Source organism: Rattus norvegicus, chromosome 7 (assembly GCF_021556685.1).
Source record: "Rattus norvegicus strain SHRSP/BbbUtx chromosome 7, alternate assembly SHRSP_T2T, whole genome shotgun sequence".
Classification (NCBI taxonomy): Eukaryota; Metazoa; Chordata; class Mammalia; order Rodentia; family Muridae; genus Rattus; species Rattus norvegicus.
Window position 1 is genome coordinate 117,265,426 of NC_141540.1, and position 137,341 is coordinate 117,402,766.

General features: G+C 53.1%; 8 protein-coding genes and 1 long non-coding RNA gene across 107 annotated transcripts in view; 3 read left to right on the forward strand and 6 right to left on the reverse strand.

Annotated features, from left to right (window-relative positions):
* Positions 1-2,435: 2,435 nt before the first annotated feature.
* Positions 2,436-7,802, forward strand: Mapk15 (mitogen-activated protein kinase 15). Of its 11 annotated transcripts, none has more exons than XR_015623842.1 (14): positions 2,436-2,595; positions 3,618-3,716; positions 3,836-3,865; positions 3,978-4,068; positions 4,520-4,650; positions 4,731-4,894; positions 5,051-5,190; positions 5,798-5,855; positions 6,231-6,396; positions 6,474-6,579; positions 6,705-6,903; positions 7,011-7,114; positions 7,190-7,318; positions 7,427-7,802. XR_015623842.1 is itself a non-coding variant. In XM_087555945.1 (14 exons), the coding sequence occupies exons 1-14, from the start codon at positions 2,527-2,529 to the stop codon at positions 7,741-7,743; spliced, it is 1,740 nt and encodes a 579-aa protein (XP_087412071.1). In that variant the 5' UTR covers positions 2,436-2,526; the 3' UTR covers positions 7,744-7,802. The 11 variants fall into 11 exon arrangements, 3 of the variants coding, with proteins under 3 accessions (XP_087412071.1, XP_087412072.1, NP_775453.1); XR_015623844.1 differs by having other exon boundaries at positions 7,502-7,802; XR_015623843.1 differs by having other exon boundaries at positions 6,705-6,899.
* A 1,788-nt stretch (positions 7,803-9,590) lies between these two features.
* Sack1h (scaffolding CK1 anchoring protein H) lies at positions 9,591-22,668 on the reverse strand. Of its 3 annotated transcripts, none has more exons than XM_087558098.1 (5): positions 22,489-22,668; positions 14,533-14,994; positions 13,614-13,778; positions 13,420-13,544; positions 9,591-13,229 (listed from the first exon to the last, which is right to left on the reverse strand). In XM_087558098.1, exons 2-5 carry the CDS (start codon positions 14,977-14,979, stop codon positions 10,337-10,339), a joined length of 3,630 nt encoding a protein of 1,209 aa, XP_087414224.1. In that variant the 5' UTR covers positions 14,980-14,994; positions 22,489-22,668; the 3' UTR covers positions 9,591-10,336.
* Positions 18,175-53,313, forward strand: Iqank1 (IQ motif and ankyrin repeat containing 1). Of its 10 annotated transcripts, none has more exons than NM_001432603.1 (14): positions 18,175-18,251; positions 19,559-19,644; positions 23,141-23,227; positions 41,320-41,453; positions 41,657-41,821; positions 41,909-42,100; positions 42,170-42,295; positions 51,622-51,761; positions 51,857-51,911; positions 52,026-52,118; positions 52,393-52,501; positions 52,605-52,701; positions 52,776-52,910; positions 52,979-53,313. In NM_001432603.1, exons 2-14 carry the CDS (start codon positions 19,563-19,565, stop codon positions 53,280-53,282), a joined length of 1,719 nt encoding a protein of 572 aa, NP_001419532.1. In that variant the 5' UTR covers positions 18,175-18,251; positions 19,559-19,562; the 3' UTR covers positions 53,283-53,313. The 10 variants fall into 10 exon arrangements, 9 of the variants coding, with proteins under 9 accessions (NP_001419532.1, XP_087414809.1, NP_001426770.1 ...); XM_087558683.1 differs by having other exon boundaries at positions 18,175-18,242; XM_087558685.1 differs by having other exon boundaries at positions 18,177-18,251; positions 53,029-53,313.
* Positions 53,314-53,623: 310 nt separating this feature from the next.
* Positions 53,624-76,666, reverse strand: Scrib (scribble planar cell polarity protein). 50 transcript variants are annotated; one of them, XM_087558099.1, is made up of 39 exons: positions 76,410-76,666; positions 76,162-76,345; positions 74,540-74,657; positions 74,343-74,421; positions 74,166-74,255; positions 74,020-74,076; positions 73,867-73,930; positions 73,693-73,767; positions 73,482-73,626; positions 72,810-72,928; positions 71,799-71,998; positions 71,559-71,725; positions 71,344-71,474; positions 71,123-71,248; positions 70,224-70,388; positions 69,323-69,694; positions 68,292-68,354; positions 67,669-67,758; positions 67,054-67,131; positions 65,970-66,293; positions 65,784-65,864; positions 65,445-65,702; positions 64,465-64,575; positions 64,067-64,360; positions 63,811-63,999; positions 58,280-58,390; positions 58,148-58,204; positions 57,939-58,013; positions 56,516-56,578; positions 55,938-56,021; positions 55,685-55,783; positions 55,417-55,576; positions 55,193-55,340; positions 54,926-55,111; positions 54,704-54,846; positions 54,593-54,630; positions 54,398-54,472; positions 54,092-54,143; positions 53,624-54,000 (listed from the first exon to the last, which is right to left on the reverse strand). In XM_087558099.1, exons 2-39 carry the CDS (start codon positions 76,318-76,320, stop codon positions 53,855-53,857), a joined length of 4,992 nt encoding a protein of 1,663 aa, XP_087414225.1. In that variant the 5' UTR covers positions 76,321-76,345; positions 76,410-76,666; the 3' UTR covers positions 53,624-53,854.
* A 135-nt stretch (positions 76,667-76,801) lies between these two features.
* LOC102548315 (uncharacterized) lies at positions 76,802-84,048 on the forward strand. The gene is made up of 3 exons (XR_015625721.1): positions 76,802-77,052; positions 83,011-83,103; positions 83,405-84,048. It is a non-coding gene; the product is annotated as an uncharacterized LOC102548315 (long non-coding RNA).
* Positions 77,112-88,039, reverse strand: Puf60 (poly-U binding splicing factor 60). 8 transcript variants are annotated; one of them, XM_087559291.1, is made up of 13 exons: positions 87,977-88,039; positions 86,500-86,618; positions 84,593-84,694; positions 82,471-82,566; positions 82,275-82,364; positions 81,340-81,390; positions 79,147-79,308; positions 78,972-79,064; positions 78,647-78,860; positions 78,373-78,563; positions 78,103-78,238; positions 77,674-77,909; positions 77,112-77,556 (listed from the first exon to the last, which is right to left on the reverse strand). In XM_087559291.1, the coding sequence occupies exons 2-13, from the start codon at positions 86,500-86,502 to the stop codon at positions 77,257-77,259; spliced, it is 1,674 nt and encodes a 557-aa protein (XP_087415417.1). In that variant the 5' UTR covers positions 86,503-86,618; positions 87,977-88,039; the 3' UTR covers positions 77,112-77,256. The 8 variants fall into 8 exon arrangements, with proteins under 8 accessions (XP_087415417.1, NP_001178809.1, NP_001386320.1 ...); NM_001191880.2 differs by lacking the exon at positions 86,500-86,618 and having other exon boundaries at positions 84,593-84,691; NM_001399391.1 differs by lacking the exon at positions 86,500-86,618.
* A 4,892-nt stretch (positions 88,040-92,931) lies between these two features.
* Positions 92,932-99,190, reverse strand: Nrbp2 (nuclear receptor binding protein 2). Its single transcript, NM_001415104.1, is given in 18 exon segments — positions 92,932-94,544; positions 94,630-94,685; positions 94,771-94,834; positions 94,919-94,972; positions 95,864-95,999; positions 96,078-96,128; positions 96,227-96,329; positions 96,442-96,574; positions 96,990-97,085; positions 97,163-97,218; positions 97,301-97,384; positions 97,454-97,477; positions 97,602-97,696; positions 97,803-97,843; positions 98,010-98,099; positions 98,195-98,296; positions 98,365-98,487; positions 98,934-99,190. Coding segments are annotated over 18 exon segments (1,500 nt in total). The 5' UTR covers positions 99,057-99,190; the 3' UTR covers positions 92,932-94,475.
* Positions 99,191-111,286: 12,096 nt separating this feature from the next.
* Eppk1 (epiplakin 1) lies at positions 111,287-135,260 on the reverse strand. Of its 3 annotated transcripts, NM_001398964.1 has the most exon segments (3): positions 111,287-112,810; positions 115,901-128,663; positions 135,167-135,260. In NM_001398964.1, coding segments are annotated over 2 exon segments (13,467 nt in total). In that variant the 5' UTR covers positions 128,618-128,663; positions 135,167-135,260; the 3' UTR covers positions 111,287-112,060.
* Positions 135,261-135,568: 308 nt separating this feature from the next.
* The window catches only part of Dstl1 (dystonin like 1), a 17,882-nt gene continuing 16,109 nt past the window's right edge, over positions 135,569-137,341 (reverse strand). For 6 of the 20 annotated variants that reach the window (XR_015625677.1, XR_015625674.1, XM_087559822.1 and 3 more), the window contains 5 exons: positions 136,804-137,100; positions 136,378-136,602; positions 136,171-136,255; positions 135,929-136,062; positions 135,569-135,805 (listed from right to left, as the gene is read on the reverse strand). Coding sequence is in view for 4 of the 20 variants with exons in the window: in XM_087559822.1 (XP_087415948.1) it covers positions 135,719-135,805; positions 135,929-136,062; positions 136,171-136,255; positions 136,378-136,602; positions 136,804-137,100 (828 nt within the window). In the remaining 16 variants the exon portion in view is untranslated. Of the gene's footprint in view, positions 135,806-135,928; positions 136,084-136,170; positions 136,256-136,369; positions 136,606-136,803; positions 137,101-137,341 lie in introns of all 20 variants that reach the window. The other 14 variants (XR_015625673.1, XR_015625680.1, XR_015625669.1 and 11 more) reach the window with 7 other exon arrangements.

A 137,341-nucleotide genomic window follows, 5' to 3' on the forward strand; every position in this document is an offset into this window, starting at 1 on the left:
CAGGACAGAAATACTTTGCAGCCAACACAGAGTTTTAAGCTAGAACATTCCGCACTTGGACTTACCCGTAAATCTCTTTTAGGTCCCAGCCCCAGGTTACACTCTGAGCGATTCAACACATTTTATAGAAACTGTAAGCTTGGCCGTTTTGGGCAAATGGGAAGATTAACGTAGCAGAGATAGTTCCCAGTTATTTTGAAATAGATCAGTGTTGTTTCTAGGTCATTGTTAAGCAGCGTCATCCAGCCTGGAAAGATTGCACTCCTTTTGATATGGAAACAGATCCAAATGTCTTCGAGAACAAAACCTAATAAAAATGTACCCTCCCTAACCCTAAGTACACTAGAGTACGGCTCTACGTTTCTTATCTTTCTGCAGTTCTTAAGAGGTCTGCTTAGTTCACTATGTATCTTCCAGTCATATTGGAAGCAGGTCTCCTTGGCTAAATTCTATTTCTGGGTAATGATATATCCTGAGCTTGTTTACTGACGAGTCCTTTGTAAATTCTGCTTACTGTCTCTCACTTTTCTGTCATCACAACTTCCTGAGCTATCTCTCCAGCCCCCAGTGGGGCATTTAGTCCTCCCCGGGATGCAGGAGGAGCACACTGTTTCCGCCAGTGGTCAGACAGACCTCACAGACCATGCCACCAGAGAGGCATTATACTTTGGCCACCAGTTGCCACAGGCCTGACGTGTCTGCTACCATGGTTGATGCAGACATTCAATGAAGCAAGGCAGAAAGAACAGGAAAAGCTGAAAGTTCTCTCTTCCTCCTCCTCCTCCTCCTCCTCTTCCTCCTCCTCTTCTTCTTCTTCTTCATATTATTATTACTATACTATTATACTATTATCATTATTATTATTTTATTTTTATTTTTGTATTATTATTATTATTATTACTACTATTATTATTACTTCAAATTGCGTGAGTTTTGCCTGCATGTGTATCTGTATGAAGGTGTTGGGATCCCCAGAACTGGAGTCACAGAAAATTGTAACTGAGCACCCATACAGTCACCAGGAGGAATTGAACCTGGATCCTGCAGAAGAGCAGTCAGTACAACTGAGCAACCTCTCCAGCCTCAAGAAACTCTCTTCAAAAGCTGTAGCACAGGGTAATTTAACTACTCAATCCACTAACTAAATGATAATGATGATGGTTTCTTGTGTAAGTTTGAGGTTTATAGGGTTTTTTTCTTGTTTTTTTTTTTTGTTTTTTTTTGGGGGGGTTGTGATTCACATTCACTCTTTTACACAACGTTTTGTGTAAACAATTTTACACAAATATTTATCTACAATAGATTTAAAGCTTGCTAAAAAAGGGGGGGCTGGTCCCTAAACATGCTGGCAATCTGACAGTGAATGTGAGACCCCAGAGCTCTGCCTGATTCTCTACTGTCCCCTAAGTGACATTCTAGTCCAATACCTCTTGTGTCACCTGCTCCCTTCACCATCAAAGCTCTGTAATACACACAAATTAACTCATCTACACCCAGGCTCACATAATTCCTGCCCTTGTTCTATGTACCACTCAGACTTGCTTGGCCCTGCTTATGTGACTCTGAGCCATGCTGGTGGAAATGGTCCTTCATTCTCAGTGACTGCACTGGGCCAGGCCTCCCCAGAGCTTCTGGTGGGAACAACAGAAGGGCCCAGAAGTAGGTGACTGACAAGTGGAGGAAGAATTGGGATCACTCTCCCTGTGGCTTCCGGGGGCGCCCTGGTGGTTACCTGCCTTCAGGGATGAGGTCCCTGGGCGTCACCCAGTTTTCTTAAGGAAACTGAGGCAAAGGAACCTGGGAAGGCATAATCGGCATCTTCCATCTTTCGTTTTGTTGAGGGTGGTAGGGATGGAACTCTGGTTTTTACGCATGCTAGGCAAGCACTCTACCACTGAGCCACATGTCTCTCCAGTCAGCCCAGGCTTGCCACCCCTCCCACATCCTAACAAAGGCCTGGATCCAGTTCCATGTGTTCCCTGCTCTTGTGCCAGCATAATCGCGACCTCCTGGTCCCTTACAACCTCCTCCCTTTCGTCAATGTGCCCAGTGTTTTGGTCCTCTGGGAGGCCCATGCCTTTGGGCTCCATTCAGCTCCCCTGACAAGCAGGCCTGGAGCCTCAAAGCGTTGGGCCACTTTCCTAGTCACCTTCTCTAGTGCTCTTCCACCAGGGCCTAGGGCACCCACTTCACCCGGATCTCACCAACTTTTCATTCACTATTGCAACCAACAGCTTCGTTCCTGAGAGAGCCTGGCTCTGATTTCCCGATACTCAGCACCCTCTTGTGCCCTGAGATGTGCACAACTCAGGGGCTAGCAGAGCTGCCTCCCCACCTCAACCTCCACCCAGCGTGCAGCACTGACCAGGAAAAACAAGTGGACAGGTGGGGCTAGCTGCAGACCCCGCCCATTGGCGCAGGCGCAAGGGAGGAGCACCGCGACTGCCGGTTCCCAAGCCAACGGATCAACAGGTCCAGCTCCAAGGAAAGAATCGGTGGACAAAGAGCCAGCGTCTGCCTCTCACCATGTGTGCTGCCGAGGTGGACCGTCATGTATCCCAGAGATACCTGATCAAGCGGAGGCTTGGGAAGGGGGTGAGCGTGGGGACATCCTGTCATATGAGGGTCACTGCAGTTACTCGTGGGTCTGGTCAGCCCCCCTCAAGATCTAGTTCTTCTGATAATGGACGCTGATGCCTTGGCTCAGGTACTGCCTCATCCGAGGCTTCTACTTTCCATAAGGAAACTAGGAAACCAGGTGGCACTCGAGAACCAAGCCCTGAAAGGCAGGCTCAGGAAGGTCTGAGTGCTATATAGAGTGAGAACAGGAATTGTGTGCGAGCATGGGTGTATTCGTGATTGTAACTGGGTCTGAGCATATTGGGGTTATATGTGTGAATGTGTGTGATTGTGCGTGTGTTCTCTGTGCATCATGGAGGGGATCAAGTAAACATCGATTGCAACAGCCCTGGAGCAAAGACCTGTTGGCTGTTGGAGACTGCATTTTTATTCATGAAGCTAGGAGGAGTTGGGAGAGTGACAGTGATGGTCCCCATTGTGTGGAGGGATCTGGGAACCTTCAAGACTCTGACTTTATTTAATTGGTGAGCTGTAGCACTTGTTGGTAACACTTTACAAAGCTCATCCTGTTAACTCTGGTGAAGCTCCTTGGTTGTAATGGGTGGGAGTGGCTGAGAAAGTAGGGAGCCAACCTCTAGCAAGGCTGGAAGCCAGTGCACAGCTTAGTGGGAGAGAGGGAAGCCAGGAGGTCCTGGATACATTCTGAAGGTTAATTCAGCAGGTGGAATAGGGTTGTAGAGAAAGGGTCAGAAAGTGTGGGGAGCTGGAAGGGTTAAAGGTCATTGCAGAGACAGCAGGTCCTGCCCAGAAGTGTCCACTTGTGGCTTCACAGCTACATAGGGACCTCTCTAGCTCTCACCCCTTTTCCCACTTCAGAACATGCTACAGTTAGTTGTTGTAGGCTCTGTTACTCGGGTCCTGTCGCACTCTGACCGCTCCCAGTATTCAGAGCTGGATGGGGCTGCCTGGCTGGCTGGAATGTATATATGTGTGTAGTAGAGAGCCCTTGTTCAGCAAGTTGACCATGTGTTCCCCAGGCCTACGGCATTGTATGGAAGGCCATGGACCGGAGGACTGGTGAGGTAGTGGCCATCAAGAAAATCTTTGATGCCTTTAGGGACCAGACAGATGCTCAGGTAAGTGGAGGGGGAGTATGGGGGGGGGGAGCATAGAGGTGTGGGGAGGGGAGGACCCGTCACAGTAGGATTCCTGGCATTTCTGGGTCAGCCTGGCTGAGCATTTCTGTTTCTTACAGAGGACCTTCCGTGAAATCATGCTTCTCCGGGTAAGTGGCCCAGGCCATCTTGCCACAACGTCCTTTCCCTGGGTGTAGGTCCCCAGAGACAAGGGAGAAGCTGACCCCAGTAGCCCAGGGTGCAGCAAGTCTGTCTTCCTAGGAGTTTGGGGGCCATCCCAACATCATCCGCCTGCTTGATGTAATCCCAGCAAAGAATGACAGGGATATTTACCTGGTGTTTGAGTCCATGGGTGAGTGAGACCTTGGCCAGACCCCAGCCCTCCTTGAGTGGCCTGCCTCCCTCCTCATGTTCCTTTGCTGCCTGGCCCCTGCTGTGTCTGTCACTCTCATCTGTCCCCTGAACCTGAGCACAGAGCTGGTGAACCCCCTCTCCCTGCACTGGTCTGGCAGTGGTGCCCCCCTCCCCCCTCCCCCCTGCATAGAATCCTTGCTTTGCCTTCCTTTGCTGTTCTCCCCATCCTGCTCAGCGTGCATACCAAGAACAGCATGAAGTGGATTGAGAGCAATCCCATAGACCACTATGGTTCTGTTGACAGTGAAGATGGGTGGAATGGCTGGGTAGATGGCAGAGAGAGCCCAGGATGGGCTGAGGGCTGGTGCAGGCTCAAAGTAGTACAGACCTGCACTCTTCACCCTCCAGACTGACCTGCGTCTCCTTCCCCGGCTCCTGCCCCTTCGCAGACACCGACCTGAACGCGGTCATCCAGAAGGGCAGACTGTTGGAGGACATCCACAAACGTTGCATCTTTTACCAGCTCCTGAGAGCCACCAAGTTTATCCATTCAGGGCGCGTCATTCACCGGGACCAGAAGGTTAGGTCCACACCGTGCCCACAGCTCCCCAACTGCCCTGTGCATCAGCCTGCTGGGTCTCAAGCCCATCCCTTTTCCAGCCAGCCAACGTTCTATTGGATGCTGCTTGCCGGGTGAAACTATGTGACTTTGGCCTGGCACGCTCCCTCAGTGACTTCCCTGAAGGGCCTGGGGGCCAGGCCCTGACAGAATATGTGGCCACACGCTGGTACCGAGCTCCAGAGGTGCTTCTGTCTTCCCGATGGTAACAGCCGGACACCCAACCTACCTCCTCCCTTCAGGCCCCTGTGTCCTGGTCCTGCTTGGGCTCCATTGAGTACTTGCTGCTCTATCCCTGCACTCCCATCCTGCCCTCCGCCCCTGTGCTCCCTGCCCTTGCACATGCCCCTTCCTGCCCCAGGTATACCCCTGGGGTGGACATGTGGAGCCTGGGCTGCATACTGGGAGAGATGCTTCGAGGGCAGCCACTGTTTCCGGGTACATCTACTTTCCACCAGCTGGAGCTGATCCTGGAGACCATTCCATTGCCCTCCATGGAGGGTGAGCATGTACACTGACCTCCGGTCCCGACCTCAGCAGCCTGTCCCTAGGCAGAGGATAATGAGTCAGAGGGCACAGCCCCAATATTGTGCATAGAAGGGAGTCATCTGCCCCAGAAAGACTGAAAGGGCCCGGTGGATTGGAGGGCCTAGAGAGCAGCTGCTGGGGGCGGCTGATGTAGAGAGGCCGAATTGGCCACAGGGACAGAGAAAGTTAAACAGTAACAGGAAGGAGCTGATTGTGAGGAGGCTGATCAGAACAGGAATGACGCGTCTGCACTGGCTGCTGAGAGCATTGGTTGTGGAGAGAGGGGCATGGCAAGAGAGAGATACCTTCAAGGCCCAGCAGGGCAACTCTGTTCTCTCTGCAAAGTCCTGGTTTTTGGGTAGAAGCAAAGGGAGGTGTAACCATCCCAGCATCCTCTGATCATATTGCAGTGTTTGGTTTCTAGGTAAGGTACAGCTACTGGCACTCACAAGCTCAGACAGGACAAGGGGCTGGCTTTTAGGGGTCTGAGCCCTTCTAGACCACAGACTCTGTGCAGAAGCAATGGCTTCCCCCTCCACCAAACTGCCTGCTTATACCTCCTTCCTCCACCCACCCACAGAGCTCCAGGGCCTTGGATCAGACTACAGTGCTTTGATTCTGCAGAATCTTGGATCCAGGTGAGTGGAACACTTAGGCACGGGGAAGGGGTGCAGGTCGCAGGAGGGGGCTGCCATCTTGCAGCTGACACAGGAGCCAGTTTGTACCAGTGTAGAGCTCTGTGCTTAGCCCCAGCTTCTTAAAGCTTAGTTGCGAAGTGGAGTGGGGTGGCGCAAAATCTAGGAGATCGACAAGGAAAAGGGAAAACTAAGAAAACTGAGACCCATTTCCCAAAAATGAGAACACCCCAGCCTTAGAAAAGGGGGGAGCGTCCCACTGCGCGGGGAGGAGGGGGTGAAGTGATGACCCCCTCGGAAAGAGGACTCAGTGGGATTTACACGAGCAGAAAAGCAGAGATCACGTACAGACAGAAGGTTCCGCGGGTGGGGCCCTAGAGAGGAGACGACAGGCGGCTGCCCGCAGGCCACGGCAGACGCTGGACGCCCTCCTGCCGCCAGACACCCCCCCAGAAGCCCTGGACCTCCTCAAGCGACTCTTGGCATTTGCTCCGGACAAACGGCTTAGTGCAGAGCAGGCTCTTCAACACCCTTACGTGCAGAGGTAAGACGGCAGGGGTGGAAGCCCTGCCACTTGTGTCCCCATCGCACCTGCATCTATTTTTTTTCCTGGCTCCTCAGATTCCATTGCCCCGACCGCGAGTGGACACGGGGGTCCGATGTGCGGCTCCCGGTACACGAAGGAGACCAGCTCTCTGCACCAGAGTATCGCAACCGCCTGTACCAGGTGCTGGGGCTATGGACTCCCGTCGTCCGCTCTCCACGGACACCCTTGACCCCAGTGTTGTCCACCGGCACTGCAACGACCCCACTGTTGTCCGGCCTCCTCTGAGCGCCCCTCCCATTCCGCAGATGATCCTGGAGCGGAGACGGAACAGCCGCAGCCCTCGAGAGGAAGACTTGGGGGTTGTGGCCTCGCGGGCAGAGCTCAGGGCTTCCCAGAGGCAATCGCTCAAGCCCGGAGTCCTCCCCCAGGTCTTGGCGGAGACGCCTGCGCGGAAACGCGGACCCAAACCTCAGAATGGCCATGGTCACGATCCCGAGCATGTGGGTGAGCTTTGCCTGCCTCCCACGCACCCCTGGCCCCTTCTGTGTAGGGCAACCAACGTGTGCACCAGCGGGGACCTAACTCCGGGGGTTGCTCTTACGACCCCACAGAAGTTCGCAGGCAGAGTTCAGACCCCCTGTACCAACTTCCGCCGCCAGGCAGCGGGGAAAGGCCCCCAGGGGCCACAGGGGAGCCACCCTCCGCACCCTCAGGGGTAAGTCGAGGCTGGGTGGGCACGGAAGAGCCGCTTGCGGTCCCTTTCCGTGACCGACTGGCGCACCCCCTCCAGGTGAAGACTCACGTTAGGGCGGTGGCGCCCTCCCTGACTTCACAGGCCGCGGCTCAGGCGGCCAATCAGCCTCTGATCCGCAGTGATCCGGCCCGGGGCGGTGGGCCAAGGGCTGTCGGCGCGCGACGGGTGAGCCCGGCCCCGGCCCTTCCCAGCTCCCTTCAGTGCGGTTCGTACCCCCCCCAGATCCCTGCTCCCCTCTTCCCCCTCCTGAACAAGACCCTCGCCTGCGTGCAGGTCCCTTCCCGCCTGCCCCGGGAGGCCCCGGAACCCCGACCCGGCCGAAGGATGTTTGGCATCTCGGTCTCGCAGGGGGCCCAGGGTGCAGCCAGAGCTGCTCTTGGCGGCTACTCCCAGGCCTACGGGACCGTGTGCCGCTCCGCGCTGGGCCGCCTGCCTCTGCTCCCCGGACCGCGTGCGTGAGCCGCCCACCAACCTCCTTGCGGCAAACTGGCGCCGGCCCCCAGACCCCAGCGCATCATCTCCCTTCTCTGCCTCCCCGCCTTCGAGTTCCAGGAGGGTTCTCTGAGCCTCTCTCCCCTAAGGGGGAGTAGATGGAGGTTTCCACTCCACCCCCAACAATTTATTCCAATAAAGTTTTATCTTTCTTAGACCAGCTAAGCCATCTTTCACCCACTACCATCCTCTTGCTACCTTTTGTGAGTGCAGCCTGTACCCTAACCCCGACCCCGACCCCCCCTTACCCACACACACACACACAGTGACCAACTCCTGGCCTGTCTCCAGGTCTTGGTAAAAAGGAGGGCAGGAAGACACCTTGAAGGTCTTGTGGGGCTCTACTGTAAGGGACTTGGCGTGGGTTCAGACTTGTGTAGTAACCCAAGTTCTCGACATAGCCTCTGAAGCAGGGCTGGCGTAGACCACAGAGAAACCATTTCCCCACCACCAGCTAGAGGAGCTGTCTAAAGCTGCTGGTCACTGTAGGGCAGATGGCAAAACAGACAAGGCGTGGGGAGGGCAGACTTGGTGCCTGCATAGCCGTGGTAACTGTGTGAAATGAGACAGATTTCAGAAATCAAATAACTGAATATAGGAGACGGTTGGGTATGATTCCAACACGGCAGGGAGCCAGTCAGAACTGGAGCCAAAAGGTTTGTCTCCTGCTGTGGCTAACTGCCAGCGGGGTCAGTGCATGGTTTCAAGAGTCTGCCGCATAGCTCCAAGTGGCTGACAAACAGAACAAAGGAGTGAGGGCAAACGCTGGAAACCAGTGTGTCTGCGAGGCCAAAACTGGCTATCAGGGCAGGAAAGGTTCGGGCTGGACAGGAGCTCCAAAGATAATGGTTGAGAGGGGTCTGTTGGTTTTCGAGACTGGAGACCCGGATGAGTGTGGATAGCCCACTGACCCAGATGTTTGAATGGGGTTGGCAGGTATGGGAGAGGGCACAGAGGCACAGGACTCATGGTTTTCCAGAAAGGAAACCAGGAAAAGCCACAGGGTTGGCTGGGGATTTAGCTCAGTGGTAGAGCGCTTGCCTAGGAAGCGCAAGGCCCTGGGTTCGGTCCCCAGCTCCGAAAAAAAGAACCAAAAAAAAAAAAAAAAAAAAAAGCCACAGGGTTAAAGACTGGCATACACTGGACAGTTAGACCTATTTATGTACATGGCCGGTGTACTTTTTTTTTTTTTTGCCTTTTATTTTTGCATAGAATCTTGCTGTGTAGCCCTGGGTGGTCTCGAACTTGCGGTTCCAGGCTGCCCCAGACGGTAAGAACCAAGTTCGGTAAGAACCAAGTTCGTGTGTAGTGTTTATCACTAATGTCAGAACACAGGATACTGTGATTCAGGAAATGTCCTTCTCAGAAAGGTGTGAAGGGCCGTAGCCAGGGGGCTCAGAGGGCCCCAGGAAGGACTACCAGCCTCCAGTTTTCCATTGCAGAGCTCAACAGGTCTGAGCATGAGCAGTGACGCACAGGACAGCAGACCATGTGCCCTAAGACAAGCCTAGCAGTGAGCATGTCAAGACTAGGAAACACTCCAGCTCATCCTGTTCCCAGGGGACCATGTGCACCTGGCCAGGAACTTGGGAATCTTTGAGTGAAATGTTACAGCACAAACTGGATCACTGCCCAATTCCCTGTATTCGCCCTTCTCCAGCTGCTGGAGTCAGAAGTACTTACAGTGGCTTTGTTCTGGAGTCTTTGCCCCCTTGAGATTCCTTAGACATAGCGGTAAACTATTTGGAAAGAATAGTAGACAGTAGAAGGTGTGTGTGTGTGTGTGTGTGTGTGTGTGTGTGTGTGTGTGTGTAGGGACTCTCTTTATGCGTTTGGTGTCATTCCAGATCAAAACGCTTAGCGGTGAAAGAAAAGTACCCAGGGACATACAGCCTCTTTCCAGACTCTGGATTAGGAATTTACTGAGGCTTGGGGGTCACAGAAAGTCTGTTCAGATTCCTTTATTGTACTGCAAAGTCCAATGCTCCCCAGTCTTGGCTCCTCTTCAGGTACTACCCAGAAACTTGCTGGAGAGGGCAGATGTGTCTTGAGGCGCCTCTCTAGGTGTTTGGCAACTATTTTCCAATGGTCTGTCCTGTCCAGCGTCCCTCTCTTCCCTTAAACTGCCTGAGGCCAATTCTGCCATCCGCATAGCAAGAGGGCAGATGCTGAGAAAGTGCTAGGAGGCAGCGAGGAGACAGAGCGGGAACAGGCAAGGTGTGTTCCAGAGAGAGATGGAGATGAGAGGGTGGGAGGAGGCTGTCACCAGAGGCAGTGGAACCAAGAACTGTGAGCTGCAAACCCTGAGAAAAAAGCCCTGAGATAAAAGGCCTTAAGAAGGAATTGAGGCACAAAGCGATAGAGTTCCTGAAGAACTGGACAATAAGGCAGACAGACAGATCCCTGAGGTGAAATAAGACCCAAAGTAGACCTGAGCCCAGGAGATGGTGGAGGCTGAGGTGGGGGAGGGGATCAGGAAAATGCACCAGGTGGAGGGGCTGAGCCCCTCGTGGAAAAGCCAAGAACAAGAGGCAGTGCTGTAGCCAGGCGAATTCAAGTGGAGCTCAGTTGAGGTGGTTGTCAGCCAGGTCCCAAACTGCTTTGACACCGACCTGGCAGCCACCTCTCCAGATGGGCATTGTGGGTACGGTATGGCAGTGATGCAGAGTCCTGGCCTCCAAGACCAGGAGATCACTTTTTGCTTTTGAATGTGCCCAGGATCTTGGGAACAAATTTGCCCATTTTACTGTCCCTGGTGTCCTCATCTGCCAAGTTGTCTCCTGCCGCACTACTGCCAGCGTCTTCCTTCTTGCAGAAGACTTCGAAGCGACTGTAGACACGCTTCTCTTTGCGCATGCTCTCCATGCGGCGAAGGAGCCGGTCACGCTCCTCTGCACTGGCTGGCAGGGTGCGACTGAGCCGGCCTTGTGTCCCTAGGCTGTCTGAGCGGAAGATGGCTGAACACTTGTCCTTGTCAGACATGTCTGGTGCCAAGTCTCCTGCAGTTGTTGGGCGACCTACATCAGAACTGTTATGGGCTGGACCTGGAGCAGGGACTGCGCGGTGCTTCTGGCCATGGGCACTGATTTGCTCCAGAATGGCCTTCGTGTCATCTCTCAGGTTGCTGCTGTACAGAGCATTGGCAGTAGCTGAAGCTAGGCGAACCCTTGAGCCTCTCTCCTCTGCAGCAGCCTCTGTGCTGTCACCTCGACTCAGTGAGGGCCGCCGGGGACTCTCAGGCTGCCCATTCTCCTGCGGAGCTGGGAAACTGACCTCATCCTCTCCACGCCGCTCACTTTTGGGGCTCAGTAGCTGCCTGAGGCGGAGAGAACCCTTTCGCAGGACTTCCATGGGGCCGCCAGACACCTCCTCTGTAGGCCCAGTCTTCGAAGACTCCCCAGCGAAGGTGAGACTGCCTCTGCGCTCGGGCACGGGGGGTACTGGGCTACCCCTGCGCTCTGGCACTGGGGGCACCGGGCTGCTTCTACGGTCTGGGTAGGTCGAGGTGGGACTCCCCTTCTGCTCCATCAATCCTGTGGTTGGGCTGCCCCTCCGATTGGGAAATCCAGACGTGGGGCTCCCCTTGCGCTCAGGGTAGGCTGGAGTAGGGCTCCCCTTACGCTCAGGGTAGGCTGGAGTAGGGCTCCCCTTACGCTCAGGGTAGGCTGGAGTGGGGCTCCCCTTGCGCTCAGGGTAAGCTGGTGTGGGGCTCCCCTTGCGCTCAGGATACGCTGGAGTGGGGCTCCCTTTTGGCTCAGAATAAGGCAGCTGGTGTGTCCCAAGCCCTTCTGGCGGAGGGCTATCTCGACCTTGTGGAGACAAGGAGCGGCCCTGGGCAGAGAGGAAGCGTGATGGCAGGCGGTCTGTGCCGCCCAGCGTGTCGAGAAGTTGCGCAGCAGTTAGGGAAGCGGCTCCTGGGTGTCGCTCTGCCTCTTGGTGCAACTGCTGGGCAAAGGAGTCGCGCAGGTCTAGCAAGCAACTCTCAAGGCTACGGCGCTCAGCTCCTGCTCCTCCTGGTGCTACCACCTCCTCCCGCCAGGCCTGGGACACTACAGCCTTGCTGTGGCTGGAGGCAGTGATGGCACCCCCTGCACCGCCAGGGTCTCGGGCAGGGCCCTTGTATTTCTCCAGTAGCTCCGCCACTTTGGCTGAGGCGCTGGAACGAACAGCCTCTCCGCTGGGGCCCAGAGTTTCACTGATTGTTTGCTCTTTGTGCATCAGCTGTACTTTTTCAGTGGTGGCTGCTGTGGTCCCAGCAGTACCCTCAGCCTGTGACGCAAAGATGAGTGATGAGCGCAGCCTGGAGCTGCGCTGGATGAGCGGGTTTAAGCGTGAGCGGAAGGAGTCCTGCTTAATCAGGCCTGTCTCTTCTGGGCCCTCTCGCTCGGAGCTGTCACCACCACCGCTTCCTGAGCCCGGCTTTGGTCCCTTAGCTGGGAAGGGTGCAGGAGTGCGGAAGGTGGAGGGAAGTAGGTCCCGGCCTCCAGGAGCCAGCACCTCATCTTCACAGGCCTCAGCCTCCATGGGTAGACCCTCCTCTCCACCATCACCGTGGCAGCCGCTCAGGTAGGAAGCCAGGCGCCAGTGACGCAGCCCAGCTCGGCCCTCGGGTCCACCCCTGCGCTCAGGCTCTGCCTCCGTAGCGGTGTCCAGGCCTTGCCTCAAAGTTGCTTGGCATGGAAAACGCTGGCCCAGATTGGGACGCGAGGCCCCACTGGGCTCCAGACCACGGGGGCTGGGTCCAAAGGCGGGATCCGAGCCGTGGCGCACCTCCCGAGATGCGCTGGATGGCACATATTCCAGTCGTTGGTGTACATCAGCACCGAGTTCTGGGAAGCGGTGCCCAGCACCTAGTGCAAAGTCGTCAGGGTCCGCAAAGCCAGGTCGGCCTGCTCGAAGCTTCTCAAAGAGGCCCTGTGGGCGCGCGGGAGCAAATTGTGGGTCCCATTGGTAATGCTGCTGGTAGAGCTGGTCCCGTTGGAAGTGGCTGGTCTGGAAACGGAAGTCATCACCATGACTGAGGAATGTTTGTCGAGACACCTGCCGTGCAGCTGCAAAGTTCTCCACTGCCCCAGCTCCATCTGCTGCTGTATAGCTGTGCCGCTTGAAGGCATCCATTTCCAGGTGCCGTGATTGGAAGAAGCCCCGGGGGCCCGGGAGCTCTCCGAGTGGCCCAGCCTCACCTGGACGCGCCAGTGGCCTGAGCCCTGTGTGAGGCTCCAAAGCACCCCCAGGCATCCGCTGCAACTCGTCTCGGCGGAATGCCGATAGGAAGTGGCGGTCAGGGTCTAGGAAAGAGGGGAAGCCCAGGCCTTCTTCCCTGGGCGGTGGGAACAGGAGGTGCGCCCGTTTAGGGAAAGAAAAAGGTGTTGGTGCTCCAACCCCGGGGACACCCACCAGGGGCCCAGCCCCGGAGTATGGAGTAAGCGCATAGGCATCCATGCGGGCTAGCGCCCCAGCTGAGGGCACCAGAGGCTCCGACTGTGCGAAGAGAATGCGGAACTCTTCATCGAAGCTGGAGACCAGCTCTCCCTGGAACACATGAGCCAGGCTGCGGTGAATTTTCTCGAAGGACCACATGAAGCTGTGAACAGGATGGCAGGAGTCAGGGAGAGGAAGTAGGGCCACAAAGGCTTAAGGCACCAGTTGGATAATCAGGGATCTGTAAGGATTTGGGCTGGTAGACTGTGGCAAGGAGAGTTTTATAGGAAGTGGGACCACGGGGGAGGACTAGGCGGGAAGGGCCAGGGCTAAGGGAAACCCACTGGTCATACCTATAACTACCGCTCATCACTACAGCACAGTCCACAAGCAAGAACTTCTCCTTCAGATGGCCCTTGAAAGACTTCCCAGTGCGGCAGTAGTAAGTAGGGCCTGCCACTGTGCGCACGCGCAGGAACTGGAAGAGAGGGGAGTCAGGCCTTCACCAAAGGTATTTTCCCTCCACTCCCCTGGCTTGGTCACTCACATCCACGTGGTGCAGGTTGACGCGACACTTGTCGGCCATGTCTAGGAAATGCTGGGCGTTCATTTCATCCAGCAGAATGTAGACCGGGACTCGCCTTGCAGCAGCCTCTAGCACTTCACTGAGCAGATCCACGTCAGTGAACATGTCCATCACCACAGCCACCACCTGGGAGGTGGGTATCAGGTCAGTAGGGAGGGAAGAGTCCCGCCATTCTGCCCATCTCTGGCCACATTTTTACCTACAAGCACTGTAAAATGACCATTAGCCTGTCCCAGGAGAGAGTGGCCATGAGTGGTAGAAGGGACCCAGCAGAGGGACACAAAACAATTGACACTTGGTAGCCTGTAAGGGGGCGTGGAGCAGGGACTACACTTTTAGGGTGCTTCATTCAGAGGGGGCATATCTGCATCTCTGTGTTCAGATCCCAAGTTGTCAAGATGGGTAGTTAGGCCTGGGGGGTTTTTCAACCTCCTGGAGCAGGGGCAGAAGCTAGGCCTTTACCGTCTGGCATTTCTACCTCTCTAATATTCCTGGGTTTTGTTCCTGTTTCTTAAGACTGGATGGTTACTGTGTAGTCCAGGCTGGCTTCAACCTCCCCTCAGTGCTAAACACTTGGGCTTTTTTGTTTTGTTTTGTTTTTTCAGTTTACCAACTGCTTGGGGGTGGAGGTGGGGGTGGCTCTCAGCTGAGCAAGGCCCTAAGCTTCTGGATACCGGCCATGGTTCTAGACAAGCGAATGTCTACAGAGCCCACTAACCAGGTCCCCGGTGAGAGTGAACAAACTCTACAGGGCAACCTTACTGCTGAAGTCTGGCTGGCCAGCCCTGGCATCCCAAGTACCAGGGATGCTTTTCTATCTCCCACACCCTCCTATTCATGCTTCAAAACCCAGCTCAGGCTGCCTTCCACCATCCGTCACCTGCTGGGCAGAGCGGATCATCCTCCGAGCTTCATCTTTGATGCTGGGGCTGTCAGGTGGCGGCGGCTGTACCAGTGTGGTGACCTCTGTGCCTTGGAAGCCAAATGTCAGGGGCCAGCCCAGGTCCAGCTCAGGCACAGCCTGGTCTGAGTTCACTGGCCAGTAGGTGCCTGAGGAACCGTCCATGTCCACATCAGGAGGAGCGCCTTCAGGGGGTTCCCGGGACACATACTGTGGGGGCTGCAGGTGACGGCTCACATGTTCCAGTTCCTCAGGGCACAGGAAGTCAGGTGCCCCTTCAGATGCCAAGAAGCGGTTGTAGGCTTCTTGCCCACCCTCAGTCAGTGCGTCCACTGCTAGGCGATAATATTCTTTGTAGTGAGGTGGCAGGTACCCAGGTGCCAATGGGTTGTCCCCCTGAGAGCTGCTCTGGGAGCGACGGGCCATGTTGGGGCCGGGGGCCTGGAGGGGCAGGAAAATGCATTAACTAGGGGCAGTAGGACCCACTTACCTATTCCACAAGTGGACACAAACAGGTGATGTAGCTGCTAGATCTTGGGTGTAGCTTAGGCCTGGGAGCTCTTCCAGGCCCCAACAAAGACAGGCTACGATGCAACACTACAGGCCGTAGCATGCCCCTAGCGGGGAAGACATGGGCCAATGGTACTTAGCCCCAACTCCCCCTCCTGGGGCTGACACTTTGTTTGCATCAGTCTCAGGGACTGCCGGTGTTTGCCCCATTCCATACAGGTAAGAGGTCCCACCTAGCCTCATTTCAGAGTCATGGCCCATTTACTTTGTGGCTCCCTTTTCCTATAAAAGTAAGTTCTGGTTAAGATACAAATGCAGTCCGGTTAAAGAGATTATCCCTTTTTTGTCCAGAGTCTCCACTGCCTGAAGATCCTGGGCAGTGCTCTGGCCTGTCACCTTCACTGCACAGCTGGGAGGGGTGGCAGGACACCATACCCGGCCCAGGTGAGCACAGTGGAGATTGACTCATCCAGAGATGATGGCCTTAAGCCCCACCCACACCTCTTTCCTCAGTCCACACCTGCATCTGCCCACAGTCCCTTCATTGAGCTCCCTGCCCCAACTCCTCAACCTCCAACAACCTCTCTACAAAACTTCACTCTCAGCTAAAACCTCCATGGGCCACAGTTCCTTGGGACCAGCCCCTCCCTGTCCGGTCTCTCCTTTATACCCTTCCAGACTCACTCACCCATCCGGATGGCGACAGAGACATTGCCAAGACCCTGGATCACCACCCTCTCCCCAATACACTAAGAATGACTCTTTATGAAATGGCTGGCATGTGTGAGCACGCACACACACATGCGCGCACACGCGCGCGCGCGCACACACACACGCACACGACCTTTGTGCCTTGGAAACCAAATGTCAGGGGTCGGCCCAGGTCTAGCCTGGTCTGAGTTCACTGACAAGTAGGTGCCTGAGGAACTGTCCATGTCCATACCAGGAGGTTCCTGGACCACGCGGGTGAATAGCAGAAGCTTGTGTTTGAAGAAGGCATTAGAAGTGACAACCAAACACCAGGAAACCCGCTGACCTCTGGCCTGGAAGTCGCCTTAGGTCAGGCTCACACTATTCCTCACTGCTCCTCAGGTTTGAAAAGGCTTGGGACTCATGCCCTGCCTAGCACACAGGTTCCTGGATGTTAGTCCAAACTAGGAAAGTATTTCTGCCCAGGAGGAGTGCCTTGAGGAGTGGGCCAGTGACGTGGACAGAATGGCAGCTCTGGTATTAGGGGACACTTGCTCAATGATGTTGGGGGTCGGCGGGACTCCGCTGTGTAAGACCCAGGGAATTATAGTGTCTGCCACCCCTAGGGGCATGGTATAACACATTAGCAAGTCCAAGTGTGACAGAGATTGGAGGTGAGGACACTCCTATGTCTACTGGCCCAAAGAAGAGTGCTCTGACTTCCCTCTGGGGCATTGCCCTGACTGGAGGCCATTGGTTTTCCTTCCTGTCTGCAATGTGAGGTGTGGCACACAGTTCTGGAGAGATCAAGGCAGACCCCCTGGGGTCGAAGGCTGGCCGGGACAGGTCTCATAGTGTACCCAGCTTTTGTAGGCAGCATTCCCACACTACCTGGGGCACTAGCCTGCTCACTCTGGGGGGGCACTCCCTGGTATAAGGAAGACAGAGATATATGGGGCTGGGAAGTGGCCTTCATCCGGAGCGGCCACTGTGATGACCTCACAGCAGTCACACACGACCTTAAATGCCCTTGTACCCTTTCACCGGTACACATCACCCCTTGACTATGGACCAGGCGGTGACCACTCCTGTCAGCAGTGAATCCAGGAGCCTGCTCACTGACATCTGCCTATCCAAGCGGGGGCCCTGCTTAAGGAAGGCGCTTATCCCACCCAAACCAGTGACTCAGCAGGAATTTTTTGCTCCTGACCTCCTACCTGAAGCTAGTCCCCAGGCTCTTCACCACTAATAGCACAAGAAAATGACCCTTCCCCCTCCTATCTGGCTGGAGGTAGTAGTGTTCCTGTGTCTGGAAGGGGGATCACATAGGGGAGGACCTTAGGCTACTACACAAAGAAGATGACTGTGATCAAGTAGGACCGGGCTGGTAGGGGACAAGAAGCTGGGAGGTGGGATTCGGCTCAAAGACCGGAAGTCGGATGAATTATACAGCTTTCGGGTTAGGCACTGCAAGGCCCAAGGGTGTTACTGTACCCCAGGAAGTTAGCGGCTACCCAGGCCAGGTATCTTATCTGCCAATCCAGTCCAGGGATATGAGATCAGTTGTTTGGAGAGTCCAGTTTTCCCTGCCCTCCACACAAGGATCCAGCCCTAGACACCCTGGTTCATGGCGGCTTGGGGAGAGGCTCCGGGAAAGGTACAGGTCATGTCCCGACAACACCTAGGCCGCCAGAGCGAATCGCACTCTTCTGCCTCCTACTTGACAGCGTGCCCCTAGGAAATCCCTCACCCAGTACCCCGCAGCGCAGTCCCCCTGTCTCCGACACAGCCCCACGCACCCGCTCACTGCACTGCCCGTCCCAGGTCCAAAGACCAGACCCGGGTGCCACCGCGCGGAGGCCCGAGCCTTCCGTCCTGTGCGCCTCGCCGCGCCATGCCCAGCCCGCTCCGGGAAGGGAGCCCTACCTGGCCAGGTGAGCGGGGTTTCGGCACAGGGGCAGCAGGAGCCCACCGCCGCCCAGCGGCCTCGCGGTCCGGTCCGTCCGACAGCCACTCCCCGCCGCGGCCCGCCCGCCCGTTCGGCCTGATTCACGCTCCCGCCCCCGCCCCGCCCGCGCTCTGCCTCCTGCCTGCCCGGGCAGCACCTGGGCGGGGCGGCCCCACCCCGACGCGCCCGCATTCCTGCGCCCTCCGCGCCCCGGACCCCGGCCGCGATCCCGGGTCTCCAGTGTGGTCTCACTGGCGCCCCCAGCCCACACTTCAACCCCGACCCCCGAGCGCTCTAGTGGAGTCCCAGAGCTGCGCTCCGGACCCTGGCCAGCGTCACTCCGGACTGCTAGAGCCTCTTCTTTCAGGACGCCGAAGCCCCTTGAACCCATTTGCGAACCGATCGCTCGAAGCCCCTACTGCCGACCCCTGACCCTCGCCCCGGAAGTTGGGGTGATTCGGAAGTTCCGGCTTAGTCGCTAGGAAACTGGCCAGCTCGACGCGAGGGGCGGAGCTTTTAGCCTCAGTGTAGTGAGAGGCAGGTGAGGCAGGTGAGATCGCAGGCACTGGGGCCTGGGTACCCAGCTCACTCAGGTGACCGCCTTACCTTACGCAGACACACCTCTGGTTTCCCCAGTGCACTCCCCTTAGGCTTATCGCACATGAGACCGATAGCATAGGAACTCCACGGGCCTCCCCACTCACATGCCTAACCATATAGGATCCTGCACACATACCCATATACATAGGACCCCTCAGGCACAAGGGAATCTGGGATGATCCACAGCAGATGTCCCTCTGCCGCAAAGAATCCCGCACACCAATCCCTCCCAACCCCTCATCTCACATGAGGACCACTCTCTAAACTGCCCCAACAGTGGTCTGGTCTGGCACCCACGGAGCCTTTCTTTGTAGACACCAACTGAAGGTCCTGTCTTAACGCATGCACATTGAAGACTCTGCAGCCAAGATGCTGCAGGTACTGGACCCTCTACAAACAGGGAACCTCATGCTCATATCAACCCCAACACATCACCCGTATACCTAAGGGCTTAGTTCCTCCTAGGTCCCTAGTCTACCCAGCCCTCCCTCCAACCCTCCTCTACTTATGCCTCACCCTGAACTCCAAACCAGCTAGCTCGCTATCTGCCACTTCTCCTGTTCCAAATTCTCACTGTCCGCCACCTGCCCGAACATTTTCTGTAAGACAGCTTACTTTCAGGTCCTATTTTTAGGATAACAGTTCATTAACTCCATTTCCAAATGTACTATGGCACCCTGTGGGCACATAGGTGTATGGAGTCAGCAATCGCACTACACAGTTTCCTATCCATTGGCCCTGTGAGGGTTTCTAGGAAGACCCTCACCACAACAGGAGTGGAAAGAAAGTTCTTCCAAGGGGGAATGAATGGGGGCCAGCCTTGTATGCTGGGGAGAAGAGCATTGCTTCCAGAACCAGACAGCAGAGTTTTCCAAGGCCAAGAAGAAAGAAGGCTTGAGGGTGGAGAGGGGTTGTGTTGACCCAAGTTGACGGTAGTTGAAGGCAAGCCTGTAGCATTCAGGCTGTGGAGCTTCTAGCCCAGTGCTAGAACACAGCAGGACGGGCAGAGCCAGAGTTCAGAGGAGGGGTATACAGCATAGCGAGAGACATCCTCTTGCTAGACATCCTCCCTCGAGCTACTGGGCACACATTCAGACAACCAGGGGCAGGCAGGTGGACCAAGAAGCTGGCTGGGGAATGGGCTGGAGGTCTAGGCTCCTGCTGTGTATTAAATCCAGGGCCAGGGCAGTATGTCCACTGCCTTGTCCTCTGATCTCCTGAATATACCATCCCTGGACTTTTCCTTCCCACCCTCAGGAGAATGAGCACTAAGAAGGGGGGGCCCAAAGGTACAGCAAAGGGGCAGGCGTCCCTCTCTGGGTCCAAGCTTCGAGCTGCTGCTGGTGAGTGCCCCCTCTGACCTTCCGGGCACTACCCCAATGCTGACCGTGAGACCACTAGACACATAGAGCTCCTCAGAAACCCTTTCTCTCTAAGTGGTTTCCACGAGATCTTTCAGTTGGGTGCGGGTCTGATAGATTTGTGAGCTCAAAGCTCAGATGTCCACTGTGCCCTGAATCTCTAGGGCTGGGGTGGGGTGTGGGTACAGTGCTCAGGAGAGTACGATGTTAGGGAAAGGGGTCAGGAGGAGATTGGAGGGGCAGGTAGCTTAAAGACAACAGTGTAGTAGGCCATTGGTGGCGAAAACCTTTAATCCCAGCACTCAGGAGGCAAAGGCAGGCAGATCTCTGAGTTCAAGGCCAGCCCTGGTCTACAGAGTGAGTTCCAGGACAGCCAGGGCTACACAAAGAAACCCTGTCTCAAAACAACAATGACAACAACAAAGCAATATCGACAGAAAAGCAGGGCTTGAATCCGAGTTGGGCGTCTTCGTGCTAAGTGGTTGCCTTTTCATGGCTCCGCAATCCTGCCTTCCCCTTCAGACTGTCTCTCCATAAGCACTCCCAGGATGAAACGTTACTGCTAGCCTGGGCTGGCTCCTGCAGAGCATCAGAAAAAGGACTCCCTCCCCCCCCCTGCCTACCCTCCCGCAACCTTTATCACTCCTCCGCTCTGAGTCCCATTCATTCTGCCAGAGCTGTGGACATCTTGCCAGACTGTCTCTTGCATAGCCTGGCTGGAGTCTGTGCCTGCTGCCCACCCAGACCCCCACGCAGTCCTGCATCTTAGACCACACAGTGCCAGATTTCCTGGAGCTGACAGGCAGTGGTGACTCCACACTACGCTGGGGTAAGATCCTAGTTGCCCAAAATAACCCCAGCTGCGTCTGAGGCCAGTCTTCCTCCTGGAATGAGGATAATGGGCACCAGCAGTGCGTTCTGCCTCTCTGATCTCAAGCCCTGGGAACCAAGCTGCAGTAAACACGGGGCAGGGCGGGTGGACCAGACGAGAAGTTGTCCAGGATCCTTGGGGTGGGGACTGCTCCTTGGTTCTGATGTTGTCTATCACCTGTGTACCCAGCCCTCATTCCACACCCTACTATGTGTACTGCCCTGGACAGCTCCTGTAGCTACTTATCCTGGTCCCCTGACACCTCCATTCCCAAACAAGTTACCTCCCTCAGTGGCCTTGCCTACCAAGCATCGTGTGGTCTGGGCAGGCTTCCTGTGCTTCATCTGGGCAACATTCTCTGTAGTGAGCACTGGCCCCTCTTGGTATACAGGCCCACAGACCTTCCACAACCAACCTGGCCTCCCACCTGTCACACATCAATAAGATGCTTGAGAGCCTCACTGTACAGTCACTGCCCGAGCCCCTGCCCAATACCCCTCTAGGCCTTACCTGGCCTTGGGTTTGCAGTGCCTCGACTCCCTCACTCCGGAGCTGCTCCAGGGCCACAGCCAGCTGCAGCCCCTCCATGTGCACCCAGGCCTGCTCCTCCTGCAGCTGCTGCAGCCACAGCTGCTCCTCCTGCAGCTGCTGCAGCCACAGCTGCTCCTCCTGCCACAGCTGCATCTGCAGCTGGACCTGCCGCCTCCGGTCCTCCAGCAGCAGCTGCTCCTGGGCTAGGCACAGCTGGACTTCGTGGAGTCTCAGCAGTTCAGGGCCCAGGGCTGGTACAGGGGCCCCAGCTCCATAGCCCTCCATGTGCTCAGGAGCCAGCACCAGCTCGGATTCCAAAGCAGCGGCCTGAACTGGCCTCGGGGCTGCCTGTAGCTGCTCTGGCCTGGTGGCCCTGGAGTGTCCCTGAGGAGCTGGCTGAATGCTGGTCACGTGCTCTGTCGGGGCCACCCCCACCTGGTCCTGAGGGCCCCCTGTGTTGGGGGGCGGGGGCTCAGCCTGAGGGCCCTGCCGCCCAGCTGCCCTCTGGGCCCTGCCCACCCTCTTGCCTCGGGGCTTTCGAGCTCGAGCTCGTTTCCCAGACATGGCCCTGGATCCAGTGCCTCTTTCACCAGATGTCTGCTCCCCAGGGGCCTGGCTCATCAACTGGCCTGGTTGGGGAGCTCAGCGGACACCCCAGAGGCCACAATAGGTTGCTTGCTCTCAGCCAGGTTCAGCCCTCTGCTCCCGCTGTCCCAAGTAGCCGAGCTGCCCCTTGGCTGATCTCCGCACCACGGCAGCAGAGCCCAGGGCCCTGGCTCTGCCGATAGGCCCCACAGGTCCCACTCTGTGGCACTGGGCCACACCAGAGAGTTTATAGAGACTTTGGCGGCACAGTGGCTCACCCTAGCCGAGAAGGCTGACTAACATGCTGACACAGGGTGCGGGACTTTACAGGCCACAGACTTCACTGGCCAGACTGGGAGGGAGACTGAGAAACTGGGGGCGGCTCTCAGTAGCTAAACTGCTGCTTGAGAACTTGCCTGGTCCTGCCTGGGCGTCACCAAGCCGACCCCCCACCCCCTTACCCCACCCTCCATCACCGGTCGCGGGAAACTCAAACTGGCCACAGGGCCAAGAGCTGCATCCCAAATACGCCAGCCTTAACTGCCCAGACCCTCACTGACCCATAGACCATCCCAACCCAGCTGACCACTGGAGCCCCAGGCCTACCCAGATGAACCCTGCTGGGCAGGAGCTTGCCAGAGGTGAAGGGCCACCATAACCCCAGCATGAAGCACTTGGGCCACACCATGGGCTGGTGAAGACACTGAGCCTTCGAAAACCTAGATAAAAGTCTAGCTTGGCTCCTGGGATGGGGTGTGGGACCTGACTACTGTCATGACTGGAAGTCCAGCATCCCCTTTAAATTAAAGCAAGGTCCAAGGGACCCTCGCACGGCCCACCTGTTAGTCCCAGGGGTGGAGCTGGGGGGTCCAGGACCAACTTTCATCTGAGGCTTCCTTCCCAGGCCTCCTGTTTCGAGGAGTCGCTCCAGGTGACATGCTCCCCAGTGGTTCCCCCAGCCCCAGCCCGCTGACTCACACCCACGCCCAGAGCCTCATCCCAACCAACTCTGCTTCACTGGCCAGACTGGTTTGCCTGGCCCAGCCCTACCCAGCACCCCCCCCCCCCATCCACCCTGCCCTTGCCCAGAAACCTCAGGAGCAGACTGAGAGCACCTGTCTGGCTGGAGCAGAGTTGGAGAGAGGCTTTGCTGAAGGACTTGGAAAGTGGCAGGGGCATTGTTGGGGGGCGGTGAGGGCAGCAGTCAGGACTATGGGGGGGGGGTGCCCTTTTTGGGACTTCCACGTGCCTGGGCCTGGGGTTTTGCTTCCAGACACAGGGGTAGATATGTCTGTTGGTTCTTGATGATGCCAGGCTAAGGTGTATTTGCTGTTGGAAGACGATGCTCATTAAAACTGCTGCATGTGCTGGCCTCGTGAGTCCTTCCCTAATAGCCTGGGAGCAAGCCTAGCTGGTGTCCCATAAACGCCACCTGAAGTTGATGGGCTGAGGAACGACTCACATCCTTACACTTCTGCTACCTTCCTTCAGGGAACCCGAGAGATAGCCAACAGCTGCATAGGAAGGCCAGCGGTCCAGGCAAAGAGTCCTTTTCGGAGAACACCAAGGCCCCTGCAGGTGAGAACCTGAGTGTCCTACATTGGCTGGGGGAAGGGGGACTGGCAGTAAGGGGACTTGCCATGGGCCCAGATATGCACGGTATGTGCACGAGTGTACACATGCACAGGTGTGTATGCATAAACGTGCAAAAGCATTCATGCCTATGTGTGTGTGCGCGCGCGCTCTCGAGCGCTCATATAGTTTACGCAGCTGGGCAGAAACAGGCAGAAAACCCCAAGTCCTATGTCTTGCAAGCCCGCAGCTCCAGTCTACCTTGCAAAGGTCTCACTGAGTCTCCTGAGCTGAGCCTGTCGCCCTCTGGTGGCAGTAAAATGATCCAGCCACAGCTGTGCTTGGGGAATCCCACCATGGAGTCCAGAGTCCTGTGTCTGCTTCCTGGGCTCCAGCGTTTATGGACAGGAGGGACCAGGTCTGGTCAGCCTGCTCACCCCCTGGCTCTGGTCCCAGCTCTGTGTTCCCAAGGTGCAAGTAGGTTAAGATCTCCGTGCCGGTGCCCCAACCCCATCTTCAGCTGCCCCTCCACTTTTCTCTGGATGTCTTGAACCCAACACATCTAGCCAAGCTGCTCCAGTCTCATCCCTCCATCCACGGTGCTCCCAGAGGCTGGTGCCTGGACCCAGTTCAGCTGGCCCCAGTGTTCCATACTTTTCCTGACTGTTTTCTGGGTCTACTTAAGCTTCAGGCGCCTGTTCTCCTTGGCCACTCTGCCTCCTTGCTGTGCCCTTTGCCTCTCCCTCCAAAGTTCTCTCTGGGAAGCTCTGGGAAATGCTGTACCGTGCTGCTTGTGAACACCTGTGTCCCTGGTGAACCTCCTTCCTTCCCATCCTCGTGTGCCGGGAGGACCCAGCCTTATCCCGAGGACAGGATGAACGTGAGGTCTGTAGGTTGCTCTAGGATACTTGTCTATGCCTAATTCAATGCCTGGGTTCCCGAGACTCATCCGAGACAGATGTGTGGGGATGCAGTCCCCGTGGAGACTCAGACCAGAGGGGACGCCAGATGGGAGGAGCCAGGATCCTCCAGGACTAGTGCTGTTTCCCACACTGCAGCAACACTTCTGCTCCCCTGTTCTTGTGTATCCTGGGAAGACCTGCAGTGGCTGGACAGGACAGCCTCAGGAATGTTACCGCTGGGGTGCCAGGAGTGTATTTGGGGTTTTCTAGAAGAGACCTTCACTTAGGCCAGGGTAATGATGGCTTCTTTCACAGCATCTGGTACTGGCTCAGAGCTGGCCAGTGGAGGGGAGTGAGCGTGGCCTCCGCCTGCAGCCGAGGCTCCTGGGCTTCTGAGTGGTGGGAACAAGTTTATATCCACATGCTGGCTCCATCTTCTATGCAGCTGGCTGCTATCCCAACCTGTTGTCGTCCCAGGGCTACTCTAAGGGACCCCGAGGCATTCTGTTATCCGGTTTTCCTTTTGCTGCTCAGCCCTGATCTCTGTGGCTTTCTGATTTTCTCTGGGCCGTCAGCCGGAGCTGATGGCCTGGGGAGAAAGGTGGTTTGGCAAGGGTAGTCTGGTCCAGGTCAATCTTACAAGAAGGACCCATGTTGGGAGAGCACCCCTGCCACCACAGCCACTCTGTTCACAGCCTCCTGCCTGATGGTTGTCAGGTGTCTCCAAATTGTAGATCCCCTCTAGGGATGTCACTCCACACACCACTGTCCCTATAAACCTGTCTCCCACCTTTCCTCAGACCTCTCCTCCAATCACTGTTTCCAGGCTGATTCCTCTCAGTATTTCCAGGAGCCTGTCTTCAAATAGATCCCACTTAGGACACACTTCCTGCCCAGAGCAGTGGGAGGCCAAGTGCTCCTAACGGGGGCTGCGTCTCCCTGCCATGCCTCAGGAACTTCCGGCATAGGGGGTATAATCGACGACAATTCATCTGGGCCAAGGTGTTATACCACACCTGGCCTGCCTTACCACCATCCACTCCCACCTGGAGGCACGAATGAACCACAAAAGACGATGTGACACCCATGTCTAGGCCCGGGTTGGGTCAGAGTTGGTGAACAAGGATGCAGACAGGACAATCTCTCTTCTAACTTAGGGTGTCCGTGTATGTCCCAGACCTGTGGATTCCAGAGCCCCAGTGCAGATGTTCAAGGACTCTGTCGCACCGTTTCCTTGTGCTGCTGTGACCATTACCATAAGTGGAGATTCTTAGAATATGCAATGTGCATCCATGCTTGCTATCCAGAAATCCTGTGGGTTGGCAGCCGGATAGCCACACGAGGAAGTGGCACAGAGCCTGGTCCTTCTAATGACACTGTGGCCAAATCTGTGTTTCCTCCTTCTCCCAGCTTTAAGACCCCTGCCCTACTAGAGGGCCTCTGCCCTCGTTTCTGAGTAGCGTCTATCCCCCTTGCATTCCCTGCCTCCATCTTCCTGCGTGTGCACTGGGCTCTGCGGAGACTGGCACATCACCTCCAGGGTTAGTCAGTTTTCCTGTCTCTCTGACAAAATGCCTGATGAAAATCAACTCCAGAGAAGAAGGGTTTGTTTTTGGCTTATGGTTTAAAGAAACCGAAGTCCATCACAGCAGGGAAGACATGATAGCAAGAGCCCAAGGCGGCGGTCACGTTGTAGCCACAGTCAAGAAGCAGAGAGGGATGAATGGGTTAGGTGTGGTGGTTCATGCCTTTCATTCTGGCGTTTGGGAGGCGAAGGCAGGCGGATCTCTGAGTTCGAGGCCAGCCTAGGCTAATAGTAGAGAAACCCTGTCTCATAAAATATAAAACAAACAAACAAAAAGAGAGGCCTGGGAGGCAGGAGGATGCCTGGTATTCTTTTCCTTTGGTATTCTTTTGCTTTCTCCTATTCATCCAGCCAGTGACCCTGGTCCATTGTATGATGCCACCAACATTCAGGGTATGTCTTGAACAAACTTTTCCAGGGGTGTATCTCTCGGGAGACCCAAAATCCTGTCAAGTTAGCAAGATTAATCATCACATCTCCTTGGTGGTCAGCAACCTGAGGTCTCCACCACCTTGAGTCCCTTTTGGCCATAAACTCAACACACTGACCAGTTCCAGGGACCAGGATACAGGCATCTTTTGGGAGCCGTTGTTAGGCCTGCCCTGGCCTTCACGAACTATTACCCCAACAACAGAGAAGCTGTGAGTGGCCTCAGCCCCAGGTCGGAGGGGGAGAGTATACTCTTGCCTTTACCCCATGAGGCTCAGCTGCCTTTACTCTTCCCGAGGACATAGAAAAGGAGAGTGTGTTTGCCACTTTAGCAGTCCAGCTGTCAACAACCAGGAGTGTGTGTGGATCTGCCCAGGAATTGCCTCCTGTGATCAACTGATTTCCATCAAAGCTGATCTGCTTTTCACAGAGGCCAGAGAAGTGGATTTGAACAGGGTATCCCCGATTCCCCCAGGGAAACACTTTGTACAGGCTCATCACTCCCGGAAGGGGGGGAGTTCCTTGGGTTCTCACTGGGCCCCACCTTCCATGATGACCCTTGCTCCACTGACCAGTGCTGAGCTGAGTGGGCCACTAAGTCTGCCCATCTCGACACACAGGACAGTCCCAGCACGATATTGCGATGTTGTACCCGCTGGAACTGGGCCTAGCCACAGTGCCTCCTGTCTCAACCTCTGCTCTGCACACAGGACCGGTTTGAAATCCCACTCTATAAACAGAGTCAGTTATGAATCTGCTTATCAGTTCACACGATACTTTGGTGACCTGCTTAGTGTTTTCAGGATCTAAAGGCATGTTGTCCTCCCTCTCTTATCCGATGCCTTTCTTTTATCTCACCTGGTTGCTGGGGTGGGGGGCAGTTCTGGGTTAGATAGAAGAGAAGCTGTCTTTCTTCTCCCCAATCTTTTGTTGTTGTTTATTTCTCTAATTAGAAAAAATTGACACATGTTGGTGTTTTCCCTACACATAGGTTTGTGCACCACATGTCTGTGGGGGCCATAAGAAGGTGCTAGATCCCCTGGAATTGGGGTTATAGATGGTTGCTACCACCTTCCTGGGTGCTGGGAATCGAACCTGGGTCCTTCGGAAGAGCAGCCAGTGCTCTCGACTGCTGAGCCATCTCTCCAGCCCCACCTTTTCAATTGTTTAAACAGGGCCTCTCCACACGGCCATGGCTACTGTGGAGACCAGGCTGGCCTCAGACTCACAGAGGTCCATCTGCCTCTGCCTCCCTCGGGCTGGGATTAAAGACGTGGACCACCATACCTGGCGTTTCTCCCTCATCTCACAGGAGAAGCTTTTGGTCTTTTGCTGTTGACTGTGATGCTCGCCGCAGGGTTTTCATAAGACCACTTATCAGACCGAGGAAAACTTCTCGAAAACGTGCTGACTTCTTTCAACATTTTCCCGTATCGTCTGGACATGATCATGCGTTTCTTCCCTCACTCTGTTGGTGAGGTCTTGTACTTGCCAGTTTTCATGTACTGCATCCTCCTCACAGTCCAGAGATAAATCCTGCTTGATCACGGTGAAGACTCGGTTAGGCTACTGAACTCAGCTTGCTGGTGTGTGGTGGAGGGATTCCATATTCATGATCCTAAGAGGTGCTGACCCGGATTTTCTTGTGGTTGCCTTGCCTAGCTTTAGGGGATGTCATTCTCATAGACGAAGGCAGGAAGTGCTCCCTGCTCCACCTCACACGGGAAAGCTGAGGCAGATGGGCGAGGGCTCTTCACCTGTTACCCAGAATCCAACAGGGAAGCACTGCGTCTAGGACTTGTCTCTGCTGGTTTTTTTTTCCCCTTCAGATCTATTTATTCTCTTTTTTTTTTTTTTGGTTCTTTTTTTCGGAGCTGGGGACCGAACCCAGGGCCTTGTGCTTCCTAGGTAAGCGCTCTACCACTGAGCTAAATCCCCAGCCCCAGATCTATTTATTCTTATTTATGTGTGCGCCTGCCTATATTTATGTGCAGCATGTGCACGCAGGTGGCTGCTGCTTCCAGAAGGCCCAGGATGCCCTGGAACTGAAACAGACTGTAAGACACCTCATGTGGGTGCTGAGAACCGAGCCTGGGTCCTCTGGCTCTTAACTGTGGCCCCCCTTGCCTTTAAAGAATTTATTTTTATTATTTTAAACTATGCGTACGTGGGGATGGGTATGTGTATGTAAGTGAGGTGCCCATAGAGACCTGACTGCCCCTACCCCCTGCATGAGTGCTGGAAACAAACTCGGGTCGTCTGGAAGATCAGTAGGTGCTCCTAACTATTGAACTATTTCCCCAGACCTTGCTGGGAGAGACTTCAGTCTCTTCACTACCCATTGGTATACCCTACCTTACACCCATGTTACCTTATAGTTAACCCCCCTTTTTTCAGAATCAGTAGTATGATCGATCCCCCTTTCATTTCTCCTATTAAAAATATTTTAGTTTTTTCTTTTTCAGGTATGGTTATGTATGGTTGTCTTTGTGTGCATACACCTGTGCATGAAGGTACTTACAGAGGCCAGAGAAGGGTGACGGGTCGTCTCCTGGAGCCAGAACCACAGGCGGTTGCGAGGGGCCTGGTGTGGGTCCTGGGAACCAAACCTGGCTCTTCTGCAAGTGCAAGAAGCAAGTGATTTTTGCTCTTTCCTTTCATTTCTGTCCCATCTTTATTTCCTCTCCTCTGCTGTCTTCGGATCTAGTTTTCCTCTTCTTCTTTAAGTCACAAAGGTGGGCTGCCGGTTTGAGATCTGCCTTGTTGACCAATGCAAGAGTAAATCTCTAATTCCCTTGAACACCCTTTCACGCACCTGGCAGGTTTTCCCCGTGCTGTGTCTTCTCCAGTCCCTAAGATTCTCCTAATCTCCCTTGTGAGTTTGTCCCTGATCCCTTGGTTAAGAAGGTGGAACACATTGTCTGCAAAGGAGTCGCTGAGACCCCTGCCCCGTGTTCCAAGATAATGTCCCCTGTGCCCTTGGGCAGTGTGTGGGGTAGTCCTGGCTTTCTTGGGGTCCCCATGGTTTTCTTGTGTTTTATTTTCTTTCTCCACCTGCCCGGTGCTCTGCCCGTGTTAGGGATACACCAGCTTCCAGCTCTTGCCGTGCACTTTGTTTCTTCCTTGACCCTGAGATTCTTTTCTCTCTGTACATTGACGGTTCACCATTACGTGCAGGCATGTGTAGAACCCTCATGTAGTAAAACTTTTGGTTATATAATGTTCTTTTTCCCTTCTCTTAAACTTTTTGTATTTTTATTATTGTACATTACTCATAGATAATCATACAATAACTGTACATTCTGACATTTGCACATAAATATATAATGTTACTTGATCATATTCACCCTCGATGCTCTCTCTCTTGTCCCCCTCCCAGCTCCACCAATCCTATCTTGTTTCCCACCAGTCTCCTTCTGTTTTCACATGGGAGGGGAGGACACATTTCCCTAGGGTCGCTTACAGGAGTGTGGGTGAGGGACTATTTACAGGAGCACGGCCACCTTATCGGTGGCTACACCAATGAATAAAATGTCTCTCTTTTCCCCAGCAACCATGAACTGATCAGAGGTCTTGGGGTGAGGCCTTGTGAATCCCTTCCCTACTGAGCAGGTCTTGTGTTCGCTGCTGTGAGTTAAGGTTATAATATCCCCGTCCTGCCTGGAAAACAGCATCAAACAACAGGCCGCCCCTTTTCATTGATTGTCATTCTTGTATCTCTTCTGCAGTGTTCCCTGAGCCTTGCCGCGGACCATGTAGGTGCCCCGTTTATGACTGAGCATTCACGAGTCTCAGTGCAGTAACCTCTGTAGTTCCTGCTGCCCGTTACAAAGCAACAACAACTTTTCCAACTAGAGCTGACAGCAGCACTCTATGCACAGACATAACTTCTTAGCCACATCATACCCGCTTAGCAAAGCAACAGCAGAGTCTTCCACACTAGCGTCCATGACCTCACCGGCCATGGCTTTTGGCCAGGTCTACAGTACCAGATGAGAGCTCCCTCCTGTGGAGCAGGCCTCACGTCCAACCGGAAAGCAGCAGCTTGCTACACAACAGTCTTGCTGCTATTGCGCCCACCGATGGACACGTCTTGCCTGGACAGTCAGCGGTGCCATAGTTAGGGCCCACGGCGGTGGTAAACTGTCCATGGCAAATCCGCTCCAAGAAGCCTGCACACTGTTAAGAGGGTGAACCGGGGGGTTGGGGATTTAGCTCAGTGGTAGGCCCTGGGTTTGGTCCCCAGCTCCGAAAAAAAGAAAAAAAAAAAAAAAAAAAAAAAAAGAGGGTGAACCAGCGTGGAGGGAGCGCGCTCAGTTGCAGCCTGATTTCTCTGTCCTGTGACCACAGTATATGCTGTCTTCAGCAATGGAGTCTCGTTATTTTAAATTACTTTATTAACCCGTTTGTACACATATGGGGTGTTAGAGGACACTTTTAGACACTCACGCTCTCCTCCTACTACTTAGGTTCTGGTGATCAGACTCAGACTGTCAGACTTGGTGGCCCCTTTCACCTCTGAGCCACTTGCTGGCTAAACAAGGTCTTTGCGCATCTTTTTCTCAGAGCTGAGGACTGAACCCAGGGCACCACTGAGCTAAATCCCCAACCCCACATTCTTTTAAAATGTAAAGTTTGCTTCATCTGCTAGGCCCTCATATTCTCTCTCCCTTCCTTCTTTCCTTTCTTTCTTTTTTAGTTTTTTGAGACATGGTTTGTTTATGTAGCCCTGGCTGTCCTGGAACTCACTTTGTAGATCAGGCTGGCCTTGAACTCAAAGGTCCACCTGCCTCTGACTCCTAAGCGCTGGGATGAAAGGTGTGTGCCATCATGCTGAGCTTTTTTTGTTTTGGGGGCTTTTGGGGGGCATATTTTCTTATAGTAAACATTTCTAGTGTGTGTGTGTGTGTGTGTGTGTGTGTGTGTGTGTGTGTGTGTATGTGTGTGTGTGTGTGTGTAGGCAAGCACATGTTTGCCACAGTGCATATATGGAAGTCAGAGAACGACTTGGAGGATCTGGCTCTCTTGTTTCACTGACTGTTTGTATCCTAGGGATTGAACTCGGGTCATCAGACTTGGTGGCAAGCTCCCTTAACCACTCAGCCATCTTGCTGTCAGCCCCTTCCCCACTTTCTTTTGGTTACTGGTTGTGGTGGTTTGAAAGTAAATGGCACCCAGAGGCCCACAGAGAGTGGTACTATTTGGAGGTGTGGCCTTGTTGGGGTAGAGAGGCTTTGCCAGAGGAGGTGTGTCACTAAGGGGTTGGCTTTGAGGTCTCTGAAGCTTCAGAGAGTCTCAACTTAGAGCCACCTGTCAATCAACAGCCTCAGCTTCTCTGCCTACTGCCCAAATCTGAAGATGAGGTCTCTCTGTGTCTCCTCCCTCAACCCCAATTACCAAGGCCACAGGCCTGGACGTTCCCAGTATACACCTAGGGTCAAAGCACCTCTGAGCTCCTTAACTTTACCTTCTGCTCCTATTGTATATCTGTCCCAGCAGATTTCCAATTAACTGGAGACTGCAAACTGTTCCAAAACAGCCTCCAATAAGCGTGCCAGCCGTGGTCACGGCGTCTCTGCAGGCAGTAAAGCCACAACTAAGGCACACTGCAGTGAAGTTCTGATTGGACCTGTATTGTTGACAGGGGCGCAGCCACGACAAAGATCAAGGCCTTGAGACCCATGGGAAATGGACAAAGCCCCCATAGGAGCCAGGGTAGGGGAGAGCTTTCTGTAGTCGAAGTATACCTGTGCACAATTGGGCTGAGTGTGTAAAACTAGCAACCTCACTTTCATCCTGCTGGTGTTCACACTGAGGTCCAGGTTACAGCCCCACCAGAGCGCGACTTCTCACCGGACCACGGCGTTTCTGCATGTGCGTCTCTACCATTTCTTCATCCCCTCGTTGGCCTTAGCCCGGGTGCCAAGGCAAAGCTGCCCAGGATGTGGCACCCTTTTCTATCATTTTATAAATAGAGAGAAATTTTTGGCTACATAAGCTTCACTGCTGTCTGTAATATGCACAGAAATCCTCGTTCACCAGGGTGAACACCAGCAGGAAGAAACTGAGGTTGCTAGTTTTACACACTCAGCCCAATTGTGCACAGGTATACTTCGACTACAGAAAGAAGCTCTCCCCTACTCTGACTCCTATGGGGGCTTTGTCCATTTCCCATGGGTCTCAAGGCCTTGATCTTTGTCGTGGCTGCGCCCCTGTCAACAAACAGCTGGAGTGCACTTGTGCCTTTGAGTCATTACAAAAGCTTGGGGACCCCCAAAGTGAATTGGGGTTAAAAGCGTGAACACTCTTTCCTCTGTCCCGGGGCTGGGTGTATAAATTGGTCAGTGACGTTTTCAGCACAATGGGAGGCACTAAGTCTATACTTGTGGCTAGGATAATATTAGCAGTGCTTTACCAGGGCTAGATTAATAGCTCATCATAACTCCGCTGATGAATGCCAAAACCCTGAACTTTTGAAGTCTTAATATAACAATAGCATATAGAGAGGGGAAGAAATTTGAACCATTTCTCATTTTTCACATACTTTAAATTACCCCACCTCCGACCTTTACAGCTTGTGTGTCAATGACTTTCTTAGACCACCGGAACTTAGAAGCCTCAAACCTTTTCTTTTTCCACCCAGTCATTTACCGGAAGATAAAAGTGGCTGACCACTGAGAGCAGCCGTTGCAAAGCAAGCTCCTTTAAATAGGGGAACAGTAAAAGACTGATCCTAAAACCTGCTTAGGGAGTTTATCTCTTTTCAGAGTGAAGTCTGCCAGCCAGGGAAACCTTCTGGGAGCCTTATTTTTACATCTGAAATGGATTGAGCAGGCAGCTGCTGGGTAGTGGGGAACTGGGCGCTTGCTGCTTTTAAACTGCTAAGTTTGGCCATCAACATCATCAGAGATCTGAGAAGGATAAATTAAAGCAAGGATTTCAACCCAAATGGCCTCTGTATGAGTTAAAATGACAGAGACTTAGCTGCTACCTGGACCGATACCCTGGGTTCCCTGTTGATAATCTCAATGACTTCCTTGTGGGTGGAGTTTGTCTGCCTTTGGAAGTCACAGAGGACAGCCTTAGCCTTCAGAGGCCAGACCCAGAAGGTCTTGGGAAAACGGATCTACCTTGGTGAGGCAGAGGAGGGTAGTCAAGCCAACAGTGACTACAGTGTGGGCAGGGCCTTGGCAGTAGGCAAGGCATGGGACAACTCTTTTCCCAGTGGTTAGTATTAACACAGTCCAGTTGTGTGCCCTCTGTTCCCAGGGTCTTCTTGGGAGACCTTAGGGTTATAACTAGTTGGCATTTCTGTCTATCACAGGAAGGTTTTTATTTTTTTAAGATGTATTTATTTATTATATATAAGTACACTGTAGCTGTCTTCAGACACAGGAGAAGAGGGCATCAGATCCCATTACAAATGGTTGTGAGCCACCATGTGTTTGCTGAGACTTGAACTCAGGACCTCTGGAAGAGCAGTCAATGCTCTTCACCACTGAGCCATATCTCCAGCCCCAAAGTTTTTTGTTTTTTTGTTTTTTGTTTTAAACACATTAAATGCCTTATACAGCAGATCTCTGGGTGGGGGGGGGGAGAGGGGAGGAGGGGTAGGGCAGTGAGAGCCATCTACTAGGCTTAATAAGCTTTTCTTATTTTTATTTACTTGTTCCAGTTAACCTTGAAAACATTCAGGAGGCTAAATAAAGCTTGTTCTGTAAATGAATTATATTTGTACTTGCACAGTTCTGAGCACATTACAGAATTTGATCATTTATAAAGTGACTGTCCATTAAATGCATGTCTTAATTACCCAATTACCCCTAGCAGTTTACAAGTTAGTAGCTTTCACAAGATCACGAGTTTATCCTTGTTAAGTTTGAGTTGAAGATTTAACTGAAGATCCTTTGGCATCAAAATAAAAATCTAAACCATGCATACAGTTCGCAGAGAGACTGGGGACTGTATTCTCTTTGGTCCTTTCATAGTGTACCTTTAAAAAGTATCAGTTTCTTATATGACTCAGTTTATTCAAACTGCTAAAACCCAACAAAGCTGGCCAAGACAAAGGCTAGACATTATCTTCAATCAGTCACTGTTAACCTGAGCAAACCTTAGGAATTCATATCAAACGTACCTTATTTATCAAACACATGTTGTTCCCTATTTAAAATTTCCTAGAATCATGGGTTGGACACTGCAAAGGCAGAAGAGATTAACTGTAAATCTCTTAGTTGGCTTTTGTTAACCTGAGTAGACTCCTTTATAGCCTTAGGAATTCATCACCATACAACAAATTCATTCTAATCCAATATATTTTGGAGACCTGTGTCTCTTCAGTTTAAAAAGGAGACACAGTGACGATAGAAAGGCTCAGTAGCACTAAGAAGTTTTAGGGGTGCTGTCTTAGTTGGTTTATACCACGTGGTCATTCTTAATCAAGATGGGGGAGAAGCTACACGGCACGTACTCTTTTTAACCTTAGTAAAAAAGTGGCTTACAGTCACCTCATCACGATGAGGTCATCAGCTGAGATGGAGGCAAGCCACAGGGTTGCTATTTTAAAATACCTGTTTTCTTAAATAAGAGTTCAATTCAGGGGCTGGGGATTTAGGTCAGTAGTAGAGCTCTTGGCCCTGGGTTTGATCCTTAGCTTTAAAAAAAAAAAAGACAAATTAATAACAACAACAACAACAAAAATCCACCTTGCCTGGCTGTTGTGGTGCATACTTGTAATCCTAGCACTTTAGAGACAGAGGCAGGAAAATCTCAGAGTTCTAGGCCAACCTGGTCTACAAAGGGAGTTCCCAGCACAGCCAGGGCCACACAGAGAAACTCTGTCTCCAAAAGCAAAACAATATCCCCACCAGAACCCTCCAAACCTGAGGTAGAGAATTTACATAACGGTCTTAGAAGATTTGCTTTATTTTTGTTTTTGTTTTGAGAGCACAGAACAAAGAAATCACAGACAGAAAGGATTTTTAAGAGTGGAAAGGAGAAAAGACTTCCGGATGAGAGACTTGGGGAATTATTTATTTGTGCAGTGGCATATGTTGTTACAATCTTCAAGAATTTGGAAACGAAGTGTCACTTTGTAGCCAGCACTCAGGAAATCAGGCCAACAATTGACAAACGGAATCTCAAGCCCTCAAATCCTTCTTACAGCAAAGGAAACAGAGTGGGGAGAATGGTGGGCCTATGGGATCGGAGAAAACCCTGGCCAGCTACACATCAGACAGAGGACTAGTAATTTCTAACATACAAAAGAACTCTTTTAAAATTAAACTTTTTAAAATTAAAAATAGAACTTCCCTCTGTCCAGCCATAACGCTCTTGAGGACAATCCTATATCCAACCATAGGGATACTTGTAAACCCACATTTGGAACGAGCCTTAGATGCTCATAAGTGATGAATGAATAATGGGAATATGGTGCCTATACACAATAGAGTCATATTCAGCTACACAGAAAAATGGACTCTGGAAGAAAATGGATGTAACTGGAAAATAATACATTAAGTGAGCTAACCCAGGTTCAGAAACAAACGTATTCTCTTGTATGTGTGTTCTACCTTCTAATTAAAAGAAAATTATGTTATGTGCTCGTATGTGTTTCCCTTCATGTATGTCTGTGCATCACATGATATCCGTGGAGGTCAAAAGTGGGCTTCAGATCCTCAGGAACTGGAGTCACAGATAGTTGTGGGCTACCGTGTGGATGCAAATCTATATCCTCTGGAAAGGCCGTCAGTGCTCTTAACTACCGAGCCATCTCTCTAGCCCCTACCTTCTAATTTTTATATATGTACATTTATGTGGAAGTGAGTGTGTTTAAAGCCAAGAAACTAGAAAGGGTCCCATGAGATGGGGGGAAAAGAGGCTTTAGGTTGTGGGGACCAGGATAACAAAACACACGTGGTATGAAGGGGAGAGGAATACTCAGGGTTAAAGGCCTAAATGGGGAGAGGACAGAAAGAGGAAGTGGGAACTGATAAGCCAAGGCTGAGGTTGTGTGAAAAAGCCACAAGGAAACTGATACCTGGTCGTCTAGTTTAAACCAACATTCCCTTTTTTTTAAAAAAAGGAGTTTGAGGACTGGAGAGGTGGCTCAGAGGTTAAGAGGACTGACTGGCTGTTCTGTGAGCAACCTCATGCTGGCTCACAAGCATCTGTACTGGGATCTGGTGCCCTCTTCTGGTACGTCAGCTTACTGCAGGCAGAATACTGTGTATAGATAATAAATAAATCTAGAATGAAAGGAGGAAGGGGGAGGAGGAGGGGAGGAGAAGGAGGAGGAGGGGAGGAGAAGGAGGAGGAGGGGGGAGGAGAAAGAGGGGGAGGGGAGGAGGAGGGGGAGGACAAGGAGGAGGGGGAGGAAGAGAGCGGCGAGAGGAGGGGAGGGGAGAAAGGAAGGAAGGAAGGAATAGAATTTGAACGGCGGTTTCATGGTTAGATAAGGCTGCTTCCAGAAGCTATAGATTGTTAAATAAAAATTCCAGTGCCGGAAGTAAGCTACCACACAATGATTTGTAGGTCACGGAGACTCCTGAGCTCCCACAATAATACGTGAAATGCCAATGCAGTTGACTGTCCACCAGAAAGAGATGCTAAGGACCTAGTGCTGAAGACTTTTTCCCTGAAGACACAGAAATCAAGCCGGGGACTGAGCTGGAAGCCCCCTCTCTGCTAGTTCACTCTCTAGTGCTAGAAAGGGCTGTGCAAGTGGCTGGGTGAGGATTGTGACCAAGAGTCTAACACTGCTGTGGACCCTAACTATGACACCACTGACTGCCCAGGCAAGACGTGTCCATTGGTGCAAGTCTGTTCTGGGGTAACCAACTGCTTTCTGGTTGGACTTGAGGCCTGCTCCACAGGAAAGAGCTCTCATCTGGTACTGTAAACCTGGCCAAAAGCCATGGCCGGTGAGGTCACGGACATTAGCGTGGCAGACTCTGCTGTTGCTTTGCTAAGCGGGTATGATGTGGCTAAATAGTTATGTCTATGCAAGGATGAACACTGCTGTCAGAATTTGTTAGTGCCTCACTCACGGTTCTGTTTCTCTGACGTGACACCATGACCAAGACCAAAGCAATTCTTACATTTAAAAAAAAAAGCATTTCATTGAGGGCTGGAATAGTTTCAGAGGGCTAGTCATCATGGCGGGAAGCATGGTGGCACACAGCAGACATGGTGCTGGAGAAGGAGTACATCCTGATTTGCAGGCTGAGAGAGACACTGAGTCTGACACGGTCTTTTAAAACCTCGAAGTCTACCCAGTGTGACACACATCCTCCAGCAAGGTCACGGCTCCTTAATCCTTCTAACCCTTTCAAACAGCTCTCCTCTTCAGGGACCGGGCAAAGACATGATCCTATTGGGCCCATGCATGTGCAAACCACCACAGTTAAACTGTTGTTGTTGTTGTTGTTGTTGTTGCTGTTGTTGCTGTTGTTGTTCTGTAGCAGGCAGCACCAACTGCAGAGACTCACAACTGGTCAAAGTACTGAGACTAAAGGGGCTGCGGACCACTCAAGCCATCAGCATCCTTGTCAGCCTCTTGCCAGGCTCAGGGAGCATCCTAGAAGAGAGGGAAGAAAGAATGGAAAAGCCATGAGATGGGGGTGGTGGTGCGGAATGCAGTGTTTTTCTCATATGCTGTTCGTGTGTGTGTGTGTGTGTGTGTGTGTGTGTGTGTGTGTGTGTGAATTTTAATGGCCATATTATCTGGAATTTCACTACTGTTCTGGACATGTTTACTCACACCTCTGTCTTCCTGTGTACTTCATTCTCCTTTGTCCGCGCTCCCCTCTGTGGGAAGGATTCCTTTTGTGTGCGAAGGCACACGTATGCCACTGCTTGGGATTGTGCCGCTTTTTAATAAAATTGCTGCTTCTTGCATATATATTTTTCCCTTTAGCTTTGACACTTCTCTCTAGTTTTGTGTGCTTGCTAGCTTTTTACCATAGCATCTCAACGTTGTGGCTCGATGTCTTTTATTAACTTTCAAAACTCTCTTCCAATCAAATAAAAGAGCTCAGCTAGGGAGTTCATGCTGTGCACTCCGTTGATCCCAGCACTGGGGAGATAGATAGAGGCAGGCAGAACTCTGTGAGTTCAAAGCCAGCCTGGTCTGCAAATGGAGTTCTGGGACAGCCTGTTGGAAAGAGAAACAGACAGTCTGTTACACAGAGAAACCATGTCTCAAAATGCTGTTTTCCAACTCGGATAATCTATGAGTTATGACAACTCTACCTGCATCAAGCCATTTTCTTCTGTCTCTGTCTTTTTTCAAATAGGTTATTTACATTATGTTCTGGGTTACTGGTTCTGCCTTCAGCTCTTTCTTGTATGCCATTAACACTTAACCACTGGGCTGGAGAGGTGGCTCAGCGGTTAGGAGCACTGACGGCTCTTCCAGAGGTCCTGAGTTCAATTCCCAGCAACCACATGGTGGCTCACAACCATCTGTAATGGGATCCCATGCCCTCTTCTGGTGTGTCTGAAGACAGCTACAGTGTATTCACATAAATAAAATAAGTTAATTTAAAAAAAAAAAAAAACACTTAACCACTAAGTTCTTTTTTTTTTTTTTTTTTTTCTTTTTTCGGAGCTGGGGACCGAACCCAGGGCCTTGTGCTTCCTAGGCAAGCGCTCTACCACTGAGCTAAATCCCCAGCCCCAACCACTAAGTTCTTAATTTGATTTGTTCTTGTTTGAGACAGGGACTCACTACATAGCTCTGGTTGGGCTGGAAACTCACCATGTGTACCTGGTGGGCCTCGAACTCACAGATTCACCTGCCTGAGTCTGGTCTCCAAGTGCTGGGATTAAAGGCATGAGTCACCATGCCGAGACCTAGCTGTGCTCTTAAGAGTTTGTTTGCTTATACTCTTTGTTTTTTTTTTTTTTTTGTTGTTGTTGTTTTTGTTTTTTGGTTCTTTTTTTTTTCGGAGCTGGGGACCGAACCCAGGGCCTTGAGCTTCCTAGGTAAGCGCTCTACCACTGAGCTAAATCCCCAGCCCGTTTGCTTATACTCTTAAAGTTTATAACTGGGTCCTGTTCTCTGACAAATGTTTTCAATCTTAATTCCTCAAACATCCTTATGTTCTTAGTCATCATTATCCTGTGTCTAAGAATGCTCTTATTATTGGGCTCTGGATCTGTTTCTAATTTTGGGGGGCAGGGGTGTTGAGACAGGGTTTCTCTGTGTAACCCTGGCTGTCCTAGAACTCACTCTGCAGACCAGGCTGGCCTCAAACTCAGAGATCCATCCATCTGCCTCCTGAGTGAGGGAGCTGGGACTAAAGGCGTGTGCCACTACCCCTAGCTACCATTTTATTTTTTTAAGCACATCTTCGTTCTCCAGTTGCCTACTTTGGAGGGCCTTTGCCATGCCCGTGAAACATTTGGAAGAATGTTAAATATTGTAGTCGATTTTCTTCTTGCTGCAACCTATCTCAAAACAAAACAAAATAAAACAGGGCCTGGGCACAGCTTGCTTAGCAGAACTACCAGAGGCTGAATCAAAAGATTCATTTCTGGGGACCAGGAGATGGCTCATTCAGGAAATAGCTTGCTACACATGCATGAGGACCCAACTTCAATTTTGAAACCCATACAGTTCCAGCTCTGGAGAGACAGAAACAGAAGAATCCCTAGGGCTCATTGGCTATTCAGCCAAGGGCACCTGCACACACACGAACGCACAAGATTAATTTCAGGGGTTTCTTCTTGCTTGGGGAAATGGTTCGAAGGGGCTCTCACCATGTTGCCCAGGTTAGCCTCCAACCCATGGGATCAAGTGGCCTTCCTGTCCCTGCCCCTGGAGTACCTGCTTCTGCGGTGTGTGCCTCAGGGTTGGCTCCATTTCAGGATTTTTTTTTTTTTGTTGTTGTTGTTGATGCTCTAAGCCCGGGCCTTTCTGTTCACCATCTGCCTGTGCCCTGGAGACACTAGGTTATCAGGTGGCTTTGCTGTCTGTGCCTTGCTCTGGTTCTCTTCCCCCTGGCTCCTGCTTCAGGGTGTTCATCCCTGGACTGGATTACCAGGGACCTCCCCTCTCCGCAGAGCTGCACACTGCCCACTCTTTTTGCTCCCGAAACTCTTCGTGTCTGTCTGTCCATCTAAGTCTTCTTTTCCATTGCCTTCCTTGCCTGTCCTGACTCATTTTCCACTCAGGCTGTCTCGGAGTCCCTGTTAGATAAGACTTGCCCCTAACTCTTGTGGGGAAGGTGCTTGTGACACTTGGCTTGCTGCTTGTCTTTTTTTCAGCTCTTCAGCTTTCTGTGAATGATGCCAATCTCACTGCTGTGGCCCCACCATGACAGACATACAGACAGACAGACAGACAGACAGTCAGGCAGGCAGAGAGGCGCGCGCGCGCGCGCGCGCGCACACACACACACACACACACACACACACACACACACACACACACACAAAGGAAGGGGCCCAGACTGTGGGATGGAACAGCCTCCATGGCTTTACTCACCAGTGGTCAGCTAGTGACAAGAAGGACAATATGGTGTCTTCTGGCCCCTTACTCCTGGAAGCCACTATGCCAGGCCAACATGTACACCTCTAAAATGGTCTGACTATGGGGTTGGTCCCATGTTCTAGACTCCCTCCTTCTTCTGAGTGTCCTGGCCCATAGGCTGAGACCACTTGAGAACATTTTCTACTTGGGGCAGTTTACGGCTTAGCCACACCCACCAGGCTTTAAGGATTTGTTGGCCAAGCCCAGTAAGGGCCACTGGCTCTACTGGGTGAGCTGGGATGACCAGGGGCTGTTTTTCTGTCCTTCCTACTGGGCTTCCTACAACTTCTTTCTAGCTGTGGATTGCTAGATATTTTCAGGCCCAGGGGATGTGGACTTCCTGCTCATGTCTGTCCTTCTCTCCTTCTCTGGCTCTACTGAAGGAACTTTATTGAGACTCAGCTGTTAGGAATTTTTATCACTGCTATTGACACTGTGTCTACCACATAGCTCTGATTGGTTTTAAACTACTGGACTCTGTGGGTCCTCCTGCTTCAGCCTCCTGAGTTCCAGGAAGCGGCATGACCATCACTGTATGTGTCCTTCATGCTTTCTGAGAACTACTTCGGTCCTCTCTGTGGCCCCAGCAATTGATGGTGGCTAGGAAAGAGGACTGATGTCCAAATCCCCACTCTCCTCACTCCAGCGCCAACCAGAGAGGACAAAGCTGCCATTGTCATCCAGTGTGCCTTACGGCGATATCTGGCGCGAAAGGAGATGGCCCGTCGTTGGCAGGAGCGCCAGGAGTACCTGGATGAGATGGAGAAGCTGCAGAGAGCGGTGAGCACGGCCCAGGCACAAGACCCTGAGTGCCAGGACCTGAGTAAGAGGGACGGTCTAGACAGAGTGTGAAGAGGAGCTGAGACCTTGCGGCTTTAGGAGGGGACCTCAGGGCTACGGCCATGATGTGGGCTACACAGTAACGGTGAACTGCAGCAGTGTCCTGGGCTCTGGGGACGGTGACCGCGGGCCATGTCTTGCAGGCCTACCTGGCCTTGGTGCGCCAGGAGCAGGAGGCAGCGCGGAAGCAGCGCGAGAAGGAGGAAGCGGAGGAGCGCGCACGGCGGGAGGAGCTGCAGCGCCGCCGTCGCCTGCTAGAGGCCGCCTTCGAAGGGGACCTGGGCGAGATCCGCCAGGTGCTCAAGGAGGTCTGTGCTCCGGTAGCGGGTGGGCGGGGCGAGTCGGGTGGGCGGGGCGCTGGGCGGGGCGGACAGGTGACCTGTCCCTGCGCCCAGGTGGAGCAGCTGATGACCAGGGAAGGCGTGGGCTACGACGAGGACGGCAAGGCTCGGCGGCTGCAGAGGCGCGTGGCCACTGTGGAGTGCGAGGACAGCCACGGGAACACGCCTCTATCCGAGGCGGCGGCGGGCGGGCAGGTCCCGGCCATCCAGTTGCTGGCGGAGCTGGGTGCTAACCCCAACAGCAAGGTGGGAGTGGTGCGCACGGCGGACCTGGTGGCCTGGTCCCCGCACGTGCTCAGGGAGCCCCTTCTGCAGGGCGCCTTCGGCCGCACGCCACTCTACCGGGCAGCTTTTGGGGGCCACCTGGAAGCCGTGGAGGTGCTTCTGAAGAACGGAGCAGACCCCCGGGTGTACGCGGATGACGGGAGCACTCCGGAGCAGGTGCGGCCCTGGCATGCGCTTCCCCACTCCAAAGGTTTCTGGTGTGGTGGCGGTGCATATCTGTAATCCCAGCACTGGGTAGGCAGATTAACAAAAGACCCAGGCCAGAAGCCTAATAGAGAGACCCTGTCTCATAAGGAAAACAAAAGTAGGGATACCGGGATCCCTAGATTCTTCGTCTGGTTCCGTCCCACCAATCAAACTCCCATTTCTGAACAAAAGCTGGCTGCCAGGAAAGATTTCTGTGCAGGTTTTGTCTTAGCTCCTCCGTGCTCTGGCCACCTGAGGATGCAGCTACTGTGATGGTAGGAAATAGTCCTCAGAGATTGGCCAGGCATCGCAGGTGCTAACAATTTGGGATGCACCCTCTGGTCTGGGTCTGTTCCTGTTTCTTCTGTTCCAGTCAGTGGAACTGCCTCCCACCTGGAAGGAATACTATTGTCCCCATGCTGATTGGGAACTGTGGGTCCAGAAGGTCGATAGGGAGGCTCACTCAGCAGTGGGGGCAACTCTGAGAAGCCAGGCCAGGAAGTGTCCACCTTCTATTTGTTTATTTACACACAGGCGCGCGTACGTGCGCGAGCACACACACACACACACACACACACACACACACACACACACACACACACTTCATAGTCCAGTTTAGCTGGGAACTAACCCTGATCCTTCTGCCTCAGACTCTCCAGTTCTGGGGTCACAGGAGTTTGGCATTACATTTATTACCTTTAAGTCACTGTAACTTAAGTCTGGTTACCCAGATCCCACCCCTAAAGTAGAGGGTGCCACCAGAAACGGTGGGATAGGTATCAAGCCTGCTGGCAAACATTTGCTTCTGTACCCCTGAGGAAGGGGACACCAGAGTCTTTGCCCAGCCTGGGACTCCCCAGCCTCAGGTGCCACACCCAGCTTTGCCTTCTGTGGACACTTCTCTGGGCCTAGCTTACTCCCTCTCCCTCTTGGGTTAGCAGGTAAAGTGGTGTCAACCAGAGTCAGGGAGTTTAGAGAGTGCTCCAAGAACCAAAGTCTCTTGGAGGCCAGAGAGGCCAGAGGACAGTTGGGAAGCCACAGGCTGGTAACTAGGGAGCTCCAGTAATAGGGAGGTGCCTAATTCTTAGCTGTCAGGAAGGACACTCATCTTAACACAAGGAACTGGAGCCTCTGGCAGCCCACAGGTCATCAAACGAGTTCTGACCTGATTCTCATACCTGACACAAAATTAACTCAAACAGAGCATAAACAGTGACGCATTGCCCCTTTAGAAATAGGGAAATAGCTCTGGGCCCCAGGGCATGTTGAAGCATTCTTAGTTACCACACCAAGAAGACAAAGGAAAGAAAGTTGGGCTTCACTGAGATGAGAAGCTTCCCTGCACACACTACCTGGCAGAGGAGATGCCTGTTGTGGTGTCAGGGTGGTTTTCCCAGGACCAGTCTTCTCCTTGGCATTTCAAATGTGCTGATCTCTGCAATTTCCCTAAATAGGGGGAAATGAGTTCATTGTGGTAGTGGGCACTGTATTTACACTCTCCCATGGAAAGTGGAAGGAAAGAAGGAGGAAGGAAGAAGGAAGGAAGGAAGGAGGAAAGAAGGAAGAAGGAAGGAAGGAGGAAAGAAAGAAGGAAGGAGGAAGGAAGAAGGAAGGAAGGAAAGAAGGAAGAAGGAAGGAAAAGGGAAGAAGGAAGGAAGGAGGAAGGAAGGAAGGAGGAAGGAAGGAAGGAGGCAGACAGGCTTCCCTTCACAAGACCTGGTTAAGGAACAATGGCCAACTATGGGGAGAGGCTGGCCACAAATCATATACCTAACCAAAGACACTTCCCTGGGGCTATAGAAGTAAATCTCATCTCCGTAGCAAGTAAACCTGATGTTCAGCCATGATGGCCAAGGATGTGCTGTCTCCCCGTGATGGATAGGGAGAGAAATGCTCTGCAGAGTCTGTGATGCCTGCAGAGCAGCACAGAACTAGGATGTCCTGAATCAGCACACACCGTGACAGCTTGAATGAAGGGAGGGGTGAGCCCCGAGCTGGTGAAGGTGTAGACAAACTGGATTCTCACGCCTTGCTGCAAACAGGAACAAGGGCTCCTCCCTCTGCAGACTTTGAAGATCTAAACACACCGCCTACCTCAGCAAGTACGTTCTTGGGCACTTAGTTTCGGAGAGTGAAGCTTATGTGCACACGATAATGCCTGCATGGAAACAGCTTTAAACTGGACACAGCCCAGATACAGATACCCTTTCCAGGTGAAAGTTGCAACACACGCAGTGTGGACCACCTTTCAGCCACAGAGGATAGAGGTCGTGGTGTGTCAGCAACTCACAGAGCTCTCCAGGAAAACAGAGAGAGAGAGAGAGAGAGAGAGAGAGAGAGAGCGCTCCTGCCACAGCACTAAGTACACCCTTCCATCTCAAACCGGCAAAACGATAAAATGGAAGACTGATCGCTGGTTTTTACAGGAAGAAAGGAGAGGTGGGGGTGGCGACGGGGAAGGACAGCAGGACAATGACAGGGTGGGACAGAAGCTATGTTAAGTGAGTCTGCAACTTGTTCTCATATTTGCTGGTCTCAGGCATCGGTTAACAGATGTGCTATGTCTTCCTCTCAATGAGCTGCGTCTTCCCCCGGCTCCTTCATCCACACTAAATTACTGATCTGCCCATGTGACACCCGTCAGTTCCAGCTCGTCACGTCACCCTCTTGTACTCTCTTTGGTTTCTGTCGATTACAGCTCTTCCGCCCACAGACCAACCCTCAAGTTCGTAAGCTGTCTCAACACAGCAGGAGGTAATGACCCAGCTCTGCAGGACTAGAGATAACCATCGAGTTCCTTGGCAAGATCGTGCCACACGGTTCTCAATAAGTATTCCGCTAGATAAACAGCCATGATTGATTCACTATCTGAACTTCTGGCTCACGCAGATGACCGTCCATCTGTGTGATCATTTACCTGAACGTTCATCCCTTCTTTTGCCTTGCATCCACTCCCCTGTCGTCTCTTTGATTTTTTTTTACTCATCTTGGATCTTATTCTGTAAAATACAGACCATCAACTGAGCATTGAATGCATCGAAGTTGTGTTTGTGGCTCTGTGGTTCACCACAAGAAACAGCCAGCGGAAACCATATCAGGAATGCCACAGTGCCAGAGTCCTACCTCCTGCCCAGGGGACTACATGGTGGATTTTAAAGGGATACTTTCCTCGCTTCTCCTGTCCTGTATTTACTGTACATTTAAACCATCATTCATTCATTCGTTCATTCATTCATTCATTGACCCATTTAGTTGCCCATCTATCCATTTTTAGGCCCAAATCTCCAGGCACAATAGCTTAGTCCCACTGCTTTGATCTTACGCACATGAGTTCATGTCCTATTGCCCTTGTGGCATCTCTAGTCATAAACTGTGTCTGTGTGAGAGTCAGTGATTTGCACAGAGTCTTATTTTACCCCCTTTCACTGGGATGGAGAAATGGTTCACTGGTCTGAATCTTGAGTTATTTGATGCCTTGTGCTGGGCTTGGAGTTCCAGGTGTGATTGTGGTGTGCTGCGTGCATCCTTGAGTGTGTGTCTCCCACGCACACTCGCACAGTTCTATGACTGTAGCAGCCCATCCACTCCGGCCAGCAGTGAGCGCCTTGAGGTCCCACCACTCAATATTCATTGCCATGATGTGATTCTTGTGAATTTTGAAGACCTGTAGTGGATATCATTGATGTATTCATGATAAAATACCATGACCAGAAGCAACTTAAAGAAGAAAGTCCATTTGGCCTTGGTCCTAGGGGGAGTAGAGTCCATCATGGGGAAGGCACGTTGTGGTAGCAGGAACAGGAAGCTGACTGATCACATTTTTATCCACACACAGTAAGAAGAAAGTTTAAGAAGTGGGAAGAGACCATAGCCCCTCAAAGCCCACCCCCAGCAATATAATTCCTCCAGCTCAGCCTCGTAAAAGGTACCATAACCTCCCTAAAGAAGGACAATTCTTCAAGCAACCACATTATCCCCCTACCCCATCCCATAGGCTCATTCATGGCCATCTCTTGATGCAAAATGCATTATTCCAACTTCAGAAGTACCCGTAGTCTTTCACGGTCCCAACACTGTTCAAAAGCCCAAAGTGTCTGGCAGTGAGAACTTAGTGTGGCAACTGGGGAGACTCCTGTGCTCATCACAGCCAACAAGAAGCTCAAGGAAGGAGTCCAGACCGAGAACACAGAAGATAGCTACTAAAGAGGGAGTCTGATACTTTTATTCTGGAATTTTGTTATAAGCCAAGAATAGATTCTCAAGTAGAAAGCTGCAATTGGGTCCCAGCACACCCTGGCTACTCCCCTGAAGTTGTCTGTGGCTTTCATTTTCTACCTTCATTGCATACAAAGTACCTGGTGTGTGTGTGTACACATCACGATTCTTTTTTGTCTTTTGTTTGTTTTCAGGACAGGGTTCCTTTGTGTAACAACCCTGGCTGTCCTGGTGCTCACTCTGTAGACCAGGCTGGCCTCGAACTCAGTGATCCACCTGCCTCTGCCTCTGAGTGCTGAGATTAAAAGCGTGTGCCTTTACTCCCACCGAACTTGAACTTCTTCTCTTAAACTAAATGGCTGATGTATTTTGGCTGATACCTCTTCAGACACACCAGAGGAGGGCATCGGATCCCATGACAGATGGTTGAGAACCACCATGTGACTGCTGGAATTGAAATCAGGACCTTTGGAAGAACAGTCAGTGCTCTTAACCGCTGAGCCATCTCTCCAGCTCCCTTGCTCTCATTGTTTTAGCAAAAGAACTCATACAATGTAAAACTCTCTGCATAGCTCCTTCTGGTCTGAGAACTTCAATGTCTTTCATTTATCATTGAAAAACCAAGGACAATTTTGTAACCTTTTTGTACGTGAGCTGTTACATTTAGAGCACTCTGTCTTTGAGTAGGGCTAGATTATTCTTGAACAAAATGTTTCTGGATAATTCTCCTTTCAAGTCAAGCATCTTGTTTAAATAAACTTCTTGTTTAAAAAAAAAAAGTCCAATATCTCTTCTGAGACACAAGGCAATCTCTAAACATGACCCCACTGGAAAAAAAAATCAAAAGAACCAACAACATGCTTTCAATGGACAAAGGCAAGAAATGTGGGCCATCATTCCAAAATGGAGGGATGGGAACACAGCAAGGAAGTCCTGGACCAAAGGAAGACTGAAACCCAGCAGGGAAAACGTGACCACCTGGAGCTCTGTGCCCTCTTTCTGGGACATTAGCTGTATCAGATGACTCCTCCAGCTTTGCAGACTGCAACATTTGCACAGATAGGGCTGCTGTATCTGCAGCTCTCCTCAGCAGATGTCTCGTGGCTCAGGCATCTCTCGCATCCCAGGGTCTCCAGTTTTCATTATCACACCTTCATTCACGGGTCTCTCAGAGCCCCCTTGTAGGGACTTTAACTCTGCCTGGACTCAGCAGCTCTCATGTCCCCAAGGAAGACAAACATTCGTAACAATAATTATACAACTTGATGGATGGCTGTCACAAAGCTAAATGACGCACAGAATCAAACGTGGTGGGCTGTGGAAATTCTAGGGTTTGGCATGGGTGGTGCATACCTTTGACCCCAACACTCAGGAGGCAGAAGCAGGAGGATCTCTGTGAATTCGAGGCCAGCCTGATCTATATAGGAAGCTCCAGGAGAGCCGGGGCTTACAAAGAGAAAGCCTATCTCAAAACAATAAACAGATGGATGGATGGATGGATGGATGGATGGATGGATAGATAGATAGATAGATAGGCAGGCAGACAGGCAGACAGACAGACAAGTGGGAAATTGAAAGGAGTGTGAAGGAAAGGAAAGGTCTTCATGTTTGGCTATGAAAAGGTTTGAGGTGATTCCACAAACATCATCTAAAGGGAGAAAAGGCTTTGGATGCTTCCTGTGAGGAAGATCGGGGTAATAGGATTATCTTATATGAGAAATAGCTCTGCATACCTACTAATGAGGCAAATAAACCAGACAACCCGAGAGAGAAGGAGAAACTCACCCCAAAGCACTTCTTCACAAAGATACCTAAACCTGGGCTGATGGATTACTCAGTGGGTAGAGGTGGCTTGGCAAAAGAGTCTGATCCCTGGGACGTGGCGGAAGGAGAGTACCAACTGTCGCAAGCTGTCCTCTGAGCACACACACAAGCAGGCACACATGGCAAATAAGCTTACGCAGCACAAATAGACCTCTTAAATAGTGGCACATGTCTGTAATTCCAGCACTCAGGAGGCTGAGGCAGGAGGATTGCCGTGAGTTTGAGACCAGCCCCGACTACACAGCAAGTATCAGGCCAGGCAAAGTTACAGGGCAAGGTCCTCATAAAAGCAAACGAACAAACAAAACAAAACAAAGCAAAAACCAAGGGGCTGTAGAGATGGCTCAGCAGTTAAGAACACTAGATGCTCTTCCAGAGGACCCGAGTTCAATTCCCAGTAACCTTATGGTGGCTCATACAGTCAAAATGGCCAGTAATCATAAGACAGATTTCCTCACCAATATTAACAGGGAAATACAAGTTAAAATCATAACTGCAACTGTTGTGGTTTGAGTAAAATTCCATTGTCCATGTATTTAATACTTGGTCCACAGTTGATGGGACTGGAGCTTCTGTTTATTATGGAGTCTTTCGAGGAGCCCAATGGACAGAACAGCCACCACCCTGAATATCACTTGCCTTTGTCCCAGAGGAGAGGTATCCAGAACACTCAAAGCAAATCACTTGCTGTTTATCGGCCAGGCCCAGATGTTTGGCGAGCAAATCCACTGGGAGCAGTGGCACACGCCTAAAATCCCAGCACTGGGAGGCAGAAGCAGGTAGAGCACTGTGAGTTCGAGGTCAACCTGGTCTACATGGACAGTACAGCCACGGTTACATGGTGAGACCTTGTCTCGAAGCAAAACAAAGTAGGCATTTAAGATGACATATTCCGGGGTTGGGGATTTAGCTCAGTGGTAGAGCGCTTGCCTAGGAAGCGCAAGACCCTGGGTTTGGTCCCCAGCTCCGGAAAAAAAAAAAAAAGAACAAAAAAAAAAATGACATATTCCAGGGTGGGTGATGGACCTTAGTTGGTGAAGTTCTTGCTACCATGCCTGCTGCCCTGGGTTCCATCCCCAGTACCACACATTCCAGACCTGGTGGCACAGGCCTGTAATCCCAGGACTCAGGAGGTGGAAGCAGGAGGATGAGGAATCTACGGTTATCCATGGCTACCCTGGCTCAAAAAAAAAAAAAAAAAAAGTCATATATAGGGTTGGAGAGATGGCTCTGGCTGCTCTTTCAGAGGATGCAGGTTCAATCCCCAGCACCCATATATATCATAGCAGACGAACAACCGTCTGTAACTTCATTTCCAGGGAATTCTAGTCCCTCTACTGTCCTCTGCACTTAACAAGCACACAGATGGAGTTCAGATATACATACAGGCAAAACCCCATAAAATTAAATTACAAAGTCACCCAAGGCTCAGGGGACGTTTTAGAATAGGGGACAGAAAGTTTGCTCTGAGATTGTGTCTCCTTGGAATGCCAGATGATGTATCCATACAGTCCCACCACAGCAACCCCCAAACATGAGCTGAGCAGGGACCATAGACATGCTAATGGGGACAAGGAAAAGCTCAGGAGGCCTCAGCCCTACCCAGAGAACTACAGGCAACTGAGGAATGCTGAGAGCAGGAGAAACAGTCTTTCCCAGGGAAGAACACAGGGCTGCCCAACACCAAACAGCCAGCCCTGAAAACATACGGACAAGTAAAGACAAGAGAGGACATGAGTTTGAAAGAGCAAGGAGGGATTATGGGAAAGGTTTGGGAGAAAGAGAAGGAATACATGATATCTCAAAACCATCATATGTCCATTCATAAATTCCTTCAGCTATCCATGTCTCCATCCAACTGTCTGTCCACCTATGCATTTCTCTATACATTAATTTATTGGTGAATGGACATCTTTCCTGTCTCTCACCAATCCATTCACGTCAGTATGTGTAGACGCACATACAATAGATTCTTCCATTCACCGATTCTCCTGGACACTGAACTGATGAAACAGTTGGGCAACGTTCTAGGTGCTTGGGGGGAAACACTTCAACAAACGCCCAACAGATAGTTTTACTCCATAGTGTAAATGCCATGAAGGAGTGTGAGACGTCGGGCGGGGGTAAGAGGCTGTCCACTTGAGTGGTCAGGCATGTGGCGGTGGTTTCAAGGTGTCCACCTCCAGGATATATCTCCCCAAGGAGACGAGGGCGTGAGGGCCATGAGTGTCCAAGGATGGCACGGAAATGGAAGGCCCTTCACAAAAGGAAGCCTGCTGCCCCGGGGAAAGTGGGAGGAACAGGTGCCTGGAGCTCTGGATTGGAGTTGATCAAGGACAAAAGGTGTCAGCAGAATACCGTCTGCAGGCGGTGGACCAGTGCCATCTGATGCCACTCAGTACCAAGGGAGCTCAGAGTTTTGAAGGGCGAGGATGGTCAAGAAAGGCCTAGGCAGCCCCTGATTTTGTCTTGGCTGAGGCCCTACAGTGATTGGGTGATTTGTAGGATATAAAAAGCAGGCAGGCAGTCTCCGAGTTTCTAAAAACTAAACTTAGGCTACATTTAAAGCAGTTGGGACATTTTGCATTTGTCTCTACTGGGCTTTGAGCCAATGTGAAGCCTATGAGATGGGGATCAACAGACGGACTGCCTTTCCGGCACGAAGGGGCTGGAGAGATGTACTCCTTATGGGTCAGCCATGTCCTCAGCCTTACAGAGGCTCACAGCCCTCTACTGTAAACCTCTCCTCCGCTCTCTGTGGGTGATGGCCAAGTCTGCCAGGTCCCATCATCCCCGTCCTTACTGTGACCCCCTTGAGCATCATCGCGAGTGTCAGGATTACAAGTGTATATATCATCACACCCGGAAAGGCTGGGGTCTTTGTGGCTCTTAAGAGCTGTGTCCTTGAAGGGTAGATCTACAGGTGGGCAGCAGACGAAAGCAGCTTGAGGCAGCTTGAGACAGGGGGGTCTGTGCCTGTCATGTGGATAGCCTAGAGGCCTTATTGGCTTTGCGTGAGTAGGAGACAGAGGCAAGGAGCTTGGTCGGTGGGCAAAAGTGGCCCTGGAGGCTCAGCCACTGGAACTGGGTCTGCTTGAACCTGGATTGTGAGTCCAGGGGACCTGTGGTCTATCAGTTCCCAACCGTGGCACCCTCACCTTTCCAAATCTTCTGAAATGGAAGTGCCCCTCCCCTTCCTAGGTTGACAGAACACTCAGGACACACGTGGCTCTAAGCATCACATGCCCTGTCATTAGGTGGCCTCACTGGCCGCGGTGGTCAGCGTGCTGCAGTCATGGGACCTGAGCCTCACAGAGGCTATGCTCCAAAACATGGAGGCAGAGCAGCAACGCCGTGCTCAGGAGGCCCAAAGGCACAAGGAGAAGGAGGCCAAGCGGTGAGCAGGAGGGCGGGCATGCCTGGGCTTGGGTTGGAGGTTTGTGGACAACAATGAGTGGAGGGCTCTGACCGGCCCGCCTCTTTCCTCTGCAGCATCACTGTCAAGGTGCAGCAGCTGGCTAAGGAGCAGCAGAAGTGTCAAAAGGAGGTGATCTGCGACCCAGACCTCCCTGCAGGAAGGGGACCCTCAGGGAGGGCCTGAGAGCTGCGGGATCGGGGTGGGGAGAGCTGCTGGGGTCCGCAAGGCCCGTCTGCCCTCCAGCTCCAGCAGGCCTACTGTGAGCTCAATCGGAGGATCATGGAGCACGACAAGTGTGAGCGGAAGGGCCTGGGCAAGACCGAACTCACACTAGAGGTGGGGCTCTTACAGACATTGTGCTCCCTGCGTCTTCCCGTGCCCTTCGTCAGCCCGAGGGCTCCCCTTCCAAGGGAATTCCAGACATCTCTGCCCTCCAAACCTAACTTAGTAGCAGTGGCCTCCCTGGGGGCACGGGCAGAGCCAGGAGGTCCTCCGCAGGCACTAAGCTCATGTGTCTGGACAGCCAACCCCACCCCCACCCTTACACAAAGTCTGTGAAGTAGCTCTGAGGAGACAGGAAGAGCAACGGTCAGCATAACCCCTTCTTTAGGCCATCAGGGATGCAGAGACCCAAGTGGACAAGTTGCGGCTAGAGGCGCAGAAGGCTGAGGAGACACTGGCCATGGCCAGGCTGGAGCTTCGGGAACAGACCCTGGAGGGTGGGCAGGGCTGTGGTGGGGAGCTGGAGGGCCTGAAGAGGCAGTGCCAGGGAAGGGACTTAGCAGTGGGATCTTCCATGCATGGCAACTAACACCTCCACAGACGAGGAGGTGACAGAACCTGGGTTGAAGTGCCGGATCGCAGAACTTCATGACGTGCTGATGAAGGATGTAGGCGACCGCATCCGTGCTGATGGACGGTCAGTACCCAGGCTAGGTGTGGGTACGAGGCAGGGGTGCCCATAGACTGCAGTAACCAGGTGGCTGCCTTCAGGTGGCCTCTTGTCATTGACCCTTCTGGACAGGCAGCCACTTTCTTGAGATACCAGGACACCAACTATATGGACACCTTAAATCCGGAGCACTTGAAACCAGAGAGGATTCGGCTGGCCCTCCTGGGGGCACTCAGGTGTGTCAGGCAGGGCCCAGGACAGCCCCGCCTGGGCCTTACTGCCTCCTCACCAGACACACCTACAGGTACGGGAAGCCACTGGTGTTTGACCTGCGTGAGGTGAACCTGTTCGCAGTGGTACAGCAACAGCTGGAGGAAGTGCAGCCTGGCCTGGCAGAGGCTTTGTTGAATCGTGGGCTGCTGGCAAAGGAAGGCTATCTGTCACTGCTTCGGCCAACAGATGGACCCGAGTACGACCCCTCCCAGTTCCAAGAGGCTCGCCTAGAGAACTTCCGCCTCTTCTTTGTCACCAAAGTTCAGTGGCCACCAGCTGACCAGTTGCAAATCCTGCTCCCAGTGCGTGTACAGCTGCAAAGTGGAGGATTCTAGCCATACCCCAATAAAGCATGTGGCCAAGGCATTTATGTGCACAATTCCATATCCCCAGCCAGTCTGGACCCAAGCTAGAGGACAGTGGCTTTTAAATCCCCTAGGGAACTGGTGCCAGGGGAAGGGAGGGTATGGGAAGGCAGTCGAAAATACTGGGGCTTGGGGCTGGGGATTTAGCTCAGTGGTAGAGCGCTTACCTAGGAAGCGCAAGGCCCTGGGTTCGGTCCCCAGCTCCGAAAAAAAAAAAGAATAAAAAAAAAAAAAAAAAAAAAAAAAGAAAATACTGGGGCTTACAGGCAGGAGAGTCAGTAGGAGCAGGTAGGATAAAAGGACAACAGAAGTAAAACGTAGTTAACTTTATTCTTCTTAAACCACAAAATAGAGTCTTTGGTTGTACAAACATCACTAGTTACAGTCTCGCCACGAGATCCCGGCTATGGGGGCAGTTAATCAGAAGCCATAACTCCTGAGGGGTCTCTTTAAAATGCTAACACCAAGGCTAAAAGACCTGGGGTAGGGGAGGTGATGAAGCTGGCAGGCTCCCCACCCTAAGTCTGGGGAAGCACCTGGCCCTAGGAGGGCACAGGGCCCAGGCCCCGGCGTCCTGGCCGCATGGCCCGACGACTACTGCATAGCGTCATGTCTTCAGGGCCCACAGTGCCAGGTGAGGGCCTGCCAAGGAGCACCAGAGCCACCTCTCCATCTTCTTCCTGTGGGCCTGGTAGAGAGGGGAGGAAGGCCATGGCATGAACCAAGGGTGGCCAGACCTCTGGGTGCTCAGCACTCACCCCAGACAGATGACAACTCACCAGGACTGGGAGATGGGTCCAAAGTCCTCAGCTCCTCCACGAAATCTGGTGACTGATGGGGAGACAGGCTGGTCAGGGCAAGTCCCAGACCTGCCTGAACTTACCCATGCAGGCGTGGCTGTCTGGGGCTAGGCCCACAGAGCCTAGGTCATGGTCAGAGCACACTGGGCTGACACCAAGGTGTGTAGGAAGGCTCCACACACAGGAAACAGAGTAGGAAGCACACAGAAAGGAGTGGAGGAAGGCAGGTGACAGGCAAGGATGGGGAGGTAGGAGCGTGCAGATGGGCCAAGTGGCCCCCAGTACCTGGATGTCATACACAGGCCTGGAAGAAGGCAGGGCTGCGAAGGCCCTGTAGTCAAACTTCTTTCCAGACAAAGGCTTGAAAAGACAGCATGAGGGGAAAGGCAGAGTGCAAGGGAGGTGAGGCTGGTGGGAAGTCTAGAGCCCTGCTGCCTCAGGCCACAATATGGGGAAGGGTCCTAGATGTAAGTTTCTTACCAAGCGTCCAGGGGAGGTACTGGTCTGGAGGCCAAAGTCTAGGAGAAGGAGAAAGCGTTAGGAGTTCTCACAGCAGGTGGAGCCCTCTGCTGGCCCCCCGGAAATACATACCTTCTAATGGTGTAGGTGATGGTGTGGGTGCAGGTGAAGGGGCCTCAGCCAGCCGCTCCAAGGGTCCTCTCTTGCCACGGCCTTCCTGGGACTTGCTGAGGACCATCTGTGCACGGAGGGCATCCTGCTCCAGAGACTTCATTCTGTGGAACCAAAGGGGATGATGCTGAATGGACCTTGTGTGCGTGGGTAGGGTCTGAGAGGGGGTAGGGAGGCACTCACCTGGCTGCTCTCCACAGTGCTCGCTTCTCGGCCTCTAGAGCCCTTCGCTCTGCAGGAGACAGGGCCCGCTCTGGGGCGGGCAGCTCAGGGCTCTGCATACGCAGCCGCTCCTGATGACGTCGCTCAGCTTTGGCTGTCCTCACAGGGGCGCTGCCTCCCAGGGGTGTGGGTGAAGAGGGGCTGAGGCTGAAGGAGCAGGCAGGACACAGTGTGGGAAAGGAGGTGCAGCAGCCATGCCGGGTGTGGGGCTCAGCCTCCTGTACTCACCCTCCTGCATGGCTTGGCCCGGCCCAGGGCTGCTCAGCCTCCTGCTCATCATCCAGGGACTCCCTGTCTGAGGCGAGCCCCGTGTCAGGTCCTGAGGTTACTGCCTCTTCCCGAAGCATCTGTGCCCTCTTCTGCTGCAGCTTGCGAGCTATGGACAGGCAGATGCATCAGACAAAGCTTGGTCATCACTCCACCCAGGCCGCTCCTCAAGTTAGGGTCCTCACCTTCCTCCTCCTGCATCTTCCGCAAGTCGTCAGCACCCACCAGGGACACACGCTTTGGGGGACCCTCTGCTTGAGGCACCCGTACCTCCAGCTCAAAGTACTTTTGTCGTTCACGGAAGGACAGCTGCTCTGGGGAGGCTGCGGGACCAGGTGTTGGAGGCTAGAAGGGGAGCAGGCCCTCAGTCTTGACTGGTATTTATCTCGGGGCACTCACTTTGGGTACCCACTCTATAGAGCACACAGCGGCAGCAGGGTACACTGCACACACCTGGGTAGCACTGTTCTCAGGAGGATGTACGGTGGGCACAGCTGCGAAGGCCCTGTACGCCTGCTTCACATTGGCTGGCAGTTCGTCAGGGGAGGGCGGCTGGGGAAACACCCACAAGTGAGGCTGCAGCAACTCTCCCAGTGTAGTCACTGCCCAGACCCGGCCGCATATCCTCCCACCGCCTCTGACCCACCCCGATCCTGCTCTGGAAGGAACTCTGCTACCCTCACCCACTATGGAACAAGACACTCACAGAACAGGGACCATCTCTGCCCCTGGGGGCTGGGGAGTCCCTTGGCCAGGCCTGAGCCAATGGCTGGATCACCCCCGGTTTTGTCTGCAAAGGTGAAGGGGATGGTGGCAGAGGAGGAGAGAGGAGTCCAGGAGGGAAAGTGGGGAAGATAAGAGGGGTGGGGGGAGAGAGAGAGAGACTGAGAAGAGAGAAGAGAAAAGAGCTGGAGACAAAGTAGGCTAACAAGGGGACACTCACCCAAATATCTATCTTGGCATGGTTGAGGCTAGGAGCTAGGCTGGGAACAACCCTGTGCCCACCCACTCCCACCCTATGGCGCACTGTCAGGAATGCTGCTCCATGAAGTGGGGAAGTTGGGAGTAGGCGGGACCCTCAGACAAGGACAACTGTACAGAAAAGATCTTATGCTCGTCTTGTGGAACACTTGACTCCAGCAGGGTCCCCGCCTTCATCAAGGCCAGGTTTAAACAGAAAGGTATCCCTGGGCCAAAAAAACATAGGACAACACCCCCCAAGGGACCCTGCATGCCAGTACCCATCTGCTGCCCCAGTGGGGCACCATTAACTGGGATGCTCACTTGCTGACTGCCAGGGGAAGAGGGGGCCTCAGTCATCTTCCCTCCAGTGGTCGCACAGGGTCCCTTGAGGAAGAGGGCAGTGGTTGGGAAGGAGAGTCACTTTGGCTAGCAGTATACCAGGGAAGAACAGGTCTGAGCATTTATCCTGGCAGCATAGAGACAGCTCCTGTGTGCCCCACCCTGACCACAGTCCAGGGATGCCACCAGTTAGGCTTGGATGACCAGAAGGCCTCCATACAAGGCCAGACATAAGTGTTCCTGGCCCCTTTCTGCTCTCCCCAGGGCCTAGGCTGGACAGTTAGGTGCCTGCTCACAGCAGCGGGTTACTGCCAAGGGTACAGCCCTAAGCTTCCAAGGAGAGCTGGGAACAGATGAACAGATTGAAACCAGATAGTTGGGACCCAAAAGCCCACCCATCACCAGTACCTGACCCAGGCTTTGTTCTCAATGAGTCAGAGAAGCATCTCAGCCTAGACCTGTTCCCTTTCTCAAACCATGCTGGCTTCTTTGCTAGGGCTGCTGGGGAGGGGAGTGATGGCACCCAAAAATCCCAATGTGTTACTTCCATACCCAGGCCCTTCCAGACCCTTCCCCATCTCCCCACTGCTCAATGTCCTGGCCAAGCCCACCCCTTAAGCACTCACATTCTGGCAATGATCTCCCAGCATCTTCTGGGAATGAGAGTTCTAAAAACCTCCCGGAGAACAACGAGGACCAAATGTCCTTTCTGCCTATCCTCAGGCCCACAACTGTCTTGAAGGCTACACCCTAGCTGAGGCCCGAGTGGCCACTCCCAGACCAGCTGTTGGTGTCGCATCTCTCCCACCCACAAGGCCTCTTTCCACAGCCTGCAGCTGCTCCTCAGCCCACCCGCTCCATGGTGACCATGTACACGAGAGCCCTCCAGGATGGTTGTGAGGAATGACAGCTGCCCCGTCTTCCCAGCAGCTTCCCTGCAGCAGGTTAAGCTCTGCGGGGCCAAATATTTGGGGGAAGATACTAGGAGGAAAGTGATAAGGGGCTTTCAGAGGCCACCCTCTTTGCACCTATGAGAGCGAACCATAGCAACTGCCACAAAGTTAGGTCAAAAGCTTGACAGACAAGGGCTGGACATGGAGGTCAGAAGTAGGGTGCTTGACTACTGCACTCAAGAGGCTCATCTTCTATCCCCAGCACTGCCAAACAAGAGCAACAAGAATCTCAAATGTGGCCTAGCTGGGAGACAGAGCTCCAGCTCTGACATGGACAAGCCATGCCTGACCCAAGACAAAGGCTCTCTGTGTGATGACCTTGGGACTCAGGCAGCTGCAGCAGCTCCCACAGGGAAGGCAGAATAAGGTTGAGGCAAAGAGGAGACTGACAGGCAGATGATAGGTTAGGGCAGACAGGCCAAGGCGAGCAAACATCAGAATGCACCACTCACTCTTTGCAAACTCCCAGCACTGGGCACAGCAGCCAGGACACGGTAATCCAGCTTGAGGGGCTCTTGATTCCGACCCTGGAGAATAGAGTGGACCACAGTGCTAAGAGATTTATGTTCCAGGGATGTCCGCCTGCCACTTTTGGGATCTGTGCAATGTCCTGACAGGAAAGGCTACCCAAGGCTCAGAGCTAGGCCCGTGTGGGACTCACCGTGGTCTCTGCAGACTCAGGCTCCCAGGGTAGGGTTTGACTGGCCAGCTCTTTCTCCTGTAAGCACAGCAGACATGGTCAGGAACTTGTAGATCAGAGCCAGTCCCAGGTGTCAGCCACTTTTATCCTGACCTTGCCTGGGCCTTCAGGACTCAGCTCCCGGTCAATGGATGAAATGCTTTCCAGACTGTTCCTGTGGCCAAGGCCTGCTGCAAATGGGTTGGCTATGACACCTGGGGACACCTGAAATGAAAGAAGTAGGCTGAGAGAAGAGACCTGCTGGCAAGGTCCCATTTCTGAGGCAGGCTGAGGCCTGGATTCAGGACCCCACATCCTCAACAACCTGTTGGTCTACCCACGACCCTTGTGTACCTGTCCCCAGCATTCCAGGGACAAAGAGTAGTTGTGGTCCTCGGTTCATAGAGTCACTGTGGATGTCAAACATGTTTGCACATGACAGCAGTGTAAAGCAGCTATGCTCGGTCACATGGCTTGGCATGGGGATAAAACAAGCTGAGTGTGGTCACTCTGGGAACAAAGGAGGAGTGGCCATTACAAAGGGGTTTGGAAAGGAGCAGCCAAAGGCTTGGCGGCAGAATGTCACTCCCAGATGGGTAGGCTGCACTGAGAATGTGGAGTCTGGGTGCTGAGTAAGACTTCACAGACACTGTAAGGGGAAATTTAACTGGCTCTGGACTGGAAATGTGGGAAGGAGGGGGGATGTGGGCACTAGATACACGAGAGTGTTTGCATATGAATGATGCTGGCCAGGGAGCAGGTACCCGAGAGCACACGTCCTGGCCTAACTGTGCTTTGATGAAGGGTAAACACAGGTGACAGAAGTGTGTGGCACTACCTGCCTTCTACCCCATGAAGAACAAGGGACTAGCTCAGTCCTCTCTCACCAGGAGGACAGGAGTAGGCGGCAGCAAAGTCAAAGGAAAGATAACAGCACATGGCTGCCATGAGCGGTCCTACTCTGCAGTGTGGCCACAGACACAAACCTGGCTGCTCAGAGAGCACTGAATGACAGACCGAGACCAAACTCAAAGCACAGAGCAGCTGCTCACAGCTGGGAGGACGGAACGTGAGGCCAAGAGTGACAAGCAGGGACACAAACAGCACCAAGTGTGTTTACAGAGGCCCACTGAACACACGAGCAGCTAAACACAAGAGAGCAGGGTGACTAGAAATAACAACACTGGGTAAAAACAACCATGATGGTAGACGAATTGGCCCTCAGACTCTGACAAACCGACTAGATCAAACCAGATCAAACAATAAACAAGGTGTCTCCCTTCTTAATTTCCAGAATAATTTAGTCAAAAAGACACTGGAGAGACCCAAGAGAGACAGGCTCAGTGGAGTGGGAGGGACTGTCACACAGAGGGACTGAGCAGAAAGTAAAAACAGCAAGGATGAGGAAGTCAGGTTTCCCATGTCAGAAAAGGCCATTTGAGTATGAAAGCTGACCTGTGGTGTTGACTGGAAAGATGGACAATGCCCTACGTGACCTGAGGCTTCCTATGGCCCCAGAAATAACCACAGTAACTACTCACACACTGTCCCGACTCTGGCCACAATACCCCAAGAGCACTAGACCTTGGCTTCTAAACATCACTGCTCACTAAGAGAAGTCAGCACTCCTGGGGGAGCAGCCAACCCCACAGCTGGGCAAAGTGTGGGACAAGCCTGAAAGTCAGGAAGTGCTCAAGGCAGATGGATGGATCACAATGACCCGGCCCAGCTGATTCCATAAGACACTACTGAAACAATGTGACTATTAAAATAACCGGGACTGGGGCTGAAGAGATAGGTCAGCCAGAAAACCAACTGCAGGGGACCTGGGTTCAGTTCCCAGCATCTACATGGAGGTCCATATCTGTCTGAAACTCTAGTTCCAGGGGAATCCTAAGCCCTCTCTGATTTCCATGGGCTCATGCATGCACGTTGTGAACACACATTCATGTAAGCTAAACAAAACATCCATGCATACAAGATGATAAATCTTAAATAAAACAAAACTATGACGAATACATAGTACGCCTGTGGAAAGGCAAGTCTGGGCTGACGGGCAAGAAGATGGGAGCGAGACGACACTATCAGGACGGAGCCAGTCCTTAGGGCAAATGCTCAGGGACAGGCACAAGAGCAAGATGTGAGGACTCACTCACGCACCAACACAGGCGTTCAGACTGACTGGAGGGTGAGGACAGGAGAGGCAGGTGCTCTTCAAGGTGGCTTTAGCCGGGGCTGGGGTGGTGAAGCAGTTTCTACTGTGGGCATCACTGCTGAAACCACTGCCAAGTCACAAAGCCCTGAGTCCAACCATTGCAAGTCAAGCACCATCTGGATTGGAAAGACAGGCCAGTGTGATGAGAGAGATGGACACACGACCCACAGGGGAGCGTTAAAGAAGCAAAAGAAAATATTACCTTTATACCAGACACACGGGAAAGCAAAATAAAGTTCCCTTTGAGAAACCGTATGACTTAGGCCCTCTAGGGCGGTACTGAGATGGGGTGAGCTTGAGCTAGCCTGTGACATCCCTTTCAGGACCCAGCAGCTGCTGTGGGGGGTCGGGAAGTCCAAGAGCTGACAGCAAGTGAGGGCCTGCACCTAGGTGCCCTGCAGGCCCTGAGAACACCAGCCCTTAGCACAGGGCAGGCAAGTCAGCAGCACCCAAAAGCCTGAGAGGCAGAAAGGCTCAGGAACAAGCCACTAAACAGCCAGCAAACTGATCCCACAGGTCAAACAGGCCCGGATGACTCAAGTGGGTATTTTGAGAAAAGTGCCTAGCCAGTAAGGCAGCTAGGTGGGGAGTCTGGGGGAGAAAAGCAACTCCTGCCAAGACTGACAACCTGAGTTCATTCCCTAGGACTGACACAGTGGAGAGAAGCAACTCCCACATATGTCCCTGAGAGGACCAGGACAAGACACTTACTGACTTAGGACAGGAAGACAGTTCAGAAACACTGTAATTGTAAGGAAACCATCTGCTCCATTGTTAGTGTTCAGTCAGCTACCTGCAGCCTATCTGAAGAAAAGCTGGGAAGACACTGGGCAACAGTGTCCACACTTTTAATCCCAGTGCTCAGGAGGTAGAGGCCAGCCTGATCTACAGAGCTAAATTCTGGGACAGCTACATAAAAGAAACCCTGTCTTTAAAAACTTATGGGGAAGGGGGAAAAAAAGAAAAGAAAAAAAAAAAAAGAGTGGAAAACGCAGGACACTACTCTCACAGCCTTCCAGAGGGAAAGTTTCTGTAAGAAAAACTGCTGAGAACTGAACGAAGCAGAGAGGTCAACTAACCTGGGCCCATGGAGGCTGACAGAGACTGAGCCACCAACCAAAGAGCGTGCAGGGGCTGAGCCCAGGCTTCCTACACATTTACAGCAGACGTGCAGCTTGGTCTTCATGTGGGTCCTCTATTAACTGGAACAGGGCTGTCTCGAACTCTGCTGCCTGGCACTGGATCCCCTCTCCTACCTGGACTGCCTGGCTGGGCCTCAGAGAGAGAGGATGTGCCCAGTCCTGCTGGGACTAGATGTCCCAGAGTGGGGTGGTCCCCAAGGGAGAGGGACTTGTAAGGGTGGGATGGGGAGGGGAAGACTGTGATCGAGATGTAAAGTGAATAAAAAAATTATTGAAAAAGAGAGAAAAAAAAGAAAAAAGAAAAGAAAAGCCAGCTGGGCATGGTAGCGAACAATTTTAATCCCAGCACTTGTGAGGCAGAGGCAGGTAGGTCTTGGTGAATTCAACGTCAGCCTGGTCTACATAATGAGTTCCAGGTCAGCCAGAGCTACACAGAGAGATCCTGCCATTTTAAAAATGAGGACAAGAACAGAGCCTATACACAGCCCTAAAGGAAAAGCCTTAATTCATAAAATCTGTAAATGTTTGCAACCAAAGCACCCATTCTAAAAGGGAAGTAAAACCACAGGCTGGATGTGGTGGCACACAGACCTAACGACCACTCAAGAGGGCCTTAGGGGACTGCCAACCTCAGCTACACAGTGAACCTGTTTCACACAAACTCTGGAGCTAGAAACACCAGGAAAAAGCTTAATGGAAGTAAAACAGCTTCATGCTGGGAAGCACAAGAGGGGTCTGAGGGCTAACAGTGGAGTTCTGTGGAGCCCTCCCTAGTACGGGCGAGGCCCTGGATGACTGGTGGGGAGTACACCACAGACTTAGGGAGGCGGTGTGCACTTGCAACAAAAGAGCAGCCAAGGCATCCTGAGATGAGACAGACGGAGGGAACCGTGGTCACAGCAGATGTTGCTGTGGGCAAGAAAGGGCTCCTCAGAGGCTCTTGGTCAGCTGCCCAGGGCCCACAGCTCCTCACTAGCCTTGTTCTTCAGACAGGATTCAGATGAAGGTCCAGCTAAGACAGGCTTTGGCAGGGCTCTGCACATGTAGACAAGCAGCTGCTTCCCTACACTCATGAGCCACCTAGGTACTGTAGAATAGCCTGGGTTACAACACCAGGGACCAGATGCATAGCCAAGGGGACCCAGGACCACACCAGCCCTCCAATACTGAAGTTCCTGCTCTTTCCAGAGAGCTTCACTCTGAACTCAAGAACTACAGTCTGAACGAAGCAGCCCCCTTTTAAAGACGTGTGCTGGTGTGGGGAGACAAGAGCACATCTTCTCTAGGACTTCCCCAGGATACAGGATTCCCCTGGGGAGGAGGGGGACAAGGGAGGAGCACCTTACACAGGCTCCATCTAGTCCAACATCCACCTTGATGGGAAGACAAAGGGTAACGTGTGTCCCATCCAAGTGAGGCTCACAAGCTACTCCTGGATAAAGTGCAAGGGTGGTACCCAGAGGTTATCTTTCTGCCAGCATCTGACAGGAAGTCACTAATCCAAAGATTCACTGCAAAAGAAGACCAACCAACCTAGGATGGCTGCCTGTCCCTAAGGTTGAAGGAATAAAAGTGACAGGGAGTGGTAATAGAGATGCCAACACACTGGAGACCAGCATGGCTCCCAAGGATGTCTGGGAAGAGCAGGCAGCCAGTGCACATAAAGATCCCTCCAAGACTTCCTTGCACTTACAGGTGAAGATGTTGAGGGGTCCCAAGGACTGCAGGGAGAAAGCAGGACAATGAGGAAGCATGGACCGGGAGAGGCTAGAGGGAGACTTGTCCAGTGTTTGCCTCCCGGGCCTACGCCTAGTTCTGATGGCTGGATACTCTGGTTCTGCTCCAGGGTGCAAGAGAGCAGACGTTCTACCCTGTGCCAGTGCCCTATGGCATACAGAAAGAAGCCAATGACCAGAAAGTGGGAGTAAGCTCCTCCAAGGGACCGCCAGAGGGGCACCATAAGGGTCAGCAGAGCTAGGAAGCTGCCTTCCTGCTTTGGTAGGTTAGGTTCAGGGGACTCTGAGCAGGGCTCCTTGTCCTTCCTGCTAGCTGCCACATGCTCTCAAGTACTACCTTCTCAGGACCTGATCACACAGGGACAGACACTCCCACCTCTGCACTGCCTACCTGCCCAGATCAGAGCCTCCAGTACAGTGACCAGAAAAGGACCTACTAAACACAGCACCCACCATTCCTACAAGCTCAGTACTTTCCAGACTGAAGCAGAGACTGCAGACTATGAAGGTCAATGCTAGGACAGCACCTAGTCCCCAGGGTAGGCAACTAACCTCCAGGGCTGTGGTGGTGCTGGTGTCAAAGCCATCACAGACAAGCACGGTGAGGGTGTCACCCACGCTGCGCAGCAGCTGCACCGCCTCAGCATGCGTGAGGCCCAGGAGGCTCTGTTGGTTCACTTCTAGCAGCCGCAGCCCCACACGCAGCCGCCCGTCACGCCCGGCAGCTCCTGTAGGGCTCACCTGTAGGGAGAACAGTATGAGGCCAGCACAAGGCACCTAACTATGGCCTCAGGAAGAAAGCCCTCACCTTGGAGATAAAGATGCCCTCATCTGTAGGATCACACGGGTTCCCCGCATGACCCTTGGCGCCTCCTCGGATGCTGATACCCAGCTTCTCTCCAGGGGCCTTCTGGATGCAGAGTTCCCGCATGCCTGGGGGTGGTGGGTCCCTCCGTACAAGCAGACACAGCTCCAGGCAGGGCCTGAGCAGGGCACTAACTGCCTCCTGATGTGTGGCCTCCCGAACATCCTGCCCATTCACTGCTAGGATGCGGTCCCCAACCCGAAGGCCACAGCGAGCAGCAAGGCCCCGAGGAAGCACCTGTGGGGGAGGAGAGCAAATCCAGTAGACCAGGCTGTACTGATGGCTGCCCCAAGTGCTTGGGCTGGGTGCTTCTTGTAGAGTTGCCTGCCAGGCCTACTTACCTTGGAGATGAATACACCAGGATCCTGGACACCAAACGGATGGCTGGAGTGATCAGAACCTCCTACAATGCTAAGCCCCAATGGGCCACCAGCCCTGGGCAGGCAAATTTCCTGGGGACATAGGGTGGAACTCAGTCAGAACAGGGCAAGGATTAAACAGACTAACATAGTGGCCATGGGCTCTGCAAGGATGGGATGGATGGGCCTATGCTGCCCCATCTACCTATCTGCCAGGCAGTCTGCTACCCAGATATGCACACAGCCTGACATCTATACATCCTTATGGACTACAGCATGCAACAGAGCAGGCTGCGGATAGAAGATTATGCTAGGACAGATGGCAAACACCATGGAGGCTGACTAGGACACCTTAGCTTCTTGGGCTCGTGTAGGAAGGCTGTGTACTGAAGTGTCAAGGACACCACAAGCAAACAACCCACAGAATCCACTAACCAGGGCTCCGAAGAGCTCACAGGGAGCCTCAATGGGTCTCACTTAGGTCCTTTGCATGTTATGGTTGTGCAGCTTAGTGTTTTTGTGGGACTCTTAACAATAGGAGTGGGGGCTGTGTTTGACTCTTTTGCCTGCTTTTGGGACCCCTTTCCTTCCCTGAGTTGCCTCCTCAAGTATTAATGTGAGGGGATGAGCCTAGTCTTATTGCAACTTGATATGCCATGTAGATTTGGTTGCCATCCCTGGGAGACCTGCCCTTTCCTGAAGGGAAAAGGAAGGAATGGATGGGGCGGGGAGAGGGAAAGAGGTGAGGGAGAAACTGGGAGAGGAAACCACAGTTGGGATGTAATATATGAAAAGAATTAATAAATAAGAAAAAAAAAACCCCTGAAATTTAAAAAAGAATGGCCATGGACTACTTTCTGCCTGGAGTAGCCATTCCACTTATGACCAGAGGATCCTGGGAGGGCTTTTGCTCTCCACCTGGACGCAGTGGACATGGAGCAGGCTATGGGCAGGTGTCTCACCTCCACAGGGTATGGTCCTTCCAAGGCAGTGGCCAAGAGGCTAGGGGACAGTCTAGGTAGCAGAGGTTCTCCGGGGATGGCAGTGGTCATGGTAGCAGCAACAGTAGCAGTAGGGGTTGAAGAGGAATGTGGTGGGGGGCTGGGTGGATAAGCCCCTCCAGTTTCCCTCTCCAGAAGCAGGGAGATGGTAGTGGAAGCAGCAGTCAGCAGGGAGACAGCATGATCGTGCCGTGCCTCAGTCATGTCCACTCCATTGATCTGCAGGGACACTCACGTCAGAGAGGGTAAGCAGGACAAACAAAAGGCATTAGTCGTCAGGCCATACCTGGCCTCACTCACCGAGAGAACACGGTCGCCAACCTGTAGAGTGCCTGCCCGGTGGGCAGCCCCTCCCTCTGCAATGCGAGATATAAAAATGCCCTGTAAGGACAGAGAAGCCACACTAAAGCCATGATGATGGAAACCTGGCCTGCCTCTGCTCATCAATCAGGGATAGCTCCCTCTCACCCCAAGCCACTGTCTCACCGCATCGCCAGCCCGGTAAGGTGTGGAGCCCTTCCCACCAGCAATGCTGAAGCCCAGCCCCTTTTCACTGCGCACAAGACAGGCAGCGTGGCGCTGGCGGAGGGGTACAGGAGTCTCTGGCTGAAGCAGGGGCAGGCGCAGGCCCCCTCCCCGCCACTCCCGGGGACTATAGTCATCTTCAGGGCGGAGAGGGGTGATGGTGACTGCATTCTCAGGCTCCACCATTCTTTCCCTCCACACTCGCATTTGCACAGCAGCACCGGCCCCCCGAAGTGCTTCCACAGCCTCATGGTGTTCTGCATCTTGCAAGGCCACACCATTCACCTGTGGGCCAGAGGACAACGGCCGTGGAACAAGCCAGCTTCCAGGCAGAGCCAGCCCAACATCAAACTGTGTGCCTATGCTTTTTATGTTTCTTCCCATGCCGTGGTCCAGGCTAGCCAGCCTCTACTGGTGCCCACCCTCATTCTCCGCAAGTGTCATCTGCCGAGCAGAGAACAGATAATGTATTAGGTTGCCAGCTCCACACGCTCCTAGGTAGAGCCCAGACCAGAGCTGAGCAGGAGAGTAGCGGCTTCCTCTTTAGAAGCCCAAAGCCCTTTCCTGTCTCCACAGGAAGGTCAAAGCTTTTCTGGGAGTTCTCCAATGGCAAGCAGCCAGGCAGAAACCTCCAGGGCTTCCACAGAGGGACCAAGTTCCTACCAGACTACTGAGGCCTAACCCCACCGGGCTGCTTAGAATCTGCCTAGTGCCTCTTGTCTAGCTTGAGGACTGCTTCTTTTTTTACACCCTATCCTCTGTAGAACTGGGGATTAAACTCAAAGTATCATGCATAGTAAATCTGTGATCTACCACTAACCTATATCCCTAGGCCCAGATGGAGAGGGAACTCGGCATGGAGGACTTCTAAGCCTATTGTTTAAGAACTCAATAACTTTACCCAGTTATCTTTGGGCCCTAGGCTTCTGGATGGGGAAGACAGGACGTTCTGATTAGGACAGCCAAGTGTCTCAAAAATCAGGACTACGTGGACCTTGGAGGGCACAGTTGTCCCTTGCCACAAGGCAAGGGGGTCACTACTTACCTCGAGAAGTTTGTCACCGACTCGGACTCCAGCACGGGCTGCAGGACCCTCCTCAGACACTCGAGAGATGAAAATGCCCTAGAGGACAAGCAGAGGAAGGTACCTTCTCCTTATAGGTGTGAAAGGTGCAGAGGCCACTGGGCAGCAAGACAACCACTTTCTACAAAGACATCCCTGGCCTGCCCTCTGGGGAGGATGCAAAGACCCCAAACAAACACATGGAAAAGAACAGCTTCCTGGCCCAGAGGGCTGTTCTCAGCTACGGGGAAGGCTTCAGCTCATGAAGCTAGAATACAAAAGTCAAGCTTGGAAGAGACTTTTTTTGACCCCAGAGCTGGCATGAGAAAATGGGGAAGGAAAACCTGTCTGTAGAGGGAACAGCTCAGCTACCCTGTTAGCTGTTCTCAGACTCCTAACATCCTGCTCCATGACCACCCACTCATGTGTTCAGTGCCCTGGAGTGACCCACGAAGCACATTCTAAAGGACACTAAGCAGGCCATATGGTGTTGACCACTGATTCCCTAAGAGAAAAAAGAAGTTCCCTGAGACAAGAGGGGCAGGTGTGACAGGAGAGCTCACGGAGACTGGTCACTGACAGACAGCAGCTGCTCACCTCATCGTCTCCTTTGTAGGGGGTAGAGCCCTTTCCCCCTGCGATGCTGATGCCCAGGCCCCCTGTCTGCCGCACGATCGTGAGTGTTAACTGGAAACAAGAGTGGACATAAAGTCTGAAAAGACCTAGGACACCCTGGTGACTGCAGCAGGAAGGGTTGGTGTAGACAACTGCATTCAGCTCAGCCCTGGGTATCTGTGCCACTTGGGTAGCAGAGAGAAGCAGGGAGGCACCTGCGATCCAAAGGCAGGCACAACTTCTGTGAGCTAGTCCATGCAGTATGAAGCTAGCTGTCTTCCAGAAAGTTAAGCCTGGCCTTGTTTCTATACATAAAGATACCTCAAGGTTCACAGTAGGATATAAAAATGGCCCCATAGTTCCACTCATCCCCTGCAGGGCAGGCTGCCCCAGTGTGCAGACATGCTTGTCCTGTCAGGGGACCAGGAAGCCCTAGGGAAGTGGAACCAGAACCCCAGTTCTGTGGCAGCTGTCAGGAACTCTTCTGGGAGAGGGTGTGAGTTGGAGTCATGGAGGTAGGGAGAAGTGAGAGCCCGCAGCCCAGGAAGCAAAAGTCAGCAGCAGCCCCGGGCCCAGAGCAAAGAGCAGCAGCGAGCAGTACAGACCTCTTCCTCCTCAATGCGAGCAGGCTCTATCAGCAGGTTATTGGCCTGGTCAAACGACACCCCCTGTTAGGACAGGAGCAGCGAGGCATGCAGGTTAGCCACCGCTGGGACTGCCACCACCTTCCCCAGCCCTCACCATGAGTGGACAGGACAGAGGAAGATCCAGTCAAGCCCCTGTGATCTGGGAACTGCCACCACCTTCCCCAGACCTCACCATGAGTAGACAGGACAGAGGAATATCCCATCAAGCCCCTGTGATCTGAGTCAGGGCCCCCACGTTTGTAAAACCATGAGCATTTCTGCAGACCACATATATGGTGTGGTTTGGCTGACTAGGATGAAGACTCCAGAGGGCCAGGTTTATTCCTGGCTGTCTCTGACTTAAGTCCAAAATTATCCCAGAGATCGTATACAACAGCCTATATTCTTAGGAAAGGAGTTGGACTTTTAATAGCTGGTGCTTTCTCTGGCCTTGAGGAGTCCTCAGTGAGTAGGTAAGCTCTTTTTGAACCATCAAAATCAAACACAAGGATAAGAAAGAGATGCCACTGTCCTACAGATTTGCCTGGATCCCAAAAAGACTTGACAAGGCACAAGAGCTTCTACCAGGCCCACAGGATGGGCCTGGGCCAGCAGCAAGGCCTTAAGGCTGGTCACTTCCTGAGGCAGGAAGGATTCCGAGAAAGCCAGCAGCTCCTGAGGAGGGCCTTGTTCAAGACTCATCCCAAACACAGGACACAGAGGAACCCCTGGGCTCCCACCCTGCCGGGCAGGCCCAGGGAGCTGCCAAGAATGTCAAAGATCAATGGCAGGGACTCCTTGGACTAAATGGCAAGCATATGTTGACAGTAAGGCCAATCACAGCAAACACATTCATTACCCTTCTCCTGACACCAAGGAGTCTGGACCAGGGTCTGACCCATGTGCCTGTCAGATTAGGGCTAGAAGTTCTCCATGCTGATACCCACCAGGTTCCAAAGCAGCCTGCTAACAAGCCAGCAGAGCCTGGTTCACATAGTGGTATGACAAACCTTGACAGAGGGAGCAGAAGCCACAGCCTCTTCTTTGTCATCTTCTTCCATGCTGGCCTCGCCTTCTTCTTCATCCCTGTTCTCCTCCTCCTCTTCCTCCTCATGGGCTCGAGGAGCCCAAGGTGTGTGTGGGCCATTGTGCCAACCCGCAGTGGGGCCCTCCCTGTCTGTCTGCACCCCTTGCAGCAGGGCCACAACAGCTTCGGGCTGTGGGAGCTTAGAGATCTTGAAGTGCTTCTTGTAGTGGGGTGTGTCTTTGCGGATGAGCCTCTGTCGGCCACTGGGCAGCGGCCAGGGAGCCTCGGGCTGTCCCTCTTCACCTTCACCATCTTCCCTAGGGATCAGTGTGTCCTCTGCAAAGTGCACTGTGGGCTAAGTGGGAAGAGAGATGAGGGTGGCAGCTGGGCCCTAGCTCAATCCTCCCAGGGCCCAGCATTAGTCCTGCAGGTTAACAGCTTGAGGCTGACCTGTTCTCTGCTGTACATGTACATAGAAGATTCACTGCCAAGATCAAAAGATGCTGCTCTTCCCAGACACACATGGTAATGCAAATGGAAACTTAACCACATGGAAAGACCTAGCAGGGGAGCATTATATTGGGACCAGTAACGTGAGGGAGGGATAGCTTCTAGGGAAAGCCCACAGGTACTAAATCTGATAGTACTGAGCTTGGCTGAGAAGTGAAACCTACCCTACCCCGGAACCTCTTTCCCAGGAACCTTCAGGACCACTACCCCACTTTGCAAAACTGCCTGAGGAAGCCCTTAAATATCTCATTATTGCTCAACCAGTAACTGGTGTGGCCCCAATCACACGACTGGCTCTGGAAGACACATAGATGAACAGTACTGACCCCAGAAAGCCCTTCTGCCCTGCGGGCTTTCTTTCTGTTTGCCCTTACCTCATTATAGTCTTCCTCTGGATACTCTTCCTGACCAGGCATGGCCTCTTGCTGGCCTAGCCCTTGTACCTCAGCCGGGAGGGTCTCAGGTTCACCATCGGAGGCTGTGCTTGCCGACGGGACAGAGTTACCACTCAGGGCAGACTCTGCGCTCAGCCTCCTCTCCTGCAGCAAGTGGTGATGTCAGGCTGCACAGCAGTTTGTTACCAAGAGGCTACACTCATGTGGCAGATCTCTACTAGTCTTCCTGCTGCCCTGGTTGTAAGAGCCCCAGCAGGCTCCCTTCTTGCCATTGCTCCCAGTCTGAAATCCAGTCAGGCATAGTCATGGTTCTATGGCTCAGACCTTGGCAATGTCTTCTCCCACATTCAGGAGAATAAATACAAAGATACCAGGAGAACATAAACCTGAAATGAGTTCTATCCCTACAAAGTTGGGAAGTAGCCACGCATAGTCAGTGTTCGTCTAGCCACCATGTCTAGATACCTAGAAACATGACACAGCCTCAGTGATAGAAGCTTTGTAATAAGCAAATGACCTGCCCTGTTCTAACACCTAACCCCTTCCCAGGTACACGTGGGAAAATGAAGGTAACAGAGCCTTCCTTCAGCCCAATCCCTGGCCAACCTCCATCTTTTGCCACCATGGCGTGCCTAGCATTTGGCCCTGGGAAACCCTAACCCTGGCTCTGCCTCACTCCCGACTCCACAGGGAAGGACTACACGAGGACCACCCACCTGCACCTTCTGGCCAGCACAACCCTCAGCCACACCTGCCCGTGTGGTTCCAGTTCCACTCACCAGCTCTTCTCCAGGCCCCGCCCCCATGAAGCCTCTGCCTCACGGCTCCCACTGCCAGGATGGATGGACACCCATGGCTGCTCATCCCTTCCTGCCTACCTCCTCTGAAGGTGAGGGTGGGCTGGGGTCAGGCTTGCAGACGAAGGCCTCGTTTCGGCGCTCCTCAATGCCCCTCTTCATCACCTTGAGCTCACTGGGATGAGGTGTGGCCCTACGCTGTAGGCCCTGCCATGGGGACAGGGATGAGGAACAGAGGCCGGGAAGGGGTCAGGCAGGGGTAGGACAGAAGTGCACAGCCCACAGTCCCCACCCCTCCATACCCGCTTCTCGGCTGCAGCTTCCTCAGCATCTTCTTCACCTTCAAGGGGGTCCTCAAACTGGATGACACTGACACGGCTCAGAGGGGCATCACTGCAGCTCTCTGAGGGACTGCTCTGCTGTCCAGGGTCTTCTGTGGGAGGCAAGAGTCAGAGACCCATGCTGGTCTCTCTACTTCACCCACCCACCATTCAAGGCTGAGCCAAGAGCAACCTACCGAGACTTGGCAAGGGCTGCTGGGGCAGCAGGTAGCAGGTAAGCACCTTTTCACCAGTTTGGGCATCATCCTCGGTCTGGAAGCGGAGCATGGGTTGTGCCTGGTTCTCAGCCAGCCACAGTGCCTTGAGGTTGAGGTGGGTGAGTGCAAACGGCAGACTCCGCAGCCTGGAGACCAGGCAGGCATAGTCAGCACACATAAGGATGCTGCCTGGACCCCAGGGGTCACACGCACACTCACCGGTTCCCAGCTACGTCAAGCACATGCAGCTCAGCTGTATGGGCAAGCTCAGGAGGAAGGACAGCCAGGCGATTGTCTCTCAAGGAGAGGACACTAAGGGCTACGCAGCCTCCGATTTCAGGTGGCAGCACCTCAAGATGATTCCGGTCCACATTAAGGTTCGTCAGTTTGGTCAGTTTGCCCAGAGAGCGGGGTAAAGCCTGGCCAGGAAAAGGAAGGAGCTGAAGCTGACAGAAACCCCCTGGGGTAGGAGGAAAAGAGAGGCCTTGGGAAAGTAAAGGTCTCCTTTAAGGTAAACTCCCTAGTTCATTGGTGTTCCCCATAGCCCATAGGAACTATGGTTAGGGGATCTAGACATAGAACCAGTTGGCACCCTGTCCCCCTCTCCCCCACTTAAGGACAGCATATACCCTGCCAGGCTACTTGAGACCTCAGACTGTCCTCTCTGACTCTCTCCCATAGCCACCCAGCCAATCTACCAAGGTCATGTTTCTGTGACCCCCTCCACTACTCACACCCGCTCGTTCGTTCGTTTCCATACCACTCTCTTCTCTCACCATGAGTGGGTACCCCCCACACAGGAAAATTCCACACCATCTCTTCTCTTACTACCGTGAGTGTGGGTATCCCACACACAGGGAAATCCCACACCACTCTCAGCCTGAGACTAATACCACTACAGACATCTCTAGTTTGGGCCCTAGAACTTCTGTTCACCCTAGTTATATGGAGCACACACGCTCCTGTCCGATTTGCCTTTGCCTTCTACCCAGTCCTCTCTGAGCCCATACTGAATGTCTGAATAAGCATACCCTGAGCTCTTTAACCCTTATAGGGTCCGAGGCAATCTCATATGCCAGTGAACTCTTTCTCCTGACCAAGAATGCCCCAGCAAGCATCTCCCCTGGGATAAGCCACTGCCATCAGGTGCTTGTGTTGCCCCTACATATTAGCACTGACTGCACTTATCACACCCTAAGAAGCTCTGTGCCTCAGGGCTGCCAGCCCTACCGTTAACAGGTTCTCTGTGAGGATCAGTTCCGAGAGGTTCTCACAGTCCCCTATGGCCTCAGTGACCTCACATAGCCGGTTCTGGTCCACCTTCAGGATAGACAGCTGCTTCAGCTGACCTGGCATCAAGGAGACATGGTGACTAGATTGAATCAGGTCAAGAGCACTTGAGTATGTGGGTTCTCCAAATGGACACAGTCTGGTTCCACATTCCAGCGACAGCGGTTTCTCTGAGTACTCTAAGATCTCCTATGCTCACCACACCCCTACCCTTCTTACTGCAGACTTGCTCAGCTTCCAAGACTCTTCCCTACCCACTGACCCCTGCAAACCTATATTCTCAACTCTTGTCATCACAAACTACCTTGACACTTGAATAGTAATTGGATGACAGGGTATCTTTTTATCTTTTTTTTTTTTTTTTTTTTTTTTTTTTTCCCGGAGCTGGGGACCGAACCCAGGGCCTTGCGCTTCCTAGGCAAGCGCTCTACCACTGAGCTAAATCCCCAACCCCGATGACAGGGTATCTTATCTCAGCCTTATCTTACTTAACCTGCCCTCTTCGGATACCTCTAGCCTAGGTCAAGTCAGGTCCTACCTAAGCCCCACTTTGGCACCTCACAAGGCCATTGATGAGAGTGGCAGTCCCCAGGACCCTCTGGGCACACTGACCAATGCCCTCTGGCAGCCGCTGAAGCAAGTTCTGGGAAAGCAGCAGATCTGTGAGCAGTGCCAGCCCACCCAGCTCCACGGGTAGCTCCTCCAGCCTGTTCTCTGACACGTCCAGGCATACCAGCCGCCGCAGGTTGCCTAGCTCCTGAAGACAGACAAAAGGTCAGAGGGCAGCAGGTAGGGGGATAAAGACAGTCCCACCCTCACTTACCGGGGGCAGCGCTGACAGTTGGTTTCGGTCTAGCCACAGCTCCCGTAGGTTAGGCAGAGCCCCCAGAGTGTCAGGCTGCAAAGAGGGACAAAGACAGGAGAAACCAGTGTGACACCCTTCAGGAGCAGCTGTTCCACACCACACCCATGCTTCCCCAGGCAGCCCTCACTGCACCAGCACTTCCAGGTCATTGCCTCCCAGATCCAGCTGTTCTAGCTTCACAAGGAAAGACAGGGACCTACAGAAGAAAGAAGGTCTGGATGTGGCCACTCAGCTCAAGCCCCAGCAGAGCTCTGGCACAGTCGGGGTGGGAGGCCCCAAACTTACGCAGGGAGAGATTTAAGCAGGTTCTCCCGCAGTTCCAAGGTCACCAAATTGGCCAGGCTGAAAGAGATCAAGGGCCAAGGCTGAGGAAGGCAGGGCCAAGACAAGTACTCCCTATACACAGATCCACTCATCAAGGGGACACTCACTTGCCCACATCTCCAGGCAGTGCCTGCAGGGACACATCATTCAGAGCCAGGTGAGCCAGGCTGCGCAGCTGTGTGAAGCCATCAGGAAGCCTGGGGAAACAAAGTAGCAGGCCTCAGATACCCACCAAAGAGTTCTAGAACCTCCACGGCCGACCCCCACTATGGGGTGGCACTTACCTGGAGAGGGGGTTCCCGCTGAAGTCTGCAATCTCCAGAGCCTTACAGAACTTTATGCTCTCAGGTATCTCGGGGATATCTGAGTGTGGAAAGGGTTTGCCATGAGGAAGGCCCACCTTGGGAGCTCCCGGGAACTCTCAGGCTCCACCCCACGTTCACACAGAGTGCCACCCTGGCCTGCCTGCCTGCCTGCCTACCATTCCGGGACACATCCAGCTCCACCAGTTGCATGAAGTTAGCCACTTCAGGAGGCAGCCGCTGGATCTCGTTGTCACTGAGGCCCAACTTCCGCAAGTTCAATAGCCGGAAGAAGGGCTGTGGGTAGAAGAAGATGTGAGTGGGTGAACAGGCTCTACAAAGCAAAGCCTTAAGGGTAGAGAAGAGTTTGTAAACCAGGAAATCATGGCCACACAGTCCTAGACCTCTGTGTGTCCCAGGTCACACAAGTTTCTGGGGGGTCTAGACATGATACCCAGTGTGCTGAAAAACCAGACAAAGAAACCTGAAAACGCACCCCTGCCCACCTGATGCCTGGTCTCCCTTGTGTCATTTGTCACTGTACCACTGCTGTTGTGCAATGATCCTCTGTAACTGCTGAGCGGGACTCTCCTGAGATACCTGCAGCGTCAGATCTATCCTGTCATCCCTCAGCAGAGAGCCCACCTCACTGTTACCTAGATGTCACCCAGATAACATGCCCCACGTGAGACATCATCAGCTCCCGAATGCATAGTCCCTGCCCCTCTGCCCTCTAGGTCACTCTTAGTATCCTACCTACTACCCAAACTACCTCTTCTCAAAGAGCTTGGAGCTCTTCAGGAACCCCAACAATGAACAAGAGTTGGACAATGAACGGTAAGAGCTTGACAAAGAGAGAACAACAATTAAAAACACCAGAGAGCAGTGGGGTGGGTTGTAGGTGGTACACATCTTTAGTTCCAGAAGAGACAGGTAGATCTCTGAGTTCTAGTCCAGCCTGGTCTACAGAGTTCCAGGATAGCCAGGGATACAAAGAGAAACCCTGACTCAAAGAAACAACAGAATAAAAATGCAGCAGCAGCAACAACAACAGGCACCAGAGAGGAAACAACAACAACAGGCACCAGAGAGGAAACAAGGGCAAAATATCTAAGATTCACACATGGATACCATAAAAAACAGAGCTGTCACAAATACACCCAGAGTGCCACGGGCCGTCAAGAATATCAGACCACTCAGTCCTCTATCTCAAAAAGTAAGTCCTTCGTGACCTGCCTCCTTTGGTCTTCTTTCTAGTGTGGCCTCGGAACAACAACAAAAACCCCAACAACAAACCGACAGGAAGGAACACAGACAGTGAGAGGTGGGCTCTCCGCTGAGAGATGACAGAATAGATCTGACGCCGCAAGTATCTTCGGAGAGTCCCACTGAGCACTGCAACCCGCCTCCTCCCCAAACGAAGGCAGGACAGAGTGCAAGAAAACCAAGTCCCTATCCTTAAAGCAGCCCAACAAGCAGTAACAGTTGCTAGCCCAGGTCCGCCTCGCACCCTGAATCCATCCTTCCTGTGCTTTCACGGGTTTCTCTGTTGGCTCCCCTTTTAGGTTCAGTATCCACCCAGTCCCCAGACAGGCTGCCACCAGGTGCCAACACAGGCGGCTGGGGGAGGGTGTGGCTGGCTGGGGCGGGGCTCTGACCAGTAGGAACCTGCAGGGCCGGCTGGAGGTTGCGGTGCCTAGCCCGGGCAGCTCCTGCTGAGGTCTGCTCTAGCCGGCTGCCCCAGAAGTCATACACTACCCAGAGAACTGAGCGCGGGGCAGCAGGTGCGGCGGCTACTCACCTTAGGTAGCTCGCGCAGCTGGTTGGCGTCGAGGAGCAGCTCCTCCAGGCTACGACTGTAGCGGTAAATCTCCTCTGGTACAACCTGCAGCGAGCAATGCCGCTTATCCACCGACTCCACGTGCCGGTTGCAACGCCAGAGCGGGATGCACTTCAGCATGATGCGGGCCGGCAGTGAGCGCGGGCTCGGGAGGCGCTCGGCGGGCTCGGGCCGGGGGGCGGGGCTCGGCCCGCATGAGCGCCGAGCGCGGGCGGAGCGGCGCGCGCGGGGGTGGGGCGGGCAGCCCGGACCCGGACTGCGGCCGGGGTCGGCGCTAGGCTCGGCCCGCGTTCAATACGAGCTGTAGGCTCGAATGGCGGCACACAGCTGGCAGCGCGGCCTGACCCGGCAGCGCTTTCTTAGGCGGTGGGGGCGCGGCGGCGGCTCCGCATCCCGCCCGGCCTGCTCACCTAGCAGCTCATCCGCCCGCAGCACCGCAGCCGGAACCGCCGCCGCTGCCCGCGACAACCGCCCAGCCGCGTAGCCCGCCGGGAAGCCTAGGCCCGCCCTCTCTGCTCAAAACTACAACTCCCAAAGGGCGCCGCGGCATCTCCGGCGACCCGTAGCAGTCTCGCGCAGGGCATGTCGGGACTTCCGGGCCAGTTCCGGCGTGACCCATAGTAGTAGCTGTAATAACTAAGATTCCCAACCGCCCGCAAAAAGCTCTCGGTCCTGGATACTACAGATCTCGGGTCCGGACTGCTCTCAGCGATATTCACGTAGGGAAGGACTGCAAGCCATCACTCCCCTCAACTGGAGATAAAGCAAAGCCTGTCCCAAACCTTGGTCCCTCCTGTTCATCCCTGCACACCATGCTTAACACCCTCCTTGTCCCGGGTGCCTTGAACCCAGGTAAGACATTCCACACATAACCAGCCTAGGTCATGGGACCAACTTCAGACACAGGGACATCAGGGCCAGCAGTATCTGCATCTTTATGTACACTACAGGGTGGGCTGGGCAGAGTGCCTGGTCCCAGGGACACACCACTTTTAACACTTTACAAAACCCAAAGGAAGGAAGGGGCAAGTGCAAGTCCAGGAAATGAGGCCAAAGTCACGCAGAGAGGTCGCTGTTATCAAAACGCTCCTGGTCATACACTTCAGCCACCACCTTGCGACCACCAAACCAGCGCCCATTGAGGGCCTGGATGGCCTTGTGAGTCTCTGAAGCCATGGAAAATTCCACAAAAATCTTGACGATGATTTCTGCATCTTCCTCCTCGCCCTGTTTTTCTTGGTAGATAATGACCCGGTTCACAGCACCAAATTTGCCACATTCCTCTGTCACCTCTCCCTCCAGGTCATCATCAATGTCCTTGGGATCCACCATGTTTCGGAGAACCATCACTGTAGACTGTGGGAAAGAGAATTGAATGCTGTGATTGTGGGAAAGATAACTGAACGCTGTGACCTATCGACCACTACGTCCGTACTACCGTACAAGCAGCAATGGCACCAGTGCACTACCTACCTCCTGTTTTCTGAGTAGCTTTTGCATGACCATGTGTCGAGCACTGCTGCCAGAGATGCTCATGTGCTCCTGCTCACTCAACATCTCTGGCCGCTCTGACTCTGGAAACAGCTCCTCCTCTTCCTTCTCCTTCTTGGGTTCCAACAGACCCAGCGTTGGCGGGCTGGCTAGGATGGGGTTCACCACTCCCACAGAGGGGATGGTGACCGGAATAGGAGGGCGGGCTGGTGTCACACCTGCAGCAAAACCAACCAAGTTTAACAGCCACGCATACATCCTCTCTCAAGAAGGAATAGAGATGGTTGGCTATAACCAGCCTGCCCTGGGTTCAAGTGATTACACTGAAGTAAGCATGGGTTAGAAAGCTGAAGGCAGACCTTAGAGGAGAGGGGAAAGGAATGGTGGAGAACCTGACCCATCCAGACTTACCTGTGATGACTCCAGGGGCTTGGGCAGCCATGACAGCCTGGGGTAGGGCCCCTAAGGGCTGGGCCAGTGTCAGTGCTGGGGACACTAGTCCTGGTGTGGCTAAAGTACCCAGCACTGCAGCTCCAGCCACTGCTTCCTGCAACCGAAAGGCAACCATAGTCAGTTTCTAGTCCGAGTCTTCCACCCAAAACCATCTAAAGAGCCAGTTCCCAAAGGATTAGTGGGTCTGTCCACCCACTGTCAAACACACATCACTGCACCAGCTCTCACCTGAGCTGTAATCTTGGCTGTGGCTGCAGCTGCGGCCACAGCAGCAGCAGGCGGGAGACCTCCAGGCGTGGCAGGTGTTAGCAGGGGCATTGGGGGTGTGACGGCCTTGCCCACCCTCAAGTACTGGCCACCCAGATCAAAGAGGTTCATGGAGGACACAGCATCCTGGGACGACTGGGCCTTCTCATATTCTGCAGGGCAGGATGAGCAGTGAGAAAAGCCAGCCCCAGTATGAGGTGGGCTTCCTCTTCTCCTTGGCCCTTCCCAAACTCACCGATAAAACCATAGCCCTTGTGCTTGCCAGTTGTGGGGTCCCGGGCCAGCGTACAAGACTTGATCTTGCCGAAGGCTTCAAACACACTCTTGATATCATCATCAGACAGGTCCTGATGTACGGAGGCCACGTATATTCGGTTGAAAGCCCTAGCCTCCTCAGCCAGCTGGTCTATGATGGGTTGGGCTTGTCCGATGTTGCTAGGTCTTCCCACCTGAAGGAGGTCAAGAACAAACATCAGCCTAGGCCTGTGGTGACTGCTTGTATGTAACTTCACAAAGCACTCAATTACTCTAGGCCCAAGACCAAACTTTCTTGTCCTTACCTTGATGTTCCTGCCCCCAAGCATCACAGAGTTCATCTGCTCCAAAGCCAGCTGTGCAGCTTCTGGGACCTCATACTCCACGAAGGCAAAGCCCTAAATAGAGGAAGGTGTTATAAGGCAAGGAAAGCAGATAGAAGAGCAAGCTAGGGCACCGGGATAGCTCTTATCTGCTTACCTTATGCTTCATGGTAACGGAGTCCCAGGACATATCAATGCTCTTGATGGGGCCAAAGGGAGCAAAGGCCTGGCGAATAGTGTCTTCTCCCAGCTCATAGTAGATGGAACCCACATACACCCGGCACATGATAGCCAGTGCCCGCTGCCGCTGAGCTGCCATCTGCAGCAGGACAGAAGGAGAGAGCCACTGGCTTGTCAGGAAGGCAGAAGACTCAGCAGCCCTCTCCCATCCTGGCCCACCCGCCCAGTGCTGCTGTGGGAAGAACTCCCCACGCAGCAGTGAGGTGCAGGTTGGGCCCTTGCAGCCAGGGTTTAGGGGTCAGCAGGACCCCACCCCAAGGAAGGCCAGGCCCAACAGCAGGACATGGAAGTGCCCAGCCCACCCAGGTCCCAGACAGACTTTGGCAGCAGAGCTGACAGGTAGTCAGAAGGCAAGGCTGAATGACCTATAATTCAGCCCACTTCTGTAGTCTGGAGACCAGGTACCTGGGCTGGGCTGGGAGATCCTCCCACTAGCCCATCCAAGTATTGGGACAGAAGAGGGAAGGAGGAGCTGTCCAAGCCAGACACACCTACTGGCATGGAGGCCAGAAAAGAGGGTGGCAGAAGACAGGGCAGCCAGTGCCCAGAAGAGATCCCAGGGAAGGAATTTGGAGCCCAGAAAGGGGCTCTCTGGAGAGAACAAGGAGCAAGTGCTCATGCAGGGAGACATAGGTGAGGACTCAGTGTGCTCTATACTTTCCCCATCCCAACACCTCCCACAAAAAAGAGCTGCTGGGAGCACATGACTGTAGCCACAAGAGCTGGCCCAGGTAAGAGCATCACGAGGCAGCAGAGAACCCAATGAAGAAGCCTCAGGGATCCTTAGGGCTGGGAAGCTGGCAGGACTAGCAGTGAGCTGGACCACTATAATGAGGGACCAACCATGCCCTGGGAAAGGCTCCTTCCAACACTGCATAGATATGCCAGCCAGGGGGTTCTAGAACTACACATAATGGGCCACAGGTAGAGCCCCATGGGCCAGGGCCCTTCCTCCTTAACACAAACAAGGGCTCCTCTCACCCTAACAAAGGTCCCAGTGGCAAGAGACCAATTTACTTCTTCAGACATTAGCAGGCCTAGTACAGCCCAGTCTCCCTAAGAGAGAGGACTAAAAGGTCCACTAACACAACTTTATCCAGGTGGGGCCTATCTTTCCTCACATTAAGAGCTCCCTGAATCTGGGACCATTCCCTCAAACTGGCAGCTAACAAGCCTCCAGCTACTGTCCAGATGAAGGACCCCAATGGTAGAGCCACCCCTTCTCTAAGCCCCACGCGGAAATGAAGCCAATCTGTCCTTCAGGTCACACTTTGACAAGAGAGTGCCAAGTCTCCCCTTTGAGGCGAGACCACCCAACTACAGGTCTCTCTGACCATATCTCCCAGGACTCCACAGAGGGTCAATAGATCCCTTTCAGACATGCTTTCCAGAGTAGACAGAGTATGTCTCAAATGTGAGGGCAACTCATCCAGGGGTGGCACTCCAAGTGGATACCCCAGAGAAAGGGCCATGTCTTTCCCACAGGATCTCCCCACACGATAGGGCCTGGCCACTTCAACTTGCCTCTGGGCAAGGAAGAGCCATCTCCTTCCCAGACTCCTCTGCTTAATGCAGCCATGACCATGTGACCTCTACCCCTTGCTGAGAGCTAGGTCTATGACCCAAATTATTGTTTGCCCTTCCCTCTCTTGCTCACTCAGGCCCCCATCCCCCATCCCCTCCATCCATCCTCCCTCCAGAGCATGATGGGGCCACAGTTAGGACCCCTCTCTTATCAAGGAGCTTGACCCCACCCCAAGAGCCCGGGCAGCCTGGAGACTGCCGGAGCTGGAGGCCCACAGGTACATCCCCCACATGGGGTGGCAAGGCACAGATGAGCTGGCATTGGCAGCTACCCTCCCTGGCTGGCTGCCGCGGCTGCCCTCCGCAGTTACCTGGCCCTCAGAGCAGATGGAGGCCTCCCCAGGGGCGGTCCTGGGGTGAGTGCCCACACCACTGGCCCCACCATGCCTGGCGCTCTGCTGTGCTCGTCCAGAGCTGGCGGGCAGGGCCGGCCAGAGGAGCAAGGTCCCCAGCAGTGGGCTGCACTGCCCCCCTCTAGCCCTGACTAAGGACATGAGCCCCAGAAGAAGTGAGCATTTCTATTGACCGATTGCAAAGGTGAGAGAGGATCTCCAAAGCCCATTGTCACTGCTGCCATCTGAAAGACAGTAAAGACAGAGTTCAGTCTGTTGGAGCCGAGCAGTCTCCCGCTCTTGTCAACACCTCACGCAGACAGCAGCAAGGCGCGGAGTCCCCGCCCTGCCAGGGAGGCCCGCCTGCCTTCCCACACTGCTGGCCACTCTGGCTGGTCACTGGCACCTGCCCAGGGGGGCTTCAGAGCCCCAGGTGCCCCGCCCCACAGCCTTTGCAGCAGGACCGGCGAGGGCAGAAGGAAGGGAGGTAGGAGAGGGATGGACAGAGCACAGTGAACAGCCAGTATCAATGTCTGAGGGTTGGACCTGGGGGTGGGAAGGCTCAAGGCCCAGGAACCTGCCAGCTTTACATAGGCTTCTTCCCATAGATAACACAGCCTCCAGCCTAGAGTAGGGCCCAGTGGAGCACACCCCTAGACTGCCCCTTCAATCGAGGGCCCCAGGGATAAAGGCCTGACCATAAGGGCAAGGAGGATCACAATCTACATGCTGCCATCATGGCTGTACACAGTCTGGGTGACAAGGGTATGGTAAGACCCAGAGGATCTAGTGGGAAGACCAAGAAGGAGAACTGGGCAGAGCTACAGAGAAGGAGTGGGAAGGGTGTGGAGAAGGGGCCTTATCAAGCAACCGGAGGAAAGGCCAGGCCACTCATGCCTCAGAGAGGACCCTGGTGGTCCAGAGAATGAATCTTGAGAGTCTGAGAGTGATAACACCTTCTGGGGGGCAGTCGGCCACAGGCACAGGAGGAGGCAGAGAAGAGGAGGAGATGGTGGAGGTAGTGGGGAGGGGCAGTGGAGACTTCCTGGCCCAGGCTGGGCAGAAGGGCCTCCAGCAGAGCCAGCCCCAAGATAGTGGCTGTGGCGTGCAGGAGGGTGGTAGGGCTCACCTGCAGGTTGGTGAGCTGCTGCTGCTGGTGGGCGATGGTCTGCTTCACCAGCACACTCTTGATGCTCTGCTCCATTGCATATTTCTTGGCCTGTAAGAGATGGCAGTGAGGAGCACTGGGGGGCCCAGCCTGCAGGGGGGATGGCCTGCCTTACCAACCCTGGTTAAGCAGTTGTGCTCAGGAGATGCACTCTCACCTTCTGGAGGGCCTCCTGCTGCTCGGGCGTCAGGGGAGGCAGCCCCAGCTTGGTGCCTGTGCTTTGCCCATTTTCCATCTTGATGGATTCTGTGCCCTGGAGTAGGAAACAGGGGAGTTGTTCAGCAGCAAACTCAAGATTTCTCATGTTATCCCAGAAATCCCAGAGGCCATTTATCCCTAGTCTCTTGAACCAAAGCAAGAGATAAGCCCCAATACAAACTACTTCCTGCCTGGTTAGAATACAGGCCTTTCCTTCAGACATTGCTATACCCACTCAGGCCTTTGTCATAGACATGACTCGTGGATGGGACATAGTAAACTAAGAAGGTACCCTGTAGGGCAACACAATGGCCTCTTCATGCAACACAGGAGAGCAGTGTGCCTGCCTTTGTTGACAATTTGATCCCAGAGTCTCTGTCCCAAGTCTTGTAGAACAGCCAACCTTTATTGTCCTCCAGAGCCCAGAAAACAGAACCAGGACCAAAGACTCATTACTCATAGGCTACCAGACACTATAACCTCTTGGTTTTCTCAACAGGCTACCCCAGAACAAGTGAATACAAGAGACCTTCCCTCCAGCAATGCTCATCTCAGGCCTGAAGACATTCTTTCAAAGCATACCTCCCAGAGGGTGGGTGTTACTCCTCAGTTCATGAGCCCTATAAGGGGCTACAACCTACTTCCATTAACAGAGCCCCACCCTAGCCAAATTAATGTAGAACAGGCAATGCTGGCCAGGGGGAGAGCTTGACACCTGAACACTACTAGAATTGTGTTTTAAGTTCCCATCAAAGCCATTTCCAAGTTGTCTGCAGGGGAGGAACACATTCATGTAAACAGGGAAAGCATAACGTCAGAGCCAGCAGACCCTGGGAGTAATAGAGACAGCCTATGTAAATACTAGTTCTAAATACCTCTGCTTACTCTTCTAGGCTTTAAGACAGACACGACCTTTGAGAGCATCAGCAGAGAAAGAAAGGAAGGTCCTCAACATAGGAGTAACAGACAAGGACTGGAACACAAAGAAGACAGACCAGGTCTGACTGACTCAAACCCCATGGACCCCATCATGGATGCTGGAGTGCTGATGAGTTTCTGTTCAAAGGTCAAAAGGTAGGACACTTATAAGGCCCCTCTGGGGTAGTCTCAAGAAGACCCTAAAGGCACTCAAGAGCTGCCAACGGACGGGACCAAGACTGCAGTCTGGCTCATACTAGATCTGTCCTCTGCCCTCTCAGCTGGCCCCAAGCCTCTAAGACTGTGACACTAGAGTAGGCTGTCACCATGGAAATCAATGCCAGTTCTTCTCAGCCCCCTAGAAACTTTTCAATCTCTTCTTTGTCTTGGTGAACAAAAGGCCCTTCTCCCACCAACCAACAGCACACTGGCCAGCCAGTCAGCCCCCACAACTGCCCAAGATCTACCGATGCATACCAATATCTCTGCCTGCACCCCCCCACCCCCAACACACACACCAGTGCCTGGAGGACCTAACCAGAGGCTACCACAGTATCTTGCTGAAACCTTGTGGGACTCTTGTGGAGGCGGGAATAAAGGATCTATCACCTAGCAACAACAGAGTCCAGCGTCACATCCCAGAAGATGTGCTCCCATGGGCCAGTAACTAGAGAACAAAATCCATCTATACCCACCCAGAACTCCAGAGAGCATGAGGGGGAGAGGGTCCCCTAACACACGTGTGCTTTGACTTACATATTATTTTGCTGTTTCACTTACATGAAAACAAAGAGATAAAATGAAAACCCCTATTTCTAGCTCTAGTCATAACACTGCCATTCTGAAACAGAGGGCCCATCCTTCTGAACAATGCTAATGGCTCAGAGCCAGCACCACTGAGGGCTGACCGCATTTATTCCCACCATCCCCATCTCTTCCCCCTGCTGCCTGGCTGGCCAACTGTCGGGCCCTGCCAGGCTTAGGCTAGATAGACTCTCACAGAAAAGAAACCAAACAGTAGCAGGCTGAGGAGGGGGCAAGGCTAGGCCCCAAACTTTCCCCCACCCAAATCTCCAACTTGGCCCAATCAGGTCTCTCTAGGCCCAGAAATGCATTGGCAGGCAGGCAGGCAGGCGAAGGAAAGTCATATTTAAGGTTAATACCTGTGGAGGTTTCCATTTGTCTCCTGCTGCCACCACTGCCGCCGCCGCCGCTGCAGCCGCTGCTGCTGGCTCCGACCCCCCTCCTTGTTGGCCATTGACCTGCTGCAGGCAGGAGGGAAATATAAGTAGTCATACAACCTATCACCCAGACCCTCTCCTCGTCCAAAGCTGAAGGTTGCCTTCCCATCTAGAATAAGGGAAGCTGGGCAAGGGTTAAGAAGGTCCACTGAGTCTTAATCACCCCCACCTTGCACTGCCCTTATACCCTCTAGCCTGCCAGCACATACACAGCTCCCCAGGTACGGACAGAAAGCAGAGCAGCAGCTGGGCCAGGCCCAAGTTGACAGTCTTCTGGCATGAGACAAGAAGAAAAGGACAGAAGCAAGCAGTGTTCTAGCCCAAGGCCAAAGAAAGCCACCCTTCTCTGCTGACAGACTGAGCCATATTAGATGTCAGGGTGACCAGCTGGCTGTGTTCCCCCATCCTTCCCATGGAAGCAAGAACACTGCTTCCATCACTTGGGCTAGGCCTCTTAGCTCAACATCCATTCCAGTAATTTCATGAGCTCTGGGCAAATCCAGGCCTCCCTCACCCAGCAGACAAAGTGAAAAAACTGTCCTAGAATGACAGCTGAGAGCTTGGCTCTCACCATCAGAAGGGACACAGAGAACACCTGTCCAAGGCAGCCCTCAAGAGGTGGAGCTCTTATCAAGCCTGTGGTGTCCCTGTCACCTAATAGACCTCAGGTAAAGGTAGGCAATATAGTAAGGAGTGGGATGTGATAGAAGGGCCCTAAAGTCCACCCAACTTCTCAGAAGACCGCAGTAACAAAAGAATGTGCTTACCCTACCATGAGCTAAAGTACATGATCCACAAGTACCAAAAGACATAGAAAGATAGTTGTGCCCATTTTTAGAAAGAAAGCCAGAGGCTGGCAACTTGGACAAAGTCCCTCAGGTCATCAGGCTACTGGAGGGACTGGCAGCAGAACCTAATGCACTACGAAGACCTTGTGATGGAAGCAGAATCTATGGCTAACACAGCCTATTTGTGGTAGCTCCTGGTGCTACCAACATTGAGTGTGCTCTTCTGTCTGTTCCAGTGTGACTCAGAATGATATCCCAGAGAAAACCAGAGGAGTGGTGACTCCTGTGGCACAGGTATCCGCAGAACAAGAGGCTGCTTCTCAACACCCACAGTGAAAGCATGCTTCAGGCATGAGCCAGACACTGAGATTGTTGTCCCTGGGGCACATGTATGACTTTCTGCCTCTCCAAATGAGTAGCCACCTAGGGACAGGAATAGTGCTGAAAGCAGCAGACAATGCACGTGCACAATCCCAGAGAAAGCTCACCTGTGGATACTACATAGGACCCAATTTAGCCTATTTACCACAGCAGAGTTCTCCAATAGAGTCTAACACTCTGTTCTATGCAGTCACTGGGAGAGCCTAGAGAAAACTATCATTTGTTATCATAGCTGGTCACACTAATATGCGTCTCAGCCTTGGTGCATGGAGAGAGGGGAAGATCCCTTGAGGGGTTTGAAGCTGAGTGTCTCAGGTATGCAAGCCAAGCTCTGCCCTTCACCAGTTCAGAAAAAAGTTACTTCAATTACAAAGCATATTAAATAACCTGAGCAAGTCACCTAAAATCTAGGCCTGAATCTCCTTTTTTTTTTTTTTTTTGGTTCTTTTTTTTCGGAGCTGGGGACCGAACCCAGGGCCTTGCGCTTCCTAGGCAAGCGCTCTACCACTGAGCTAAATCCCCAAGTCCCTGAATCTCCTCTTATGCAGGGGCATGGCCTATCTTTCAGGCAGCAGCCAAGAGTTACGGAATCATTTTCCATGAAGTCCCTTAAGACTCTGCATATGGAAAGCAAGCCACAGGTTCTAGCAATATTAGTACCATTGAGAGCAGTGCCAGGCCCCAAGAATAGGACTGGCTGAAGGACGCTGTCTTCCATCTGTTCAGGTCCCTTCAAGGGTATAGTGCTACTTCCTGGGTAGCCAAGCTTGTGCTGAGCACTGTGGATGTAGCAAAACAAGAGACAGACAATTCTCGGGACTCATGGTCAGATGCTGGCAAAGACTATTCCAGCTGCTTCAGTGGTGAGACTACTGTTTGAGCCCATCTCAACAATGACACCAACTTTCAGTAGTGTCGGGCTAACCTTTCAGTCATCAGGGGCTACCCAAAAATGAGGTATCCGCTCTCTACCAGTGCTGTTCAAAGTATTTTATATTCTGCCCTCCCCCTTCTTCTATCATCTGACAGTCACCTAAGAGCAGCCATCAAGCTCTCAACTCTCTGGTTGTCTTTACACGAAGACCATTTACACCTGTAGCTTCAAGAATCGGAGTGTTATTTTTTTTTTCTTTTTTCTTTTTTTCGGAGCTGGGGACCGAACCCAGGGCCTTGCCTTTGCTAGGCAAGCGCTCTACCACTGAGCTAAATCCCCAACCCCGGAGTGTTATTTTTCAAAAGGTAGCCTTGATGTGAGTGGTACACACTAGATCTATCCCTCGCAGGCTGGAGCAAGTGCCCCTCTCCCAATATGAAGGTGCAGTCCCCAGCTAAGGCTGAGGAATGACAGCCTGTCTACACTACTTGACCCTACCGTAGTCTGACCTGTAGGCATCTGCTTAAGTAGTCTCAGACCTCTGAATGAGGGTGGCAGCTAATAAAAGACTGGACTGCAATGGGGGTCCAAGAGATAAGTAGTTCCTAAAGCAAGTGGGGAGGAAGACTTGTGGTAGTCACTCTTGGTACATTCCTGACTGACCAGGGAAAACGCTGAGCAGGGCTGAACAAAACAAGGGGTGAGCAGTGTCTTATGATGCCCACCAGACCAGTGACGGAGGTAGGCACTGACGGGGGTTCTCCAACAGAGCCAGGGACAGAAAGACTGTCTGAAAGGTGTGGAGGATGTTTTCCCCCTCCTGAGTGGTAATAGAATGGGAAACCCGTTTCTCTGTGCACCATGGCGTAGAGCAAGTGCCAGTGGGCCCGCCCCTTCCGCGTCCCCAATAAGGGGCGCAGTCGCGCAGGTCTGGAGCAGGCGCCAGGGCTCCCAGACGCCTAGACAACTGTCGCCCAGCCTCAGCAAAAAGAGGACCGCCCCGCCGGAATCCAGCTGGGCAGCCCGCGGCCGGCCCACCCCGCCCAGCTGCCGGAAACTGAAGTCCTCGAGCCGGAAGCTGCAGCCAAGCCACAGCCGCGCGCTCCCGCTCCGCCTCCGCCCCGCGTGCCGGTGACCACCAGAAAGCCCGTATGAGGCCGGGTCAAGCCAATGCGCACCCAGGGGCCCCTGCGCACCCTGTTCCGGCCTACGACTCACTCCTACCAGTTGACGGCCGCTCCCGGCCGCGAGGGATTCACTTACGAGAGCTATAGTTGCCGTCGCCATCTTGCGTCCGTCGCGGCCGCCGCGCGCGCCACAAGCATCAGCTCCCTCCGCAGTCTCGCGCGATCTGGGCGCCGGACGCGGAATTCTCGCGATACACGACCTAGCTACGTGAGTGGAGACCGGAACGTATTTCCGGGGCGGAGCAGGCATTTAATGTTCCGGAGGAGAACGGATCGGCCGGGGTAGTGAAGTGGAGACCCGGAGAGCCCTCCCGCGTTTGGGGGAACGGGGAGGGGGGGCGTGGTCAGCATTTTTAAATCAGTTCCGTCTGCCTATTTTACTAGCACCCTATTCCATTTAAGTTCATTCACTGAGAGCGAGAAAGAGGCCGATTTCTTCTTTTCGTAGACAGCTGAGGCAGAAGACAAAAAGATTGATGCATCCATCGCCTTTGCATTATCCATCTAAAGTCAAGAGTCCTCATTTATTTTGAAATATGACCTGTCCTAGTGAGAAAGTAGCCTTTTAGAGCGTTTGACTTGCAGATAGACCCAAAAGATGGTTCCCCAGCCAGTCCTGCGGACATAAATGTGCACGTTAGTCCCCGAGTCCTGAGCTATGAATAAATCTATTTTCATCTGTGCTGCGAGGAGTTGCTCTGACGTTTACCTTGAGCTTCACTCAGTACCAAGATCCTAAGGCTGCCTGCAAGACACCAACCACATCTGTAAGCTCAAGCACCCTCAAGCTAAGCCATTCTGTTTTTCAACCCTGTGTTTTTCAGAATTTTATATATAGAGATCTCTAACAAAATATGGCAGGATACTTCCCTCCCCTTCTGAACCCCATTTAAACAGGCAAGACCTCTATTGAAAGCCTAAGTGGGCAGAGAAGTGGAATGTTGGGGAACCAGAGGAGGGCCTTAGCAGACTGGTTTGTGATGTTTGTGTCTAGAATTCTCTGAAAAAAGTAAAGATAGGGAAAAAAATGTAGGTGCCTCCAGACTTCTATCCCTGCTACATGGTGCTAGTAGGTCTGGCTCTGCCAACAGTGGCTGGACATAACCTCCACTCTGGGAAAAAAGCATTGAGACCCAGCTTAGCGTCTCACTCTTAAGCACAAGAGCATGAGGAAATATGACACAGAAGAAACCAAGGCAATAAAGGAAATGGAAGAATAAGACTAGAAACCGAGAAAGCAATACCATCAAAGATACCCAAAGTTGTTGCAGCCCCAAAACAAGAAGATAAAGACCATGAACGTAGATTTCTTCCCAATTAAAAAAAGAAAAAACAGCCAGGTGCTGGTGGCATACTCCATTAATTCCAGCACTCAGGAGGCAGAAGCAGATCTCTTGAGTTTGAGGCCAGCCTGGTCTACACAGTTCAGGACAGCCAGGGCTACACAGAGAAACTCTTGTTTCAAAAATCAACCCCTCACCCCAAAACAAAAAAAAAAAAATCTGCAAATGAGCAATTCAATAGGTTGTAAAATAAAGTTGAGCTGGGTGTGATGGCACCTTTGATCCCAGAACTCCAGAGGCAGGGGCAAGGAGGATCTCTGTGAGTTGGAGACCAGCCTGGTCTACCATTCCAAGTAGTTCAAAGCAACTTCCAAGACAGCCAGAACTACGTAGAGAGATTCTTTCTCAAAATAAAACTAAATACAAAAAATCCCATAAAGTTGAAAGTTGCAAGAAAACAAACTATAATAATCACATTGGTCAATAGTCAAGACTTAGAATGAGATGGGCCCACTAGAGCCTCTGCAGACAGACAGACAGACAGACAGACAGACAGACACACACACACACACACACTGGAAGATGTTGAGTGGGCTGGGTCTCACCACCACCACCAGGGGGAACCCCAGGCACCACCCTCTGATAGTGATGGACCTAGATTTTCAGAAAAATCTTTGGCAAGCCAATAAAAAACTTTCAAACTCTCTGAGATGTTAAATCTGTCTTCTCTGGGGCTGGGGATTTAGCTCAGTGGTAGAGCGCTTACCTAGGAAGCGCAAGGCCCTGGGTTCGGTCCCCAGCTCCGAAAAAAAGAACCAAAAAAAAAAAAAAAATCTGTCTTCTCTGGAAGAACAGCCAGAGGCCATACTGCATGGTGTGACAGTATTTGGCTGCTTTCGATATCTTGTAAGTCAAGAATGAAGAGTCAATGATTTTTTAGCAAAAACCTGGTCTACCTTTCCACTTAGTTCCAAGCAAATTCCAAGACAGTCACGACTAGATAGAGAAATCCTGTCTCAGAAAAACAAAAAAACTGGTCAGGCTGGCCTTAAACTTGGAGATCTACCTGTCTCTGCCTCCAGAGTGATAGTGTTTACCACCACAGTGTGGACCAGGTTCTTGGAATCCTGCTCATGTAAGATACCAGAACCCTAGGAATTCAGAATTGTTTTTGGAAATAAGTTTTGTTTCCCTGCTCTACCAGAGGCCACACCTGCCAACAGAAGTCCGGATGAGCGCCTAGGACACTTGTCATCAGAGACACCTACCTCTACCAGCAGCCGATGGAACAGATGCGGAGGCCCACAGTCAAACATTAGGTGGAGAGAGAGCCCAAATTGGAGATTTATACCTACAGACTCAGCTAAGCAGGGCTCATAGGGCCTATGCTAGGCCCCCTGCGTATATGTTATGGTTGTTAGCATGGTGTTTTATGGGACTCCTAAGAATGGGGATGGGGCTATCTCTCTTTTGCCTGCTCTTGGGACCTTTTTTTTTTTTTTTTTTTTTTTTAACCTCCTGGGTTGCCTCGTCCAGCCCAGACATGAGGGTGTGTGCCTGACTGTCATAGCTAGTTATGCTGTGTTGGGCTGATATCCCTGGGAGGCCTGCTCTTTTATAAAAGAAAACAGGAGAGTGGATGTGATGGGGGAAGGGAGGCTGGGAGGGATGGAAGAGGAAACTGTGATTGGAACATATTGGAAACAAAATTAAATTAGAAAAAAGTCTTCACTGTGCCCTTGAGCCCCCTCATGAGCGGCTCCTGCATTAGTGTGGTTACCCATAACCATCTGATAAATAAATGTAAAACAAGAGAAAACACAAATCCAACATCTCAATAATTTATCCAAGAAATGGAGAGAAATCAATAAACAATTCAAGAAAATGTCATCCCCCCTTTTTTTAACTGTAGCAGGTCATAGATAATTTCCAAAACACTAGGCAAAGAAAAGATGAGGAGAAACAGAAGAGCTCTTACACAAAAGGTCAGAATCCAGAAGCCTGGCAATTCCAGGAACTAGAAGAATGTAACATGACACCCTTAAGTCCCGAGGAGAGAGGGTTTTCAGCTAAACAAATGTCTTGTACCTCCTTACATTTTCAAACGCCTAAGATTCCAATAAGGATAAACAGGTCAATTCCATAATTTCCCATCCGCTTTTCTGTTCCTTTTCCTGTGGGGTAAATGAAGAGGAATGCACAGGAGCCAGAGAGAAGAGAGAGGCATGCAGATCCTGGTGCAGGGCAACGCACACCAAGAACCGAACCACAACACAAGAACAAGCAGCAGGCTCGGTCACTGTGCTGGGTCCTAAATACTGAGAGGAGCCCAAAGACAATGGCAAACACATAACAGAGGAGCAGAGCTGGGGAGTGGCTCGGCAGTTAAGGGGGCTTGCCACCAAGCCTGATAATCTGGGTTAAATCCCTGAGTCCACATAGTCGGGGAGGGGGGAACCTAACTCCTACAGGTTGCTGACTGACCTCCTCATGAGCTATGGCACAACACACACACACACACACACACACACACACACACACACACACACACACACCCCGTTTAAAAGAACTAAAAAGGAAAATTATTAACTTCAGAGAAAACAAAAAAAATTGTGCAATAGGCAAAATACAATGTAGGACAGGTTGTTCTCTGCTAAAACCTACACTGATGGAACGGTAATACTCATCGGTGATGCCCATCAAACTGGGCTGATGCTGGGACAGAAGGTTGGCAGGTGACTAGCCCTAAAGACTGCCACGAGGAGACACCTACCATATAAAACCCACTAAACAGGACTAAAAGCATGCTTGTGCTTGTGGCTGGGCACAGCGGCACTTGCCTTTCATTCCAGCACTATGTGAATCTGAAGCAAGCCTGGTCTATGAAGTGAGTTCCAGGCCGTGACAGCTATTCCTGGTTGTCAACCCGACTACATCTGGAATGAATTACAATCCAGAAATGGAGATTACAACTGTGATCCAGATCTTGAGACTGGAAGACACAGGCTTCCGACCCGGACCTTGGCATGGAGATCTTGAGGCATAGTGGTCATGAAAAGCTTAGGCCCAGGCAAGCTAATGTATACTTTTAATCCCAGGAGACTGAGGCAAGCAGACCTCTGAGTTCAAGACCAGCATGGGATAAAGCAAGGCCAGCACATCTGTTGGAACCTACTTCTTCAGGAATCCATCTTATACAGAAGAGCAGCTGAAACTAGCCTTGTGGGTCTGAGCAACTACTAGATTCTTGGACTTCCCATTCATAGGTGGCCACTGTTGGGTACTACAGACTAAGTCATTGCAATAAATTCCCTTACTATATAGAGACATTCCATAAGTTCTGTGACTCTAGAGAACGCTGACTAATACACAGGCTGAGGCTATGAGATTTGAATTTGTGTTAAATCAGGGTAGAAGATTACTCACTGTTGACCTTGCCTGGCAAGTCAACTTTTAAAACACTATGTTTGCAGTAAGGCACAGTGGCTTATACCTATAATCACAGCACCGGCCTGGTCTGGATTCTGAATTCCAGGCAAATAGGGCTGTATCCTAATGATAAGCTGAACAGCCGGATGGTGGCGCGTGCCTTTAATCCCAGCACTTGAGAGGCAGAGGCAGGCAGATGTCTGAGTTCAAGGTCAACCTTGTCTACATAGTGAGTTCCAGGACAGCTAGGGCTACACAGAGAAACCCTATCATGAAAAAATCAAAACCAAACCAAAAAAATGCTAAAGTACAGCACTGGTGCTTACAAGTTCAGTTTAATTATCTGTACAATCTGTTGTGGATTTTAAAAATAGACTATGTCAGACCATGCACAATGAGAGTTCATTTAATTTATTAAATGTCCCATGACAACTTTGCTTAATATAGGTTTTGGTTTGGGCTAAGGTGGCATGGAAGGCAACATAGTAACGACATCCACCATCCACGTCTACTCTCTAAGCACCAAGACCCAGGATGATTAGTCTCCAGAGCAAAAGGTACTGTGCAGATGTGGTTAATCTACAGACCCTGAGAAGGATATCATCCCAGGTTACCCAGGTGGGTCCAACCAACTCACAAAAGGCCCCGAAACTCCCCAGCAGTGGAGAACCAGACAGTTAGTCCATGACAAGATTCAACTTGATGCTGCTGGTCTTGAAGGGGATAGAAGAAGAGCTAAGAAAAATTGGTGGCCTCTAGAAGCTGAGAAGGGCTCTTAGTTGGCAGCTGTAAGAAAACAGGAATTTCTACCTTACCATCGTAGGGAAGTGAATTCTGCCAATAGCTTGAAGGAGCAGGAGGTGAGCCCCAACTTCCAGAAAGGAACTTAGCCTGGGTCTTAATCTAGTATTAAACTTTTGATGTACAGAACTGTATGTGTGTTGTCTCAAACCACTGGGTCTATGATATGTGTTAACAGCAGCAATGTGGAACTATTAATAGTACAGTAGTGAGCCTTCCTGGTTTCACACGTGAAGGTTTCAAAAGGAACGTGGAGGCATTACATTTATATACACATTTAAAAACGTTTAAGACCTTAAATTTGAAGTTGGAAGAGAGGAGGCGGTTCAAGAACCAAGAAATCAGGGTGGTTCTGAGGGGAAGAATTTACCAGGACTCTGAAATCAGCAAGAATGAGAGACAAGTTGGGTTAAGGAGAAAGAGGAACCCACATCCTCAGACTCAAACACATTGACTTCCCCGGGGAGGGGATGCAGTGGACGCCTGACCTCTGAGCCCTTAGGCCAGAGGGTTGATGAACAGAAAGATCCTACCCAAGGGCTTTGTGGAGGACACAGGTCCTGGTCTCAAATGTGTGAAAGATCAGAGAGACGGCTCAAGGCAGGTCTGCAAGGCAATCGGGACTGGTCTGAGCGGTGACCATGGAATTTCCTGGCCACAGGTCTAACTCCAAGCTCTCTAATCTATGAGTCTCCAATCAGGTCAGGTTTGGTCTGCCTGATGCCCAGCACTGTGTCTGACACCTGAAGGGCCCTATTACTTTTGAGACCAGGCTCCTTCCTAGGTTTCTGCCACCTGAAGGCATGGCTGTTGTCCAGTACCAGATAGAGTGTGGGTCCCCTAACTGACCTGTATCCACTCCCATCCAGGCTCAGGGCTCCATCACCACCCCAGGGTCCCACACTGCTGCAGAAAGCTGTGGGGGAGGGGTCTTCACTAGCAAGACCTGTATTCAGTTCCAGGGAACACAGGCAGAAGGCAGCTTTGAGCAGTGTGGGGCTCTTTGACAAGTGGACAACCCTGAGTCCTGGTATCTCTGCTGGGCTGTCAGGACTGGAAAGGTCACGCTTGTGTCCCACGGTACTTGAGAAAAGTGGTCTCCAGAAAGGCTGCTAGCTTTGTCCGGTCATCCTGCAGTGGAGGGGGTGGGGAAGCACGGTAGTACTGGGCAGCTCGGCAGACTGCACCTTTCCAAACCCGAGGCGCACCCGCCCACCTCGTGCAGGAAGCCATAGTGCACTAGTTCGGCGGCGAGGTCCTGGGCACTGTCGGCTGAAGAGAGAACACAGGACAAGTGAGTTGTGGCACTAGCCGGTGCCTGAGCCCCAGCCCACCACCTGATCCCCTACCAGCCTACTTGGGAGCAGATCATAGGTCAGCTGCCGATGTAACCGGTCCTCAAGCACCAAAAGCAGAGTAAGCTGTCGACGGAAGGGCGTGGTCAGGGCGGTGCCAGAGTTGATTGGTCCCCGTCTTTCCTAGTCCCACCCAGGGCCCTTGCTCACGTGCCACCGAGCCTTGTCCTCGCTTCTTTCCAGGTTGCACTGCATCTGGACCACCTGTGGCAGGGGAAGTGTATTAGCCACAGAGTATTATTTAACAAAGGAGCCCAGAAGGATCAGCAGAGACCCAAAAAATGGTAGACATCTCCAAGGGAAGTCCGGAAAACACATCTTACTGCACCATCCCTGAGGTATTAGGGAAGGCTTCCAAGAGTAGCCTTCTGTTGGGTACTGAATGATGAATACAATGCCAGAGGGAGAGAGGGACAGAAGGAGAGACAGAGACAGACACACAGAGAGAGGCAGAGACAAAGAGAGAGACAGAAACAGACAGCGAGACAGAGACAGAGAAAGAGAACTGTGGAAAGCAAGGAAATGCTGTGTCTCAGGGTGCAACAGTACAGAAAAATGGGGTGCCACCAGGAGCAGGACAGGGGACTGAGGCTGATTTCTTTTCTTTTTCTTTTTCTTTTCTTTTCTTTTCTTTTTTTTTTTTTTTTTTGGTTCTTTTTTTCGGAGCTGGGGACCCAACCCAGGGCCTTACGCTTCCTAGGCAAGCGCTCTACCACTGAGCTAAATCCCCAACCCCCTGAGGCTGATTTCTACTAGCTCTCTGTGCAGCTGGGATCCAGGACATGTAGACGACTGGCATTTGAATTTAGGGTGTGCTGAGGAAGGATGGAAGCTAGGATGGGGGAGATCAGAGTGATGGCTCTGGATCCAGATGGGGAATGGAGGTGGCCAAAAGCCTATGGAAGAGACCACGCAATGGGATGGGGAAGGACTGTAAAAGCAAGAAGCCTCTGGGGAAAAATGGTCAGCTTGGATTTGGTCTCTGGAAGCCTGGGGGAGAATTGGGATGGACAGAGACAGGTCCCCAGAGGCACCCATTCCCTGGTTGTGGTTAACTCTGAGAAACAGCATAGTACAGCAGGAGTTGGGACTCACCTTCCTGGTCTCCGAGTCAAAGGGTTCTGGGGTTGGAGTTTTGGCCTTTTGGGCCTCCTCTGGGGGTGGGGCCAACACACGAGGAAGTCCCAAGGGCCGAGCAGCAGCGAAATTCATGAGTGGATAGATGCCATTCCTGGAGATAGACAGGGGGTAGGTAGGTGGGGACTCGGGTCTGATAGTGTTTTTTCTTCACTGTCATGCCAGCTCTCACCTGACATCCTCTAGGAATTTGTCCAGCTCCAAGAAGGAAACCTCTGAGTACCTGGAATGGTATGGAAGAGGTGTCATAAGACATAAGAGGCATCAAGCCAAAGCCTAGCCAAGCAGTTAGGAGGGGAAGCCTCATTTGCCACCACTCACCGCCACTGCATTGGGGGTCCATGGGGCTGGGGCATCTCAGCCAACACTGCATGGAGGTCCATGGCCTTGGTCTTTTCCTCTACCACATTCTCAGGCATGAGGTCTGTGAACCACAGAAATGCCCATGGGGATGGACCCAACCTAAGGGTCCTGCAAAGACCCTTCCATGATCTGACCCCAGGATCCTGGTCCACCCCGGCCCTTCTGCCCCTCACACTGGTGCTGGATGAAACAGTGGGCTGCCAGCAGCTTCAGCGAGTGCACCTCAAAGAGCACTCGGTGGAAGAGGAGGTTGTGGGCTGAGGGTCGGCGGGCAGGGTCCCGGGCCAGGCAGGAGAGGATGAATTCCTAGGTTGTGGGGAAGAAAGGTAGTGGTGGGTGGAAAATCCTCGCTCTAGAGGAGATCTTTCAAGACCCTAGACCCCACGGGTCCAATCATTGCATCCTCCCACCTCCACAATGATGTCCTCCATCATGCCTGCCTGAGAAGGCATCCCATTAGCAGCTCAGGATCTGATTCTGTAAACTTGAGGGCAGGAAGGCCTTGGGCTCCAAACACCCATGCCCTACTTCCATTCACCCTCTTGAAATTCCGTGAGCTCCTAGAAGAGTCTTCCTTTGAGGTGACCTCAGTCCGCCAGCTACGCTTTCAGATGCTAACACTTTCAAATGTACTGACCAGACTACACCTCTAGCCTACCTAGAGGGCTTCAAGGGCAAGCCCAAGACCTGCAGCCAGTCCTAGAGGGGTTAAGCTGCTCACCCGCATGTTGGGGTCACTCAGCGAGTGCCTGGCCCGAGCAATAGCTTCTTCTGTGACTCGGGTATCCCCGTTGGCTTGGATCTCCAAGACCGCCATCTGGGTGCAGGGCACAAATTGGAAATGGTGAGATGGAGTAGAGCCAAAGCAGAGGCTATGAGGAGAGTGAACAGTACCTCCAGTGCACACATCCCAAAGGAGAAGATGTCCACAGCAGTCCCATCGTTGACCTCTGAAATGGGAAAAACAAGGCAGAGTTGATTGGACATTCTGATGTGCCAGCAGGTCAGATGGAAAGCGGCTTTAGGACTCACCGCCATACTCTGGTGGGAAAAAGTGCAGGTTTCGGAGCTCCTCCCGTTCAGTTCTTATAGGGCTCCGGAGATCGTCAGGAAGTGCTAAGAAAAAGTGTGATGCTGAGCAGACCAGTTTCTCCACAGCTCCCACACCCCAGAGACCCCACACACCATTGGAGAAGATGCGGTACCACACTGCAACGGCCGACGCAGAGAGAAAGAGAGGGCGTCAGTGGGGCCAGGAGACTGGGCAGTCTCTGTCCTGGGCTCCCGCTGGTTCCCCACCCCTGCCCCCTGCCCCGCCCCGCCTCGCCAGCACCAGAGCCGATCTTGATGAGGCCATTGTGCTGAATGAAGATCGTGTCGCTGGTCAGGTTTCCGTGGATGATGGGGGGACTGCAGGCGTGCAAAAAACTGCAAGCATAGAGGAAGGGAGGCAGGAAAAACCGGGTCAGAGCGCACCGGAAAGAAAGGTGAAGGAAGAGCAGGGGGCAAGTGCGTGGGCAAGCCAGGCTCTCACCTGAGTGCAGACAGGATCTGCGTACACCAGCGCTTCCAGGCCTGGCAGCGGACGCACGACTCCGTCGGGTGGGCACCAAGAGGCTGCTGAGCCTGCGGAGCCCGCCCGCTACCCCACTCCTGAACCGAGGCCTCTCGGAGTCCCCCGCCCCACTACTGTCCCTAAGTTCTGCTGGACTCCCTCCAGTCCCCAACCCACTCCCCATACCCGGGCGTTCATGGCCTTGTGGTTCTTCTTGGTCTTTTTGAGGAACTGCTTGAGGCTGCCAGACGACACGTATTCTGTGATGAAGATGACCTGCGGGCAGGCGGGCTCCGCCGTTGCGGGTGGGTCCCCATGCTGCCCCACCCAGCCTGTGGCTTCACTCCGCCCTTCACCCGCCCCTAGCTCACCCTCGCGCGGGCCTCAGAGGCATCCAGCCAATACTTGTGCAGCTTGACGATGTTGGGGTGGTCCACCAGCGCCAGCTGCTCAAACATGGTCTGGATCTTCTCCTGGAGAAGAAGGATGGTCGTGGGGGCAATCAACGGTATAGGGCAAAAGGGGTACAGACAGGCCTCACCTCATGGGCCGCAAAGGCCTTCCTATCCCCGAAGTGGAGTTCGTTCCACACCACTTCTACCCCCTCTTCCGTGTCCATGGCCAGAAAGGTGCTCTGAATCCCGGGCATGTTCCCTTGGTTCACCTAGGTGGGAAGGATGTGTGTCCTGATACGAATAGACCCAGGGTGTGGACGTGGTCTCTGCCACAACCTTCCCCCAGCCATGAATGTGTTGCTAGCCCTGCCCAACTCAGTGGGAAAGCTGGGGAAGGTAAGGCTGGGGAATCTATGACCCAGGGGGAAGAGGGGTGGTGTCCAGGGGCTGGGCCAGAAGGTAAAGCAGGTTTTAGAGGTTGGGGACTATACCCAGAGGGGTAGTGGGGCATCCAAGAGGCACGTGGATGTGGTCCCGGGATGACACTGGTGTTCAAGGTTTGGGGGTTTCTCACCAGGGCTTGGGGCCAAAGGGATCCGAGGGCCTCCAGAGGCCAGAGCGTCCGGGGAGACCCTCATACTGGCTCGGCCTCTCGGATGCCATGGCCTCCATGCTTAGGCTACGGGACGGTGGCGTTACCCGCACCCGTGCCCACCTGCTCCCGCCGCTTCTGCCAGCGGCCACACGGGCTCTCCTCCAGGATGTCGCTCTCGTCCTCGCTCTCGTCCTCCCGCTCGCGTTCCCGGCCTCTCCTCGGCGCCGGCTCCGGGGCCGCCATGGCTCGGCGAGCCCAGGCCGCCGCCCTCCGCGCAAGCCCCCGTCGCTCTCCCGCCCGCCCTGGCCCAGCGCCCGGCAGCCCAACCTGGAGCCCAGCGGAGCGGCCGCCGCGAGCCCTTCTCAGCTCCGGGAATTGGGAGGCGCGGGCTCGCAGCGGACCCGAGGGAGGAGCCGCCCCGCCCCTCCGGAGCCGCCTCTGCCGGCCGGTGCTGGAGTGTAGCTCGATCCAGGGCGTCAGAGCCCCGCCTCGGGCACGCCTCGTCCTCCCAGACCACTCCTGCTTCCCCAAAAGCTCCGCCTCAAAGAGACGCGCCCCTCAAAGGCACCACCCATTCCTGCGGAGGCCTCTCCAAGGTTTCCCAGGCAGCTGTGGTTCTCTCAGCAAGACTATGTCTGGTCTCTTCGGAAACCACTTCTGTCCAACTCTTGGAGCCAATTCTTCCAGCACCGCATACCGATTCTGCTCTTATGACAAATGTCCTGAACTCCGCCTGATGTGGAGAGTCTGAATGGGGCAGCAAGGGTCAAGGGCATCTGGGGGCAGGCACTTCAGTGGTAGGAAGCCAGCCATATGGTCTCAGAAATGGAGCCAGTTCCCTCCTTAGGTAGCCAAGGAAAATATCACTAAAGATACACAGCAGCACAGACTGACAGGATGCACTTTAAATCCTGGCCACCTGTCTCTTCCTGACCCAGAATTCCGTGCTTCTTTTTCAGTGCCCAAGCCTACTTTCTCTTTTCTTCCCAAATGTGACCCTCTCCTCTCCACTATGAAGGACTACGAAGAGGGAGTATTTCTCACCTGACACATCCAGCAGAATTTCCTGAAAACCTCTCTCCACACCTCAACTGCCCTCACTCCTACATCTACCCTCCTACCCACCGTCACCTCCCCTTGCTGTATAGAGACCCTGGGTGCCCTCTCATTTAAACACCATCTGTCCCCTGGCCTGCTCCAGCTCTGCGCCCCACCCCCACCCCTGCTCCTGTTTTATGTCATAGCCTGCTTAGAATGTTGCACCTTGCCTTGGTCTTCTACCCATCCTGAAAAAGGGTTAGCTAGTTTAGCAGATCAGGAGGGGTTAACTCTCTACTGGCCCCAGAAACCAGAACAGGGCCAATGCTTGGAAGGCAATTTCCAAGTTCTTGCATCCACCTATTTGTGCCTGTTTTACTGGGACCCTAGCCACATTGGGGAGTCCCTAGCCACACTGGGGAGTCTGTACTAAGAATTCAAATGAGGAGGAGCTCTTGTACCACAGTGTTAGCAGAGCCTCTTGGGGGACCAAGCTTGCACAAGCTTCCTCTAGGTTCCATCCCATAAGACCTTTGCCATGGCTGGTTTTGCCTTTGTAGAGGCTGCACTTGACAGGCCCATCACTCTTTGTGCTGATCGTGTCTTATACATATAATATATTTCCTGTCGTCCTCTGAGGCCACTTCCTTCAGGTCTTGACTCCGCAGATGTCATTTCTCTGACAAGACTTTCCTAGGCCCCATGCTTGTACACCCTGTCTCCCCCCTAGCCTCACAGCCTTTCCCATGATATTTGGCACCGGGCCTGCCTGTGTTGGTTTGTTTCATCTGTCCATGCTGAAGTGCCTATAAGGGCAGAGTTGTCTGCTCTTGCTGCCAAGGGTAAGCACACACCAGGCCCTCATCAATGGTGTGATGGATGTGTGGGGAAGGACCCAGGAAGGCTTAGGTCCAGAGAGCCTTCTGAGGCAGCAACATATGGGCCAAACCTCAATTCATTTTCTTCCCCTTTTCTGTCCCGTAGCCAGTCCTGTGTCAGACAAATGTGTGCCTTCTAAGCCCCAGTGCCTGGGAAATGGCCTTGAGACAAGCTCCTGTTGGATTTAGACGGGACTGTGGAATCCAACATTCAGCATGGAGCCTGAGCCTGGGCTATGTTCTTGGTCACTTCCCTCAGCCAGTGCTCCGGATCCAGTTGCCCTCCAGCCTCTGCCTCTGTCATCTCTCAGACAAGACGTCCTTAGGCTCCATGTTTGCACACCTGTGCATCTTCACATTCCACCAGGAGCTTACTATTAACGAGATGTCCTCTGGGCATACCCCTCTCAGGGTCATCTACCCTCTTGACATCTTGCCTTGTGCTTAAGCACCCAATGCCTTTCTTCTACCTCTTGTAGATTCAACACAGATCCTTGGGTGTCCCTTCCGGGTCTCTCTGAGTCTGTCCCTCCTGAAGGGTAGATCGGTGATCTAATTTCTGAATCCCTGGCCATTTCTTTCCCTCTGGCAGGTGCCTTTCAAGGCTTAGACAGGTGTTCCCTGAGGCTAGGTATTTCAGGTAGGAAGAGAGGAGGCCCCTTGCCTAGCCGCAGCACCTGGCTTTCTGCTTTTAGGCAGTGCTCTCCAGGACTGTAGCCTGGATTTAGAAACTTGCCTCAAAGACCAGAGGAAAGCAGAAGTGGGATGGGTGATGAGACTGTGGCTTCTGTTCTTGCTCCAAGGAAGCCAGTATTGATCTTCGGAGCTCCTCTGGGGAGCTCACCTCATGTGGCAGGAAACTACTGCTTCCTGACGACAGTCGATGAGAGGGCCAAGCAGCCTCTCTGTAACTTCTTAATTTGGAAGTGGTTCCTGGTGAGTGTGTGTGTGTGTGTGTGTGTGTGTGTTTGGAAGCCTTGGGTACAAGGCTCTCCTCAGGGATGAAACTCCATCACACCCCCCAAACTGTCTCCGAGGAGGACTTGAGCATTACATTTTTATTCATCTCCAACATGTGTCCAACAGGTCATTTTGCACTTGATCAATACAACAGTACAAGCAGATGCATAGGAAGCTATATGGTGGGCACACCTATCAGTGGATGAGCTCTGAGCTCTTCATGGGTCATCAATAGTCACAACATTCAGAATTCAGGAGACACTCAACAGCCATTCAGCTGCATTTAGAGGAGACCAATGCGAACATACAAGTTATTTCTCTTGTTGAGATGATTTTCTAGATGCCACAAGGAAGGCTTATTCACTTTTCAACATTGACTAAAAACAGATGGAAGTCTAAGATAACAATGAACTTGTGTAGTAAGCGATACAATGTAACATTGCCCGTTTCTTTAAGAGAGTGAATATTGCCAGGCAGTTATTGATGGGTGGTGTCACATACCTTTTATCCCAGCCATGGGGAGGCAGAGGCAGGCAGATCTATGTGAGTTCAAGGCCAGCCTGGTCTACAGAGCAAGTTCCAGGATAGCCAGGGTTACACAGAGAAATGCTTTCTTGAAAGAAAAAAAAAAAAGCAGAGGGGGTTATTTGAATTATCGTAACAGATACCACCAGCGTGGTAACTTAAAGAGCAGAAATTAATTTTCTCATAGCTCAGGGTAGAAGTCCAGGATTACAGAGAGTCAGGGCTTGTCTGCCCTGAAGCTCTCCCCTTGATGTGTGGACAGGTTCTCCTCTCTACATCCTTGAACAAAGCTTGTCTGGATGTGACTGTGTCTTAACTTCTTTCTTTCTTTTTTTTTCTTTCTTCTAGGTTTATTTTATTGTATGTCCAGGAGTGCTTTCACTGTGCATGTTTCTATGTGCTGTGTTCATGAAGGGTCCATAGCGGCCAGAAGAGAGTCAGCAGTTACAGACAGTTGTGAGCCTTCATAGGGGTTCTGGGAATAGAGCCTGAGTCCTCTGGAAGAGCAGAAAGTGCTTTTAGCTGCTGTTGTAGTTTGAATATGCTTGGCACAGGAAAGGAGGTGTGGTCTTATTGGAGGAAGTGTGTTACTGTGGGGTGAACAATGAGACCCTTCTCCTAACCACATGGGAGCCAGTCTTCTCCTAGCAGCCTTCAGATGAAGATGTAGAACTCCCAGCTCCTCCTGTACCATGCCTGCCTGGATGCTGCCATGTTCTTGCCTTGGTGATATTGGACTGAACCTCTGAACCTGTAAGCCAGCCCCAACTAAATGTTGTTCTTGCAAGAGTTGCCTTGGTCATGGTGTCTGTTCACAGCAGTGAAACCCTAACTAAGACAACTGTTGAGCCACCTCTCCAGGCCCAACAGCCTCTTCCTTAAGTACATTGGTCAGTACTGGGCACAATGGTGCATACCTATGATCCCTGAGTTGAGGAAGGGGGAATAGGATTGGGATCTTGAGGCTATCTTGAGCCATGACACGTTCTATACTACCTCAGTGACCTCAGTGTATCTTTTTTTTTTTTTTTTTTCAGAGCTGAGGATCGAACCCAGGGCCTTGTGCTTGCTAGGCAAGCACTCTACCACTGAGCTAAATCCCCAACCCCGACCTCAGTGTATCTTAATTTTCACTTACTGATCCTGTCTCCAAATAGTCATATTTTAGAGAACATTTACCTAAAGGTTAAAATGTCCATATTCGAAATTTCTAAAGAATAATTTTCATATCTAATTTTTCATATGAAAGATCATTCATTTCACATGAAAATCATTCATTCATATTTTTTTCAAGATAGGATTTCACTGGGTAGCTCTAGCTGTCCTGGAACTGGTTCAGTAGACTAGGCTAGCCTTGAACTCACAGAGGTCCTCCTGCTCTACCGCCCCAGTGTTTGGTTTAAAGACGTGCACAACCACCACCTGACCATCTAGTTACTCTAAAACTAGTATTGTTTGTTAATAGATTATTGCTTAGAAAGATACTTTTGAGGATTTATTTTTTTTATTTTTATTATTTTTATTTGTGTGTGTGTGTGTGTGTGTGTGTGTTCGTGTTTATGTGTGTGTGTGAATGTCATCTGGGTGCCAGATCCACTGGAGTTGAAGTTTTGGGTGGGTGTGAGCTGTCTGATGTCTGTACTGGGAGCTGAGATTTGCTCCTCTGGAACAATAGTAAGGATTCTCAACTGCTAAGCCATCTCTCAAGCTGCAGAGAACGGTCCTTAACTTTGGAACGCAGAAAGACGACGTGTTGGCCTATACCTATGATCTCAGCACTTGGAAGGAGGAACAGGAGAACCAGAGGTTCAGGAACATACACAATTACATAAGGAGTTCAAAGCCAGCCTAAGCTACATAAGGCTGTATCTCAAGAGACAAACAAAAGAAGTAAACACAGGCTGGAGTGTTGGCTCGGCAGTTTTAAGTACTGACCGTCCCTCCAGAAGACCCAGTTTTGCTTCCCGGCACTACATGGGGGCTCACAACCACCTATAACTCCAGTCCCACCCAGGGAATCTGATGCCCTCTCTTGAGCCCAGTGAGTACCAGGCATGTATGTGGTATACAGGCCTACATGCAGGCGGGATACTAAGACACGTAAAATAAAATAATTTAAAAGTCGAACATAGAGTTGTTTCTTTTCACTATAACAAGAAATAAGAACAACATAAAATCCACCAAGTTCTTTAAAGAAATAGAGGAAAATACTCCTGGGAATGTGGTGAGGCCCCTTGGCCAGGTGAAGAATGTAAAGAATGTCAGTGACTACAGCCTAGCTGTGGGTGTCACTCCAGCCAGAGTCTCAGCTGTGCGAGCCTCCTTATTTATAAAGGAAAGGTTGCCATACTGCATGCAAACATCCCAGAATGCCCAGAAGAACATGTGGAATATTTTGAGAGAGTGCACAGACAAGGAACAAACCCTGAAGAATCAAAGAACTAGGTCCCAGGCAAGGGCAGCTTGTGAGCTGGAGGTGTGTGTGTGTGTGTGTGTGTGTGTGTGTGTGTGTTCTGGATTCACTGTGTGTGTGGGGATTCCTTCTATCAGTCCCCACTGTTGGCATACCATTTTTGCAGCCTATTTTAATAAGCTTTCCATCTCTCCTCTAGCCCACCACCCACCAGAGGTGGGAAGAGAAAAGTTATTAGGACGTGGGGGAAGTGGACCTGCTTAGCAATAGTTCTTCGGGGGTGAGCTTGATCTTTGGCAGCAGTTTGGTCCCATAACAAACACTAAACACAACCCAGCAGCTGCAGACCAGTCCTCTAGGCAGGCAGACAGCACACAGGAACCAGCAGCTGTAGTTCAATCCTGAGGAAACCTCGAGGTGGAGCAAACCAAACCAAGGCTCCCGCTCTCACTGTCTGTGGCATCACATTTATACTCCTTCATCATGAGTCCTTCATGCGTCTGCTATAGCAAGCATCCTTTCACCTGTGTGCGCTACAGGAAAACATCCTTTCACAGGTCTGCTTTAGCAAGACATTCTTTCACCTGTGCACCCCGGCAAAACATCATGACTTTCCAAAGAAACTAGAAATTTCCACTTCACCCTACAGTAAAAAAGACCCTGGTAATCAACCTGGTTTGATTCACAAACTTTGCTGTAGACCATCAGTGCAGAGACCAGACCTGGTAATAATCCTCAAAATAATTCACACAGACCCAGTAGGCCGTGTTCAAACTCATCAGGCTGAAGGAGGCACTTTATACACAAAGCCGCCATAAGAATCTGTATCTACGTGTGGCTCCTTGGCTTTCTCTGGGATCGACCCTACCCAACCACCCTTCTTTGCTTCTCTGAGATTCCTGGAGATCACGGCAGCATCTGAGTCTGTGGATTCACTGTGTCTTGGTGAGGCTTTGGGGATCAAACCTAGCATCTTGCATATGCTAAGCATGTGTTCTATCAGTGAGCTACATCCTCAGCCCTGGAAACTTCTCTCTCTCTCTCTCTCTCTCTCTCTCTCTCTCTCTCTCTCTCTCTCTCTCTCTGGCCCTGCCTGCCTTGGAACTCACTCTGTAGACCAGACTGACCCTGAATTAACCCACGAAGATCCACCTGGCCCTGCCCTCTCCTCAAGAGTGCCAGAGTCACTTAATGGTGTGTGCTGTCACACCCAGCTTCCTGGAAACTTCTTAAAAGTAGACATTTATGTCTGATCAGCTCTGGCAAACTCCATTTCATCGCCCCTTCCAACACTTCCTCTACTCACTTCCCAGCCCTTCCCCTTCAGGAACGGGTTGGTGTACATTAGGAAATCCTGCCGTGTGCCTCGCTTTCCACCCTCCCTTCGTGCTGTGCTCCCCACGATGCCTGCTGCACCGTCTTGCAGTTCACCCACCTCTGCGGGCACGTTTTCTGACTCACTGGGTCAGTCTGTCTGCTGTTAAACTTGTTTAATGCGGCTTACTGTAGTTTTCTACAAAGAGCTTCTCTTCGTAAAATGCCCCCCACCCCACTTTCCTGGTGACGTTTCCTGGTGACTACTGTTGCCTGCTCCATTGTTTCTGGGGGCTCTCGTTCCTGCAGCCATCGTTCTTGGTGTGCCCTAGTCTCTGATTATGAGATGGGCACAACTTCATTCTATGTGTATCGAAGTGGGAATCTCAACATAGTGTTCACGTTGCTTGTGAATGGCTCGGAGGGACTCCTCTCATTTTAGACTCCCAAATGCTGGGACTAGGAAGACACAAACTAGGACAACAAACTACCACTGTGCTTTGACGGCACTGCTTCGAGATTTTACTTAAAAGAATCAACTGAGGGTGCCACAAACCACAACTTCTTCCAGAGAAATCTGATTGTGACGTCCAATGTCGTTGGTCTGGAGCCATGTTTCCTGAATTGGAGACCTTATCTTCTGAACACCAACCAGTGGGTGTATGTCTGAGTGTGGAGTTGGTATTCCTCTTTGTAACTCCTGGATCCTGGGATGATCAGTGAGAGCTGCCACATCCAGTCCTCGGAACTTTTAAACGGATGTTGGAAACTCCAGTTTTCCATCTTTGCTGATCTCGAGGCAATCCTGTAGCTCACAATTCCAGCTTCTTCCGTGTCTATAACAGTTACATGTGTAAGTGTGCCAGGTCTTTGGGCCACATAAGAATTAGATGCCTCGGGGTTGGGGATTTAGCTCAGTGGTAGAGCGCTTGCCTAGCAAGCGCAAGGCCCTGGGTTCGGTCCCCAGCTCCGAAAAAAAGAAAAAGGAAAAAAAAAAAAAGAATTAGATGCCTCCTGACCATCCAGTGTCTCAGCCCTGGTGCGGGAGGAAAGTCATCCATGTGTTTTGCTGCAAAGCTGGGAAAGTCATCCATGTGTTTTGCTGCGAAGCTGTCTGTTCCCACTGTGGCCCCTGCATCAGATGAGTCAGCTCCGACCATGCAAGAAAACTTGAAGGGCCTCCCTCAGCTGGGTAACACACACCTCTCTCATCCTTGTTGTCCCTGCTCTGCTCTGCTCTGCTCTGGGTGGGTCCCTGACCTTTTGGGTTTGTCAAGCGACTCCTCCTGGGCCTGGATAGATAGGGAAGACTAGGCAAACTGAGTGAGGGAAAGCGGCCAAGCACTGGACTGCCCTGCCTCAATCCGTCCTTCATGTCACCAAGAAAAAGGAACAAATCGTATGTTGGCAGGTGGACAAGAAGTCATGTCTGACCTGTAGGGAATAAAGCAGCCAGAACCAAGTTAATACTTGTCATTCTGCCTTTAGCCTTCTGTGAAATCTCCCTGCCCCCTAGACCCAACACTCCCTGTCGTGTGTGTGTGTGTGTGTGTGTGTGTGTGTGTGTGTGTGCGCGCGCGCGCGCGCACGATGTTTTGTTGTTGTTTTGAGGCTTGTTTAAGGCCAAGTTGTCCTCAAACTCACGATCCCTCTGCCTCAACCTCTGAGTGCCGAGATTATAGGTACGGGCCAGTATAAAGTCAGTTTTAAACACAAACTATTAACTAATTTGTGCCTTTGGATTGTTTCTATAGCAACCTTAATTTCCTTGGCCTGGTTTTGGAGGGAGGGGTCTTCTATTTAGATAAGAAGAGAAAAACTACAAGCATGTTAAAAGCTGCTGCCTGGAAACACCACTGAAGATGTGATTAGATCACTTCCGGGATACATTAGACCCCCTCTGAGCTATGTACTGTTATTATATCCCTTTGATTAAAAAAAAGAAGAAGAGAAATTGGAATGTTAATCCAATCATTGGCCAAAGAGTAGGTGGAGGTTGGTCAAAGGTGGTACTAGGAGTTAAGAAAGTAGTAGCTGGAGCCCGGAGCCGGGAGCCTAGATTTACACTTTTTGGAAGCCATGGTCAGTTTGTGAGCGCAGCAGTCTAAGGCTGGGTGATATTTATTCAAGGGATCTCAGAATAATAAGACTTGCTTTAGTGACTGTTAAATGCAGGGGCTCACTATAGTCACTATAGTCACGCAGGCTGGCTGCTCACATTTTGACCCCACTCACCCTCCTCCTTTTCAGACACTCAGCATGCTGCCCACTGACTATCCCAGGACACCGCATGCCTACATGTCAAGATTATCCAAACACTGTGTCTTAGGATCCTGAATTTCCTTGAACAGGAGCAGAACAGCCCGAAACACCCTTTCAGTGGTGGATAATAGCTGGCTGTGGGGGGCCATTGCTTGTCATTGGGGCTTACACACCAGCCAGACACTGGAACCTGACCTGCCACTACTTTTTAAGTGAAGGTAGTAATCCCTAAGCCCTCCATGTCTGGCCAAGATACAGCAATGTGCCTCAGCCCAGGTCTCACTCAGTTAAGCTCTCCGGACAGAAGATGAACATCACTTTCTGGGCACGGGGGTGAGGGTGGGGGCTGGGAAAACCTGGGATGGTCACAGTGGTGGCAATATGGGAACATCTAATCAGAGAGCAATGGGTAAGGGGGAGCGTCCACTCTTGTGCTGTGTCAATGGTCTCCATCAGGGGATGGCACGGTCTGAGCACCGTGGAGGATAAGTTAAAGTCCTGACGGAAGCTCACTTATTCCTCTGCAACCCAGCGTTCTCAACCTGTGGGTCTTAACCCGCATATCAGATATCCTGGTTATCAGATAATCACATTACGATTTGTAACTGTAGCAAAATTGTAGTTATGAAGTAGCAATGAAATAATGCCATGGTTGGGGTGGAGGGGAATCACCACAACATGAGGAATTATATTAAAGGGTCGAAGCGTTAGGAAGGTTGAGAACCGCTGTATCTAGAGTGTAACAGGATTCCTGTTTTCTTCATTTTCCCCAACCCTGTGGTGTCAGAGTGGGTGTCATTATAGAGACCCAGGAGCCTCCAGAATCTTTATCTTCATGGGCATAGGGGTTCAGGCACCGGGTCCGGGTAGGCCGGAGAAGTGTGGCAAGGTCTCTTTCTCTCTGGCTGCTTTGCCCTGCATATGCCCTGCATATGGAATTGCATGTCAGCACAGGAAGTTAAAAGATGGGGACAGGTCCTGGTATCTAGATGGTGGATAACAAGAACACCTCTGGAGCCCAGGGTATGTGGGTGGGGGGGCATCCAAGGAACCTGGCTGGAACTAGAGGAGAGGTCCTTTGCTCACTCACTTCCCCCAGTGCTCAGGCTCATGTCCGGACTGAGGGGCACCCGCTGAGAAAGTGCCCCAAAGTACAGCAAAAAGCTTTAAACAAGAGTGGATACTGAGACCACCACCTTAGTAGGTGGATATCACCCATGGGCCAAACCTAACCAGAATGAGGGCCAGCTTCACAAAAGGCCAACATTCTAGGAAGCCTTAACAGGACCCGGTAGGTCATGAAATCATATATGATAAAGGACCAGAAAAAAAAAATGGCTGTACATCCTAAGCGCTAGGTTGAGTGAGTCTGGAGAGAGACGACAGTTGACAAACGGCAGTGATGATGGCCCAGGTGTTAGAAGAATCGGGAGAAAGTCTAAAATAGCATGTTAGGCTTACCGCTTAGTACCACCCAACACAACCAGCCAATCGGCCAGACACTGTTATATTTATAGGATTCTATACATTTATATTATTTATAGATCACAGACAGGAAAAAAATAACCCTCCAATCTGAGCTGTGGAAAAGAACTTCAAAGAGACAAACAGGAGCTAAGATCACTGCATCTGAAGTTTCGAAGGGGGGGAAAAAAAAAGAGAGGTCCATAGGAAAGCAGTTTGAAATAAGAAAGCTGAAGATGTCCCAGATTTGGGGGGAAAGATATAAATTCCTGGTACAAGGAAGTTCAGCACAGTCCAAATGGGATCAGATCGGGGAAACTATGCCCAGAGACATTGCAAGTAGCCTGTGAAGGTTCTTCTAAACAACCCGGAGGCAGCCAAGGCCACTGCAGGCACCCTACTGAGCGAGTGAAGGAAGCCGACCACATCCCTGCCCTCCATACCTGACCCAGCTAGTCACACAGTCATGATTAACTGCATTCTGGAGCCCTCCTAGGGGCATGGCTTAGCAGCAACCTCTGACAACGTAGCCTGGGTTTCAGACTGTTTGGCTCCCCTGTTTAATCTCTGCATTAAGAATGAAAGTTTTTGGGGTTGGGGATTTAGCTCAGTGGTAGAGCGCTTGCCTAGGAAGCGCAAGGCCCTGGGTTCGGTCCCCAGCTCCGAAAAAAAAAAAAAAAGAAAAAAAAAAAAAAAAAAGAATGAAAGTTTTGTAACTGAAGCTTCAAATGCCTAAGATGCAAACGAGAGCTTTGAGGATGGAGGTCTGGGGGCTGGAGAGATGGCTCAACATTTAAGAGCACTGGCAGACCCAGGTTCAATTCCCAGCACCCACATAATGGCTCCCAGCCACCAGTTGCAGGTGATCTGAAACCCTCCTCTGATCTGAACAGAAGCTAGGCACATTGGGTCAAATAGACATATATGCATGGCAAAACATTCACACCACAAAAGCAAATAAAGATATAAAAATGAAAAAACGATAATATATAAATAAAATTAAAATAAAAACCAGCAGTTAATGTTTTCAGTTTGATTTCATTTTCTGTGTCTGAGTGCTTTGCCTACAGGCATGTATGTGTGCCACCTGGGTATCAGGTGCCCTGGGAAGTGGGAAGAGGGGGTTGAACCCATTTGAACAGGAATTATGGACGGTGATGAGTCACTATGTGGCTAACCAAACCCAAGTCTGCTGAAAGAGCGGCCAGAAGTTCTTAACCTCTGAAACATAGCTCTAAGCCCTGTTGTTTTGTCCTCCCAACCCTCCTTGGTTTTGTTTTGTCCTTAAATAGCATTCTTGAGGTGTTCTAACTACTTTGGGACTCTGTCAGAGAGAAACCCATGACCAGAGGAAAACCTGTCCCTTGAATCTTCCCAACACCGAGTCCAAATAAACCATTTTCTCAATGAAACGAAAGAAGAGACTTAAATCATTCAAGAGATCAGGAATGCTGGTCCTATTCGGGCAAACCAACTGCGACAGAGGTTGCCTAGCTAGTTGGTACTTATGGGAACCCACAAGACTGAACTGCATGCAGATGAGAGCAAGCTCTGGTCAATACTCAGCACACACTGACAGAGCAACTCATACAGGCAACAGCAGCACAAATGAGTCCTCCTGAGGGCAGAACATTCATTTATTATCAAAAGATATGTGTGCACTAAAAACTGTGATACACGGAACCGAGATGTCTCAGAGGTACATGGACAGAAGATGAACAGCATGATACTAAATACAGGCAGCAAATCAAGACATACCGTGTACAAAAGTGGCCATATTAAAAACGTTGAAGGTTTTGTCCAAGCCGGGTGATTTACACGTGCAATCCCAGAGACTGGGAAACCAATAGAAAAGATTGCCAATTTGAGAAGAGTGGGCACAGCATATCGAACGATTGCCATGCTGTCAGAGAAAGCCTCAATTAAAAGACCACCTCTTTGACTGGGCAGTGGTGGCACAAGACTTTAATGTCAGTCTTTGGGACGCAGAGGCAGGTGAATCTCTGAGTTTGACACCAGACTGTTCAACAGAGTGAGTATGAAGAGAGCCAAGGGAAACTTTGTCTTGGAACCAAAATACCAAACCCAAAACCCTCCAAGGTCATGCTCCCTAAAACAGCAACAGAAAACAGTCATAAGGAAAAACAGGAGGAAATTATAGAGGGTTGCCAAAAAAAACTCAATATAGACAAAAGGAGGGAGAAAATATATGGGACACAAAAGTACCAATCACAAGCACAAGGGTAGCAAGAAAAGAGCATTACCTAAAAAATTACACCTTAATAAAAAAGAAATGAGAGTATTAGAAGAAACCAATGATACAGGTCAAGCTCTATGAGAATAGTGAGGTACCTTCCATTAAGTCCCAGGAATAACAAAAAAAAATTTTTTTTTCAGCCCTTAAGGAGGGAAAGAAACAACAATCCTGTCTCTGGGTCAACTGTAGCTCTCTGCAAAAGCTGTAGGTACGTGAGATTCTCGTGTGTGTTGGGGTCAAAGAAGCCCTTGGTGTCATCACCAGGGTCTGCCAAAATGCTGTTCATCTCCTCATCAAAGTAGCCACGTTTGTAGGCCACGTCCACGGGAACACGGTGGCTATGCACGGGGTCAATGACACCACCTGTGGCGATCTGGGCTTCCAGGAGGCGAATGCCATGGTTCTTGACAATGAGGTCCCTCTGCATGGCCTGGAAGAGAGAGATCTGCTCCCCAGTGTAGGGGTCCGTGTACCCAGTGACAGCACGCTCAGCAGAGAGCAGCTTCTCTCTGATCTCCCCGCCTACCACGCCTTCAGCCACGGCCTCCTCCACAGACAGTCTGCGGTTGTGCACCGGGTCAATGATGAAGCCGGTGGCCGCCTGAGCCTCCAGCAGCACCAGGGCTGTGCCGGGCCTCAGCAGGCCCTTCCACATGGCCTGATAGATGCTCATCTTCTCCTGACGGCCAGGCTCCCCCTGCACGGGCACCAGGATACCCGCTATGCAGCTGGTGCCCTTCAGGTAGCGCTTGACAGAGTCCATCTCTGTCACCTCATCTATGGTCCTGGTGCCCTGGGCCAGTTCTCGCATGGTATCAGGGTCCAGGATGCCAGTGATACTCAACTCGGATGCCGTCACCTGACGCCTCAGGCCAGGGAAAGACACCTTGCTGAGCCGCTCTTCTGACTCCTCGATGACTTGGACGAGGATGGAAATTAGTTCATTGACCCCCAGCCTGCCGGCCAAGTGCTGGGACAGGAGCTCCTCCCGGCGGGTCTCACTTAGGTAGGAGGAGAACAGGACTTTCCACACTGAAACTGGCTGGTCCCGGAACTGCCCACGGCGTACCTGCATGGTGGCAGCACGCAGGGTCTGCTCCTGTTGCTGCCTGGCACTGTCTGTGCTGTCCCCAGCTTCGCCCTTGTCAGCGTAGGCCCCTGAGCTTCCGGCCGCAGACTCCTGTTGCTTAAGGGAGGTGACACTGTGCCCTGCCTGGGACTCCTGTGTCTCCTCGGTCTCTTCAATAATGGTGGTCAGTCTCCTCTTCAGCATGGGCAGAGTCAGTGCCCCAGAGCTGAACTGGGCCAGCAGCTCCTTCCGGGTGTCCCTGCTCACATAGTTGGATGTCAGAACGTCCCACACTGGGACCTCATGGCCCCGGAGATGACCCCGTTTTACTTCCATGGTGGCCTTCCCCAGGGTTCCTTGCGGATCAGCACGTGGGCTCCCCTCCTTGGTTCGGGCCAGCAGTGAGGTGAGTGTGGTGCTCACGTCCTGAACGCTCAGTCCACCTGCCTGGTACCGGCGCAGCAGGTCCTGGCGCAGACTCTCGGGCACCTCTCTGTAGAAGAGAAGCTCCCACACAGAGATGCTCTGGCCCTGGAAGTCGACTGTGCCTGGGCTCACACGGGCCTCTCGCAGGGCACGTCTCAGGTCCTCGCTCACGTGGTACACACTGGAGCCCTTTCCTGCCAGCTGCAGCATGTAGAACCCGGTCTCTGGGTCCCGCACACAGCGCCTGAGCAGCTGCAGATACGTGAGGTTCTCGTGCGTGTTGGGGTCAAAGAAGCCCTTGGTGTCATCACCAGGGTCTGCCAAAATGCTGTTCATCTCCTCATCAAAGTAGCCACGTTTGTAGGCCACGTCCACGGGAACACGGTGGCTATGCACGGGGTCAATGACACCACCTGTGGCGATCTGGGCTTCCAGGAGGCGAATGCCATGGTCTTTCACAATGAGGTCCCTCTGCATGGCCTGGAAGAGGGAGATCTGCTCCCCAGTGTAGGGGTCCGTGTAGCCAGTGACAGCACGCTCAGCAGCCAGCAGCTTCTCCTGGATCTCTCCCCCCACCACGCCTGCAGCCACGGCCTCCTCCACAGACAGTCTGCGGTTGTGCACCGGGTCAATGATGAAGCCGGTGGCCGCCTGAGCCTCCAGCAGCACCAGGGCTGTGCCGGGCCTCAGCAGGCCCTTCCACATGGCCTGATAGATGCTCATCTTCTCCTGACGGCCAGGCTCCCCCTGCACGGGCACCAGGATACCCGCTATGCAGCTGGTGCCCTTCAGGTAGCGCTTGACAGAGTCCATCTCTGTCACCTCATCTATGGTCCTGGTGCCCTGGGCCAGTTCTCGCATGGTATCAGGGTCCAGGATGCCAGTGTTACCCAACTCGGATACGGTCACCTGGCGCCTCAGGCCCGGTAAAGACACCCTGCTGAGCCGCTCTTCTGTCTCCTCGATGACTTGGACGAGGATGGAAATTAGTTCATTGACCCCCAGCCTGCCGGCCAAGTGCTGGGACAGGAGCTCCTCCCGGCGGGTCTCACTTAGGTAGGAGGAGAACAGGACTTTCCACACTGAAACTGGCTGGTCCCGGAACTGCCCACGGCGTACCTGCATGGTGGCAGCACGCAGGGTCTGCTCCTGTTGCTGCCTGGCACTGTCTGTGCTGTCCCCAGCTTCGCCCTTGTCAGCGTAGGCCCCTGAGCTTCCGGCCGCAGACTCCTGTTGCTTAAGGGAGGTGACACTGTGCCCTGCCTGGGACTCCTGTGTCTCCTCGGTCTCTTCAATAATGGTGGTCAGTCTCCTCTTCAGCATGGGCAGAGTCAGTGCCCCAGAGCTGAACTGGGCCAGCAGCTCCTTCCGGGTGTCCCTGCTCACATAGTTGGATGTCAGAACGTCCCACACTGGGACCTCATGGCCCCGGAGATGACCCCGTTTTACTTCCATGGTGGCCTTCCCCAGGGTTCCTTGCGGATCAGCACGTGGGCTCCCCTCCTTGGTTCGGGCCAGCAGTGAGGTGAGTGTGGTGCTCACGTCCTGAACGCTCAGTCCACCTGCCTGGTACCGGCGCAGCAGGTCCTGGCGCAGACTCTCGGGCACCTCTCTGTAGAAGAGAAGCTCCCACACAGAGATGCTCTGGCCCTGGAAGTCGACTGTGCCTGGGCTCACACGGGCCTCTCGCAGGGCACGTCTCAGGTCCTCGCTCACGTGGTACACACTGGAGCCCTTTCCTGCCAGCTGCAGCATGTAGAACCCGGTCTCTGGGTCCCGCACACAGCGCCTGAGCAGCTGCAGATACGTGAGGTTCTCGTGCGTGTTGGGGTCAAAGAAGCCCTTGGTGTCATCACCAGGGTCTGCCAAAATGCTGTTCATCTCCTCATCAAAGTAGCCACGTTTGTAGGCCACGTCCACGGGAACACGGTGGCTATGCACGGGGTCAATGACACCACCTGTGGCGATCTGGGCTTCCAGGAGGCGAATGCCATGGTCTTTCACAATGAGGTCCCTCTGCATGGCCTGGAAGAGGGAGATCTGCTCCCCAGTGTAGGGGTCCGTGTAGCCAGTGACAGCACGCTCAGCAGCCAGCAGCTTCTCCTGGATCTCTCCCCCCACCACGCCTGCAGCCACGGCCTCCTCCACAGACAGTCTGCGGTTGTGCACCGGGTCAATGATGAAGCCGGTGGCCGCCTGAGCCTCCAGCAGCACCAGGGCTGTGCCGGGCCTCAGCAGGCCCTTCCACATGGCCTGATAGATGCTCATCTTCTCCTGACGGCCAGGCTCCCCCTGCACGGGCACCAGGATACCCGCTATGCAGCTGGTGCCCTTCAGGTAGCGCTTGACAGAGTCCATCTCTGTCACCTCATCTATGGTCCTGGTGCCCTGGGCCAGTTCTCGCATGGTATCAGGGTCCAGGATGCCAGTGTTACCCAACTCGGATACGGTCACCTGGCGCCTCAGGCCCGGTAAAGACACCCTGCTGAGCCGCTCTTCTGTCTCCTCGATGACTTGGACGAGGATGGAAATTAGTTCATTGACCCCCAGCCTGCCGGCCAAGTGCTGGGACAGGAGCTCCTCCCGGCGGGTCTCACTTAGGTAGGAGGAGAACAGGACTTTCCACACTGAAACTGGCTGGTCCCGGAACTGCCCACGGCGTACCTGCATGGTGGCAGCACGCAGGGTCTGCTCCTGTTGCTGCCTGGCACTGTCTGTGCTGTCCCCAGCTTCGCCCTTGTCAGCGTAGGCCCCTGAGCTTCCGGCCGCAGACTCCTGTTGCTTAAGGGAGGTGACACTGTGCCCTGCCTGGGACTCCTGTGTCTCCTCGGTCTCTTCAATAATGGTGGTCAGTCTCCTCTTCAGCATGGGCAGAGTCAGTGCCCCAGAGCTGAACTGGGCCAGCAGCTCCTTCCGGGTGTCCCTGCTCACATAGTTGGATGTCAGAACGTCCCACACTGGGACCTCATGGCCCCGGAGATGACCCCGTTTTACTTCCATGGTGGCCTTCCCCAGGGTTCCTTGCGGATCAGCACGTGGGCTCCCCTCCTTGGTTCGGGCCAGCAGTGAGGTGAGTGTGGTGCTCACGTCCTGAACGCTCAGTCCACCTGCCTGGTACCGGCGCAGCAGGTCCTGGCGCAGACTCTCGGGCACCTCTCTGTAGAAGAGAAGCTCCCACACAGAGATGCTCTGGCCCTGGAAGTCGACTGTGCCTGGGCTCACACGGGCCTCTCGCAGGGCACGTCTCAGGTCCTCGCTCACGTGGTACACACTGGAGCCCTTTCCTGCCAGCTGCAGCATGTAGAACCCGGTCTCTGGGTCCCGCACACAGCGCCTGAGCAGCTGCAGATACGTGAGGTTCTCGTGCGTGTTGGGGTCAAAGAAGCCCTTGGTGTCATCACCAGGGTCTGCCAAAATGCTGTTCATCTCCTCATCAAAGTAGCCACGTTTGTAGGCCACGTCCACGGGAACACGGTGGCTATGCACGGGGTCAATGACACCACCTGTGGCGATCTGGGCTTCCAGGAGGCGAATGCCATGGTCTTTCACAATGAGGTCCCTCTGCATGGCCTGGAAGAGGGAGATCTGCTCCCCAGTGTAGGGGTCCGTGTAGCCAGTGACAGCACGCTCAGCAGCCAGCAGCTTCTCCTGGATCTCTCCCCCCACCACGCCTGCAGCCACGGCCTCCTCCACAGACAGTCTGCGGTTGTGCACCGGGTCAATGATGAAGCCGGTGGCCGCCTGAGCCTCCAGCAGCACCAGGGCTGTGCCGGGCCTCAGCAGGCCCTTCCACATGGCCTGATAGATGCTCATCTTCTCCTGACGGCCAGGCTCCCCCTGCACGGGCACCAGGATACCCGCTATGCAGCTGGTGCCCTTCAGGTAGCGCTTGACAGAGTCCATCTCTGTCACCTCATCTATGGTCCTGGTGCCCTGGGCCAGTTCTCGCATGGTATCAGGGTCCAGGATGCCAGTGTTACCCAACTCGGATACGGTCACCTGGCGCCTCAGGCCCGGTAAAGACACCCTGCTGAGCCGCTCTTCTGTCTCCTCGATGACTTGGACGAGGATGGAAATTAGTTCATTGACCCCCAGCCTGCCGGCCAAGTGCTGGGACAGGAGCTCCTCCCGGCGGGTCTCACTTAGGTAGGAGGAGAACAGGACTTTCCACACTGAAACTGGCTGGTCCCGGAACTGCCCACGGCGTACCTGCATGGTGGCAGCACGCAGGGTCTGCTCCTGTTGCTGCCTGGCACTGTCTGTGCTGTCCCCAGCTTCGCCCTTGTCAGCGTAGGCCCCTGAGCTTCCGGCCGCAGACTCCTGTTGCTTAAGGGAGGTGACACTGTGCCCTGCCTGGGACTCCTGTGTCTCCTCGGTCTCTTCAATAATGGTGGTCAGTCTCCTCTTCAGCATGGGCAGAGTCAGTGCCCCAGAGCTGAACTGGGCCAGCAGCTCCTTCCGGGTGTCCCTGCTCACATAGTTGGATGTCAGAACGTCCCACACTGGGACCTCATGGCCCCGGAGATGACCCCGTTTTACTTCCATGGTGGCCTTCCCCAGGGTTCCTTGCGGATCAGCACGTGGGCTCCCCTCCTTGGTTCGGGCCAGCAGTGAGGTGAGTGTGGTGCTCACGTCCTGAACGCTCAGTCCACCTGCCTGGTACCGGCGCAGCAGGTCCTGGCGCAGACTCTCGGGCACCTCTCTGTAGAAGAGAAGCTCCCACACAGAGATGCTCTGGCCCTGGAAGTCGACTGTGCCTGGGCTCACACGGGCCTCTCGCAGGGCACGTCTCAGGTCCTCGCTCACGTGGTACACACTGGAGCCCTTTCCTGCCAGCTGCAGCATGTAGAACCCGGTCTCTGGGTCCCGCACACAGCGCCTGAGCAGCTGCAGATACGTGAGGTTCTCGTGCGTGTTGGGGTCAAAGAAGCCCTTGGTGTCATCACCAGGGTCTGCCAAAATGCTGTTCATCTCCTCATCAAAGTAGCCACGTTTGTAGGCCACGTCCACGGGAACACGGTGGCTATGCACGGGGTCAATGACACCACCTGTGGCGATCTGGGCTTCCAGGAGGCGAATGCCATGGTCTTTCACAATGAGGTCCCTCTGCATGGCCTGGAAGAGGGAGATCTGCTCCCCAGTGTAGGGGTCCGTGTAGCCAGTGACAGCACGCTCAGCAGCCAGCAGCTTCTCCTGGATCTCTCCCCCCACCACGCCTGCAGCCACGGCCTCCTCCACAGACAGTCTGCGGTTGTGCACCGGGTCAATGATGAAGCCGGTGGCCGCCTGAGCCTCCAGCAGCACCAGGGCTGTGCCGGGCCTCAGCAGGCCCTTCCACATGGCCTGATAGATGCTCATCTTCTCCTGACGGCCAGGCTCCCCCTGCACGGGCACCAGGATACCCGCTATGCAGCTGGTGCCCTTCAGGTAGCGCTTGACAGAGTCCATCTCTGTCACCTCATCTATGGTCCTGGTGCCCTGGGCCAGTTCTCGCATGGTATCAGGGTCCAGGATGCCAGTGTTACCCAACTCGGATACGGTCACCTGGCGCCTCAGGCCCGGTAAAGACACCCTGCTGAGCCGCTCTTCTGTCTCCTCGATGACTTGGACGAGGATGGAAATTAGTTCATTGACCCCCAGCCTGCCGGCCAAGTGCTGGGACAGGAGCTCCTCCCGGCGGGTCTCACTTAGGTAGGAGGAGAACAGGACTTTCCACACTGAAACTGGCTGGTCCCGGAACTGCCCACGGCGTACCTGCATGGTGGCAGCACGCAGGGTCTGCTCCTGTTGCTGCCTGGCACTGTCTGTGCTGTCCCCAGCTTCGCCCTTGTCAGCGTAGGCCCCTGAGCTTCCGGCCGCAGACTCCTGTTGCTTAAGGGAGGTGACACTGTGCCCTGCCTGGGACTCCTGTGTCTCCTCGGTCTCTTCAATAATGGTGGTCAGTCTCCTCTTCAGCATGGGCAGAGTCAGTGCCCCAGAGCTGAACTGGGCCAGCAGCTCCTTCCGGGTGTCCCTGCTCACATAGTTGGATGTCAGAACGTCCCACACTGGGACCTCATGGCCCCGGAGATGACCCCGTTTTACTTCCATGGTGGCCTTCCCCAGGGTTCCTTGCGGATCAGCACGTGGGCTCCCCTCCTTGGTTCGGGCCAGCAGTGAGGTGAGTGTGGTGCTCACGTCCTGAACGCTCAGTCCACCTGCCTGGTACCGGCGCAGCAGGTCCTGGCGCAGACTCTCGGGCACCTCTCTGTAGAAGAGAAGCTCCCACACAGAGATGCTCTGGCCCTGGAAGTCGACTGTGCCTGGGCTCACACGGGCCTCTCGCAGGGCACGTCTCAGGTCCTCGCTCACGTGGTACACACTGGAGCCCTTTCCTGCCAGCTGCAGCATGTAGAACCCGGTCTCTGGGTCCCGCACACAGCGCCTGAGCAGCTGCAGATACGTGAGGTTCTCGTGCGTGTTGGGGTCAAAGAAGCCCTTGGTGTCATCACCAGGGTCTGCCAAAATGCTGTTCATCTCCTCATCAAAGTAGCCACGTTTGTAGGCCACGTCCACGGGAACACGGTGGCTATGCACGGGGTCAATGACACCACCTGTGGCGATCTGGGCTTCCAGGAGGCGAATGCCATGGTCTTTCACAATGAGGTCCCTCTGCATGGCCTGGAAGAGGGAGATCTGCTCCCCAGTGTAGGGGTCCGTGTAGCCAGTGACAGCACGCTCAGCAGCCAGCAGCTTCTCCTGGATCTCTCCCCCCACCACGCCTGCAGCCACGGCCTCCTCCACAGACAGTCTGCGGTTGTGCACCGGGTCAATGATGAAGCCGGTGGCCGCCTGAGCCTCCAGCAGCACCAGGGCTGTGCCGGGCCTCAGCAGGCCCTTCCACATGGCCTGATAGATGCTCATCTTCTCCTGACGGCCAGGCTCCCCCTGCACGGGCACCAGGATACCCGCTATGCAGCTGGTGCCCTTCAGGTAGCGCTTGACAGAGTCCATCTCTGTCACCTCATCTATGGTCCTGGTGCCCTGGGCCAGTTCTCGCATGGTATCAGGGTCCAGGATGCCAGTGTTACCCAACTCGGATACGGTCACCTGGCGCCTCAGGCCCGGTAAAGACACCCTGCTGAGCCGCTCTTCTGTCTCCTCGATGACTTGGACGAGGATGGAAATTAGTTCATTGACCCCCAGCCTGCCGGCCAAGTGCTGGGACAGGAGCTCCTCCCGGCGGGTCTCACTTAGGTAGGAGGAGAACAGGACTTTCCACACTGAAACTGGCTGGTCCCGGAACTGCCCACGGCGTACCTGCATGGTGGCAGCACGCAGGGTCTGCTCCTGTTGCTGCCTGGCACTGTCTGTGCTGTCCCCAGCTTCGCCCTTGTCAGCGTAGGCCCCTGAGCTTCCGGCCGCAGACTCCTGTTGCTTAAGGGAGGTGACACTGTGCCCTGCCTGGGACTCCTGTGTCTCCTCGGTCTCTTCAATAATGGTGGTCAGTCTCCTCTTCAGCATGGGCAGAGTCAGTGCCCCAGAGCTGAACTGGGCCAGCAGCTCCTTCCGGGTGTCCCTGCTCACATAGTTGGATGTCAGAACGTCCCACACTGGGACCTCATGGCCCCGGAGATGACCCCGTTTTACTTCCATGGTGGCCTTCCCCAGGGTTCCTTGCGGATCAGCACGTGGGCTCCCCTCCTTGGTTCGGGCCAGCAGTGAGGTGAGTGTGGTGCTCACGTCCTGAACGCTCAGTCCACCTGCCTGGTACCGGCGCAGCAGGTCCTGGCGCAGACTCTCGGGCACCTCTCTGTAGAAGAGAAGCTCCCACACAGAGATGCTCTGGCCCTGGAAGTCGACTGTGCCTGGGCTCACACGGGCCTCTCGCAGGGCACGTCTCAGGTCCTCGCTCACGTGGTACACACTGGAGCCCTTTCCTGCCAGCTGCAGCATGTAGAACCCGGTCTCTGGGTCCCGCACACAGCGCCTGAGCAGCTGCAGATACGTGAGGTTCTCGTGCGTGTTGGGGTCAAAGAAGCCCTTGGTGTCATCACCAGGGTCTGCCAAAATGCTGTTCATCTCCTCATCAAAGTAGCCACGTTTGTAGGCCACGTCCACGGGAACACGGTGGCTATGCACGGGGTCAATGACACCACCTGTGGCGATCTGGGCTTCCAGGAGGCGAATGCCATGGTCTTTCACAATGAGGTCCCTCTGCATGGCCTGGAAGAGGGAGATCTGCTCCCCAGTGTAGGGGTCCGTGTAGCCAGTGACAGCACGCTCAGCAGCCAGCAGCTTCTCCTGGATCTCTCCCCCCACCACGCCTGCAGCCACGGCCTCCTCCACAGACAGTCTGCGGTTGTGCACCGGGTCAATGATGAAGCCGGTGGCCGCCTGAGCCTCCAGCAGCACCAGGGCTGTGCCGGGCCTCAGCAGGCCCTTCCACATGGCCTGATAGATGCTCATCTTCTCCTGACGGCCAGGCTCCCCCTGCACGGGCACCAGGATACCCGCTATGCAGCTGGTGCCCTTCAGGTATCTCTTCACATCTTCCGTCTCTTCAATCTGATCCACTGTGGCTCTGCCCTCCTCCAGGTCCTCCAGAGTCTTTCTGGTGATGACCGCTGCCCTCAGCAGTTCCTCAGCTGTGACCTGAGTTCGTAATCCTCGGAACCAGAGTTGCCTGCTTCTCCCTTCCTTGTCTGCAATGATTTTTAGAATAAGTTTTACAACTTTCTGCAGTGCCCGGGCTGTGTCTTCTTTGTATATTCTAACTAATTCAATCTTCTTCTCCTCAGAAAAATATTCTGAGTTCAGCAGCTCCCACACGGATGGCTTCTGGCCTCTGTATCTCCCCACAGTCACTTCCACCTGCTCTGCCTCCAGGGCCCTTTTGGTGGCCTCATCAACATAGTCCATGTCTTTTTTGTCCTTGAACACTGGGAACAGTGCCCAGCCTGACTTCTCCTCCTTCCGGCACCGGTCCTGCAGCTCCTGGTATGTGACCTTTTCTTGTGTGTTGGGATCCACGAACCTTCTCCTCATATGCTTTTGGTCAGCAATGAGCACAATGATGTCTTCACACAGACATCCCCTCTGACAGGCTACATCCAGAGGGATACGATGGCGGTGTAGTGGGTCAATGACCCCACCCGTGGCCACCTGCACCTCCAGCAGCCTCAGGGCCTCCTCCCTCCCAACTAACTTCTTCTCCATGGCCTGGAACAGTGGAAGAGTCTCCCCTGTGGCTGGGTCTTCATAGCCCTTCGCTGCCTTCTCTGCGCTCACAAGCCTCTCTCTCAGGTCTTCACCCACCAGGCCAGCTGCTATGGCCTCATCCACACACAACCTCCGGCGGGAGCAAGGGTCCATTAAGTACCCAGTGGCAGCCTGTGCTTCCAGTAACTGGGCTGCAAACCCTGCGGGGATGAGCTCTTCCTTGCTGGCCTTGTAGAAGCTCATCACCTTCTGGGTTAGTGGTGCTGTCACTCCAGCAATGCAATTGGTGCCTTCCAGGTAGATTTTTATATGCTCCAGCTGGCAGAGGTCCTGGCGCCCTCTCTCCCCACTGTGGAGCGCGTCCAGGGTCCTCTTATCAAGGATTCCGGAGTTGAATAGTTCCACAGCCGTCACATCGCCATGAATGCCCGGTACTTTGAATATTTGGCTTTGCTTCTCTGTGTCTTCCACAGTAGAGGTAATAACCTCCAGCAGTTTTTCTAGGCCTATGTTCTGGGCCCTGTATTCCCGCAAAAGCTTTCTTTTCCTTCCTTCTGTAAAATACTGGGAGGATAAAAGGTCCCACACGGATACCGTCTGGCCTGCAAACTTCCCTATGTGCATTTTCATAGTTCTGGATCTCAGCACTTGCCTTGTGGCCTCATCAATGTACACGTAGATTTCTCCCTTCTTTACAATTTCCAACATGTACAGGCCTGTCTCGGGGTCCTCCACGCAGCGCTCCAGCAGCTGGAGGTACGTGAGGTTCTCGTGGGTGTTGGGGTCGAAGAAGCCCTTGGTATCATCACTTGGGTCAGCCAGCACACGGTTCATCTCCTCATTGAAGTAGCCACGTTGGTAGGCCACATCCACCGGCACACGGTGGCTGTGTACAGGGTCAATGATGCCACCTGTAGCAATCTGGGCTTCCAGCAGGCGGATGCCATGGTCCCTGACAATGAGGTCCCTCTGCATGGCCTGAAAGAGAGAGATCTGTTCTCCTGTGTAGGGGTCTGTATAGCCGGTGACGGCACGCTCAGCTGATAACAGCTTCGTGTAGGTTTCCTTACCAAACATCCCTGCCTGGAATGCCTGCTCTACAGTTAGCTTCCGGTTCTCCACGGGGTCAATGATGAAACCGGTGGCCGCCTGTGCCTCCAGCAGCACCAGGGCTGTGCCTGGCCTCAGAATGTGCCTTCTCAAGGCCTCTGGGATACTCATCTTCTCTTTTGTATCCCGAATAAGGACCCCAGCAATGAAGTTGCCTCCTTCCAGGGACCTCCTTACACTATCCATCTCTGTCACTTCCTCGACTGTCCTCTTTCCCTGGTTGAGCTCATCCAATGTCTGCTTGGTGATCAGTTGGGACCTAAACAAGTCCCCTGCTGAAACCTGCTTCCGGAGCCCTTTGAAGGTGGCCTGTGGGGGCTGCTTCTCTGCCGCCTCCACCAGGGTGGTGACCATACTGATGACCTGTCGCAGGGCAGCAGCCCTCCCGGAACAACAAAGTACCACCAGCTCCCTCCGCTTTTCAGCTCCAACATACTCAGAGTGTAGCAGGTCCCAGAGTGACACACTATGTCCTTGGAACCTCCCCATGTTGATGGGCACCTTCATAGCTCTCAGTGCCACTGCAGTATGGTCATCCACCTCAAGCACAGTGTCCTGGGGCAGTGGCAGCAGCCACAGGCCAGTGTCAGCATCCAGCACACAGAGTTCCTTGAGCTGCTGGTATGTCACCTTCTCACGGGAGTTGGGGTCAAAAAAGAGCTTGTTTTCCTCCCCAGTGGCAGTCAGAGCCTGGCTTGTCTGCTCATCCAGGAGGCCAAGCTTGTAGGCCACTGCCTGGGGCAGGTGCACTCTATGGACAGGGTCCACAACACCCCCTGTGGCCAGCTGGACTTGCAGGAGAGGAAAGGCCTCACTTTGGGATACAAGCCCCTTTTCCTTGGCCTGCCACAGAGAAAGGAGGCCTCCTGAAAAGGGGTCTGAGTATCCTGTCACAGCCCTCTCTACTTGCCTGAGCTGTTCACTCAGCTCCACGCCCACCAAGCCAGCCTTCACTGCATCGTGCACTGACAGTCTCTGGTTGGTTAGTGGATTGACCAGGAAGCCGGATGCCACCTGGGCCTCCAGCAGCTGCTGGCCCAGGCCTGCGGGCAGGAGGCCATCTCTTACAGCCTGAGCAATGCTCAACTTGGTCCCTGAGGGCTGGAGCAGCACACCGGCCACACAGCCTGTACCCCAGAGGCAGGCCTTCACAGCAGGCTGTTCAGCTACCTCATCCGGTGACTGAACGCCCTGTGCCAGAGCTTCCAGTGTCTCTTGGGTGATAATACCAGCATCTCGTAGCCAAACGGCAGGGACCTCACCCTGTGGGCCCGGTACGGTGATGCGGGCCCGGGCCAGGAGCTTTGCTGTTTGCACCCAGCTGCGTACAATGTCCTGTAGCTGTGACACAGATGTCTTCCCAACCCTCACATCTTCAAGGAAGCCATTGCGCTGCTCCTCGGTAAAGTGACAAGAGGTAAGCGAGTCCCAGAGGGACAAACCATCTTCAGTGCCAGCCAATGCTTGCAGGCTCTCCTGGATCTGTGTGTCAGTGGGGACGCTGGGGGCATCTTCTGTCAGGGGCAGGAGGTGAAGCCCAGAGGGTTCATCCTGGAGACACTGTTCCAGAAGCTGGGCATAGCTGGCATGCCCCCGGCCATCGGGTGTGGGAAAGGTCTCAGGAGATCTGGACAAGGCCACCTCCATCTCTCGATCGATGCAACCGCGCTGAACGGCCACAGACATGGGGAGGTGGAGGTGGGTTGTGGGGTCAACGACCCCTCCTGTGGACACCTGGGCCTCTAGTAGGCGGGTTGCCTGCTCCACAGGAACAAGGCCCTTCTTCATGGCCCCGAACAGGGATACCGTTTTCCCAGAAAAGGGATCTCTGTAACCAGTGATAGAATGTTCTGCTTGCTTCAGCTTGTGGTACACTTCTGCTCCCACCACTCCCCGGCACACAGCTTCATCTACTGACAGGGTCTGCATACTGCAGGGGTCGGTGATGGCCCCAGTGGCTGCCTGGGCCTCCAGCAAGGCCAAAGCTACACTAGGCGCCAGCAGCTTCTGCTTCATGGCCTGGTAGAGACTGATTCGCTGGTTGGAGGGTTGTAATAGCACACCACCCACGGTGCCTGAGCCCTGAAGGTACCTGCGAACATCGCTCATGTGAAGGAGGGCATCTGGGCTGACCGTCCCTGTCAGTACCTGGTCCAGGAGCTCCTGGTTGATGATGTGGGCCTCTAGGAGCTGGTAGGCAGTGACCTGGCCCTGTAGGGCAGGCAGTGTGACATCTGCCCACCTCCTCATCTCTTTCTCCAGCAGCTGAGTGACCTGCTCCAATGTGATCTTGCGCTGCTGACAGCGCCGCAGTAGCTGTCTCCTCCAGTCCTCTTTGAAATATTCAGAGTTTATCAGTTCCCACGCAGAAACCCTCTGCCCCCGGAACCGCCCGTATTTCACTGAGATCAGTAGATTCTGGAAGGCCTGCCGAGTGGAGCTATCTACCAGCTGGGGTCGTGTACCACTAAGGGGCAGGAGGTGGAGGCCCGTCTCAGAGTCATGTATACAGCGCTCCAGAAGCTGCAGGTAGGTGAGATTTTCATGCGTGTTGGGGTCAAAGAAGCCCTTGGTGTCATCAGACGGGTCCAGCAGAATAGAGTTCAGCATCTGATCAAAGTAGCCACGTTGGTAGGCCACGTCCACGGGCACACGGTGACTGTGCACAGGGTCAATGACACCACCGGTGGCGATCTGGGCCTCCAGCAGGCGGATGCCGTGGTCTCTGACAATAAGTTCTCTCTGCATGGCCTGGAAGAGGGAGATCTGCTCCCCAGAGTAGGGGTCCGTGTAGCCAGTCACGGCACGTTCTGCAGATAGGAGCTTTGCATAGACATCAAGCCCAATGACACCAGCCCTCAGCGCCTCCTCTACAGAGTATCTCTTGTTCTCTTTTGGGTCAATGATAAAGCCTGTGGCAGCCTGGGCCTCAAGCAAGATCAGGGCAGTGCCAGGCCTGAGGAGCCCCTTGCTACGAGCCTCATAGATCCTGAGACGTTCCTGGGAGTCAGGAAGCAGAAGGCCTGCAATGCAACCTGTGCCCTGCAGGTACCTCTGCACTGAGTCCAGGCTGCCCACATCTCGGGCTGAGGTCTGTCCACGCTCCAGCTGCTCAAACAGGTCCTGGTTGATTATCTCAGCCTTCAACAGCTCGCCCGGTGTCACAGTGTCCCTCAACCCAGCAAAGGTGACTTTGGCAGTTGCTGCAGCCTGCTGAACAATGCTCTTCAGCTCAGCTGCCAGCGCCTCCACTGACAGAGCCCCGTTCTGGTGCTTCTGGGCAAGCATTGCTCTCTGCTTAACGGGCACCGCCTCAGAAAAGAGCAGTTCCCAGAGGGAGACAGGCCGGCCCTGGTACCTCCCTACAGAGACGGAGGTCGTGGCCTTGCTCAAGACATGTCGGGTACAGTGATCAATAAATGGGAGTCCCTGAGGCTCATTTGCATGGGACATTCCAAGGAGAGGCAGGAAAGCAAGTCCTGTCTCTGGGTCAGTGACAGAGAGGGCCAACAGCTGTTCATAGTGAAGACGGTCATGTGTGGTAGGATCTGAAAAGCCCATTGTCTGAGAGAGACGTTGCCGAGTCTCTTCATCTAGACAGCCAAAGCGCAGGGCAGCCTCCAGGGGCAGCCGGAATCTGCGGGCTGGGCATATAAGCCCACCTGTGGCTACCTGGGCATCCAGGAGGCGCAGAGCCAGTGGCTGGTCCACAAGCCCCTTCTTCATAGCCTGGAAAAGGGGGATGCGGGAGCTGCTGAAGGGGTCGTAATAGCCAGTCACTGCCTGTTCTGCAACCAGGAGCTGCTCATGAAGGTCTGGGCCAACCAGGCCTGTCTTGACTGCCTCTTCCACCCAAAGACGCTGGCCTGTGCTTGGGTGCACGAGGGTGCGGGTGGCAGCCTGAGCCTCTAAGAGTTGTAGAGCAATGCCCTTTGAGAGCGAGTGTTCAACCGTAGCCTGGAAAAAGCTTTTCTTGTGACCTCCAGGCAACAGGACAACCCCCGCTAACCCTCCAGTGCCTTCCAGATAGCGTTGCACCTCGGGACGTGTGCCCACATCTGACACCACCAGTGTGCCCTCCTGCAGGCCTCGGACTGTCTCCTCATTTAGTACCCCTGCCTCCAGCAGCATTGCCGCACTGGCTGCTCCAGCCAGGGTGTGGAAGGTGGTCTTTAAGGGCAATAGGGGCAGCCCTGAGCTGGGGTCTAGCACACACCTACCCAACAGCACAGAGTATGGCAGCTGCTCTAGTGTGTTGGGGTCAGAAAAGCCCAGGGTACCCATACTGGGCTCTGACTCCATCAGGCTGAGCCATGTCTCCTTATCCAAAAGGCCCTGCTGACAGGCTAGCTCTGGGGCTACTTGAACACCCTGGGTTGGGTCCACCAGGCCCCCAGTAGCTAGCTGGGCCTCTAGCAATCTCCACCCCAGGGTCTTGTCTACAACTTCTTTCCTGATGGCCTGGAAGAGGGACAGCTTTTCACCCCCATAGGGGTCGGGATAGCCAGTAACCGCACGTTCAGCAGCCAACAATTTCTCCTTTAGTTCCAGTCCCACCAGACCCCGCCTTAGAGCCTCAGACACAGGAAGAAGCTGGCCCTGGGCAAGGTCCATGAGGCCTCCAGTGGCTGCCTGGGCCTCAAGCAAAGTCACCCCAAGCCCAGTGGGCAGGAGGCCCTGCTTCATTGCATCATAGATGCTCAGGGTCTGCCCTGAGGCCTCCACATATACCCCAGCAATACTTCTGGCTGTAGTAGGCAGGGCAGCCTTTGCTTGGGGCCTCGAAGGAGTGCTGGCTTCCGATTGGTTCTTCATGATTTTAGGGACAATTAATTTCTCAGTCCCATTGGCAACTACGACATCATGAGGAGGGGCCTGGCCATTCATCGTGGACAACTAGTAGCGCAGAACTTGCCTACAGTCCACTTGTGTCCTGTAGGGGACAGAAAGACTCAGTCAGTCATGGGGGTGGGGTTGGGGGTAGGGAGAAAGCTTAGACACAGGTCCTTCTAAGTCGCCTGAGTCCTCAATCCACATCCAGATATGAGGATGAGAGGATCCCTGAACAGCCACAGAGATTCATAGTAGCCAAGAGCCCTCCGAAGGCACAAAGAAACCTCATTGTTGGGGGGGAGAAGACCCAGACCTGCAAGTCCCTTCAAGAGAGATTAAGACAGGCTGCCCTGGTGTTGTCACATGACTTTAATCCCAGCACTAGGAAGGGAGAGGCAGGCGGATCTCTGTGAGTTTGAGGCCAGCCTGGTCTACAGAGCAAGTTCCAGGACAGCCAGGGCTGTTACACAGAGAAACCCTGTCTGAAAAACACAAAAACAAAAACAAACAAACAAACAAAAATCAGGCTGCCCAACAAACTCAGACAATGCGAGGGTGTGAGCACACTTTTGAGACAAGGCTGTGCCCTACTTTAAGTTACACTGCGTTGTACAAACCAGTGGTTTTTTTTCAGGCTGTGCCTAGCCCTAGGAGACGCCATTTTACCACTTGACGTTTGCCATTTTGAGGGAAGTTAGATGGCAGGCCCTGAGTGGTTCCACAAACAGCACCATCTGTCAGGTACCCAGCACAGACTGAAATGACTTCTTCCTGGGAGTAGGAAGGAAGCTACCTCATATATGGACCACCATGAACTAAGACCACAGGTGTGCTAGAACCATCTCAGGGAAACCAGGCCCAAGAACTTATCAGACATGCCAGTCTGAGAAAAGGGTCTACCTCTCTCACCTGGGTCCCATAAAATGATGGACACCTAACTCTGGTGACCTGGCCTCCCATCACTCAATTACCTGATACCTGGAATGTGCATTGAAGACCAGAGAGCAGAGGATTCCCCAACTGTTGCTGGAGCTTTAGCTCGACTTTATCCTCTGCCACTGATACGCCCTACTTGACTCCATGCCCATCTATCTTTCTGTCCCTCTGGACCTGGACCCGCCATGTCCTCTTCTTGGACCCTGCTTTGGCCTTTCACCTTTGACCTTGCAGGCGGACCCTACAGCTTTGCTCTCAAACCCTGACTGCAGCAGCTCCCTCCCAACACTGGTCTTGTTATCCGGTCACCGCAGCCTCTCAGAACTCTGAGGCTCTCCTTGAATCCGGCCTCAGCCTCTTTAACTTATATTTGTTCTCTAAGCCGCATTTAAACATATAAATACATAAAGAGATTGACCGTGTGCCGTGTGATAGGTGAGAAAAGCTGCTTTAGGAATTAAGGTTGGAATAAGTGAAATTGCCTTCCCCTTAGCTGGATTATGGGAGTAGGTGGGATTAGATGGCGAATTCTTGCATTTTGAAACTGCTGGACCCTGTGGATTTGTTGCTAGTCAATAAATTCCGACAGTGTAGGAAGACATAAACATGTCTGTCCACATTTCTAGCATAGAATACTCATAACACGCAGGGACCGGAGGCCAGGAAGGAGCTACCTCTCAGGACTCCCTGGGGAGCACATCTGGCTTCTATTTCAAGCATCCAGGATTCTAGTGCATAGGGCTTGGGGCCTTCCTAAGCACCCGTCTTCCCAGCCCTGCCTTATTTAGACTCAGACGTGTGTTAGGCCTTCACCCCTGCCTGGTCCTTGGTCACCTAGCTGCAGGCCTCTTGTCAAGGAGTGGAAATTTGGAGCTGGGCTGAACTGATTGTCCAGAAAGGCAACTCAAAGTCCTAACCTGCAGGACACAACTGTGACCTTATTTGGAAGCAGGATCTCTGTGACTGTAACAAAGATGAGGTCATCCTGAAGCCCTGTTGGCCCAAATCCAGTGCACCTGGCCTCTCCTAGATGATGGCAGACTTGCTGGGGAGACGAAGAAGACAACCGCCCTGTGAACTGAGCCAGCGCACTGTGTCCTCTTCTTAGCCCACAGACTCAGCATTGCCCGAACCTTCTCTCTGCTCAGAAGTTCGTCCAGGCTGCTCCTAACAGGAGCTCTAGGAGGCGCCTGCCTTCCCCTCCCCAGCACACATTTGTACTGTGGAACTTAGCAGACAGACTTTGAATCTGTGTGCCCAGTGAATCCAGATTCTCTAAACCTGCAGCTTGAGCCAGTCAGTCCTGGAGTCATAGCCTGGTCTCTGTCCTTCCCAATACAGATCATCTAGTGCCCTTACACATCGTTCTCTCTCTCTCTCTCTCTCTCTCTCTCTCTCTCTCTCTCTCTCTCTCTCTCCCTCCCTCCCTCCCCTCTCCCTCTCCCTCTCCCTCTCCCTCTCCCTCTCCCTCTCCCTCTCCCTCTCTCCCTCCCTCCCTTCCTCCTCCCTCCTTAGTTTTCTGAGAGACAGCTTCTCTTGTAGCTCTGGCTGTTCTGGAATTCACTCTGTAGACCAGCCACCTGCCTCTGCCTCCTGAGCGTTGGGACTAAAGGCATACACATAGCCAGTCTGTTCTTAAAGGTGCTTCGGTGGGGATAGCTGCATGCTGGATGTCCACTGGTCTACCTCACACCCATCTAAGCCCTCATGGTTTTGCCACAGCACCTCAAAGCTCATCCTGTCACTTCTCAGCCAGACTTCCTGTGGCCCTGGCTTCTGTACCACATACATAGGAGTCCATCATGCCACCACCTTTGAGGCTCCTCACCAATGCCTACACCACATGCAGAATATGGAGGACAGATAAATGGGAGTGAGCTTGGTTTGCTGGGTAGAGTGGCCCAGGCAGGTGCATAGCCTATCCTGTGGATGAGTCAGACTTTGGTATCACATGATCTGGTAGAATAGACACTGATGAGTTTAGGGAGGGTTATGAGCAGGTGGTCCCACTGATCCTTTTGAGAATTGTCCTATCTGAGGACCTGTGACAGGCTCAGCCTCTTGATATGATTTGGGGAGAGTCTGAAGGCTATCAAGTCATGGCTCCTAGGAATACTACAGAGATGGGATTCCGGGCATAGTTTTGACAAAATGCCATTCTTCATTCCCTCCCCCAGGCTGCTCCTGAGCCTTCTGGAGTGACCTACTGCCAGCCTGCTGCTCAGAGTTTCAGGCCTCAGGCCTACAAACTGGCAGGTACCTGAACAGGGTCAGCAGTGTCCACCAGCAACCCGCAGTACAGCAGGTAGCGCCCAAGCTGCCAGCATCAGGACCAGCACTCAGCTCTTCAGAGGTGGGCTATGTTCTCAGGGTACAGGTTGGGGCATGGAAAAAAGTAAAAGACACAAGATGGCGGGGGTAAGGGCACAAAAGACTGAGTAACCAGTTGGACAGCTGTGAGGGAAGGCTCAGGCAGATACAGTGTTAGGGGCCCCAAACCAGAACAGTAAACCTCAACATGGAGCAGATCCCATTGCCAAGGATGAATCCCAAATCAGGGTGGTTAGGAGAAATGTCTTGATTAATACACTCCAAACTCTCAAATCCATAGAGGCCCTTGATATCCCTCTATCTGTGGATGGTCCTCTTCATAGTGAGCCTGCCCCGTGAAGGGACCAATGCCTCCTGCCTCCCACAACTCAGTCCAGTGGCCCAAAAGGAGGTCAGGAACCAACCCAAGAGGGTGGCAGGGGCCAAGCATCAAGTTGGCCAGGGAAAAGATCTACCAGAACAAGGGGACAGTCAGAACGTAGTGGTAAGGACCCTTGGAAGCATACACCATTAGCAGGCTGACTCTGGAGCCTGTAGAAGGCTGTGACTCTCTAAGAAAGGCAGTCAGGCATGGGTAATAGTTTTCTTGTGACATGGGTTCATCCTGGGACTCCCAGACTAGTGTAGACTTATCAATTAGATTACAGGCCCTAGGTAGGGCCCACAGACACAGCAATAGAATCCAGGTGCTGTGACCACTCAAGGAGCCAGAGGAAGAGCAGCCAAATGGGTCTAGCCACACAGAGTTGCAAAAAGAATTAGTAAAACAGGTATCCCCAGAAGAGGTGAAGGACGCATGTGTAACAAGTCAAGTGCCACCCAGCCTCCAACTCCTGGGCAAGACCTCAAGTGAAACAGGTACACAGAAGGAAACTAGGGCAGGCCAACCCTTCTGGAGAAGAGCTCTGGTCAGCCACTCACTGACTATGCCTTGGTAGTGACATGGACCAGTTCCTACAGCCTGAGAGTAGCTGGGGTCCTGCATCAGCTTGGTGAGGCCACAGGGCTACTTTATGGTTGTCTCGTGTCTTTAGGAAGAATGACCTAAGGAACTCCTTGGCCATGGAAAAGGAAGTGTCCACTGTGGGAAAGCCAAGAGGTCAGTGAGACTGACCAGGTCCCCTTTCACTACCTAACAGAACTGGCTGGCACACGGGGTGTGGGGACAACGGCTAAAGGCGCGTCCTAGACTTCTGTTCCCAGGAGACACCCTACAGTCTAAACGCCATATCCAGGACACAGTATTTCCGTTCTAAAACATAAATTTCCCAGAGTCATCATCCCACAGGTCCTAGAAGAGCTACTCAGGCCCATGAAGCCAAGGCCCGGAAGCAGTTGCCTACATGCAGGGAGAATGAGGTCCAGGGTCCACAGTACATTTGTGAGGGCAGACCTGACTGGCAGGGAGAGAGGGGCCGCTACACTGTGACATGGCCCTCGGCCATGCGGCAGCCGCCAATACATGAGAATGCACAGCTACTCTTGTCAAAGAGAAGACTCCCTGTGAGGGAGGTCTGGTCACACCCTGGTGACACTAGCCAACAGTGTGTAGTGAGTCAATGGTATTTTTTTTCTACATGACTGGAAGAGGTAACAGACGCCCAGCATGACCTGAAAGTCATGATAACAGGGACAGGTCCATCCCCCAGACCTTCTTTTTCCTGTACTTCCTTAAGTCGGCACCCAGTGACATCCTAGAGACTGCCTCTGAGCTCTGCCCAGACTCGCCTATTTTCAGGGACAAGTTAGGCAGCATGGCAGACCAGCCTCTCCCACCGACCTGCCCTCTGTCCCTTCTATGGCAGTATCCAAGACCATCTTGACTCACTCATTCCAGGCTCTGCTTCCCAACATTGCTTTGGGTACCTTCGTTGCCTACCTGAAAGCACTGAGCTGGGCGGGGAACCATGCCTGGCAGTGCCCAGGGCAGGACAGAACACAGAGCAGAGGCCCATGGGTGGTGGAGGCTGGTGTCCCCTGAAATATGGGTGGATGAGGGTGGGGATCCAGGACGAGCAATTCACTGCCCAGAAAAGGTGGGAAACAACACCTTGGAACTACAGTTGGGACAGAGACAGTCAGAAGGACGTGGTCTTGAGTGGCCTCCTGATCTGGACAGCCAGCCCTGACAAGCAAGCTTTGTGCAGAAGGGCAAGACCTAAGGGAGAAGCCAACACAAACTTAAGCAAGCGGCTCTGGTTCCCTGAACAAAGAGGAGATTCAGGGTGGGCAGCTGCTGACAAAGACCCAGAGAGCATGGAGTCTGGGGAAGGGGTGGGGCCGAGAGAAGGAGCTCTAGTGTGTAAGATGCAGCCTGTGGTTACCAGCCACTCCCTGTTGGCTTGTGGGTGACCTTGGGCCTGGTTTGACTCTCCCTGGGCCCGGCCTCTTCCCAGGAGGAAAGGAGAAGACACTTGGCATCTGCAGCAGTTGCCTGGGAAGACAACCAGACGTATGGGTCAAGAAGTCAGGGTGCCTGAGGGGTAAATAGAACCCCATCAAGGTGGGCAGGAGACCCAGGTAGAGTTGATAAAGGTAAAAGATCAGAGTCCCAGGCTTGGGACCATAGCTAAGCCATGAAGGAACTGGAGGAAGCCAGGCCGCACACATTCCCTAGGCAAAGAGTGACGAGAGATGAAGCTCTCTCTGTCTCCTTAGGGGCCCACCATAGGCTTCCCGAGGTGACAAGAGAAAAGTGGGTCAGCATGTCTGGGGTATCGAACACCCTCTGTCACCACACCGAAGGGTGCGTCCCTCACCTCAGGCTGGGACAAGGATGGGCACAAGGGCCCACTGCTACTACTGCTTGCTCTGTGCTAGATCAGAACAGAACCAAGAGGCCAGGCAGACAGCCCAGCGCACATGGAGATTGAAAATCTGGCCTTTGCCCCATTGTAAGCAGCATGAAGAAGGGCACCAGGAGTCAGTGACCACGTGCAAGGTTGGCACGATAAGCAAGTGGGGGTAGGGACGCAGTCCTGCCCCCTTCCTCTTCCTCCCAAGGGTCCTGATACCACCCAAAGGCTATCCCTGTGGCTGCTCACCCTGGATGGAAGGATTACCCCACCTGCAGGGTCAAACAGCATACTACATATCCTGCTAGATAACCCCCATACCCACACCCTCGCGCGTCTGCACAGCAGCCTGGCAGGGGCCTCAGTTTCCCCACCCATCCCAAGACATCCAACCTCCAGCCCTGAGCTCAGATCACCCAGGTAAATGGGGCCCACAGCCGGGCCCCTGGCTCCCTCACTAAGTCCGCCTGAGGCGGCTGGCCTCTGGTTCCCACTGCTTTTCAGTTTCGTTTTTCCAAACTGCCCTTACTCATTTCCCCACCTGTTGGAACAAGGCTGGCGCAGTGTCCTCAGTCTCTCTGCTCCCTCCACACCGGCAGCCCCGCGCCACAGGCATTTAAATCTGCATTGGCCCCTCCCTATGGTGATCCAAGTCCCTTCCCCATTGAGGGCGGTAGGAGGGGCTGAAGCCAGGTTGGGCACCCACAGGACAGGTGGAGTGGGCAGGTGAGCTCAAACTAAGGCACTGGGCGGGCCTACCTCCGAGCAACGCAAGCTGGGAGAGGCTGCTGAGTTGCAAAGCCCCTCCTTTCCTCCCTCCCTACTACAAGTCACTGAAAAAGAATGTGGGGCCGGCGCTGGGTGAGGGTGGAGAGCAACGTGCTTGGGGCCCTGTGGCTTTTGAATGGAGTTTGCAAGGGAAATGAAGACCCACCAAAGAGAGTTTCAGTTCCCCAAACTCCTCTTTATTGCTGAGAGCGAGAGACACAACCCCACTCTGTGCGGGGACTGTGTGCTACCAGCTCCTGCTCAGTCCCTCGCTGAGCATGCTCTACCACAGCTTCCTGTTCCTATCTGCTGGATCTTGGAGTCTTCACAGCTTCTCCTCAGTAGGCTGCTCTGAGGTTTTGACCTTGTAGGAGCTGGGATCTCTGTGTTCCTTGCCAATTGGCAGCCCTGTCTGCAAGGGGTGGCCAGACTATGCCTCACCATTCAGCTCCCCGCCATCTCCCGGGGCTCAATAAGGTCCTCAGTCCATCAGGAGGACCTAGTCCCTGGCTCTGAAGCCCATACCAGCTCTCACCTTCGGAGACTGGGGTCTGCTAGAGCCCATTCGGATGGAGGTCCAGAGCCTCAGGGTGATGACCTCAGGGGCTGGCACACTAGGAGTCCAGCATAGGAACCTTTCGTGGATCTTCTGGCTGGTTCTTCCCTTTGCTGCTCAGAGATCCCATGTTGCTAGGCCAAAGTGGATGGCAAACCTCTCCTACCCACCCACCACCAGGCCCTGATGGCTTTCATGTCCCTTCCTACCCCAGCTCTCACCTCTGACTGGGTCATTTTTTACCAGAAATTCATCCAGAGCTGCCCAACCACCTCCAACACGAACCATCATGGCTCCTCGTGCTATCTGCAGAGCATGGAGGTTGGGGGAGTCCAGGAATGATACCAAGCCTTCAATACAGGGTTTGGGGACAATTCCTGAGGCTCTGTCCTCCCCACTGCTACAGACCCACACTCACACCTGCTCACCAAGGCTCCCTGGACCTTGGGCCTGCCTCTGGCCACTGGTGTACTTGTCCCTTCTGTGTTCCTTGCTCTGACCACGCTACTGGGCTGTTTCTGGGCACTGGAGAGCCCCGGCTCGAATGTGGTGGAGAACTTGTGGTGAGGTCCACATCTTCCCCAGTTACAGCCAGGCCAGCCTTGTCCAATGTTGCCCTGCTCTCCAGCTGCCAGGAAGCTCTCCATGAGGTCCTACTGGGAAATGTTTCAGTGCTGCCTGTGGCTTCGGGCACAAAGCACACCCCAGACCACTTTATTTTATGTCTAGAAGCAATACAGGTAGTGCCTCCACAAGACCCCCGGTGCTTGTCGGCCCCTTGCTGTGAGGTGAAACCAAGTCCTTTTCATGAGCCCAGTATGTATCGATCTGCTCTTGTATCGCTCTGCCCTTACCTGTTCCTGGTGGCCCTGCTCCAGCTGTTCCCACTCGTCCCTCTCCTCCTGGTTCCTCTTGCTATGCTCTGGCTTCCTGTGATTCCAGTTCTCCATGACCTCTGCCCACCATGGCCTCCAGCTCAGTTCTTCTGGAATCTTCCCCAGGAGGCAAGCTTTAGCTCTACTCCCCAGATCCCCAGGCGGACCCTGGTCAAGACTCCTCAAAGCCAGTATCTCCCTTGGGGCTTGAGTCCAGTACTTTGGGGTCTGAGCCCCAGGCAGCTCCTCTAGCACCCAGCTTTGGGCTTGTACCACCTACGTATTAGGGGAAAATGTTAGGGAACTCGGAGGACCCCGTGACCAAAATTGCCCACCACCTCTTGTGAGCCAATTCCCCCATCCTCCAGAGCCTCTCAGAAGTTCTGCCTAGCACTTTAGGCCTTCCAGCACCTCTGAATGGTCTTCCAGAGGGTGCAGCTCAAGGACAGATGTGTCCAAGGCACAAGAGCCAGTGTCATGAGGCTAACCCTGGATTGATACATTAGTTACAGTGCAG

Excerpts from the sequence above, each read along its gene's own strand:
- Puf60 (NM_001399391.1), bottom strand. The coding sequence starts at position 88,000 with ATGGCGACGGCAACTATAGCTCTC. Across the intron at positions 81,391-82,274 it reads AGCAGCTCACCAACCTGCAG|ATGGCAGCAGTGACAATGGG; the intron begins GTGAGCCCTACC and ends ACTGTCTTTCAG. Across the intron at positions 79,065-79,146 it reads CCGTTACCATGAAGCATAAG|GGCTTTGCCTTCGTGGAGTA; the intron begins GTAAGCAGATAA and ends TCCTCTATTTAG.
- Iqank1 (NM_001439841.1), top strand. The coding sequence starts at position 19,563 with ATGAGCACTAAGAAGGGGGGGCCCAAAGGTACAGCAAAGGGGCAGGCG. Across the intron at positions 51,762-51,856 it reads AAGGAGAAGGAGGCCAAGCG|CATCACTGTCAAGGTGCAGC; the intron begins GTGAGCAGGAGG and ends TTTCCTCTGCAG. Across the intron at positions 51,912-52,025 it reads AGCAGAAGTGTCAAAAGGAG|CTCCAGCAGGCCTACTGTGA; the intron begins GTGATCTGCGAC and ends TCTGCCCTCCAG.
- Mapk15 (XM_087555945.1), top strand. The coding sequence starts at position 2,527 with ATGTGTGCTGCCGAGGTGGACCGTCATGTATCCCAGAGATACCTGATC. Across the intron at positions 4,651-4,730 it reads TCATTCACCGGGACCAGAAG|CCAGCCAACGTTCTATTGGA; the intron begins GTTAGGTCCACA and ends TCCCTTTTCCAG. Across the intron at positions 7,115-7,189 it reads CACCCTCCGCACCCTCAGGG|GTGAAGACTCACGTTAGGGC; the intron begins GTAAGTCGAGGC and ends CACCCCCTCCAG.
- Sack1h (XM_087558097.1), bottom strand. The coding sequence starts at position 21,685 with ATGAGCCAGGCCCCTGGGGAGCAGACATCTGGTGAAAGAGGCACTGGA. Across the intron at positions 13,779-14,532 it reads TGATCCGCTCTGCCCAGCAG|GTGGTGGCTGTGGTGATGGA; the intron begins GTGACGGATGGT and ends CCCACCTCCCAG. Across the intron at positions 13,545-13,613 it reads TCAACCTGCACCACGTGGAT|TTCCTGCGCGTGCGCACAGT; the intron begins GTGAGTGACCAA and ends CCTCTCTTCCAG.
- Eppk1 (XM_087559023.1), bottom strand. The coding sequence starts at position 128,617 with ATGAATGGCCAGGCCCCTCCTCATGATGTCGTAGTTGCCAATGGGACT.
- Scrib (XM_087558099.1), bottom strand. The coding sequence starts at position 76,320 with ATGCTGAAGTGCATCCCGCTCTGGCGTTGCAACCGGCACGTGGAGTCG. Across the intron at positions 58,014-58,147 it reads CTGAGTCTGCAGAGACCACG|GGTCGGAATCAAGAGCCCCT; the intron begins GTGAGTCCCACA and ends TCTATTCTCCAG. Across the intron at positions 54,631-54,703 it reads ATCACCTACACCATTAGAAG|ACTTTGGCCTCCAGACCAGT; the intron begins GTATGTATTTCC and ends TCCTTCTCCTAG.